Source organism: Thamnophis elegans, chromosome 11 (assembly GCF_009769535.1).
Source record: "Thamnophis elegans isolate rThaEle1 chromosome 11, rThaEle1.pri, whole genome shotgun sequence".
Classification (NCBI taxonomy): Eukaryota; Metazoa; Chordata; class Lepidosauria; order Squamata; family Colubridae; genus Thamnophis; species Thamnophis elegans.
In genome coordinates, this window is record NC_045551.1 from 13560495 (window position 1) to 13692710 (window position 132216).

At 40.9% G+C, this 132216-nt stretch overlaps 1 protein-coding gene across 1 annotated transcript; it reads left to right on the forward strand.

Moving 5' to 3' along the window:
- Window positions 1-8547: 8547 nt before the first annotated feature.
- Window positions 8548-97039, forward strand: LMX1A (LIM homeobox transcription factor 1 alpha). The gene is made up of 9 exons (XM_032226822.1): window positions 8548-8750; window positions 13572-13693; window positions 16946-17120; window positions 66016-66248; window positions 72411-72577; window positions 79784-79861; window positions 82206-82275; window positions 94561-94734; window positions 96879-97039. Exons 1-9 carry the CDS (start codon window positions 8548-8550, stop codon window positions 97037-97039), a joined length of 1383 nt encoding a protein of 460 aa, XP_032082713.1.
- The last annotated feature ends 35177 nt before the right edge of the window (window positions 97040-132216 follow it).

Here is a 132216-nt window from a genome sequence, read left to right on the forward strand (position 1 = left end):
TTACTTTGTACATATTCCTGCTGCAGTTTGTTATGTGCAAAGAGGACGATACCCAAATGTCCAAACCTATCTGGAAGTAGAAGGGTTTATTCAGTTCAAATTCTCATTACATAGAATAGTTCATATCAGAACAAGAGGCTGAGCTAAAAACAAACTTTCATGATGTTGCTTCTGTTCTCTTGTGTTCCTAGTGAAAGTATTCTTAATCATTTTGCTGGAAGTCTACCAACCCTGAAAATTCTTACATTACTCTTATGAGGCACCAGAGGGCTCCCTGGATAGGAGGAAAGGAAGGACTGGAAATAGGGAGGTGGAAAAAGAAGGATAAAAAATTAGAACATTTAAAAGCTAAAACTGAAAGATGGTGGTCTCCATAACAACCATCAAATGAGGATGACAAGTACTATGTGTTGTATGCAAGTAGTTATGTTTTACATATTTGGGGCAATAAAAAGCAGACACATTTCTTATAATTCCTTATGCCAACATTTAACATTTCTTCTGCATTATACTATTCTGTTTTTTTAAATAGTTTATGAAATTGCTGCTTATAGTGCATCCTATTCTTTTCTATTTTTTATTATAAAAAAAGCTGTGAGAGGAAATTATATTTTATTTGTATAAAGCACGAATTAACCCAATCAGAACAGTGACTATAAATCTAAATTTTTTTATTATTGTGCAAATGAATTAAACAGAGAACTTATATATATCATACATCTCTGTGATCAAATACTCCACCTTCAAGATAAATATAAAACATAATGAAAATAAATGATTACATGCAGCAAAATGATAAGCTAATACAAAAAAAAATCCTAAACGTCTGAAGTGTTGCGCCCCGCTATTATCCTTGGGCTATTTCAAATATCTCAAATCATATATTTCCGGATGATTAAAGATTTCATCTCATCCAGCCAAAGCTTTCTTCATATGCATAGAACAAAAGTATGTCATAACTCCTTATTGAAAATGAGGAATGCTTAAATAACTGAACTTCTGCACCTCAAAACACACTATGATACTTCCAAATTGTATGTCCATACATAGCATAACCTTAGGGTCATGCCACCTTCGTATTCTCTGGTCAAAAAACATATGAATCAGGCCTTAAAAATTTAATTATCTTCATATTTTTTGTAAAGCTACATTTTCCTTTGTCCTCTGTAGGTACATTAATACTGAGTATGCCCTAGAATTTCCAAATAAACATGAGAGGGAAGAATCTTAGAGGGAGATCTTTTGTTTAACCAACCAGTGGATTATCTGACATTCAACCAAAAACTATCTGACATCATCTTCTTCATTGATAATTTATACACAGTAGTGGGATTAAAACTAGTTCGCACTGGTTTGGTCGAACCGGATGTTAACTTTGTGTGCAGTTCAGCGAACTGGCTGATTCACCGTACAGCTTCTCCCTCACCCTCCCAGGCACTCCTTGCCTCGGCTTGTCTCTCCTGAGGCCATTTTGATATCTCTGCACTCCTCTAACTACCCTTCCCTTGCCCGCTCCAAGCAAGCCACGTCTGCGCAGGCGAAATCCCAAGGCAGCTCTGACAAGGCACTCGGAGGGAGGGGCTGGAGCTACTAAACAGGTGGCCAAACTAAGTGCCTGAAGAACTCCATCCATCACCAGGTGCCTCAGCGTGCAGTGAGCGAGGCCTCAGTTGGGCTCCTTGGCAGACAACGGGCTTTGCAGGGGGCCAATCTGGTGTCTGGAGCAGGCTCTGCCCTAAGAAGGCTGGGGGTGTCACTGGGGCTTCTGCGAAGAGCGGCTCAGGCCCTGTCCCTCCATGGCGCCATGATCCACGAGCTGCTGCTGGCGCTGCACGGCTATCTGAGCGTCCTCTTCTTCTTTTTAAAATAAAGTTTTTTATTTTTTCATTTTCCTAACAAATAACCACATGTATACTGTTACATAACCAACATTATATTATATTGTTAAATGTTTACATCAATTCGTCTTACCATCAACTCTCAAAAACGATTATTGGCTCTTCTGCTCTCCATACACCATATTTGTACCCTATCCATCATTTTCTTCTCCTTCTCTCCTCTCCCTCCCTACCTCCTTTCTTCCCTCTGTCAACCTTCTCTTCTCTACTTTCCCTTCCTCTCTTCTTCTCCTCTCTCCCCTTTCCACTCTTTCTTTCTCTCCCCCTCTTCCCCCCTACCCTCTCTCCTATCCCTCTCTTCTTCCCTTATCTCTCTCCTCTACTTCGCACTCTTCATCTCATTTACTTGGTGTATTTCAGCCTCTGAGGGAGCTCCATTTTATGTTGATGGTATATTTATCATTCCATTTCAATATATATATTTAATTTTGACATATATCTTCCTCCTTTTTTAAAAAGGAAAAAAAGTATACATATATAGTAATTATATACACCCAGCCTATTTTTGGCTGAGATGTAGGCCTGGTTACAATTCCCACCTATTCTCATCATTATATTTATATAGTTATGCATCCTTACTCGCCCCAAATTTGTAGTTCTGTCTTTATAATCTCAATAATTTTCCATTATAAGTATATTTCATGTTCCCCCTCCATTTTTCCATATTTTGACTTAGCTTACCCTTTATTGTCTTTAAATAACAATCCTTACTGTTCAATGTCCATTACAGTTCCATTAATCCATTATGTAAGATAACAAGCAGTACACACCTCACTTTGTTTATCATTTTAAGAGTTCTATATGTGTCCATATTTCATGTATTTTAACCTATACTTAATTGTCCTTCCATTGTCATATTCAATCAATTAGCAATTCAGTTTAATTATCATCTATAAAGGTGAATCACATACCTCTACTTTACATTCTCCACATAACACTTTCATATTTGTCCATATACCATATATTGCAACCTTTATTTAATTATCTTTCCATTATCATATTTAATCAGTTAGCAACTCAGTTTTATTATCATATATAGGAGTAAAACACATATCTCAACTTTATATTTCCCATATAGCAATTTCTAATTGTCTGTTTTTCCTAGTAAGTCTTTTGTCCCAATTCTCTATTCCTGTCTTCTCCCTTTTCTTTGTTTTGACATGTCCACCCTCTTCAATTTTCCCCAAGCCACTGTCAAACCCAGTGAAATCTTTTGTATTTCCCTTTGTTGGGGCATAATCTCCCTCTTCAGTTTTCCCTATACCACTGTCAGACCCAATGAAGTTTTTTGTCTGCTTCTTTATTTTCCACCATTTCTACCCCTTCATTAGCCCCCCTCTTCTTCCTTCACTTCCTGCTTCTCCTCAATATCTAACTTCAAAATTCTATTTAGACTTAATTTTAATGATTTAGGCATATTTTTTTTATAATTTCACGTAGTTCTTCAAATTCCCACCTTTCCATAATGTCCAGTTCCAAAATTACAGTTAGTTATACAATTCTTATTTGAGAGTTCTAGTCCACCTTAAATTTAGCTAATTCAGCTAATGTGAAGAGGAAGAGAGGTGGGAGCCATCTTGATAATTTGTTCTCCCTCTGGCAGAAAAAAAAACCCTTTATATTTTCCCGGCTCTTTATTTTATTTTATTTTTCCCCTTGTTACCTTAATGTCCAGTTCCAAAATTACAGTTAGTTATACAGTTCTTATTTCAGAGTTCTAGTCCCCCTTAAATTTAGCTATTCAGCTAATATGAAGAGGAAGAGAAGTGGGAGCCATCTTGATCCTTTATTCTTCTTCTGGCAAATTTTTTTTTCGTATTTTCCCAGTTCTGGATTTTCTTATTTTTTCCCCTTATTACCTTCCACCTCTCATTGGTTAGAGTTGCTTAAAATATATTAATTGGAACGAACTCGAAATTCCTTTGGTATGTTTCTCTTCGCCTCCTGCTTTTTCCAGATTTTTCCAAAATCTGATTTATGACAATTAATTAAAGCTCCTGCTCAGGGTTTCACATTCCATTCCCTGTACAGACAAGATGACATAAGTGAGAAAATAGTGCTTTTTTCTTGATTCCTCCCTTGTTACATTCCACCTCTCATTAATTGGAGTTGCTTAAGATATGTTAGTTAGAAGAAACTCGAATGAAGCAAATCTCCTCAGTATGTTTTTGGTTTCCGTTTCACCCTCTTAATCTCTTTTAATGACACAATCTTTTCAAATCCAAATTCAAAGTTTGTGTTTGAATGGGTTTGTCACTTCTCTGCTTTCTCCTTTCTGTCTCCAAGTTGTTTAAGCAAATGGCTTTTTTTGGGCTAGTGATTTAACTCTCCATTTTTCCCCTTCTTCCTTCCTTCCTTCCTTCCTTCCTTCCTTCCTTCCTTTCTTTCTTTCCTTCTTTCTTTCTTCTTTCTTTCATTCTTTCTTTCTTTCTTTCTTTCTGCCAATATTGATCTGTCGATCAATATTATTTATACTCTCAAGTTTCTTTGACTTTTCCAAATTCTGATTTATGACTGTTGGTTAATTAGATCTTCTTACCAGGCTTTTCATCCTGTCTCCTACACATTCCTGTTCAGGTGCTTTTGCTGGAAACCAGCTTCTTGTGCAGCCATGTTACCATGCTGCCTGCCCCAATGCTGATTCAGAGGGCAAATTTCCGACCTACGAGGGACCTGTTGCACTCCCTCTGGGTCTGATGAGACACTGCCCCTTCTTCACACACACACACCCCAGGGGGGTTCTGACCCAAAAAGGATCTTGGCATTTGTTTGTCAGACATAGTTCATGTGAGGCTCTCCAGAGCTCGTCTGTCCAGCTGAAGAACTTTTGGTTGAATCCCTGGGCAGCCTATTCATGGGCGGCAGTGCCAGCCTGCAAGTGGGTGCCCCTTGCCCCTCCCATCCCAGCTATTCCTCACCTGGCCTGAGAAGGTAAGGCCGATGGTGGGGGAGGGAGACCAGCAGCTCTGGGCCTGCTGCACAGATAAGTATTGTATGATACATAAACAAAATACCATATTTTTCAGAGTACAAGATGCACTGGAGTATAAGACGCACCAAGGTTTTGAAGAGGCAAATTTTTAAAAAGGGTTTTGCACTCTGCAAACCTCCCCAAAATGGCCTGTTTTTCATGAAAACGGGTCTGTTTCCCCCCCCAAAAAGGCATCAATAGCCTTTAGGGGGCTTGCAGAGTGCTCCTGGGTGGGTGGACCCCCCTTAAAAAAGCAAAAAGTGGCCCATTTTTCGCAAAAATGGGCTTGTTTTTTTGTCAAAAAATTGCATGCATAGCCTTTAGGAGGCTTATAGAGTACTCCTGGGGGGGGGGGGCGCAAAAGTGAGCAAAACACAGTTCATTTTTCACTCATTTCTGCACTCCCCAGCCCCCAGGAGCTCTCTGAAAGCCTTCTACAAGCACTGCACGGCCATTTTGGTGAAGGGGGCAGGTCTTCGGGAGGCAAAAAATGCTGTATTCAGTGTATAATATGCACCCAGACTTTCAGCCTCTTTTCTGAGGGAAAAAGGTGTGTCTTATACTCTGAAAAATATGGTATGTAATATTTTGGAATAATACCAAAAGAAATTGGTGTACAGGTATCCTATAGAATTTTTCAACTTGTTGTCTCCTTCCTTATATGAAATTTTATAAACAAAAAGACACACACATGCTGCATCTGGAGGTTGAATTATGGCAACTGGACCAAACTTTGTTAAACTGAAACGGTTGGTTGCTCATTCAAGCAACTTCCTCAGTCAGAGCAAAATTAGTTAGGCAGAGAGTCAGAGAATTGTTGGAATGTACCAACATTTTTCACACGAACTTCAGGGGTTTCTCCTGAAAACTAATTTTGCTCTGACTGAAGAAATTGCTTGGATGAGCAACAAAACATCTCAAATTAACAAAGTTTGGTCCAGTTGTCATGATTCAGCCTTTAGATACCTTTGGCCTGGATGATCAAGTCTTCATTGACATACACACTGTACGCATGTGAGAGAGACTTTCTTATTTGATGCAAATCTTCTCAATAAAATTAAGGTCTTTAACCTGGGTTCCAAGCACAGGATATGAACTGATTTGATATGATTGCTGTTGGTTTCAGCATTTGACCATTCAGCCATTTCTGAAGTTTTGAACCAATTATTATTGAGATTTGCATCAAATCAGAAATCCCTTCCTTCCTAAGACTCAAGGTGTTTTTTTCCCCTTTGTATCTAAAACAAGGCTATTGGTGCATGTATGTATATCATCTCTTACAATTTGAACTTTGTAGAATTTCCCTCAATGCCACGTGCTTCATCACAGGTTAAGAGGTAAATTATTCCAGAGAGATTGATAGGCTGTTATTGGTTGGTGGGATCAGTCCAGCTCTTATTGGAGCATGTTTCTGAGATCTGTACCATGGGAGAATGTGACTGTCTCCAATCAGCCTCTCCCCCAGAATCTATCAAATCTCCAGCTGATCTCTAATTTGGATATCTGATTTTTGAAGATAGATTGGTCCATCCAACTACTAACTGGCACTGGGAAAGATGGTGAAGTCTCCACCATGATATAAGAGAGTATCTTCCGTATCACAACATAAACACACACCCCACCATCACCACCAGCACTCAACTGTTATTTAGCTCCTTTTGAATGTGGGTTTAGTGTGGGGGAAAATTATTAGTCTTCAAAAGGAGTGAGACCTCCCCAGTATTAGTCAGCCCCAAACACCTTTGCCTGCCACTCTAATCTTGATAATCTTTTTTTTTTAAGTCTGCCATTTTCCTTCTGAAGACACTGATCCAGAGGTGGGTTCCTACCAGTTCACACCTATTCAGTAGAACCGGTTCGTCAAATCTATTGAACCGGTTAGAAGAGGTTCCACCAGTGGACCCGGAAAGCAGGCCACACCTACAGAAGAGGTTCCAAACTTTTTTGAAACCCACCACTGGTCCTTGGATATGATTATTCTACACTATCATGCTCATATTTATAAAACTCAGTGCCTCTGTGAAAGGTAAGGATGACTATTGCGTTTGTGGTGCAATCAGAACATTGCATGTGTTGAAGTTGTTTTAACGCAAACCAAAGATGCCTTTTAAAAAACAAGTTTACATCATATTCTTATGCATGCCAGTGCTGTGTGTGAGGTAATTTAAGGTGGTTCTGACAAGTGTCGTTGGCATCTTCATATCCGGTCACACGGGCGGCAAGCCACTCCCATCCGGTCACATGGCTGGCAAGCCACTCCCACAAAGGAGGCCACACCCACAGAGTAGGTTCAAACAATTTTTGAAACCCACCACTGCACTGATCCTACTGATTAGCTGGTCGCTGGGATTGGAAAATTGATAAGTAAAGCTGGAAGAAACCAAGGATTACCAATGCTGGTGGGCTTGCACAGGGAGGCAAGATGCAACCAGCCACCTTCCCCTACACACCCCAGCCAGCTGTTAGTTGGACTTGTTTTGAAAGCATCTAGTTCAGTGTTTCTCAACCTTGGCGACTTTAAGTCCACAGGACTTAAAGTCGCCAAGGTTGAGAAACACTGAACTAGTTACAATGTCCCTTCTGAGACATTCCTTCTGTGGCTGAGCTGCCTCTTATCTGACCATTGTCTAGTCTGGATTTCTTACTCTTATTTCCCAAGGAAATTCCCCACGTACCATTACAATTGGCATGCTCTAGGTCCATGATGGCCACAGAGGTGGCATGCAGAGCCCTCTCTGTGGGCACAGGTGTTGTTGCCAGCTGCTCTTCTGTTTTCCGGTGTGAGCGTGCGCACCAGTCATCTGGTTTTCAGGTTTCCCTTGCTTTGGCACCTGCAAAGACCAGCTTGCTAGTGTGCATGCCCACCCATGCCCACGCTGGAAATCCTAACACCAAGTAGCCAGTGTGTGCATGGACACCGGGCAGCTGGTCTTTTGAGTTTCTGGGGCTGTGGTGTATATGCATTCTGGTTTTGGCACTCAGTGCTGAAAAGATTCACCATCACTGCTCTAGGTTCTTTAAAAAATGTCATTGATCAGGATGAAGTGTACCTTCCCTGTAGCATTGCTGTCCTCTCAAGTGAGGTTCTGCCTAAGATCCTGGTGGCCCCCTTCTGCTGCTGTTTAGAAGGGTCACGAAGATCTGGCTCTCTACCCAGGCCTTTGTGGAGGGAAAGTGAGGCCCTTTGCTTTGTTTCCATCTGGTCTGTCATTCTTGCCATACTTCATCTCTCTCCATTGTAACTGGTTTTATTGTAATTTTCTTGTTTGTTGGGAGTTTCTAGTTGTCCAAAATCCTTGGAAGTCAAGTAGTCTACAGGTTTGATAAATAGATCAGTCAGTCAGTCAGTCAGTCAGTCAATCAATCAACCAATCAACCAATCAACCAATCAACCAATCAACCAATCAACCAATCAACCAACCAACCAACCAACCAACCAACCAACCAACCAACCAACCAACCAACCAACCAACCAACCAACCAACCAACCAACCAAAGCCCTGAATGGCAAAGATGCCATTAAAGAGCAGAACTTGCAGAGTTGGTAAGACATTCATAGTATATCTAACAGTGGATGCAGTTTGAGGGGAATTTGACAGTGAAAGTGATAACTTTAGAGCTTTCACTTCAATTTTCATGAGTTTCCCCACCAAAAATGTGCTGACATTTTCCGAGAAGATGCTGAAGGCTGTAGAAAAGGGCTTCAGGAAGATTCCTATGGTCCAGGAGCTGCAGGTTGCCTGTCCTAGAATTAAGCAGACAAATGGAAGGTTATATTCGGAAAAGTGCAAGATTGATAGCTGCAGAAAACAGCAGCACCAGTTCAAATACAGTGGGCCAACTCTGCCACTGGCAACAGGGACTAATGATATGGACGAAAGGTAAAGATTACCAAGGCTGGGTTCCTATAGTACATCCAGGTTAATAAACACATAATACATAACTTGCTAACCCCAAACAAATGGGTTTACCATGTCCATAGGAGGACATCATCATTCAAACGGCCCAGTTTATTTCTGTCTAGCCTATTACGTTGTTTGAACCAAGCGATAATGAAATTACATGGAGCTGTTATTTATATACCATGGAGGGAGCAAATGTAATAGAGATGCAATTTCTCATATTAGGTTCATCAAAGGCAAAACATATTCTCAGTGCATAACTCATCAGATCTATTAAAACTTACTTAGTTTAATGGGGTTTCTTCACAGGTAACTGAAGCAGTTGTGTATACAAAGGAAGAGGAAGAAAGTTGGATGCATTCAAGTTCTATCATCCCAGGTTTCATTCAGGACCCCCTTTGGCTCCCAGCTGTACCAAGCTCTGCCACAAAGAAAAGTTTGGGGCATCACTGTAACGTTCCCGTGGTTCGTCCATGAGGCCAATGTGGAGAAAAGACGGGACACGACCTTTCTCGGGATGGAGCGACCCAGATTGGGGGTCTGAGAGCCCCTTTTTATTGAGATAGGACAAAGGCAGGAGGAGCAATAGCATGTGATTAAAAACAGCCTGTAAAAGTATAATTTCTAATCTACTGCTCAGGGAAGTTCTGTCTATATATGGTCAAATCCTGGGCGTCATTGGTAGGGCACATCTCAGAATGTTATGTTATGAACTATCAGGATGTTATGGGGTTTTAGGAGTTTGTTTTCTCCTGTGTGGTTCAGCGTGGCTCCGCATGCCCTGGTATGAACTGGGCCATGGGTGACCCACACCTACACAAGGAACTATATTACAACACATCACATTGGATGACCCAGTGGCAAATTAAATTACAGCTCCTTTTTAGCTCATTTCTGCTAAATAACCAATATTATTAAATGGGATTCACGGAGCTCTTGCCAATTAGAGGAGATCTGCTGGGGAAGAAACTTTATATTCCATTCACATTTACACTGATGATAAAAAATGTCACATTTATAACCTTTTCAGACCTGTAAAGCAAATTGAAAGGTGAAGTATAATTGTAAAATTGTGATGTTTTACTTAGCAAACATTTTACTTAATCTGGTTGCTGGTCCCAATTGGGGTAGCTAAACAAAGACTATCTGTGTGTAATATGCTGTTCAACATACAAAGTTCTAATGCCTATTTTGACCTTAAACGATAAGGTCAAAATATTTTATTTTTTCTGGTTCTAGATCTAAACATTTATTGGACCTAAGTCAGCAAAAATTCACTGGAACAAAAGCACTGCTAACAGTGACTTAACTTTCAATTTTATCTTCTAAACTCCATTGCACAGAACATCAGAGAAGTTCTGGATTCCAGTAAATCTTTTCTGTTAAACAGATTTTTTTTTTCTTACCCCACAAACATTTGCTTAAAATACAATGAAGTTCAACTTTCTGTTGTGTTTTTTCCCCTCAGAAGCAATATTTGTTACTACTATTCTATGAATATAATGAGAATATAACATTTTTCCCAGTCAAGCCCTTTCCAATAGTTTGGGGCTCCCTAAATAGCTTTTTATAATATTAGGTGGGGTTTCTGAGCACTTCCAGACATCTGCAGAAGACCTGATTAGAAGAGGCTGAAAAGGTGCATGACATCCTAGAAATATAAAACCAGTCATTGTATTTATTGATTTTTTAAAAATGTGTTCAATATGAAGAGGATTTTGAACAGGAAAACTTGGGTCTTTTAGAAGCCAAAGCTTTTCTTACTGTGCTTCACTCTTCCACCAAACCCACGTGGAAGGGAAAAGGCCCTCACCATTTAGTAAAACAGGCAGTGGGCAGCCAGGAAAGTTGATGAGGGTCTCTAGAAGGGCAAAAACGGTTTGGTGGTAATGAACATCACCAAAGGAGATCCACCCATCATACCAAAGGAGAGTTCTAGAGTGCTCTCCAGATGATTCAAACCGGACCCATCTGGTCAGGCCAGGCCTGGGAAAGCTTTTCCGATGGTGCAAAGGTCTCCCATTCCTTCCTGTCAAATCATCCTGCGAAGAAGCAGCCCCTTGGGACACTTGGGGTCACATCTGCGCAATCTTCCGTGCAATGCCTGGAGAGCGAACCTGTCTCCCTGCCCTCCCTCCTAAGGGAGCCGGAGTAGAGGGGTGTCCTTAATTACGCTTGGTGTTTGGTCCTTCACTTCTGGCGCAACCGGCAAGCGATCTCGAAATGCCAAGAAGGGGGGGACGACGGCGGGGGAGAGAAAGAGAGCAGTCTCCCCGGAGTCAACTGTCTTGTCTTCAAACTCCTTTTCCAAACTAATTAGACCAGATGATGCCCGAGACAACGCGCACCTGCTCGACCCGCCTTGCAATCTGAAACAGCGAAGTGCCGAGGTGATATTTGGGACGATTTCAATGTCCCGAAATTTCCCGTCCTGAGTTTTCCAACAGGACGCTCTGCCAGCTAAGGACTTCACGGCATCCCCCCCCCCCCCGCCCTCCGGGATGGCGGGCATTGCGGTCCACGGCTGCTAGAAACGCGAGTGGGACGCCTGGATACAGGACCGCCGCAGCTCCAAGCAAATTTGTGTCGGGCTAGCGAGGGAACGGGGGAAATTGGGGCATAATGGCTCGACCCCACTGGTGTGAGGGTCCCTGACAAAATCCGGCGGCACCAAAGGGTTCAGAATAGGCTTGCTTTTGCAAGGCGAAGATGGAATCAAGTATTGAAACTCTGTGGCTGCTCCGACTCTCTGGAACGAGCTCCCCGTGGAGATTCGAACCCTCACCACCCTCCAGGCCTTCCGCATAGCCCTTAAAACCTGGCTGTTCCGACAGGCCTGGGGCTAAAGAGCTGTTGCCCCCGTCTCGAATGGTATGACTGTTGTGTGTTTTAAATTATGCATTGTTATGTGTCGTTTTTAATTTTTGTCTGTATCCCCCTTCCCTGGTTTGAGTTGTGAGCCGCCCTGAGTCCCCTTAGGGAAAAGGGCGGCATACAAATGAAATAAAACTCGAAACACTCGAAACTATTGCGGGACTAGGGCTAGGCGTAGTTCCAGGAGGCCACTTCGGAAACAATTTCCCTGGGTAACTTAGGAAAAGATTCTAGGTTTCATCCTTGGAGTTTGGCTGTTCAATCATGCCTAGGTTAACGTGTCATTTTGAGAGAGGCGAAGGCGCAGAGACGAAACTTTTCTTAAGTTAACTCCGCGCAGCGCAGTGGGCTGGACGTGGGGCTTCCGAGATTGGGGGGCGGGGGGGGGGGGGGCAGAGATCAACGTGGCTCGGTGGCCCTTATTTATTGAAGGGCGTTTTTGAAGCCATCATATAATCACACACCCCCCCCCCCCCACCCGTCGTCCTGGCGTCGAGTCAATTTCAGGTTAAGTAGATGGCGGGTGGGGAAAAACCTCGGAGTCTGAGGTTCTGTACTCTTCTGTTGTAGGCCATTCCATTATTTGATATACCATTGCCTTTTGCAGGTAGCCAATACTGGCAAAGTGAAGTTTTGCTTCAATGTCTCTCATTCTCTTTCTATCCTATGATAACTGTTTTCATATAATACACCAATCTATTGATATATAGATCATATTACCCCTTAATACCCCTTAAAATTGATTATTGAGTAAAGGAAGAGGGAAAAGGAGAGGGAAAGGGAGGAGAGGGAGAGGGAAGAAGGCAGAAAGAAAGGAAGGAAGGAAGGAAGGAAGGAAGAAAGAAGGAAGGAAAGAAAGAAAGACTGGAGGAAGTTATGAGTGAGAGAAGAAAGTGGGAGTTCTGGAAAATATCTAAATTAGGGATCCAATTCTTCAAAAAAAAAATGACAAGTGTTACAAATCTAATCAAAAACTGGCAAACCCCTGCCTGAATCTGGATTCCTTTCGGAAGGAAACCTCGACCCAAGTAATGGAAATGGGAAAAGTGGGAACCGCGAAGAAGACTTGATTCTGAAGCCGGGTAAGGTCCAGCGGAGCGGCGTCATCGCGGTCGCCTCCGATCCCTCTTCTGTAAGGCTGGAAGCTGCTATCGGGGGACGCCAAGCCCGACCCCCACCCCCCCCACCTCCCCTCGGCCGGGAGTGGCGCTGCTCCTCCGGTTTACCGAGCTTGGGGGCCAAGTACCACCCCTTCCTGCCCCTGACGTCTAACCCGGTTTCCCCGGCGCTGCGGAAAAGCCCCCGCCGTCTCCGGCCCTTCTCCGGGGTTACCTGAGGAGTAGGAGGCACGGGCTGGGGGCAGGGATGCCTCTGGCTTGTCCCCGAGGAAAGCCCCCGCTGTCCTTCGACGGAGGGACCCTCCCGGAGGGCGGGAAGCACGGCAAAGACGGCCAGAGCCGTCAATGCCTGGCCGTGCGCTAGGCAAGCGCAAGGATGGGGGTGTAGTCGCCTTCGGGCGAGCCCAAGGCGCGATGCTGAGCCCTTCCTGCGCCGCCGATCAAGACGGGGCTTGTTTTGGATTCTCCGCTGCGGGGCTGGCAGGTAAGCGCCGGGGGCTCCAGCTCGGGTGCCTGCGGGAGGCAAGAGGAGAGCAAGTCGGCAGCCGGCCCGGGGTGTCCCTTGGGGGCCTCGAGGAGGGCCCGCTGTACCGCTGATGGGGAGGTTTGCGGGGAAACCATTTAGGGCAGTGGTCTCCAACCTTGGGAACTTTAAGACCTGTGGACTTCAACTCCCAGAGTTCCTCAGCCAGCAAAGCTGGCTGAGGAACTCTGGGAGTTGAAGTCCACAAGTCTTAAAGTTCCCAAGGTTGGAGACCCCTGATTTAGGGGACTTCTAGACTTACCGACTTCTTCTCTTCTCCGCCAGCGGAATCGGAGCGCTTTTCTTCGCCCCCTCTCTTGTCAAGCTGGGCGGCCTGAAAATGGAGGAAACTCCGCAGGACGCCCTGGAGCCCCCGCCGCCGCCTCCTTTCTCTACCCCGCTGCTGGGTAAGTACCGGTAGTAGGGTGGGGGGGGGGATCTAGGCCAGATTTGGGATGAGTCTCTGAGCCTGGCCGGCCCCGACGGTTGCGGGTCTCCACCTCCTTTGTAGAGGCTGAGGGCAGGCAGGGCCCTTCTGCCCTCCCCAACGAAGAAACCCCCCAGAAGAAGAAGGAAAAGCTGGGCAAGGATGTCCGCCACCTCTCCGCACGTGACGCCTGCGGAGAAGCCGACAGCTAGATGCGATGGTGGGACAGGATCATATTATCCGTTTTTTTGCCTCAAAAATCATCCCCAGGAAAACAAATGGGGGGGAGGGAGAGAAAGAGAAATCGGGTCTTTCTCATGCGGGCGAGTGAAAGAGACAGACAGCTGCTCCCTTTAAGCAGTTTTAAAACAAAAGTTCAAGAATTACCTGACACTGAAGTCAGACTTCATCTGACTTTAGCACTTGTTCATCCCAACAGACAGATAAGAAGATACAACATAATAATTAGCAGATACTTATGTGCCTGCGTGCATGTTCTACATGTACAGATCGTTCTAATTAATACCGTTAATTAACGATGAAACTAACGCATCATGCATGAAAGACAATTATAACTAAAATCAAATCTCAGCATTTAAATTAAGCACAAAGGGGGTCGGGTTGGACAGATACACATCACAATTATTGTAGCGAATAAAAGTAAGGCCCTCTCTCCAGATTTGTTTCGGAGCAGGTTTTGAGGCAGGCTCGAAAGGGATTATTGCCCAGAGCCTTCGCGCCGTTGTTTTCCTGCGGATGCGCTTTGCAAAACTCTTCTGAAGATGCACAACGGATTCCCTCCTTATAATGAAGACGATTTACAAGGCACAATAAGACAAAAAAAAGGGGCAATGATAGTGTGCCTCTCTAGCAAGTTTGTAAGGTTAGGGCTGCATTAGAACGGGTCCAAGTTTTCTTTTTAATTCCTCCTTTTTTATTGCTTAAAATTTTATTTTATTCTCCACTCCCCCCCAAAAAATAATAAAGATAGTTGGGGAGGGGAGGGAATGCTTCTAATTGTTCATTTGAAAGCAATCGGTTTTCCCTAAATAAGAATTGACATTTTTGAGCCTTTGAGTAGAAAAGCAAGATTTAACCATTTTGAATAAATAATTATTTCTCAGTGGACACAAAGATATTTTTTCAGACGAAGAGAGTGGAAAAAAACAACCATTCGTTTGTGCTTCAAACGGTTACCAACTCTGGCCATGGTATACCAAGACTATAGTCCTACCTTCGGTCTTTAACGCCCCCCACCAAACAACAGTATCTCCATCCAGGGCACCTAATCGGTCGCCGTTTGAAATACAAATGATTAAAAAGCAACCAGAAAGCTAGTTTTGTGACACCAAGAGGAGGGAAATCGCTCCGATGCCAGAATTTTACAATGGAGCCTCTAATTAAAATAAAAAACAACAACAACAAATTAGAATTGAAAGAGAGAGAGGAAAGCGCCTCTATTTCTAGAGAAAAAGGCCAGGAGCAGGAGAAGCACGGAACGCATTTCAATATCTTATGTTATACCAAGAGGAAGGAAAGAGAAGAGTGGCTTGTAAGCCTTGAAGGACAGTTTCACGTTTCTTCCCAGAAAGATGAGCTCGGAGATTGGTGCGGAAAACGCGCCCCGGGGAAGGCTCTCCGGCCAACTGGGGGCAGGAAAAGGAGACAGGCCGCCAAGCATCCGTTTCAGACCTATCTAGTGGGCGCTAGGATTCCCGTGCCGTTAAAGAACCTGGGCTGGCAGCTGGTTCAGTGAAGCTCTCGCTGATGTCAAAGGCCAGCAGCGGGACCTTTGGTGATAGTTCAAATCTTCAGTACTAGTGTCCTAAATTCATACCCAGCTCCAAGAATGCTTTAGGAAAGCTTCTTCAAGAAATTCAATTCAGGGACTTGGTTGTGACATTCAGCTCAGTAGCTGCTAAAGAAGGCCAGATGTGGGCTGGCAGCTGGTTCAGTGAAGCTCTCGCTGATGTCACAGGCCAGCAGCGGGACCTTTGCAAGTTTCCTCTGGGGCAAGAGGTCCAGTGGCAGGCATGGGCATGAGATCGGGGGGGGGGGGAGAGAGTGGAGAGGTATTTCTTGAAGGCCACTCTGCTGTGGCACTCGGGCTTCCCAGGGTTTGGTCTTCTAGGTCAAGCCGTCAGGGAGGACAATAGGATGCACTTCATCCCGCAGCTCAAAACCAGCCACTTACAAGAATACATTGCTGTGGCGGCTCAGCCTAGAGAGGGTCTTCCCTGGTTATAATGGCAAGGAATGCCTCCAGCGATGCAACGCTTTACCAAGCGACCTTAATCTAAAAGGGGGGAATACCGAAATCCCCCTGAGTCTGAGGCCAATCGGAACAGGAGGCAGGAGGGTCCCAAATTCACGATCTCCCCCCCTCACCCCGCCAATAATGTTTGGGAACAGAAGGGCTCGTGGAGAAAACGGGTCCAGGGCGGGTCTGTCGCAACTGCAACCATAGGATCTATCTGCTTTGTTTCGGAGGCTAAGGTTGGTTTAGAGCAGTGTTTCTCAACCTTGGCAACTTGAAGATGTCTGGACTTCAACTCCCAGAATTCCCCAGCCAGCATTCGCTGGCTGGGGAATTCTGGGAGTTGAAGTCCAGACATCTTCAAGTTGCCAAGGTTGAGAAACACTGGTTTAAATCCACTTTCAGTGCCATCTCTATCTTGTCAGAGATTTGTTCTACAGCTGACATTTCTTCAATAACTTATTTTATACATAATCAGTAGTGAAAAAGGTTTTTGAAGAAATGTCAGCTGTAGAACAAATCTTCTCTGACAAGATAGAGATGGCACTGAAAGTGGATTTAAACCAGTGTTTCTCAACCTTGGCCACTTGAAGATGTCCGGACTTCAACTCACAGAATTCCCCAGCCAGCATTCGCTGGCTGGGGAATTCTGGGAGTTGAAGTCCAGACATCTTCAAGTGGCCAAGGTTGAGAAACACTGGTTTAGAGGGTCTTTATTCGGGGAAACCAGGAAGGGGGAGGGAAAGCAAGGCTGGCCAAATGCTAGCCATTAGGACACCCACGCTGGGTATTTCCCTGGGTCCCGTAGTCCACCCTTCAAGAGAACCCAAAACGTTGAAAACGAATCAGAGACGTTGAGGCAGAGCAATATAATGGCCGAGAAACGTGTCCAAAAAGTTAGAGCAGCGGGACGGGCGGGGCAACGGCGGCGGCTGGGACTGCCGCGTGGGTCACCGTCCTTCTGGGTCGTTGCAGGGAGAGCCTCGGTGTGCGAAGGCTGCCGAGGCGTCATCTCGGAGCGGTTCTTGCTGCGCCTGAACGACCGGCTGTGGCACGAGCGGTGCGTGCGCTGCGCCTCCTGCCGAGAACCTCTGGAGAGCAGCTGCTTCTACCGGGAGCAGAAGCTTTACTGCCGCCTGGACTACGAGAAGTAAGTCCGCCGTCTTCGCGAGGCTCGCTAGGAGCCCAGAGGCCACGGGGCTTTTCCTCCCTTCTGAAGCCGGGGAAGGAGCCCCCGCTCTTGTTCAGATGAAACCCCCCAGGGAAACTAGTTGCTTGGATGCAATTTTTAGTAAGATGAAATATATAAATGGGATGAACTTTTTGTAGGGCTGCAAGCAATCAAAGTATCACCAGAAGGCAGGAAAGTGATATGGAGGAGGGGACTGTAATCTTTGCTGCCTGGTCATCCTAATTTTTTTTTGTAAAGCAGAAACAATTTCAGGCTGTTTGGTTTTTCTTAATGTTGGGTTAAATAGTTTGTTTCTATATGAATTCGACATAGTTTTATAAATCTACACCTTTCCATAAATATGAAAGGGGCTATATATTTACTGAACTAAGTATTGTACAATTACTACCAATCGGTCTCCGGATACGCTTCAAAGTGCTAGTCGTCACTTATAAAGCCCTTCATGGTATTGGACCTGGGTACTTGAGAGACCGCCTGCTGCCAATTACCTCCCAAAGACCCGTCAGACCTCACAGGGTTGGCCTCCTCCGGGTTCCGTCCACCAGCCAATGCCATCTGGCTACTACCCGGGGGAGGGCCTTCTCTGTAGCAGCTCCGGCCCTTTGGAATGAACTCCCCGCGGAGATCCGGACCCTCACCTCTCTCCAGGCCTTCCGGAAAGCCGTCAAAACCTGGCTGTGCCGGCAGGCCTGGGGTTGGATGAGTTCCCCTCCCCTCTCGACTGGTATGGCTGTGTGATTTTCGTGTTTTTTAATTATGTGTACTGTTGTTTATGTTCCCTTTCCCCTTTGAGTTGTTCGCCGCCCTGAGTCCCTCCTGGAGAAGGGCGGCATACAAATAAACCAAAACTAAACTAAACTAAACTAAACTAAACTAAACTAAACTAAACTACTGATTATTTTAATACGTTTGCATTTTGTAATAACCTTTTATAGCAAAAGATTTAGATCTGTGTAAGCGGCAAGCTGTCATTTTGTTTCACCAAACAATGTTGGCGAAAACTCATCCTATTCCTTCTTTTGTGCCTCTTGACCTAAGATGGTTTGCAGTGCCAGATTGCACACTCCTTGGCAGTGCCAGATTGCACAGAGACCTTGAACAGGTGCTAGGAAATGTAGAGAGGATTAAAAGTGCAAAGAAAGTTCAGTCATTTGAATGGATCTGTAACAGACAAGCTTAATTGTTACTTGGGGATTTCTTGCATTTTTGTTCTTCAAATTTCATATAGCAGATGCATACATTTGATAATGTGATATTTAAAGTGAAATATATATATGGGAAGAACAAAGTTGGTGTGAGTTTTGTTTAATCAGACAAAACCATATAATGAGTCTTAATGGCAGAACACCAGATACTATGGTAGTATAAATTTTAACACTTTTTTCCCCTCTTCAAGTTGGTATTCTACCATGGTTGGAATAGATATGTGTTCGTTCTCCCTTTCTTATCTATCATCTATCTATCTATCTATCTATCTATCTATCTATCTATCTATCTATCTATCTATCTATCATCTATCTATATCTATATCTATATCTATATCTATATCTATATCTATATCTATATCTATATCTATATCTATATCTATATCTATATCTATATCTATATCTATATCTAAATCTATATCTATATCTATCTATCTATCTATCTATCTATCTATCTATCTATCTATCTATCTATCTATCTATCTATCATCTATCTATCATCTATCTCTATCTCTCTATCTATCTATCTATCTATCTATCTATCTATCTATCTATCTATCTATCTATCTATCATCTATCTATCATCTATCTATCTATATCTATATCTATATCTATATCTATATCTATATCTATATCTATATCTATATCTATATCTATATCTATATCTATATCTATATCTATATCTATATCTATATCTATATCTATATCTATATCTATATCTATCTATCTATCTATCTATCTATCTATCTATCTATCTATCTAATAAAATAAACATATATTTATAATAGTATAATCCAATATAAACTAAATTTTTTAAAAAACAGAGTTCTTCAAATATTTAACAGTAACTTTAGTAGGAAGAGCATTATCTAGCTCACTCTATTGGTTTGTCATTTGTATTTCCTTTTTAAATTTTAATGCCCCACCTAGTTCCTTTTGTAGACCCAGTGGAACATTTATTAATGCATTTTATGTATTTATTTGTATCCTGCCTTTATTAGTTTTATAAATAACTCAAGGCAGTGAACATACCCAATAATCCTGTGTTTTCCCCACAACAACAACCCTGTGAGGTGAATGGGGCTGAAAGAGAATGACTGGCCCAAGATCATCCCGTTGGTTTTCATGGCTAAGGCAGGATTTGAATTCATTGTTTCCTGGTTTCTAGCTGGTGCCTTAACCAATAGAGCTTTTCTAAATGATCCCCTTTTCTGGTTAGTTTAAATCAGTGTTTCTCAACCTTGGCAACTTGAAGATGTCCGGACTTCAACTCCCAGAATTCCCCAGCCAGCTGGCTGGCGAATTCTGGGAGTTGAAGTCCGGACATCTTCATGTTGCCAAGGTTGAGAAACACTGATTTAAATCCACTTTCAATGCCATCTCTATTTTGTCAGAGAAGATTTGTTCTACAGCTGACATTTCTTCAATAACTTATTTAATACATAATCAGTAGTGAAAAAGTTTTTCATATTTATAACCATTGCAGCATCTCCATGGTCACATGACCAAAATTCTGATGCTTGGCAACTGACTCATATTTATGATGCTTGCAGTATCATGATCCTCTGTTGTGACCTTCTGGCAAGCAAAGTCAATGAGGAAGCCAGATTCACTTAACACAGTGTTTCTCAATCTTGGAGACTTGAAGTCCTGTGGACTTCAACTCCCAGAATCCCCCAGCCAGCACAGTTCTGCAGCACAGCTGGCTGGGGAATTCTGGGAGTTGAAGTCCACAGGACTTCAAGTCTCCAAGGTTGAGAAACACTGACTTAACAACTGTGTTACTAACTTAACAATTGCAGTGATTCACTCAAAAAGGTCTTGGGGGGGGAAGATGGTTAGTTTGAGAAATTTTAACAGGGATGGCTATAATCTTAATTTTTTTTAAAAGCAGCCAGTATCTGAAACATAAAAAGTTTTCCACACTCAATAGCTACTAGTTATGCCAACACAGTTCTAGGCTGCATAAACAGAGTGATAGAATCAAGATCACATGAAGTGTTAATACCACTTTATAATGCCTTGAGGCCACGGTTAGAATACTGCATTCAGTTTTGGTAACCGCGATGTAAAAAAAGATATTGAGACTTTAGAACAAGTGAAGAGAAGAACAACAAAAGATGACTGGAGGCTAAAACATATGAAGAATGGCTGCAGGAACTGGGTATGTCTAGCTTAATTAAAAGAAGAATTAAGGGAGACACGATAGCAGCGTTCCAATATCTAAGGGGTTGCCACAAAGAAGAGGGAGTCAAGCTATTCTCCGAAGCTCCTGAGGATAGGACAAGAAGCAATGGGTGGAAGCTAATGAAGGAGAGAAGCAACCTAAAACTAAGGAGAAATTTCCTGACAGTTAGAACAATTACCGTAATCAGGGCCTCCAGAAGTTGTGAATGCTCCAACACTGGAGGTTTTTAAGAAGAGATTGGATAACCATTTGTCTGAAGTGGTGCCTAAGCAGGGGATTGGACTAGAAGACCTCCAAGGTCCCTTCCAACTCAGTTATTCTATTCTATTCTATTTTTTAAGGTTTTAAAAATGGATATAAGTGAAACAAAATAAAATACACATAAAAACACAAACTTCACTGATTACAATTCCAGGGGAAATAGCCCCCAAATGTAAAGAGGTGTTATCTTGATTAGGTCAACTGAAGTGTTATATTAGTTTCAAGGGAAGTTGGTTAAAGACTGGAGAGAAAGGGGCTGGTCTTTCTGCCAGTTCTGTAGTGGTTCATGCTTTTGGATGGAAACAGAGAGTGGAAGATTCCAAACATATCAGAGGGTACTGACAGAGGAAAATATTTGTAGCTCAGGGTTGAAATGAAAGGTGCTTGGTACTCTCTGGTTTGGTTGTTTTCTTGCAGAGGTTTCATTAGAGCCGAGGTGGCGCAGTGGTTAAATGCAGCACTGCAGGCTACTTCAGCTGACTGCAGTTCTGCAGTTCGGCTGTTCAAATCTCACCGGCTCAGGGTTGACTCAGCCTTCCATCCTTCCGAGGTGGGTAAAATGAGGACCCGGATATGCTGACTCTGTAAACCGCTTAGGGGAAGGCTGAAAGCCCTATGAAGCGGTATATAAGTCTAACTGCTATTGCTATTGCTATTACCCAAACTAGGTAATATCATCAGTGAACTGCAGGTGTGTCTACAATAAAACAGCCAAGCTTAGACAGCACCAAGAATCCCTCATATCAGAGGGTCTTACCACCTATGAGGATAAAATAATTAACCTGCCTCATGGACTTAGCAGAAATATGGAGTTAATTATATTGAGTATTATGGATACATGACAGCAATGCAGCTCTAATAAATATTACACAATTACTCCAATTTACTAAGAGTAGCTCTAATGTACCGTATTTTATTTTTCTTGATAACAGAATGTACAGTCAAGGTGGGATACTTTTATAATATTCTGATTTTTATATTCTGTGGAAGGCAACATAGCAGATAATTCTGCATTAAACTCACAGGTAGAAAATTTTGCTTCCTTGCATTGTAGGTGCATTGCTTGCATTTCATGTGGAACTGAATTTTTTTAAAGTTTTATTTTCTATTGGATAGTTCAAATCAGTGGTGGGTTTCAAAAATGGTTCGAACCTACTCTGTGGGTGTGGCCTCCTTTGTGGGAGTGGCTTGCCGCCCATGTGACCGGATGGGAGTGGCTTGCTGCCCATGTGACCGGATATGAAGATGCCGACGACACTTGTCAGAACCACCTTAAATTACCTCACACACAGCACTGGCATGCATAAGAATATGATGTAAACTTGTTTTTTAAAAGGCATCTTTGGTTTGCGTTAAAACAACTTCAACACACGCAATGTTCTGATTGCACTACAAACGCAGTAGTCATCCTTACCTTTCACAGAGGCACTGAGTTTTATAAATATGAGCATGATAGTGTAGAATAATCATATCCAAGGACCAGTGGTGGGTTTCAAAAAATGTTTGGAACCTCTTCTGTAGGTGTGGCCTGCTTTACGGGTCCACTGGTGGAACCTCTTCTAACCGGTTCGGTAGATTTGACGAACCGGTTCTATCGAATAGGTGTGAACTGGTAGGAACCCACCTCTGGTTCAAATTGTAACAGGCAGGCAGGCTAATATTACATTGGATGTGATTCGTGTTTGCTGTTTGAGTAAATGCCACATGATTGATTCTTACCACTTTTTTTTCTTACTCCACGTTTTTTCAATTTGAGGAGTAGAAAAAGTAGATAGCTGTTTTGTTGAAGGAAAAAGCAGCATTTGTTGACATGTTAAGTAATCCTCCCCATGCCCTCTTTTCTGAGAGGAATTTGGTGAGTAAGACACCCATTTGCCACTTGTCTTGAAAGCAATAATTGTACTCTCTCAAGCCTTCTGGGCTCTGTATCGATTCTGCCCAGCTGCTGCCCCATCCTGGTTGATACTACAGGGCCTGCCCTCCCTCCCCCCTCCCTCCAGTGCTCATGAAGCTCTTAGGGGGATCTTTCTCTTCTTGACAGCGGAACAAATCCCTTTGAACAGAGACATCTCTCCTCTTCCCACTCATCTTTCTTGCCTTCACTTCTTCCTTGCTGGTGCCATGAATGTTTTCCCCGTGTCTCTGTCTGCCTGGCATGGGAGCAGCTTCCCTCAAAATATTACACAGGGTTCATAGAAGAAAGGAATTCTTTGGATGAAGAAGTAGAAACAAGCTTCTCCTGAGAACACTGGTTGTGATTGCCTGATGACAATGCTAGGGAGTATTTTTAATGTAATATATATCCCTTTGCGTGGCGCGACAAAACCGCCCTCGTCAAAATAGCGGTGATAAAACCGCGTCGCTAAAGCCGCAACGTCATCACCGCGCGTCATCACCACCGCGACAACAGCGCGGTGACAGAAGGGCGCTTTAAAACAGTGCGGCGGCAGAAAGCCGATTTAAATTAAGGTTAGGATTAGGTTTAGGGGTTTGCTTTAGGGTTAGGTTTAGGTTTAGGGTTAGGGTTAGGTTTAGGGTTAGGTTTAGGGTGCTGAGTGCTTCGTAAGGCGGGATTTGCCCTCCGCCCTTATGTCAGTGCGGTAATGTCGCATTTGCTTTAGCGATTCGGACGGCGCGGATTAGGGTTCGCGCTTATGTCTCCGCGGATAAGGGCTTCGCGGTATTGTGGTGGAACCATCCCTTTGGTTGACTAATTTTGAAAAAAAAAACATTGCATCCTTGTGATGTTTCTTTTATGGTTGATATAATATTTACAATCACGGCACCAGGAAACAGGTTGGATACACATGTTGCAATAAGCCATAATGTGACTATTTTGGTTTTGATTTAGCAGAGTGGGCAAATCCAGACCTTATGATTTATAAGCCATAGCTTTAGCCAATATGATATGTGAAACCACTGATTATAGTTCATAAACTAAGATTTATGGCTTGGTGTAAACCACATCACACTGAACCATATTGAACCACTCATGTAAACCATGGCTTCGTAGGATGTTTGACCCGACTTACTGTTGGAGTTGGGATATCTAATTTAGTACCAATCTCATAATTTCAACACATCTTCCTATTTTGTTGTGTTTTGATGCTTTATTTTATTGATGAATGTAGCATATTACGTATCTTTATAAAATGCCTTTAACTTCCTATAAACTGCAGTACTGTATATTTAAAGTAATTTCAGGTGCTGGGACTATTGTGGGAAATAGGGCTGAATGGATGGCTAGTAACCTTGAGCAAGTATTAATGATGATGCTACTTTTTAATTTTCTGAAAACTAGATTGATAAAACCAGGAAAGATTAGTGCTAGACTTTTTTTAAAACAACTAAAGGATTCTTTTGTCTCATAAAATTTAGCACATGGGAAGATTGAAATTAGCCAATTTAGGAGACCTTAAGAGAAGAGGTGAGGTGGCGCAGTGGTTAGAGTGCAGTACTGCAGGCCACTTCAGCTGACTGCTATCTGCAGTTCGGCAGTTCAAATCTCACCAGCTCAAGGTTGACTCAGCCTTCCATCCTTCCGAGGTGGGTGAAATGAGGACCCAGACTGTGGGGTTGATATGCTGACTCTGTAAACCGCTTAGAGAGGGCTGAAAGCCCTATGAAGCAGTATATAAGTCTAACTGCTATTGCTAGAACCAGTTTGGTGTATTGGTTAAGACACCAGGATAAAAATCTGGAAATGCTGAGCTTGAGCCTTGCCTTAGGCACAACGGCAACTGGGTGACCTTGAGACAGTCATCCTCTCTCATCCCTATGAAGCAGGCAAGGACAAATGAATTCTGAAATCTTGTCAGTAAAACTGTAGGGATTCTAAGGCATTTTAAAGTTCTTATGGCAATTATGCAATTCAGTCCAAAGTATTGCTGGAGCCTTAGTAACAATATTTTTTTCCAACTGAAAATAGAGGCCTTGGTGTGACATGGCAGCCTGATCTCATTCCAAGTTAGGGCAATCCACGTAGCATGTGATGCACAAATGCTTGTACAGTGGAACCAGCTATGAGAAGTACTAGTAGATGAGTTGGAATAGGTTGGACTGCAACAGATACAGAGGTTATAGCAATAGCAGTTAGACTTATATACCGCTTCATAGGGCTTTCAGCCCTCTCTAAGCAGTTTACAGAGTCAGCATATTGCCCCCAACAACAATCCGGGTCCTCATTTTACCCACCTCGGAAGGATGGAAGGCTGAGTCAACCCTGAGCCGGTGAGATTTGAACAGCCGAACTGCAGAACTGTAGTCAGCTGAAGTAGCCTGCAGTGCTGCATTTAACCACTGCGCCACCTCGGCTCTTTGGATAGCTATCACTGGTCTACAAGGAGAAAAGAAATGAAAGTAGCTTAATTTCACCATAATTGGGTCACTAATAAAGAAAAATTAAGTCCTGAGTATTAATTGGCTCCAGTTTCCAAGGTACAGCTTCAGGTCAAAATTGCATCAAAATAATCCAAAATTACAAGGGGGATGTGCAATTATGCTCCATAACTTTTCTGCAAAGTGCGAAAAAGCAATGAGAATGGTGCCACACCAATCATTATAATTTTTTTTATTGATATCAATAACATAACTTTCCATTAATTTACTAGTTTTTCATGTAACATTTTCATGCTTTTTGCTTCATGCTTTTTGCTTCATGCTTTTTGCATGAAAAGCTGATAAGCTCTAATATCAAATTAAACAACAAGGTTCCATCTTTATTCAGTATCTAAACTGCACTTTTCTGCTTTTCTCTTGTGAACTGCAGTAGGATCATCCCTAGGGAGATTCTAGCAGTAATCGGCAAGCATGGATGGACTCCATTTCCATTGGTATCTTTTCTCTAGTCCTGCGATATTCTGGTGGAATCTCTCCCCATGCTCGTCACTCACTGCCCCACAGTTTAATGGGAAATAGTCTAAATGTGAATGTAAGAATTGAATTCTGACGTGCAACATGTTTGCACTTACAGTTACAAGTGCTTTATCGGACCTAAGCAAATTTTCAATGTCATCGGCCTTGCTGTTCTAAAACTGAAGATAAATTTATATACTTCCACGTGGTACCATTTTCATTGATCTACCGTACTTTGTCGAGAAGTTTCCAAGGCATCATGGTCATTAGACATCTCCCTCTCTTGTGGGCAAATATACTTGCCTGTGTATAAATCTTTATTGCAAAATATCTTGAAAACTTTAACCGACCAGCACCTTTATCACCTGTTTCCTAATTCATCTAATCAAAATATGTAAAATTAACACATTTTCTCTCAGAGGTTGATAATTTCACAAACTTTGTAGATCAGTGATTTACTTGACATAGTTGTTGGCTGATGCTGAAATGGCATTATAGCAATGCCCAAGAAAACCAACTATCTTTGCAGTATTGTGAGACATTCAACTGCAACTTTTTAAAATTATCACATTCTTTCTCATTTACAGCACAAATGTAAAAAAATATGGAGTAGTAGTAGTAGTAGTAGTAGTAGTAGTAGTAGTAGTAGTAGTAGTAGTAGTAGTAGTATTTGATTGTGAATTCACAGCTTCAGGCTGTTAGCTCAAATCTGGATAGATGTCTATTAACACCACCATTACTTCTTGCAATGGTAAAACAGGGAATGGAAAGAATTTGGCTGCCTCTGCAAAGGAGAAATATGGATTAGTATATCAGACCATGAAATGAAAATAGGTGAAAGTTTGGGCAAGCCACCACTACTTTATTTCTCTGGATCCCTGCACAAGAATTTCTGTGTGAATCATACATAAAGAACAGCTTGCTCCCCTGGCAATGTAAAAAACAAAGAAGCTGCTCTGAGGCTCTCTGTAGAGGTTGATCTTACACACTTACTACCATCTGAGAAGGGAGAACATTTCCAGACTGAAAATACTAAGGATAACTATATCAAAATATTCAGGCATTTTATTAGCAAGGCTGGCTGTTCTCAATCTTTTTTAAGATAGAGGGCAACAGTAATCTGAGGAATAGGCACTGGAGAATGAGAGCTATTAAGTGGGTAAAAGTTTGCTAAATTGTCACACTTTACTCTATATTGCATACCTGGAAGGGGGGGGAAACTGATATTTTTTATTTTTATTTATTTGTTTATTAGATTTGTGTGCTGCCCATCTTGTGTAGAGGCAGGAATTCCCCTGGGACCATTAAAATCTTTACACATGATGTATGATCCATGTGTACTAGGTCTGTGATTGTCTGAAGATACTTCTAGATTTGGAGCCTGCCCTAATGTGTGGGGCAAAACCACATTTTTTTAAAATTTTCTTTTCTTATGAAATAGAATTATGTCATTGATATGATTGTTGATCTGTTCCATGCGTGCTTCATGTTGCTTATTGCTAAGACACTGTATCAGAAGGTTCTTAAGGTTCTCCAATAGCCCTCTAGAAACACTGGTGAAATTATATCTCCTCAGGGTTTTTAATCTATGACATTGAATTATCCCACGTTATGTCAAAGGGCTACAATGATTTGGAAAGACTAGAGCAATAAAAATCACTATAATTGGCTCAAATTTCAAAATATTTATAAATTTAGATGTAAACTTACTGGGAATAAATCCAATTGAGCATAGCGAGAGCAGAGATTGGTCTCTGAACAATGACAATTTTTAGCAGAAAACTTTCCAAACTTTTTTTTTTTGCCTTTGCTAATCTTTTGAAAGACAAATTTGCTTTTGTGGCAGCTATTAATTGGTTCCTGAATTTAAGAACACATAAATAAATAAAATAATTTGTTTCTGAATAAGTAAACCCATAGAGAAGTGCTTAACTGCTGTTAATGTATTGTTGACCCTGAATTAGAAGGTGCAATAGCACTTTCTCCAGAAATTTACCAGAAGGCATTTCAGCCAGAGGTGCTCTCTGGAAATCCTTAAGTAACGTGATGTATGGAAATGGATTAGATAATAGTTTGCAATAAACCTTCTGGGTACAGATCCTTTCTGAGAACCTTTCAACATGCCACGGCAGCATGACAGGGTCTTTTAGATGCTCTTATACATCAAATGATTAGATTCAATTAGATAATATTTATATTTACTTTTAAACAGCAGAGCAAGGACTCTGGAGATTGTACTTTCTTCTGAGTGGAATGTTTGAAACAACAGCAGCAGCTCATGGCTTTCTCTGGGTTTAGTCCATTTTTTTCTAACCTTGCAACACTACTATTTTTCCCCATTCCACCTTTGGATGTAGAAAAGGACAAGGGAGAAATTATGTGCTACAATTATGTGACAAATTTCAATAGCAATAGCAGTTAGACTTATATACCGCTTCATAGGGCTTTCAGCCCTCTCTAAGCGATTTACAGAGTCAGCATATCGCCCCCGCAGTCTGGGTCCTCATTTCACCCACCTCGGAAGGATGGAAGGCTGAGTCAACCTTGAGCCAGTGAGATTAGAACCGCTGAACTGCAGATAACAGTCAGTTGAAGTGGCCTACAGTACTGCACCCTAACCACTGCGCCACCTCGGCTCTAATTTCAATTTTTATTTCATCAGAATGAATCCGCTACCACTGCTTGCCGCACTCTGATAACTTTCACTATGTGGAGTTATTTTATAGAATTTAAGTGAATTTAATTTAAAAAAAAATATTTTCAGGCTTCTCTGCAAATATACCCCCTCCAATTTGGTTTTTAAATCAGAAAAGCTCCTGCTCTTAATATTATGTGATATGTAATATTGGAAGCCAGTCTCAGACATGTATGAAAATCAGCAGCTTAAATTGGAACCTCTTCTTATTTTAGGACTGAATTCTGCCTGTCTAATATTTTTAAATCCTGAGTTGCTATGTTGCTTGGAAAGAACCATTTTTTGCCTATTCACAACTTGTCATTTGTTTGCTAACAGTCTGCAGCCAGGCTGAGAGATCCTCTAGCATTTATTGCTACTTTGATACACCACTAGGCTACACTGGGCTATTTTCATGAGTATGTGTGGGTAGGAGCTCGCACAATAATTCTGATAATTTGTCGTTGTCTTTTCTCTTGCTGAATGCTCTTAGTGAATGCCCCATTTAGATTAGGCACACCTAAGGCTGATTTTAGACCTAGCCAAACTAAGCAAACACATAGGGTGCCAAAATTTTAGGGGACTTCGAAATGGAAAAGATTTCAACAATATACAAAGTATAATCTGATTTCCTTATTGCTTTAGAACATTTACACTTTTCAAGTGAAAAAGGTTTTTTATTTTCCATTTTCATACACTCACATATATACTGTGCATAGCTGGGGCCATACAACATTAAACAATAATCGCAGCAATTCCTCTTGCAAAATACAGCAAAAAATAGAAACCCAATATACCTCTCCCACTCTCCGTACACCTCTTTCTTCCGCCCCCCTCCAACTTACTATCTTCCCTCCATCATCCCCCTCTACCCTACTTCCCCTCCCCCTCTACCACTCCTCTGTCCCGATCCACTCCCTCCCTTCCTTCTCACCCTCCCTCCCATCCTCTCTCCCGCCCTCTCTACCCATCTTTCTTCTATCCCACTCCTCCTCCCTTTGGTGTACCTCCACTATATGTCAATGTACTTAACTTATCCTATTTTTACAGAGAAATTAAAGAAAAACAATATACATGTGAAATCGCATTACATTGAGATCTAAACCCATTTACACTTTTCAAAAACACTAATTCAGAGAGTCATTCAAGTGGTAGCACACTAACCTCCCGCTATAGACCTCAGGAAGCCAATAATATTACCAAAGCAAAATGAAGGTTTGGTAGAAAGGCACGGAGCAGGTGAGTCACGTGACGCTGTCAGCTTATCAAAGCAGTGGTGGGATTCAGCCAGTTCGCATCTATTCGGGAGAACTGGTTGGTAACTTTCTAAGCAGTTCGGAGAACCGGTTGTTGGAAGAAAATCTTTTGTTTTTTCCCACTTTACAGGGCTAATCCTGTATGGAAGGCAGGAAGGAAACATTCTGGTGTTGTTTCTAGCCTAATCAGAATATGAGAATATGAATTCAGAATATGAGTCCATTATCTACCTTTGAAGAGTCTTTATTTTTCAAAAATAAAAAGTGAAGCCATATTTCCTTATGGTAAGCTTAAGATTTGACTTAATTCTGCATTGATATTCATAAATTATTTCCCTGATTTTCCCCTCCCTCCCTCCCTCCCTCCCTCCCTGTATAACTATATTGTATGCTTTTCTGTTGGTGTTGTAGTTCTAGCATTCCATTACTAAAGTAATGACTTTTTAAAAAGTCTGTGAAATAGAAGAGTTGCCAACTAATTTTTTATGCTTATCAATTGTCACAAAGTGTATATTTTAATAAAAAGATTTTAAAACTATATTTCCACAACTCATAAACACAAAGGTTTTTATACTTCCATTTAATGCTTTCTCCAAAAGAAGAAAAATAGTATAATATACTATTATGCTATTATAATAGTATAATATTTAAATAGGATACTAAGTCCAGCTATGCATACCGATAATGGCTATAACTTAATGCTTAGAGGGAGGGGAGAGCTGGGTGGGGGGAGGAAACCAATTCCAAATTATAAAAAAAATACAGAGAACTTCAGATGCAGTATGCAACTGAGAAATACTTTTTTATTCGTTAGGTTTTGTGAAGATGTTAATCACTTACTTTTAAAGAACCTCAACTTCATAATAGACTTTCGACCAATTATGATGTACAGGTAGTCTGCAACTTACAACAGTTCATTTAGGGACTGTTCAAAGTTACAACAGCATTGAAAGAAGTGACATATGACCGTTTTCACACTAACAACCGTTGCAGCATCCCCGTGTTCATGTGATCAAAATTCAGATGCTTGGCAACTGATTCATGGTTATGATGGTTGCATTGTCCTGGGGATATGTGATCACATTTTGCGACCTTCTGACAAGGAAAGTCAATCCAGAAACCAGATTCACTTATTTACTCATTTAACAACTGCAGTGGTTCACTTAACAAATGTGGCAGGAAAAGTTGTAAAGTGGGACAAAACTCACTTAACAAATTTATCACTTAGCAACATAACTTTTGGGCTCAATCGTGGTCATAAATCAAGGACTACCTGTAGTGGATTTATTTTTCTCCTCAAAACATTTTTATTTATTTTTCATTCTCTTACATATTATTTTAAGTATACGTTCACATAATTATTTTTCTTCTTTACATTTATCATTCTTATACATTTGTTATTCCATTTTATAGGTTATAATATAGGCAAACAGTTTGGGTTGCTTTGTTTACCATCCCTTCCTCTTGTTGTAATACCACCTTATTTTCCCTTTCTTTTCTCTCTCCCTCCCTTCTCTACTTTCCTCCTTCCTCCTCTCCTTTCCCTTCCTTCTTCCCTTACCTTTCTCCTACTCCTACTCTTCCTCTTCCCCTACCTACTCTCTCTCCTTCTCTTCCTCTCCCTACCATCCTCCTCTCCTTACCTCTTTCTTCTTTCCCCATCTTCCTTTCATTCTCTCCTCCTCTCTCTCTTTCTTTTCTATTATTATGTGTCTCTTTTGAGTCTTTTTATGTTTCCTTGGGATAGTATTTCAGCAAACCCAAATATAATTAGTATCTTTTCTTGTTCCCTTATCTTCACTAATCTATCCTAATTATATTTCCCCCCGCTTTGTATCTCTCTATTATATTCTCATGTATTTAATATTTTCTTTTCTGTTTTCCCTTCTTCCCCCCCTTTTCCATTTAACAGTGCATCACCTGGGTTCTGTATCTTCTTCCTACTTTCTTTTCTAGCTTGCTTTCTCTAGCCAATCATAAAATCTTCCCCATGTCTTGAAATACTCCGATTCTTCTTTATCCTTTATTTTCATTGTCAACCTGTTCATCTCTGCACAATCTAATATCTTTTTTACTATCTCTTCATCTGTTGGTAGCTTATTTAATTTCCAATTTGGGCAAATACAGTTCTTGCTGCTGTACATGTATAATCAAATAGGTATCCTCTTTCTTGAATTTCTCTGGGATAATACCTAGTAAAAATATCTCTGGTCTAAATTCTTGTTGTAACATTTTCTTGAACCATACTCTTATCTTAATCCAGTATTTCCTTGCTTCTGCACATGCCCACCACATATGATAATAGGAACCTATTGCTTGTTGACACTTCCAACATTTCGCTGATTTATCTTTAAGCATCTTTGCTAATTTTTCCGGTGACATGTGCCATCTATAAAACATTTTGTATAAGTTTTCTTTGTAAGTGTTGACATGGTTAATTTATAGTTCCTTTCCCATAGTTTTTGTCACTTTTCTAACTCAATCGTGTAACCAAAATTCCTTGCCCAGGTTACCATTGTCTCTTTAACCACTTCTTCTTCTAACCTAGTTCTTAGTAGGTAGCCATATAGCTATATAATTTCTTAATTATTTTTTCTTCCGTTCCCATAAGTATCTTATCCAACTCCAAACTTCCTAAGTTAAAACCAAATTCCCTTTTATCTCTTTCATACTTTGATTGTATTTGCAATTGTGAAAATCATTAATCCCTTGTTTTTCTAATTCTTGTTTTTGTTTTAGTTCCCCCCTTTCTGTTAAGATATCTTTGTATCTAATGATATTTTCCATACTACTAATATTTGGATGTGTCAATGCTACCATTGTTGAAAGCCACATTGGTATTTCTAAATAGTATTTCCCTTTCATTCTTTCCCATATTGTTAACAATCCATTCTTTACATAATGTCTTTGAAAATAACCATGTGCCTCGCTTTTACCATACCACAAAAAAGCATGCCAACATAGCTGCAAATCATGGCCTTCCAGTGTCAATAATCTTGTATTACTCAGTAAAATCCATTCTTTCATCAAAGATAATCCCGCTGCTTGATAATATAATTTGGTAATTCAAATCCACCTCAAACTCTTGCATCTTGCAACATTTTTATATTAATTCTAGCTTTTCCCCCTTGCCATATATATTTCCCCACTATTTTATTCATGCCTTCAAAGTATTTTTTTTCTAGTTTTATCGGTATTGTTTGAAATAAGTATAGCAGTCTTGGTAATATATTCATTCCATCAGCCGGCCAATGTCGACTGGCAACTACCCGGAGGAGAGCCTTCTCGGTGGCTGCTCCGACCCTCTGGAATGAACTCCCCGTGGAGATTCGTACCCTCACCACCCTCCAGGCCTTCCGCATAGCCCTTAAAAGCTGGCTGTTCCAACAGGACTGGGGGTAAAGACTTGTAACCCCATTCGAATGGTATGACTGTTGTGTTTTTAACGATATATGGTTTCTATGTTTGTAACTTGTCTGTCTTTCCCCTCCCTCCAATTGTGAGCCGCCCTGAGTCCCCCCAGGGAAAAGGGCGGCATACAAATAAAGTATAAACTAAACTAAACTAAATCTTTACTACTGCTATTCTTCCCACCAGTGACAATTGCAGGTTTTCCCATCTTTCTAGATCTATTTCTATTAGTTTTCTCACCTTATAATAATTATCCTTCTTTAGTGTTACACATCTTGATGTCAATTGAATACCCCAATATTTCACATTTTTCACCACCTGTATGTCCAGTTTCCCCATCAACTCTCTTTTCTGTTTTTCTGTCATATTTTTCACTAGAATCTTTGTTTTATCTTTATTAATCTTCAAGCCCTCTATTTCTCCATATTCTTCTATTATTTCGACTAGTTTTGGCCCCGTTTCTATTGGATCTTCCATAATAAAGACCAAATCATCCGCGAATGTAATTTATATTCTTCTTTCTTGACCCTCATCCCTTTTACCTTTATTTTATTCAAAATCTCTAGTGTCAGTATAAATAATAACGGGGATAGTGGACATCCTTGTCTAGTTCCCTTCATGATCTCTATCTTCTCTGTCACCTCACCATTTACCATTACTTTTGCCAATTGGCTATTGTATATCATCTTGATCATACCCATGAATCCCTCACCAAATCCCATCATTTGAAGTTGCGTTATCATAAATTGCCAGTTCACATTATCAAAGGCCTTCTGTGCATCCAGAAATAACAATGCCATTTCTCTGGGTGGACTTCATAGTATCCTAGCGTGTTCAATACAATTCACATATTGTCTCTGATCTGTCTCTTAGGGAGAAATCCATTTTGGTCTATATGTATAAGTTCATTTAAAAGTCTCTTCATTCTTTCTGCCATTATTGATGCAAAGATTTTATAATCTACATTTAGTAGTGAAATAGGTTTATAGTTTTTAACTTGTTGTAGATCTGTCTCTTCTTTTGGTATAAGCGTTATATATGCCTCTGTCCAAGTTTCTGGTATCTTTGCCTCTCTTAGTAAGTCATTAAATAATTCAAACATTATATTGCTTAATACTTCTTGTAGTGTTTGGTACAGTTCTGCCAGTAATACATCTGGTCCTGGTGTTTTCCCCTTCTTTTGCCTTTTGATGCCTTCTATTACCTCCATCATTGTAATTCTTTCTTCTAATGCCTTCTTAATTTTTTTTGGAATTTTAGTTATTTTAGTTTTCTCTAAGAATTGTCTTATTTTCCCTTCTGGTACCCTCTCTTGTTGATACAGCTTGTTATAATAGTTCTCAATTATTATTTTATTTTCTCCATTTCAATGTTGTAGATTCCCTTCTTCATCCACCAATTGGCTTATCAGCTTTTGTTCTCTTTCCTTTCTCAACTTGTAAGCCAGCCAACGTCCTGGTTTATTTGCATTTTCAAAAGCGTTTTGTGTCGCCGATTTTATTTTGTTTGCCAGATCCTCATTTTCTATCAAGTTCAGTTTATGTCTTTGCAGTTCCAACATATTTTTTTACTTTTTTATTTTGTGGATTTTTTCTGCAGCTACATCGCCAGATGTTTATACTTTAATTCCAACTTCTTTTGAGTTGGTCTATTCTGTCTGTTCTTTTTCCCTACGTATGTCATTGTGAGGCCTCTGATATATGCTTTACAAGTGTCCCATACATTCTGTAATGTGTCTTCCTTTCTGTTTTCCTAGAAGAAATACATACTTGAGAGATCGCCTGCTGCCAATTACCTCCCACAGACCCATTAGATCGCACAGGGTCGGCCTCCTCCGGGTTCCGTCTACCAGCCAATGCCATCTGGCTACTACCCGGGGGAGGGCCTTCTCTGTAGCAGCTCTGGCCCTTTGGAATGAACTCCCTGCGGAGATTCGGACTCTCACCTCTCTCCAGGCCTTCCGGACAGCCGTCAAAATCTGGCTGTGCCGGCAGGCCTGGGGTTGATGAGTTCCCCTCCCCTCTCGACTTGTATGGCTGTATGACTCTTGTGTATTTTAATTACGTGTATTGTGTTTTTATCCCCTTTCCCCTTTTGAGTTGTTCGCCGCCCTGAGTCCCTCCCGGAGAAGGGCGGCATACAAATAAACTAAATCTTAATCTTAATCTTAATCTTAATCAGTACTTTTTCCATATATTGCTGGAAACATTTTTCATTTAATATTCTTGAGTTTAAAGTCCATCTCCCCTTTTTCCTCTGTCCCTTCCAAGTCATTGTTATTGGGTTATGATCAGCCCATGTACTTATGTCTATGTCTATCTTGAATGTTTTGAGTTTTAACTCTGTTGACATCCATATCATATCTATTCTTGAGTAGGATAAGTGTCTGTTTGAATAGAAAGTGTATTGTCTTTTTTTCCCCGGGTGTCTTATTCTCCAAATATCTTGCAGATTTAATTCTTCCGCCATCATGAAAAATGTTTTGGATAGGGTTTTCCTTGGCTTCTTGTTCATCTTTGTGGATTCATGGTCTATTCCATTGTTTACAATTGTGTTAAAGTCTCCTAGTATACATATACCTTCATATTCATATTGTACTATCTTTTTGGGTAGTTTTCCAAAAAATTGTTCTTGTTTATCATTTGGAGCGTATATTGCCACTAATAATATCTTTCTCAAATTCATCCTTATCTCCACCATCAGTATTCTCACCTCCCTATCTTCAAAAATTATATCTGATTGAATTGTCTTTCTAATGTATAGTGCTATTCCCTGTTTACTTTGGTCAGCCAGAGTTGTGTAGATATTACCTACCGTATTTTTCGGAGTATAAGATGCACCTTTTTGCCTCAAAAAAGAGGCTGAAAATCTGGATGCATCTTATACATCAAATACAGCATTTTTGCCTCCTGAAGCCCCTCCCCCTTCACCAAAATGGCCAGGCATACCCTTATGGAGGCTTTCAGAGAGTTCCTGGGGGCTGGGTAGGACAGAAATAAGCAAAAAATGGGCTGTTTTCGCCCCCCCCCCACAGCAGCACTCCATAAGCCTCTATAAGGCTATGCATGCAATTTTTTTGATGAAAAATGGGCCATTTTTTTGCTTGTTTTTGGCCTCTCCCCCAGGACCACTCCCCCCCCAAGGCTATTCATGCCTTTTTTCTTTGGAAAAAAACGGGCCCATTTTTGCAAAAAATCAGGCCATTTTGGAGACGTTTGCAGAGTGTAAAAACTTTTTTTCCTTTCGCAAAGCTCTTTAACTGATTGATGAGAGAAGAGGCCAGGCATGGCTAGGAGTGGCCGCATGAGGCGTGGCACCCCTCAATGTGATGTTGAATTGGCCACGCCCACCCAGTCACATGACCAATAGCAGTTAGACTTATATACCGCTTCATAGGGCTTTCAGCCCTCTCTAAGCGGTTTACAGAGTCAGCATATCGCCCCCAACAACAATCCGGGTCCTCATTTCACCCACCTCGGAAGGATGGAAGGCTGAGTCAACCCTGAGCCGGTGAGATTTGAACCGCTGAACTGCAGATAACAGTCAGCTGAAGTGGCTGCAGTACTGCACTCTAACCACTGCGCCACCTCGGCTCTTATCTAGCCACACCTACCCAGCCGGTCATTAGGGCAGAGAACCGGCTGTTAAATTATTTGAATCCCACCACTGCATGTAACCCACCCCAAAACACTAGTGGTTTTTTTAAAAAATATATTTCATACACAGGGAATATTTTTGTGCAGATTAATTTTAATATTAAATGCAATTACATGCAAATTAACTTACATTAAACCAAATTTAGTTTTCTTCCAGCTTCCATCCACTTTTTTCTCTGATCTTTGTCTGCTTATTGCAGTGGTAGTCAACCTGGTCCCTACCGCCCACTAGTGGGCGTTCCAGCTTTCGTGGTGGGCGGTAGGGGTTTGCTATAACTCTGCTTTATAAATTTTATAAAGTAAAGTTACTTCCCTACTTTATAAATCATTACTGTGGAGCCGGTGGGCGATTAGAAAATTTTACTGCTAACAGAGATACAAAAGTGGGCGGTAGGTATAAAAAGGTTGACTACCCCTGGCTTATTGGGTGTGTAACCTCCAACATACCATATGAAGGCTTATTGTGAGCTTTATTAAAAAAATGCTGTGAATGTCCTACTTCTAATAGAAAGCAAATAGTGTATTGATATCAATTGATATATTGATAATATATTGATATTGATATTGAATTGATATATCAATTGATATATTGATAATATATTGATATTGATATTGAAATTATAGGTAGTTATAAATTTTTCATTCATACCATTCTGCTTCCTTGTTACTTGTACATTCTAGAGTAGAAACATAAAGTACTAGGATCTTTAACAACATTGTTCAAATGGAGCACATCATCTTGTTTTCTCTCAGTAAAGGTTTATACAAAGAAAACTCTGAAGTATCATAAAGAAATAGCTGCTTGTATTAAAAGGATATATTTCACCAAGAATCACATAAGCATGCTTATTTGGAATTACAGTGGGACCTCGGGTCCTGAACAGCTGAGACCACGAACAATTCAGGTGCCGACCGAAAAATCCGCTAAATGTTTCACTCACATCAAGAACACATCCTCGGGTGCCGAATAAACTCAGCTGCGGCAATTTCCCCTGCCACGGCAATTTCCCCTTCTGCATCATTTTGGTGTGTCTCTGCGCATGCACAATCAGTGTTGCTTCTAGCCACGACCAAATCAGATGCCGATGGAAGTCCTGGAATGGATTACGGTCGGCACCCAAGGTCCCATTGTACATTCATTTGGTCTTTGCTTTTGGTAAGTCAGTATTCAAAGATTTGCAGCCTATTTATTTTGAGCAGGACATATCAATTCATTCTGCAGCATATTTCACTGATGATTGCTCTTCTGCTGAGCTATGTATTGTGTACATGTTTAGAACACATGGCTGTAGAGAAGCAAAAAAAATGCTTTTGAGACTCAGATCCACTATCCAGTTTGAGTTCAGAAGATTTTCATCTGGCTTAACAGCTGTTTTTCATTCTATAATTTCTGAAAACCAGTGGATTGCACGTCTCAGTTATACATACTTTTTAAAAACTGAAGGATCACAAAAGTAATTTCCCACCTGCCACAAAGGGATGAGTTGATAAATGAAAAGATGAAAAATTAGATAATTCCATTTGACAATCCAGTTTTTCCAGCCACTCTGCGTCTGTCAAATAGTCTAAACAGCTGGTTTGCAAATCAAATTTAGATTTTTTTCCGATTTTGGAACTAAATGCCACCCCTAAAGAAGTATCCCTTGTATTAAACAGTAATGCCTAAATCAGGGTGTGGAAATGCAAAATCCCAACTAATTACAGAGCCAAATAATGGAGACAAGAAAATGAGTACCAACAGGAATAGAATTTATAAGTAAAAACAAGGAAATTGGGAAGATGCAGTATTCTTTGAGCAAATATTGAGATCACAGAAAATAAACAGAATGAAGTTAAAAACTTAATAGAAATTGATAAGTATGTTTGATGAGCACGAGTGACGTTTGTAAAATGAAGTTTATGATTAAACTGTAACAATTTGAAAGTATGTCTTCCTTAGAAAGAGGCTTTCTAGAAGTAGATGACTACACCTTTATAGATATAAATCAAAATCCAGGTAAAAAAGCAGGATTCAGAGCACTGCCCTGTAGACTGTTCTTTATTGCTCTCAGGCTAAAAGTCTCCAGCCTCCAACCAAGAGGGACTGGTATTAGTATGGATCAGCCCTGATTGTCTGATTAATTAACATGGGAGCAAAAACCTACATACAAGAACAATATGGCTTCCCAGATGCCTCTTTCCTCTTGGTTTTTAATGCATTGTTACTGATACTTGTGAATTCAGGTCAGTGGTGGGATTCAAATAATTTAACAACCGGTTCTCTGCCCTAATGACCATCTGGGTAGGCAGTGCTCGGTGGTCATGTGACTGGGTGGGCGTGTCCAACTCAACATCACTCACATAAATTGGTGCTTCACCTTAGCTGCTACAATGTAATAAGGATTAACCGGAGAGGCAGTTTCTGTAAGCAGGGGAATAAAGATTAGGCTAGAAACAACACCAGAATGTTTCCTTCCTGCCTTCTTTACAGGATTATCCCTGCAAAGTGGAAAAAAACAAAAAGAGATTTCTTCCAACAATCGGTTCTCCCAACTGCTTAGACAATTAACAACCGGTTCTGCCGAATAGGTGCGAACTGGCTGAATCCCACCACTGATTCAGGTACTCCTCAACTTATGACCACAATTGAGCTCAAGATTTCTGTGGTGAGTGAGACATTAGTTAAGTGAGTTTTGCCCCATTTTACAACCTTTCTTGTCATATTTGTTAAATCACTGCAGTTGTTAAGTTACTAACACAGTTAAGTGAATCTGGCTTCACCATTGATTTTGCTTATCATAAGGTTGCAAAAGATGATCACATTAAACTGAGACATTGCAACCCTCATAAATATCAGCCAGTTGCCAAGAGTCTGAATTTTGATCACGTGACCACAGGGAAGTTGCAATGGGCATAAGTATGAAAAATGGTCATTTTTTTCACTGCCATTTTAAATTTGAACTGTTGTAAGAGAATTACAGTCGAGAATCACCTGTACTTATTTCTATATTGGAATAAAAAAATGTCAGTGCAAACTTAAGCTATGAAGCCTGATTCTGCTGGGATGTTGATTCTAGGGCCTGGTTGCCAGATTCTGGCCTATTGGTGCCATGTCAAGACTCTGGTCTTCTTTCTTTTCTTGGAAGAGGATCCATTCAAGAAGGCCACGATGGAGTTTAAAAATACGCTTTGAGGAGTTTTGTTGAAACGAATGGTACAAGTATGGTGCTTGAGTTTCAATTTATTGAAGAGAAGTTTCCAATACATTTAGCATTTAGCAGTCTAAATTGAGAAGAATAAATCATTTTAAATGAAAGTGAAGTTTGTGTAGAGTCTTGTATCTTTTGTTCCTACTATCATCCTGGTGGGATTTTTAGACTTTTGCAGTGCTTTGAAAAACATCACTATATTCTTAACCATTTATGTTAATGAAAACCTGGTATCCCCCCCCCCTCTAACTCAAACAATATGGCTTGTCTTAAAATCTTTCGCTTGCCCTTGAATTTAAAGTGTGGCTGGTACAGGATCTAGTGGAGCATATCCCCATAATTTGTCCTAGTGTCAGTTGCTTTCTTGCATTTCTCTGTACACCTTATTTCAAATCAGAAGTAAGGAAAGGCCTCGCTCTGTGCAGAATTTAGTTTCTATTGGAGCATCGGATATAATTTCATGATCATTATACACTTGATATATAACGAGGCATTTGATTGTCCAGGTAGTTAAAACTTAAAAGCGTTAAGTTGACAGAAGTGAGCATGGATTCCTCAGCCACTGTAGGAGATCCCAGCATTCTCTGACAAACCTAATTCTGCTGTGAATACATTTCACAAACATGCAGCTAAGTTGGTTTCTTTTGTCAAGGGGTTTGTTAAGCATTAGCTAAAGAATGCCATGGTCCAGCCTGCTCGGTATGAAACCTAATTCTTCCCCTTTCTGGAGCCATGGCATGGGGTGCTTAATTTTTCTCTCTCGGTAGGGCTGCAGGGCCCTCCAGTACTCCAGCCAAAAAAACCACTCATACTTTAGCAGGCTTAGCCCCAGCCCGGTTGCCAGGCAGTAAAACTAACTCTTGTCTACCACTGCGTAGGGATGGGAGGTGGGGAGTGTGATAAGAAGAGAGAGAGAGGAAAGGACTTTGCACACAACACCAAAAACAAGGCCTTTTTGGAAATGCTGGATGGCAATGAATTTTATTTTAGAAAGAAAACAAAGATTTAAGAGACTGGACTTTTAATGGTAAAACTCAGAATTTTCTATTGAAAAATTGAAGTAAATAAACACCATCTAATGAACCTGATAGGATTTTTTTTATTTTTGAAAAAACAAACACATACATAAAATGACCCAAAGGTGCTTTTTCAAGAGGCCACGGGACTTTCTTGTTTTTTCTTTGAAGACATTTCACTTCTCATCCAAGAAGCTCTGACAGTTGAAAAATTGCAGACTACTTTTTCCTCTGGAAATCTATTCTTATTCCCACACCTATTCCCCACTATCCTGTCGAAGCTGAGGAAGCTTCTTGGAAGAGAAGTGAAACATTTTCAAAGAAAAAGCAAGAAAGTCCGGCCCCTTGTAGGAAGTTATCACCCAGCCCTCAACCCCAGAAAAAGGAAATATCTTAGGAAATATTGAAAAGGCAGAATATTTCTCTGGATGTGAAAAGAAAGAAACATGTTTTAAAAAACAGAATAGCCGCCTTTAGCTTCCTGCCCATCCCCACTTTTGTCAATGAGCCATTAAGAAGGCCAAGCTAGTCCACTTTACATAATAAAGACTTCTCCACTTCAGCTGGGGAGGGAATTAAAGCATGATAATATTGACCCCAACTCACCACATGGCATCTGAGAATTCAACCAAACCTGGATTCAAAACACAGCCTAGAGAGTTGTCCCTGCATGGCCCCATGGGAGTCTGACAACCAATCAGAATACATTTCTTACACAGGAACAGGAAACAGAGAGGTGGGACTGAACAGGGTATAAAAGCCTAGCAAGCCCCTTCCTCAGCCTTCTCTCTTATTCTCCATCAACATTGAAACATGTGATCACCTTTTCTGTTCAGGGCTCAAGCCGTGTGGCCCTGTCCAACAATAAACCATCTTTCCAAGCAGCTTCCATGTCTCCAGTGTCTTTTCCCCCACTTGGAGCTGAAACCAGCAGGACATTTCTTTCATCAGCCTCTTGAAAAAGCACCTTTGGGACAATCATGTCCAGGATGACTGAGAATCTCCGCAGACCTTTTACCTATACAGGTGACTAAATCTCACCAGCAATTTTACAGCTTCCTTGTCCATCCTGAGTCTAGGACCACTTTAAGAAAAACAGTGTCCTCATATATTTGCACTATAAGTGATGAACATCTGCTGGTGGCAGATGCCATTGGAAGTTGAAGCATTGTGGCTGTGCAACCAAGCATTCCTGATTGGTGAGCCGGTTTTATAGTTATGATCGGAAGACTTATTTACAGGAAGGATTTTATAGATAGCATCCAAGAACACATGAATGCCTAGGAAGAAGGGCAGAAAGAAGGGACCTGAGATTGGTGATCTTTTAGACAAAGAACAGGCAACTCATAGCCAATAATGGACATACAGAGTAAAGCCTTCTCTGTCTTACCTTCCACTGCCCCCTAAAGTGGTATGAACTTTAATTTGAACTAACCAGGAATTTTCAAAGAACTTATTTTGAGTTTTTGAATTTTAGGACCAAGCTTATACTAGTAAAGTTAATTTAATTATAGGGACTGTACAGGCTTAGTGAATGTTTGTTAGGACAAATATAGAATGTGATTCTATGCCTCTACTCCAGTGGTCACTGTATATTTTATAAATATCTGAAGAGTTGGAAGCTAGACACTGAATTCTAGTGTAATTTCACTTCCACAGTGCTACCCTGGTACTCAACTGCTTTGAAACGCATTGATTCTAGTACTTAACATATTTTGACATGGAAATGTTGTCCTGGTACTCATTGTTTGGTACTCACTGCATAAATTATAACTTATGGGTGTTGGCTGCCTTGTGACTAATGCACTACATTATTCCTTATGGGGAAAAATAGTTTGGTACTCATCATTTTTGGTACTTATCTCCCAGAACCAATTAATAGCAATAGCAATAGCAGTTAAACTTATATACCGCTTTGACTTCCGGGGGGCGTGGCCTGTTGCCGAGGAGGGCTCAACCGAGCTCCTCTCAGAGATCTGGTCTGTATATCTAAATAAGATCATAGATATCACCCCTTTTTGGCTAAGAAAGGGGCAGGGAGTAGCTCTGTATGCTAGGGTCTATTCGTAATCCACAGCCTTTCTCTTTTTTTTTGGCTGTGGACAGAGATTAGATCCAGCTGGAGCGGAGCTTTTATCTCCAGCCAGTTCTTCTCAGCTGCCTTTTTTGGCAGCCCCAGACAGGCGAGCCCCCCCCCAGGACAAAGCAAAGTTTTTTCAAGCCAGGATTAATACGGGCAGGTCCCACTCCTGTGAGATTTATGCTTTTATTACTATCTTAAATACCAGCACCATTTGCCTTAGAGACTTCTTTGTCTAAACAGACTTCAAAATGGCGATTTCTCTCCGTTGGTGATTGATAGGGGATGTACTTAGCCGGTTTTACCTTCCTGCAGATCGCTCCTTAACAAAATAAATTCTTTTTCTTTGGAAACAGAGGGGAGCGAAAGCGCTGCTTATTTGCTTATTTATTATGGCACCCAGGTCAAAGAAGCGTCTTGCTACAAATGTGCCTAAAGAATTTAAAGAATTTATACTGGAATCACAGCCTTTGTCTCCTATGCCCTCTACTGGAGAATTTTTAACACAGGAATTTTTCTTTCAAATATTTAATGATTTTAAACAAGAAATCAAGGAATTTGTATTGGAATTATATGATGATTTAAAGTCTAAAATTGACCAAATGAAGGCGAATACATTCGCAGCCGTGTCTGCCCTGTCAGATTATTCTGCTGAAATAGAGAATAAATTGGAAAGCTTGGAGAAGGCTAATTTTAATTTGACTACTAATATTCAAATATTACAACAAAAAATTAGAGACACCGAAGAACAGCTTGTGATGATAAATTTTAATAGGAAGGCATTTGCAATAAGAGTTAGAGGACTCCGCGAAAAGGAGCAAGAGAATCTGAAACAGACCTTTGCTGAAGCCTTTAGCCATGCGGTGGGAAGCCCGGGACTTAACTTTGATTGGCAGATTCGGAAAATTTATCGCCAGAACTCGTTGGTAGCGGAACAGCGACAGCTCCCGAGGGACATAATTATATATTTCTCCACAAAAGAATCCAGAAACGCGATCGTGCAAAAGCTTCATAATAACAGTCTCCGAGTTGATGACCAGGACCTGATTGTCTTCAAAGAAATCCCTTTCCAGATGTTGAGAGCAAGAAGAGACTATGCCTTTTTAACTAAAGAACTTAGAAATCAACAGATTCGGTACAGATGGGAGGCCCCAGCCGGCATTACGGTCACATTTGAGAATCAAAGATTTCGTCTTAACTCTGTCTCGGAGGCCCGAGATTTCTATTACAAGACTTTGAAGGCGGGACTTCCTGACTCACTTGGAAAAGAGGAGAGACAAGCGGAAGGAGAAGGCAAGCGGCAGGCCGCGTGGCTGCAAGATGGAGGGGGTAGCCTTTCCTCCCTCAGAGAAGCAGAAAAGCGGAGATCGAGGATTTAGACATTTTAAAATATTTGCCAAAGTTGTGGACCGAATGGGGGTTTGCGACCTCTCTCCGGTAGAAAAAGCGGATTAATTCTTATTAGAAGGGAAAGTTGGGTGAAATTACTTTGAGCTAGATCTTAAACTGATGTCTGCATAAATTTGATAGTGGTAAATATCAGACAAGCAAGGGATGAGGGTAAAATGCATGCGGAATGATTTACGTTGTTTAAATCCTATTAGAAGAGAAAGTCGGTTGGGATTATCTTAAGATAGAATGTAAACTGATTTTTGTGTAAAGTAATACTTGATCCACACTGCTTAAACTTTACTAAGAAGGGAAAGCTTGGTTAGATTATTTTGAATTATTGTTTGAAAATGAGGTTAAGAAAGACTATTTACGCTGTTTAAATTTTATTAGAAGGGAAAGTTTGATTATTCTTCTGTAAAGTAATATTTGAATATGTGGCATGAACCACGTTGCTTAAATTTTATCGGAAGGGATTATTTTTGGTTAGATTGTATATTGATGCCTACACAAATCTGTATAAATGTTTATCTGAATATAAGGTTTAGGAAGAAGAACGGGAGAGTCTACAGAAGGTTGGGGTAAATAACAAAGAAGTAAGAGACGAGAATAAAATATAGATAGAATGACTTATACTATTTAAGCATAGATAAAGATGGGGGGCTGAGCTCAACACAAAGAGTGGGTTTTTTTTTTCTTTTCTCTTTTCTTTTCTTTCTTTTTTCTTGTTTTTCTTTCCTTTAATATATTATTTTTATTTTTAATCCATACGTACACAAGATACTTTAGACAGAAGGTAGTGCCAGGTGTGGGCCCTGGGAAGTCGGGAGGATTAGGGATGGGGATTTGTGGGGGGTGGGTGGGTGGGTGTTAATATAGTCTCAATAAGAACAAGAATGTACTTATATACGGTTGTGTTTTTTGTTGTTGTTGTTTTCTTTTTTTCTTTTCTCTCTCTTTTCTTTCTTTATATTTTTTTTTCTTTCTCCTTGGTTTATTTTACTTTCTATCAGATTAAACAACACTTGAATAAAGGCATACACCAAGGAGGGAGGTAGAGGGAAAGAAGAGGGAGGAGTAAGGAAGGAGTAAGGGGAATGCAAGGAGGGCGTGTGGGGAGTAAGGGGAGAAGGAAGGTTTGAGGGGAAAGGGAAGTAGGAGGGGAGTGTTAGAGGGAGAAAGGAAAGTTGGAGGGGGTAGATGGGGTGTATGGAGGATGGAAGTGTCAGGTGGGGTTGTGAATGATGAGTAGTGTTTTCTTTTTATTTTGTTTTATTTCATTTTTTTCTTTTCTTATAGCAAATACCCTGTATATAAGTGATTGCAAAATGGATGTGAAAATGAATAAAATATATTTTAAAAAAAAAAAAACTTATATACCGCTTCATAGGGCTTTCAGCCCTCTCTAAGCGGTTTACAGAGTCAGCATTTCGCCCCCACAGTCTGGGTCCTCATTTCACCCACCTCGAAAGGATGGAAGGCTGAGTCAACCTTGAGCCGGTGAGATTTGAACCGCCGAACTGCAGATAACAGTCAGCTGAAGTGGCTGCAGTACAGCACTCTAACCACTGTGCCACCTCAGCTCATTAATGATGAGTACCGAGGTACCACTATATATCCATTTTCTTTTCCAAAATTAATGGAGAATGAAAAGATGCATTTCACTCTTAAGTATTGTGTGTTGTGACAAAGGATTGGATAAATTTCTAATTCAATGGGAATGCTTTTAGTCCAGTTGAAACTATCTAAAATTGTTCAGCTGCACAATATTAATATCATTTCTCATTGGGCCATGTATTTATTTATTTTTCAATATATTTTTATTATTTTTACATTTAAAACAATGCAGTACTGCAAAATCAGAGTGACTATACAGTCACATTATATACAGCTAGTCACAACTATTAACAATTAGCCTATTAAATACATTATCATTCCTTCTGTCTGATCACAGTATATACAGTTTGTTCCAGTCTTGTCACCTTGACTTATACCAGTTGTAAAATCTATTCCAGACTTCAAAATATTCTGATTCCCCTTTATTTTTAAGTTCAAGAGTGAGCCTATCTGCTTCTGCACAGGCCAACACTTTTCTGATTATATCTAGCTCTGATGGTGTATTTTCTTTTTTCCAATATTGTGCATAAGTTATGCGCGCCGCAGTTAGTCGCATTGGGCCATGTATTTATAAGGACGAATAAGGTTCAGAATTTAACATAACACATGATGCAGAGAAGATATATTGAATGCTTCCTCACTTTGTCATGATATAATTTCAATTATGCACAAATGAAAGAAAATGCTTCATTGTGTGATCAATCATTGTATGGCGTATTGCCTCCAGATGATTTTCAAAAAGGGTTAGATAAATTCATGGAGGAAGTCAGTTCTGTCAATGGTAATAAACCACAATAATTAAAAATAAAGAACTTGCATGTCTATAGATCGATACAATACTAAAGCATATTTGCATGAGAAGGGTAGATAAAATGGATTGAATCATGTCAGCCTACTTGTAGAACAGCTCATTTTTAATGCTGTTTTGTTAAAGAAAAACCACAATTCCCTCCTTATAAATAGAAAGCAAATATTTTAATAAAAGGAAGAATTTAAAATGTGACACTGTACTCTTCTGTTGTAGGCCATTCCATTATTTGATATACCATTGCCTTTTGCAGGTAACCAATAATGGCAAAGTGAAGTTTTGCTTCAATGATGTAAGGTATGTGAAGAGGCTGGAACTGAGTAAGAAGAAAAAGAATATATGTGGTGTTTGGAATTCAGTTCCTTTCTCTCCTCCTATGACCCCTTTTACATTTTTCAAAAGAAATAAAGCATATCTACCAGTTCCAGGCTAGAGATTTCTCCTTTGAGGGAAGTGGGTAAATTGAGAGAATATGGATCCAGGAGTGTAAAGTCTTTCATTTCTTTTCTCAGTACAGTATAGTTTTGTCCACTTCCATCAAAACTGAAATTAAAAAAAGAAACTGAAGGCCGGGATAGCTGCCAGCACGAATGGCTGCTTGAACGGAGAGCTCCGTGAAGAGCAGCTGGGTCTGGCGTCCGGAGGGGTTTCTTGAAAGACTTTTGTAAACCAATGATTTCTTGTAGGGAAATCCGAAGAGAAGGTTGGTTTGGCAGGACCATAGGATGGCAGTTCATGGTCTGCGCTTGAAATTTCCTTCATAACCCCGGGCGTGGAAGAGGACGATCTGTAAAGGCCGTCCCAGAGTACTGATAGCAGTTCAAAGTAAGCGAGGATTTATTACAGAGAAGCTGCAGGAGTCGCGAGTGGATTATCAGATTCCTGATCTTGGTGGAAGTTATTTTTATCCAAAACAGCTCAAGAGACTAAAGGGCTCAAAGAAGGAGTGTGGTGGTTTTTTCCCCGTTCTATCCACCCCTTTGTAGCGGCGATAGGAATACGCTGAGACTTTTTTCTTTTCTTCTCTGAACTGTCTGAGGAGCCGAATCTAAAGTTAATTGGTTAACACATCAAAGGCCGGCTGTAAATAACTCTGATAACATGGATACCTTCAGGGGGAAATGAGTCAACTATTGAAGGCCTGAAGAAGAAAAAAGCTTACTCGTGGCATCTCTATCTTGTTAGTCTGTATCTAGTTAGCTTGTGGAAGAGTGACATCTACTGGCGAAATCTGGAATTCCCCCCTCCCTATGGTACACCTTAAGAGAAAACAGAACTTTTGGTGACTATATCCTTTGGATAACAAGAGACCTGACTATTGGAGAACATTGATGTTAATCTTTGGACATTATTAAAAGAAACGATCGGAGAGAGAAAAAGAAAATTTACCGGATAAAGGGGACTCAGAATATTTATATAATCACTTAATTCAGGAGGGTCATATGTAAGGTTGAACTTAAAGGTTAGGAATTAATGTTATAAGACTACTATCAAAGGAACATATTGTTATTGTCATTGGAATTGTTATTGCTATAAGATTATTAATTCCACCATTTTTGACATTATTGGCATTAATATTGATTAATTAAGGAGATGGTTTGATTACAATATAATCAATAATTATAAGGAATTCTCTCTTAGAATTTACTCTTAAGTTAATAGAATAGATGGATAGAAATATAGAAATATAGGAATATTATAAGTGTGATACATATATATATATATAGTGATAAATTGACAAGTGTCTCTCATTCTCTTTCTATCCTATGATAACTATTTTCATATAATATACGAATCTATTGATATATAGATCATATTACCCATTAATACACCTTAAAATTGATTATTGAGTAAAGGAAGAGGGAAAAGGAGAGGGAAAGGGAGGAGAGGGAGAGGGAAGAAGGCAGAAAGAAAGGAAGGAAGGAAGGAAGGAAGAAAGAAGGAAAGAAAGAAAGAAAGAAGGACTGGAGGAAGTTACGAGTGAGAGAAGAAAGTGGGAGTTCTGGAAAATATCTAAATTAGGGATCCAATTCTTCAAAAAAATGACAAGTGTTACAAATCTAATGAAAACTGGCATGGGGAGGAAGCCAGCATCCCAGCCGTCTTTAGTGGCTGCCAGTCCTTCGAACCAAAGATCCTCTGAGGATATGCTCCAGAGAGAAAGATCTAATTCAACCAAGGAGCTTCAGATGATATTACAAACTATGCAAGAGACAATGGCTAAAAACCACCAAGAACTGAAAAAGGATATCAGAGAAATAAGAAATGATACTGGAGAACTAAAGGAGAGGATCCAGAAGATGGATGATAAATTTGAGAAGTTCCAGGAACAGATCAATAAAAATGAACAAAGAATAAATTTAATAGAAGGAAGGATAGAGAAGTAGGAGAAAAAATGGAGGAGCTGAGTTCTAGGCTGATCCAGGCAAACAAAGAACTTGAGTTAACAGTCCTTACATTAGAATCGGAGAAAGCAGCCCAATTTCTACGGTTTCAGAATGTAAAGAAAGAAAAAGGCGAGGATTTACCAGATATGATGGCAGACCTTATGGCAAAGGCTTTGGGAATAGGAAAGGATGAGATAGCAAGTGAGATTGATGAGACATATAGAATCCAGACAAACTATGCAAAAAAGAACAATCTCCCCAAGGAAGTCCATGTAAAGTTCGTTAAAAAATCAATACGCGACGAGTTGCTGAAAAGAACAAGGGACGATCCGATAGTCAATGACAATTAACAGTCTTAAAACAGGTACCGAGGAGAATCAGAGAACTAAGAAGGCCCTACCAATTTTTGACATCTGTCCTGAATAAATACGAAATTAACTTCAGATGGTTGATGCTGGAGGGTATACTGGTAACTTGGAGAGATAGAAGATTCAGAATAGGCACGGTGGAACAAGCGGAAGATTTCTACAATAATCTGGTTGAGCAGGATGTTGAGGCAGACGAAGGAGAACTGTTGGAAACAAGGATGCAAGGACTCAGGGCACAGATAAGAAGAGAAAAGGAACTAGCAGAGACAAGAAAGGAGAAAGAAAAAAAGGGGAAGAACCAAGAGAAGTAAGAGAGATAAGGGCAACAAGAAGTACATGACCTAAATAAACATAGAATCATGTCAGGAGAAATCAAGATTCTATCATTGAATATCAATGGTCTAAACCTGCCCCAGAAAAGGAAAACAACCTTTGATAAAATAAAATGTTTGAATTATGATATAATTGCATTGCAAGAGGTTCATATAACTAAATGACAGATCCAGACCTTGGAATATCCTAGATTGGGTAAAATGTACACGGCATTAGCTGATCAAAAGAAAAGAGGAATAGCACTATATGTTAAAGACATGATCCAGACTAAATTAATTTATCATGATGAGGAGGGGAGAATATTAATTGTAGAAATAATGCTAAACCAAAAAAAGGTGTTACTGGTTGTAATATATGCACCTAATGAAGATCAGGGGAAATTTTATTATAGAGTACATAGCATTATTCGAGAGATGGGAAATGAAAATGTCTATTTAATGGGTGATTTCTATGCTATAGTTGACCAGAAGTGGGACTATAAAAGTGGAAAGAGGAGAAAAGGAGCTAGGAGAATTTTGCCCAGGTCATTCTTCCAAATGGCCGAAGAATTAAATATCTATAATGTATGGTGAGAAAGATGTCCAGAGGGAGAGCAATACACCTTTTATTCGAATAGACATGAATCCTGGTCAAGGATAGATATGGTCTGGATGTCGATGGAGTTACTCTTGGAAGTGAAGGAGGTAGACATAGAACCCAATTTATGGGCTGACCATTATCCTATGAGGATTACATGGAAAAAAACAAAAGAGTAGTTATCATTAGTTATTCAATAGAACAATCCTAAAGGATCAGGAATATATTAAAAGAGTTAATCAGGAATTGATATTTTTCTGCTCGGTTTCGATCGGACCTGGACTCCACTCTTGCAGATCCAGCCGAGACACAAGGGAATGATCTGGCAGACCATCTCTGGGTTGAGTTTCAGGATGTTGCCTCCGGGGATGTGGACAAGGCTATGCGAGCTGTGAGCGCCTCCACCTGTATACTGGACCCGTGTCCCTCCTGGCTGGTTGCCAACAGCAGTGAGGTGACACGAGGCTGGATCCAGGCGGTTGTTACCACCTCTCTTCGGGAGGGACACCTCCCCACCGCGCTGAAGGCGGCGGTGGTGAGACCCCTCCTGAAGAAACCGTCCTTGGATCCAGCAATTCTTAACAACTACCGTCCAGTCTCCAACTTCCCCTTTGTGGGGAAGGTTGTTGAGAAGGTGGTGGCCTTCCAGCTTCAGCGTACCTTGGAGGAAGCTAACTATCTTGACCCCTTCCAGTCTGGCTTCAGGCCCGGTTACAGCACAGAAACCGCTTTGGTCGCATTGACCGATGATCTCTGGAGAGCCAGAGATGGAGGCCATGCGTCCATCCTGGTTCTCCTTGACCTCTCAGCGGCTTTCGATACCATCGACCATGGTATCCTTCTGCGACGACTGCGGGAGGTGGGAGTGGGAGGCACTGTTCTGCAGTGGTTCTCCTCCTACCTCTCGGACAGGTCGCAGTCGGTGTTGGTGGGGGGCAGAGATCGTCCCCGAGGCCCCTTACTTGTGGGGTGCCGCAGGGTTCGGTCTTATCCCCCCTACTATTTAACATATACATGAAACCGCTGGGCGAGATCATTCGGAGGCACGGGATAAAATACCACCAATATGCGGACGATACACAGTTGTATCTGTCCGCCCCGTGCCAACTCAATGAAGCGGTGGAAGTGATGAACCGGGGCCTTGAGGCTGTTAAAGACTGGATGAGAGCTAACAAACTGGTGCTCAACCCGGAAAAGACCGAGTGGCTGTTGTGTTTTCCTCCCAAAAATTTGGTTAATGTTCCATCAATCAGGCTGGGGGGACAAAATTTATACCCCTCAGACAGGGTCCGCAACTTGGGAGTCCTCCTGGACCCACAGCTGAGTTTCGACCATCATTTGTCAGCTGTGACCAGGGGGGCATTTGCTCAGGTTCGCCTGATGCGCCAGTTGCGGCCCTACCTGAACCGGGAGGCTCTCACAACAGTCACTCGAGCCCTTGTGACCTCTAGGCTGGAATACTGCAACGTGCTCTACATGGGGCTGCCCTTGAAGAGCACCCGGAGACTTCAGCTAGTCCAGAATGCGGCCGCGCGAGTGATTGTGGGCGCACCACGGTTCGCCCACATAACACCGATCCTCCGTGAGCTGCGCTGGCTACCTGTTGATCTCCGGGTGCACTTCAAGGTCCTACTTACCACTCACAAAGCGCTCCATGGTAGTGGATCTGGCTATTTGAGAGACCGCCTTCTGCCAATTACCTCCCTGCGTCCCATCAGATCGCACAGGGTAGGCCTCCTCCGAATCCCATCCGCCAGTCAGTGCCGACTGGCGACTACTCGGAGGAGAGCCTTCTCAGTTGCAGCTCCGACGCTATGGAACAATCTCCCCGTGGAGATCCGCACCCTCACCACCGCCCAGGCCTTCCGCACGGCCCTCAAGAACTGGCTAGCCCGTCAGGCCTGGGGATAAAAATCTTAGTTCGTCCCCTCCCGAATGATGAATGAATGTTGTGCTCTATTTTTAATATTATGTATTGTCTTATGTCTTTTGTCTTTGTACCCCCTTTCCCGTGTTTTGTAAGCCGCCCTGAGTCCCCTCAGGGAAAAGGGCGGCCTATAAATTATAATAAACATTCCAAACATTCCAAACATTCCATTCTTCAAAGAAAACTGGCCAGGAGACACATCCATACAAAACCTATGGGATACAACTAAGGCATTTATAAGAGGGGTCACGATATCGGCTACAGCTAGGAAGAAAAAAAATTGAGAATCATAAAATAAGAGAGTTGAAAGAAAGGTATAGAAACTTAGAGAGTGAACTTCAAAAGAAACCACAAAATAGAAGTATAAAAGGAAGTATGGAACTGATTAAACATGAATTGGCTATATTTGCAAAAGCAAAATTGGCACAATCTATAAAAAAAGCGAAACAATTTTTTTTTAAGAATGCAAATAAACCGGGGCGGTGGCTATCCTATAGGCTGAGGAAGCAGAAGCAAGAGAACTGGATCAATAAACTACAAGATGAAAAAGGCGAGATCTGCTATCAACTAGAGGAAAAGAAAAGGATTACTCAAGAGTTCTATGAACAATTGTATAGAGAAAATCGACTATACAAAGGAAGGAATACTACAGTATCTGGAAAAGTCAGATCTGCCAAAGATTCCAGAGGAAATAAAAGATATGCTCAATGAAGAAATTAAAACATCAGAGATAATTGAGGCCATACAAAGATAAAAGACTAACAAAGCTGCAGGGCTGGATGGATTGCCAGTGGAAATATATAAAGAATCCCAGGTATGCTTGTTCCAACACTGTTGGAAGTTTATAATGCTGTGTTAAAAGAGGCGAAGACACTGCTATCATGGACGGAGGCTAACATTATATTAATACCTAAGGGGGACTCAGATCAGACGTTCATACAAAATTACAGACCAATCTCACTGCTAAATGGAGATTACAAGATTTTTTCTCTGATAATAGCAGAACGGTTGAAAAAATTCCTCACATTGTTTATCCACACAGATCAAAATGGATTCCTCCCCAGAAGACAAATTAAAAACAATATGAGAATTATGCTGGACATTCTCAAATATTATGAAGTACATAATGAAAAACAGGTTGCACTATTTTTTCTCGATGCCCAAAAGGCATTCGATAATGTGAACTGGGAATTCTTGCATCAACAATTGGAACACATGGAATTTGGGGATAAATTTATAAACAAAATTAGAGCAATATATACAAATCAAAAAGCCAAAGTAATAATTAATGGTGAATTAACGTAAAGTATAGCAATCCAGAAATGTACAAGACAAGATTGTCCCCTATCCCGGCTGCTGTTTATATTAACCTTAGAAGTTTGAGCCAGGAATGTATGTAAAGAGGAACAGATAAAGGGACTAGAAATTAAAAAGGAACAATTCAAGTTACAGGCTTTTGCGAATGATCTAGTGTTTGTGGATCCTATAAAGTCTGGTATGAAACTTATCGAGGAATTGACAGAATATGGGAAAGTAGTGGGTTTAAAGATAAATATGACAAAGACTAAAATGCTGGTTAAAAATATGACATCCAACTTGAAGGAGGAGTTAATGAAGAAATTGGGTATCCAAATTGTTAAAAAAGTCAAATATCTAGGTATACACTTATTTGCGACATGTGCGTCCATCAAAGAAGACAACTATACTAATCTGATCAACAAAACTAAAAAAGACTTAGAAAGATGGAAAAACCTACAATTGTCCCTGATGGGTAGTATTGCAGTCATAAAAATGAATGTGCTACCAAAATTTCTTTTCCTATTTCAGAATATTCCAATTAAATTAGAAAAAGATTTTTTAAGGATTTGAATCAATTGGTTTTGAAATGGCAGGGAAGAAAACCAAGAATAAAACTCAAAGTCATGCAAGATACTAAGGAAAAAGGAGGATTTGGCATACCAGATTGGGAACTTTATTATATTGTGGCCACCCTAACATGGTTAAAAGAATGGATGTTGAGAAATAAAAGGTTACTCAAATTGGAAGGTCATGACCTCCAAGCAGGATGGTATGCCTTCCTGTGGTATGAAAAAGGATCTGCACATAAATATTTCAATAGACACTATATCAGACAGTCCCTGTTATTAATATGGAACAAAATTAAACATGACCACTATACCGAAACACCCATTTGGATATCTACGATTGAAGCATATATACACCCAAATTTAATTAATATGGAAAATATTGTTACATATAAAGAGTTATTGAACAGACAGGGGGAGATTAAAACTAGATTAGAATTGGCATCACAAGGGGTACAAGTAGAATGGTGGTCTTATTTACAAATACAATTCAAGGTTTGCACAGGACAGGAAGAAGGAAGGTATTGCTAAAGATTACAGTATTAGATAAACTTTTGATAGAGACAGAAAACAAGTTGATCAAAGTGCTGTATAGATTTTTATTGGAATATAAACTCGAGGAAGAACAAATCAAAGAAACTATGGTCGCCTGGGCAAAATTTTTTGGTTATAATGTGGAATTGGCTAAGTGGGAAAAACTTTGGATACTTAATTGGAAACTAATATTGGCTATGGCGTATAAAGAAAATCTTTATAAGATGTTCTACAAATGGCATCTCCCCCCAGCACGGCTCTCCAAAATGTTTAAAAATCTGGCTCCAAATTGTTGGAAGTGTAAAAAAACACCAGGCACTTTTAATCATATGTGGTGGACATGCAATGAGGCCAAAAGATATTGGAAAATGATTCAATCATGGTTGGAACAAATGGTGGGAGACCAAATTTTGTTTAAACCAGAAATTTTTCTCCTAGGCATAATACCGGAGGGGTTTTAAAAAAAAGTACTCTATCTAATTATACATGTACTAACTGCGGTGCGCATAACTTTTGCACAGTATTGGAAAAAAGAAAATGCACCATCAGAGCTAGATATAATCAGAAAAGTGTGGGCCTGTGTGGAAGCAGATAGGCTCACTCTTGAACTTAAAAATAAAGGGGAATCAGAATATTTTGAAGTCTGGAACAGATTTTATGATTGGTATAAGACAAGGTGACAAGACTGGAACAAACTGTATATATTGTGATTGGACAGAAGGATAGATAATGCACTAAGTAGGCTAATAGTGAATGATTGAGACTAATTGTGTATAATGTGAATGTATGGTCACTTCGACTCTGTGATATTGCATTGTTTTAAATGTAAAAATAATAAAAATATATTTCAAAAAAACAAACAAACACTGAAGTAATGATGGCTGTAGAATTCTCTGACATTCTGTAATGGCCAGTGATCATGAATTTTCTTTATCTTCTGGGTGGAGAGGGAATTTGATGTCCTTCAGCTGCCCTTTTATGGAACCGAAGAATCGTTTTTTTGTTTTAAAGAAAACATGTATAAAAACATGTGGAATCTTCTCAAATGATGTCCAAGGCTGTGTTTAGAATATAGCAACCCCATTTTATCCCGATGACCTGTTGCTGGTCTTCTGATGTTTTGTTTTATTTATTTTCAAAAAAATTTATGCCGCCCATCTCATTGTTACATGACTCTGGATGACTTGATACGATAACATGCAAATACAAAACAAAATATTAAATATTAAAATTAACAAAAATTAGATAAGTTTAGAACCAGAATACAATGGAGTGGAAATGGACTCCTCTCCCTGATGCTTTCTTATTCTGAAACACAAATGACATGGAAAGTAAGAAACAATGTATGGTGATAATGCAGCTACTGTGTTCTTATTGCTGGGTCTCCTAAAGATTAAGCTGCTATAATTTTAAACAATGTTGAAAGATAGCCTTGCCCTTTTCTTCTCTTTATATGGATGCTTGCTGGCTTTCCAGAGTCCTTCTGATGACTTCCTCAGTGACATCCCTTCCAAGGTGGCTGGACAGAGTTATTCTATCATTTAAATATGCTAGAAAGGATGTATAAATAATAAAGCAATAAAGACCCCATAAGAAACTGCACTATGGAATTAAGAACTATACTTTCTTTGAGATCTTACATCTTATCCTTTGGAGAACTTTTCTAAGTTTGGCTATATAGCTTGTTTGTTTGTTTATATTGTAGTTTAAACCACATTTGTGTGATATTTTTCTTGTTTCTCACAACTAACACCATATAGTTAAATAAGAACCAGCCATTGTAACTGAGGACTGGCATATTTTTTAAAAATGCTAGCATGAATTTTTCTTGTTGATGGTGATAGATAAGAAGGGGAGGAAGTATGCTAAAGTATGCTACCAATCATATGAGGGTTTTATTTAGCTATGGCTCCTCTTCTCTACCTTTCACAAAACTAGCTGATGAGCAGAAATGTTTTCTTACTTATCAATTGATTAAAATGCTTTTATAAAATGACTTTCCTCATAGTCAATTTTTTTTATATAAAATGCAATTAAAAATGAAGAGGGAGAAGATAAACCAGGTAAGTTGAAAGATCTTCATGTCTTCTCCATCTGATATGGCCTCCTTAGTCTCAGAACTGCACATTATTTATTTATGGCTCAAGACCAAGTCACAAAATTTAAAATACAACAGACAATGAATACATGCATACATAATAATACTGCATACATACTGTGCATAAAAAGAAGAAACCATGTAAAATTTACACTTCATTGAAGGCACCAAACAGTTTTGTAAGCTAAGGCTATAAATACAATTTTTGCTGCTGTCTTCAAAACACTTGCATATTAATTATTTAGTGAGAATACCTTAATCTCCTCATCCTGAATGGAGCTTATCAGGTTCAAGAAAGAGTGTATTAGCTCTGTTTGCCAATGAAAGTACACTGGGTACTTTAAAAGGATGTGTGAAATGGACTCCACCTGTAGGAGCAAATACATACTCAGTTTTCATAGGAATGTTTGGCATATTGGCCAGCTATTACTTTAGTAGGAGAACATCTATACAAGCTAAAGAGATGTCAGTGTACCGAATCTTATAGAGGTATTTGGGGAATGTCCAAGGAGAGGAAACAATTCATCTGTAAGGGAGATGGGAAAGTTTGACTCTGTTTACCTGGATATCTAAGTTCTGTACCAGAGGTGGGTTCCTACCAGTTCGCACCTATTCGGTAGAACCGGTTCGTCAAATCTACCAAACCGGTTAGAAGAGGTTCCACCAGTGGACCCAGAAAGCAGGCCACACCTACAGAAGAGGTTCCCAAATTTTTTGAAACCCACCACTGGTCCTTGGATATGATTATTCTACACTATCATGCTCATATTTATAAAACTCAGTGCCTCTGTGAAAGGTAAGGATGACGACTGCGTTTGTGGTGCAATCAGAACATTGCGTGTGTTGAAGTTGTTTTAATGCAAACCAAAGATGCCTTTTAAAAAACAAGTTTACATCATATTCTTATGCAGGCCAGTGCTGTGTGTGAGGTAATTTAAGGTGGTTCTGACAAGTGTCGCCGGCATCTTCATATCTGGTCACATGGGCGGCAAGCCACTCCCACAAAGGAGGCCACACCCACAGAGTAGGTTCGAACAATTTTTGAAACCCACCACTGTTCTGTACCCTCTGCTTTATTTCTACTAAGGTTTTTTTCTGGGCTACAGCAAGTGAGGCTGGTATTAACAATCCTGACTGTCTCAGATCTTGTTCAATTTTGAAATAATAGAAAAAATAGATCTTGCTCTATTTGTTTTTACAGAGTAGATTGATGTATATAATATGGAATGAGCGGTACCAATGAAGTCCTGCAAATGATTTGTTTTATCCAGAATCTTAACCAATATTATCTGGCCTGGGCCTCAAATGAGATGTCAAATAAATCTAATCTGGTAATGGCATTAGAAATAGAATAAGGAATATATGCTATTGGTTTTTTAAAAAAACTTGTTTGAATTTGTTGAATTTTTTTTAAAATACACATCTGAGATCACGCTAAAGAGTTTGACCTTGAATAATTTAATTGTTGCAGGAAGTGGTTCCCCCACCAACTTGTGTATTTGTTAGATACTTTCAGATTTATACGAGATATACTTTTTGAGCTTTCATACCTCTTCTTTGATGATCTTAGCATGTAGAAGATTGAAAACACCTAGGTGTTTAAATAATTTCACTAGCTCAATGGATCTGCAATTAACTGCAATTTGATGGATGAGTTTCTTTTGAAATGTTTCTAGTAAAATAAGTTGACATATATTTAAGACCTTTAGGTAGTCCAATTTTTGAAACCAAAAGGATAGCTGTATCTTCCACTACTATGTCCTTGTGAGAGGAGCACTTTTTTCCCCCTACACCCATATTTATTATAGCATCACTGCGCAGTACTAGAGAGGGTTATTGTCAAAATGTGGTTGACGTGACAATCATGGTAAAAACAATTCAAAATTATTGCTCAATACAAAGGAATGTCCTTTAAAAACCAAATTAGCTATCATACACTTGATCAAATGTAAATGAGCTGATGAAGAGAGCTGTTAGATTTGGTCATAGCCGTTTATTTTTGTTTGATCAAATATTCTTGCTGAGGTAGTGCAGTGGTTAGACTGCAGTACTGCAGCCACTTCAGTTGACTGCTAACTGCAGTTCAGCGGTTCAAATCTCATCGGTTCAGGGTTGACTCAGCCTTCCATCCTTCCGAGGTGGGTAAAATGAGGACCCAAACTGTGGGGGCAATAATGCTGACTCTGTAAACCGCTTAGAGAGGGCTGAAAGCCCATGAAGTGGTATATAAGTCTAACTGCTATTGCTATTGCTATTGCTATTCTTTCCATTTAATTCTGAAATCAGTGTGGACAAGAATTCATCCATATGAGTGAAATCTCTGGAGTACACGTGAATAAATGAAAAAAGCATGCATATTGTGTTGAGGGTTTCACTGTTTTTCTTGCTGGATCTTCATAGACTTTTGAAAAAACAGGGCACTTGGTAACAACAGCAAATGTTGGCAATTAGCTTTGCCGTGTGATGCGGTTTGTGTCTGGCATCTTCCAGGCAAAATTGGAGTCAAATACCTGGCATAGCACAACATCCAATGTGATGTTCACTCATTTTACAGAAACCACACAGTTGTCAGAGTTAAATGGTGATCCAAAAAGTCAGCAGAGGAATCTGCCACCCATCCGTAGATCAAGACCTTTCTAATACTCTGTTATAAATCAGCTCATTGTGGTATCTATCGCTGGATTTTACCTCCCCTCCTCTGATACCTGTGGCCAGAGCTGCAAGATTTATCTTTTCTTTCTTCTTGGCTATCTTTGGGAAGCAGCTTAGTTCACTGCCATGAGGTTGCTGTCTTTACATTTATTTATTTTATTCTAAAATAGGTTTAGGTTTAGGTTTATTAGATTTATATGCCGCCCTTCTCCCAAGGACTCAGGGCGGCGTACAACATTAAAAGAAACACATAATACAAAAGTTTTAAAAAAATCAAATAGAATATCCCAAACCCAATTAAAATTGACAATGACATTTTTTTTAAAAAATTTCGAATTAAAATTAACAGTGATCAATAATTTATTTTGTTTTGTTCAGGCCAGGCTGGCTTGCTGGAAAAGCCAACTTTTTAGGGCGCGTCGGAAGGACCGGAGGTCGGGGATTATACGAAGCCACTTATGGTACATTTCTCAGAGACCAGTTTCTATAATAATAAATAATAGAAATGAAAGAATAAAACAATCACAACTCATACATAGGCATGTTGCCTCTTTTTGGTGCAACATAATTATTACTAATGTATTGAGTCAAACTTTTAAAATCAGTTTGGGAGATGTGAGAATACAGGTAGTCCTCGGCTTACAACCACAATTGAGGCCAGAATTTCTGTTGTTATGTGAGACATTTGTTAAGTAAGTTTTGTCCCATTTTACGACCTTTCTTGCCACAGTTGTTAAGTGAATCTCTGCAGTTGTTAAGTTAGTAACACGGTTAAGTGAATCTGGCTTCCCCATTGGCTTTGCTTGTCAGAAAGTCACCTGATCTTGGGACACTGCAACAATCATATGTATGAACCAGTTGCCAAGCATCTGAATTTTGATCATATGATCATTTGGATGCTACAAAGGTCATAAATGTGAAAAATGGTCATTAGTCACTTTTTTCAGTGCCATTGCAACTTTGAACTGTTGAACTAAATGAGCTTCATGTGTAGGCAGGTGCTGAATTCTAATATTGTTCAAAATCATAAAACAAATGAGGTTTTGATACCCTTCCCCAAACAATAATGTCACCAGCTGGTAGGAAAAAATCCACCAACCCTCCCTTTAATACAAGGCTGGGGGAAGAGGTAACTTTTGTCAGAGGGCTAGACCAGTAAGTTTATACCAGTGGTGGGTTTCAATTTTTTTAGAACCTATTCTGTAGGTGTGGCCTGTTTTGTGGGAGTGGCTTGGCGGTTATGTGATCAGGGTGGGAGTGTCTTGGCAGTCATGTGACCAGGTGGGAGTGGCTTGGCAGTCATGTGATCGGGTGGGAGTGGCCAACTTGATGTCACTCACCAGGAGATGTCATGGATTGGGTAAAATGTGGTGAAGCTCACTTAGCTATGGTCTTGCTTAGCAATCAAAATTTTGGGCTCAATTTTAGTCATAAGACAAGGACTATCTCTGCCTTTCTCTGCATGGCAGCCTTGTCCTAGTAAACGTTTTCTCCTTTCTGGCAATTTTCCTCTTTGTTAGAGGCACCAAAATACTCCAGACAATGTAAGGTTTTCTGCTGCAGCAGTGGGTTGGACTAGATGGCCTCCGAGTAGCCTTCTAGCCCTAAATTGCTGTGCTGTTTTTTTCTTTCTGCTAACAAAGAAACCTGTGTGAGGCTCATTCCACATTCCTGCCAGGTTGAGATAATGAGATAATGACCCTAGAGAAACTTTGGCTCCATTCACAAGCAGGGAATCATCCAAACCCTTTTAGAAACACAAAGCCCATATTGCACAAACCCCACAAACTTCAAAAACATGAAACCATATAACATGGAACCATATAACCAATTTGTTGTTCCCCGCACCTTTCAATTTAAAGGTATAAACATTAGGACTTATGGACTTCAACTCCCAGATTTCCATAGCCAGGCATACTCAGTTCCAATTTAAAGCAACAGCATTTGTTTTTCTCCTTTGCGAAAGAAGTTTCCTTCTTTCTTTTTCTTCTCCCTTCCCCTCCTCCCTCCCCCTCTCTCAAACACACACACACACACACACAGAAGTTGGATTGGATTATCTCTCCTACTCCCTTCCCTCTCTCACTCTCTCTCAAACACACACACACAAACATACACACACACAAGTTGGATTGGCTATCTCTCCCAATGGCTTGAAAGGAGCTCCTTTGCCATCCCTCCTTCCCCAAACACCTCCTCCATTGCAAATGCAGTGTGCTGTCTGGGTGGAAAATGCCTGGAATGCAATAAAGGCCACCCACTCACCTCATGCTGGCAGGCTGGGGTGAGAGGAGAGGCAAAGAAGCCAGAGGAGAGCCAATAGGAACCTTCTGAAGGAACGGGACTCTCCCTCCCCAGTCTAGTTTGATTGCAGGCAGAGCCACATTGCCTTTTCAAACCTATAGTCAGTGAAGCTGGGCTGGATTTTTGCATAGCTTTATCCAGCTGTTGTGGGAGAGGGAATGACTTTCTCCCCAGGCCCCCATCCATTTCTCCCACCCACACACATAGCTGGATAAAGCTATGTAAAAATCCAGTCCAGCTTCACTGATTACAGATTTTGAAAGGCAACGTGGCTTTGCGTGCAATCAAACTACACTTGGGGAGGGAAAGCACGAGCGAGCACTGAGGAGACCATAGGAGGAGGCAGGAAGCCAGGCAAAGAGCCATGCTGTAGCACACACACTTTTTCCCAGCACCGTTATTTCGGAAGGCTCTGATCTGCTCTCCTCCGGCTTCTCTGCTTCTCCTCTCACCCCAGCCTGCCACAGGAGGTGAGTGGGTGGGCTTTATTGTGTTCAAGGCATTTCCCACTTGGACAGCATGCTGCACTTGCAATGGGGGAGGTGTTTGTGGAAGGCAGTGGGGAAATGGGGGGGATGGCTGAGGAGCTGTTTTCAAGCCATTGGGAGAGAGATCCAATCCAACTTATGTGTGTGCGCGCCCAGCTTCACTGACTGCAGGCTGCATCAAACTATACAAGGGAGGGAGGGAGAGAGCGTGAACGAGCCAGGGCCCTTCTCTCCAGCCTTTGCCCAAAGCCCCGCACCACATCAGGAGGATGAAGTTTGAATTCCTCCCCCCCTCTGACCCATGCATACCTTTTCCAGCTGCTTCAGAGTGGGCTTCATGGCTGTCCTTGCCTCGGGTCCTCTGAAGAAGCCCCACCCTCGCTTCCTTCTCTTTGAGAAGTGCCTTGCAAATAGGCAGGGCAGGGGAGTGTACTGGCACGGGGGCATGGCCACGCCTCCATGGAATGGGTACACAAAAGCATGGCAAATTTCTGGCACTGGTACGCCTGTAGTGGTGCGTAATGGCCAGAACCCACCTCTGGTATATACCTACAACTGTAAAAATTTGCTCTGCTTTGGTACAAGTATTCTTCATGGATATTTTGTGGGTTCATCAGCTGATAATGTTATGAAATACTTGTGCCAGAGATTGGCTTGGTTCTTTCAAATTGGCCTTTTCCATTGAAAGACCCAAGTTCTTCCCATTCATCAAAGCAAAAATGCTCTGGAAAAATGTGCTTGGGGACTGAACGAGAGGGGGATGCCCACCCCAACCTAGCATGGCCAATAGGTGCTCTGAGGATCACAACTCCTAATCGCTAATCAAAAGTTGGTGATGAACATCAAAATTGCCATGGGTTGTAACTACTTAAAAGGAAAAAAGTGACCAATACTGTAAAAGGTGAACTTTATAGTCTGTCCCAGGTATAAGTTGGTGATGAAATGTCATGATTCAAGAGGGTATGGAAGAAAAAAGAGGTTGCCATAGTATGTATATAGTAGAGATGACTATAGTTTTCCAAACAACAAAATGGAAGTTCAAACAATTTCTGTATTTCATTACCAAAACAATAGCAATAGCACTTAAAAAGCTTTTTTTAATCAGGGAAACCTGGTCTACCCAAAAATGGGATGGATGCTTCCACTTTCCGCTAAATAGCTTGAAATAGATCTATACTAGTTTCCTTTTATTTCTTTGTTGGTAAATATAAATTTAACACAATAACAGATGGTCTGAATGGTGAGATTACTTCTCGTTTGAGTAAACTAATGTGAAACACTGGGTGGACTTACCTGAGTGTCTTTGGAAGGAGTAATTCTATTGTTACTGGGTTGATAACTCTAGTGATAGGGAAAGGTCCAATGAAATTTGGCCCTAATTTCTTTGATGGCTACAATGACTTCAGGAATTTTGTAGATAAGTATACTCGATCTCCAACATGGAAAGGTTTGGGTTCCACTCTTTTCTTGTCAGCTTGAATTTTAAAAGCCTCTCTAGCTTCCTGTAAGGCTAATCTAATTACTGGCCATGGGTTTCGTAGGTGTCTATCCATTCTTTAAGTGAGGGGATAGTGGGTTCTTCTGTGGATAGCTCAGGCATGGGGCTCAAATCCTGGCCTGTTGCTACTCTAAAAGGGGTGAAACCAGTGCTTGAGTGCACAGCGTTATTGAAGGCCACTTCCGCAAAAGGTAAAAGATCAGCCCAGTTATCCTGTTGAAAATTAATAAAACATCTGAGATATTGTTCTAGAACCGAGTTCAGATTTTCAGTCTGACCATTGTTCCAAGGATGGTGACTGGAGCTCAATCCTTGGGTGGTGCCAACTAAGTTTAAAAATGCCCTCCAAAATTTTGAGATGAATTGGACTCCTCTGTCAGAGATGATTATTTGCGGGGCTCCATGAAGGCAATAAATGTGTATCAGGAATAACTTGGCTAGGCTTTTGGCAGTTGGGATCGTTTGGCACGGTATAAAATGTGCCTGTTTTGAAAACAGGTCTGTTACGACCCAAATGACAGTATTCCCTGCACTTTCTGGTAGTTCAACAATAAAATTCAATTTTCTGGATGTGTAAGTGAATGGTTGTAATTGGTCTTGCTCATTTTTCTGAAGCAGGATCGTTCCTATTGCCACATCGCTAGCATCTGCTTGTATGACGAACGGTTTCTCTGTGTCCGGGTGCTTTAGGATTGGCTCTGCTGAAAACAGCCATTTAAGTTTTTCAGATGCAGCTTGGCATTGCATTGTTCAGTTCAAAAACTGCTTTGGTTTCGGGTTACCCTTCCCCTTCATTTTTAAAAATTTGGTGATGGGGAGAACTATCTGGGCGAAAGCGGGGATAAACTGGTGGTAAAGTTGGCGAATTCCAGGAAGCTTTGCAACTGTTTGCATGTTCTGGGTGGTTCCCAGTCAAGTACCGATTGCACTTTCGAAGGATCCATTTCTATGCCCTGATGTGAAATGCGGTATTCTAAGTAATCAATTTTTTCTTGGTGGAATTCGCATTTGGAGAGTTTAGCATAATGTTTTGCAGATGAAGTTTGTTCAGAACCGCCTGGACTAGTTTTACATGTTCTGCCTTGGTCTCAGAATATAATAAAATGTCATCAATATAGACTATGCAGCCCTTATATAGATGCTCTCGCAACACTTCGTTTATTAATTGCATAAATACTGCAGGGGCCCCTTGTAGCCCAATTGGTAGCACTTTGAATTGATAGCATCCAAGAGGGGTGTTAAATGTCGTTTTCCATTCATCTCCCTCCTTAATTCTGATACGGTAGTAAGCCTCCCTTAAATCCAGCTTTGAAGAAAATCTCCCTTTAGCGAGGTGTGCTAACATGTCTTTCATGAGGAGAATAGGATATATATTCTCCACACTGACTGAATTTAAATTCCTAAAGTCAACACAGAGATGTTTAGAGCCATCTTTTTTCTCTCTAAACAACACTTGGGCTGGAATTTTTGGCCGGGCTGGTTCAATGAAATCCCTTGCTAGGTTTTTCTCAATGAATGCCCTCAGTTCTTCCAGCTCCCTTGGAGACATGCTATACATCTTTGGTTTAGGGAGTTTAGCTCTGGGTAGAATTTCTATCAGACAGTCAGTGGAGCGGTGGGGGGGAAGCTCATCAGAGGACTTTCCACTAAAAACCTCAGCCAAATCCTTATATTCTTTGGGTAAGCCCTGGGTTGGCATGGTGTAAGCAGGCATTGTTGTTTCTAGGTGCTCTGCCCCCTCAGTTTCTCTGTCTGGATTCTCAGCAAAAGTCACGTGCATCTGCACTCTTATGGTGCCTTGCTTCCAATTAATTTTGGGGTTCCATTGTTTTCATCCATGCAAGACCCAGAATTAGTGATACTTAGGCTTATATACTGTTTCTTAGTGCTTTACAGCCCTAAGCAGTTTAAAGTGTCAGCATATTGCTCCCAACAATTTGGGTCCTCATTTTAGCGACCTCAGAATGATGGAAGGCTGAGTCAATCTTGAGCTGTTGAGACTCGAACTGCCCAACTGCTGCAGCTGACAGTCAGCAGAAGTAGCCTGCAGTACTGCATTCTAACCACTGTGCCATCACGGCTCTTAAGGAGGGCTAACCTCTGTAAAATATGCAATTGCAGTAGAAGTCATCAAGACCAGGCTCCCAACTGATTGCCTAAGTGATCGACATAATCAAAGCACAATTCTGACCTATTTACTTTTGATTTTCTTTGTGACAGGATTTTTGCAGTGAAGTGCAACACTTGTTTGGAAGCAATTACACCCAGTGAGTTTGTTATGCGAGCTCAGAAAAGTGTATACCATGTAGGCTGCTTCTGCTGTTGTGTCTGTGAGAAACAGCTTCAGAAGGGAGATGAATTTGTCCTTAAGGATGGCCAACTGCTGTGCAGGAATGACTATGAGAAGGAACGTGAAAGGCTCAGCATTGGAAGTCCAGCCCCATCAGATTCTGGTAAGGCAGCACCACTTATTTTGTTGGGAGCATTGACGAGGCAGCAACGTTTCTTGTTAGTATCATGCTGTTTATAAGGTTTAATATTTCCCAGAAATAGCTGTCCCTGAGGTTAAGGATTGCACAACAATAGAAAAGTATGTTTTATTAAGAAGTTCACATTATTCCAGTAGTTTAAGCAAAGGCAACAACACTTAAACATATTAAAACCAAGGGATAACATTTATTTATGTTTATTTCACCTTATTTTTTTATATAAATAATTCAAGGCAGCAAATGCATCTAATTCATCCTCTTACTTTCCCCACTGCAGTCCTGTAAAGAAGACTGGGCCGAGAGAGAGGGATTCCTACTGCCACCGATAGCCTCCCACCGTCCAGTACAATCCCACAGAGTTGGCCTCCTCAGGGTGCTGTCGGCCAGGCAGTGTCAGCTAGCGACCCCCAGAGGGAGAGCCTTCTCTGTGGGAGCGCCTTCCCTCTGGAATGAGCTGCCCCCGGAGCTTCGTATAATCCCCGACCTCCGGTCCTTCCGACGCGCCCTAAAAAGTTGGGTTTTCCAGCAAGCCAGCCTGGCCTGAACAAAACAAAACAAATTATTGATCACTGTTAATTTTAATTCGAATTTTTTTTTTAAAAAAAAATGTCATTGTCAATTTTAATTGGGTTTGGGATATATTCTATTTAATTTTTTTTAACTTTTGTAATATGTGTTTCTTTTAATGTTGTACGCTGCCCTGAGTCCTTGGGAGAAGGGCGGCATATAAATCTAATAAACCTAAACCTAAACCTAAACGTAAACCTAAACCATTGGCCCAAAGTCACCCAACTGGTTTTTGTGCCTAAGATAGTGATTAAAATTAAAGTATGATTGATTCTTTACCTGCTTAATCCATCAATAATTTCAAACATTCTACAATGGATCCAGATGTGGCTGGTAATAAAGCAAATAACATGCTCACTCCCTGTACTTGTGTACAGTTTGTGAGAATTTTTGCTCTTAGCTCTGATCTTATGAATAAGACATCAATCCCTTGAAGTCACATTTCTAGAGGCAAAGAAGTTACCAGAGGTAACTTGAAATAATATTTTTGATCATTTCACCCCTAGTACTTCTTTTCACTAGACTTGACATATCCAATTCCTGCAACTGTTCTTCATATGCTTTAGCCTCCTTAATCCTCTTTTTTCACCACTGAATTTCATTTTGTGGAATAGGGCCCAGTGTTCAAGTCTGTCGAGATCCTTCTGAATCTTTAGCTGATCTTCTGGAGTATTGGCTACTCCTCCTAGCTTGATGTTGTCTGCAAATCTGATGAGTTTCCCTTTTATCCCCTCATCTAAATTATTTATGAAGATGTTGAAGAATACTGGGTCTAAGACAGAACCTTGAGGGACTCCACTGTATCAGTTTCTCCATGTAGATATAGTTCCTGTAAATACTACATGTTGTGTGCAGTTGATCAGCCAGTTATGAATCCATCTGGTGGTGATACTGTCTAACCCACATTTTTCTATCTTACCAAGTAGTAGGTTCTGGTCTATCTTACCAAATGACTTACTAAAGTCCACAGCATTTCTCTGGTTCACTACTTTGTCCCCCCCCCCCCCAAAAGATTTTTTTTGGCATGGTCCATTTTTGACAAACTCGTGTTGGCTTCTGATTATAACTTTGCTTATCTCTAGGGCATAAATCTTATATGCACATACAAACCTCAAGAGCAAAAAACGATGAGCCAAAGGAAAAAGGAAGTTCAAATTGTTCTTTAGATTCTTGAACTAATTAGGTGCTTTGTTGAGGAGTACTTATCTGAATCATTATGCCCTTTTCCCCCTGGGTCACTTATTCTTTTCTATGGCGCACAGAAGAAAGGAAGGAAAATACTTCTGAGTCTGGAAATATCACCCCATTACCTCACTGTTAATTCCATATTGACAGATTTGCAAGTAACTTTGGAAATGCTTGAGATGTTTATGTGAAGTATTTCAATCCCATGAAAGAAGAATCTGATTTAGAACTGCTTTCCTGTTCAAATGTTATTCTCTTGAACTTGATGCCAGAGGCTGGCCATGCCCATCCTCTGCATCTCCTATTACTGCCTGTCATCCTTTTGAGTTTCCTAAAATTTGGATCTCATAGTCAATAGAAGCTTTTCATCAAAATTGGAGTCATTTAAAATAAAGTGTAGATATGAATTCCCATTTTCAGATGAGTTGTGTTTTATTGCTTACTTTGGAAATGCCAGTTTTAACAGGAATGCATTATTTGAAAATAATAGTCCCATCTAAAACAGAATCAGCAAAATACTGCCATCTTCTGGCAAATATGTAGTTTTCTGGCTATCAAAATAAAGTAATAGGATAGCTTAAAAAAAATCAATGAAGAAATATAATGATTTTTCCCCAGTGCTGGCTGAGACTCTTTCAGTTACTAGTAGCCTGGAAATTACTTAATACAATTGTACCAAGCCATCTCTTGCCAACTCGGAACAGGAGTTGCTTCCCACTTGTTAGAGTGAAGATATTCACTGTAACATCTTACCACTGCATTGGTCTTTAGGGCCAGCATTAATATTCCTGTTCCATATTAGGTAAAGGATTTTCTTAATGATACCACTGTCTTATCCATTACTTTGCCATTTTATATAAAATCCATCCAGATGTAATTATGCTATTTCGGCAGTATCAATGCAAATAAAAACGTTTTCACAATAATTGAGCAGAGAGTTTCTCATCTATGTACTTGTGAACAGAAACAATATTGTTATTGTAATATAAATAACTATTGATCTCCATCATTCCCAGTTTCACTGTGAATTCCCTCATCCTTGTGGAAGATCAGCCCACTGGATAGAATTTTGGTTTCAATTTCTGCAGTATCTTTTTTTTTTCATTGTTTGTCACCATTGCCAATGTGCTATCCTTTACTTAAAACCACTTGATTTTGGAACTATTTGCATATAATTTAACAAATCCTAAAGCACTGTTCTAAATGGAAAGCCTCTTGGAGTTTTCCAGATTCCTGCATGAGGTCTGGCATCTCCAAGGGTTGTCTTAATTTGTTGCACACCAGTGGTGGGTTTCAAAAATTTTTCGAACCTATTCTGTGGGTGTGGCCTCCTTTGTGGGAGTGGCTTGCTAGCCATGTGACCTGGTGGGAGTGGCTTGCCGGCCATGTGTTTTCTCTCTCTCTCTCTCTCTCTCCCTCTCTCTCCCCCTCCCTCTCCCTCTCTCTTTCCTTCCTTTTGTCTCTCTGTCCCTTTTTCCTTTTATTCTTTCATCTCTCTCACTTTTTCTTTCTTTTTTCTTTTTTTCTTTCTTTCTTCATTTCTTTCTCTTTCTCTCTCTGTGTGAGTCTGTGTGTGTGTGTGTGTGTGTGTGTGTGTCAGTGGTGGGTTTCAAAATTTTTTGGAACCTCTTCTGGAGGTGTGGCCTGCTTTCCGGGTCCACTGGTGGAACCTCTTCTAACCGGTTCGGTAGATTTGACGAACCGGTTCTACCGAACTGGTGCGAACTGGCAGGAACCCACCTCTGTTGCACACTCTGTTGCAAGCACATTTAGCTTAGCAGCAGAAGTAGACTGTAACTCAGAACAAAGTAGGAATGCAAGCAAGACCAGACCTTCTCCGGGACATTTAGTTAGCTTCCCCCAGCTATGAAATGACAGCAGATTCCTGCTTGGTCAGTATCTTTCTTTACAATCCCATTTAGAAACCCAAGGGATGAAGTAGCAGCACGAAAACTCAGGACCATCTTTGTGAGAAAATAAAGATAAAGCAGAAAATACTGGAAGCCATATGTTGTCCATAATCTGTAAAGCCCCTCATTCAATGATTCCCTCCTCTAAACCCCAGTGGCCAAGCCTAAATAAACAGAGGCCTGTGAAAGAAGTGCCGTCTTTCCAATTAAAAATTCACTAACATCTCTCCTTCCCCTAATTCCCTCAAACCAAAGAATTTTTTTCATCTTTTTCATGAATCCAGTATTTCATTGCTTTCCCCTATTGAGTCGAGGTCAGTGCAGACAATATACACCGCCTGTTGTCTTTTGCCATGTGACATAAGGAGGAGTTTTAAAGATTAATTAATTTCTACCCTGTCTGTGGAGGAGAGTTAATTAAAAGCATTGCTTATGTTAAAGCAGAACCAACTTTCCATTATTTGGGGGGATTTGGTAAGCAGGTGTTTGGGGGGGGGGTGTTGAAGCTATTTTTCTTTCTTTGGATAGGAGTCTCTCAGCACCATTTTTCCAATCGGTCATTTTAAACTTTCTCTGTTTCATGCTTCAAATGCAATCAGAGGTGGGAAATATTTTATCACTCTAATTCTCTAAGTTTTCCTCGGTCTTCCATTTTCAAGCTCTCAACAATCCCCTAGGCTTGTTGGGAGTGGTGGGAATTCCAAATCAGTACAGTTGCGGGGTAATAAGTTTGGACAAAGGAAATACAGCAGGAATAAAGTCCGAATTTTTTTAGAATACTGAGGATAAGTGCTTATTTGTTCTATTTTAAAATCTGGTAATTGGTAAGCTACACATCCAGGATAAGGCTCCAAAACACTTTTACAAACTTGCAAAGAGTTTGTAAGAGTTTAAAAGAGTAAGAGTTTAAAAAAGTAAATGACCCTAAATGAGATAACAGTATGCAAATAGGCCAGGATAAACTTCCTACCTACAGTCACTTGCTTCAAAATTTTATCCCTGCCTTGCATTGGGGTTTTTAAAAGCGATTTCAATGCAAATCATTTTTTTAAAGTTTCCACAAAATTAGAAGAGCCACTAACCCTAACATACAACTTAATTTTAAATTCTCATTCACCTTCATTTATAGCTTCAATATACCCAGCTATTCCTGGTAGGGCTGCAATCACTGGTGGGATTCAGCCTGTCCGCACCTATCTGGGAGAACCGGTTGTTAACTTTCTAAGCAGTTCGGAGAACCGGTTGTTGGAAGAAATCTCCTTTTGTTTCTTTCCACTTTACAGGGCTAATCCTGTAAGGAAGGCAGGAAGGAAACATCCTGGTGTTGTTTCTAGCTAATCTTTGTTGCCCTGCTTACAGAAACTGCCTCTCTGGTTAACCCTTATGACATTGCAACAGCTGAGGCGAAGCGCCCATCGACCTTAGTGACGTTGTGTTGACCACACCCACAAAGTCACATGATCACTGAGCTACACCTACCCAGCTGGTCATTAAGGAAGAGAACCGGTTGTTAAATTATTTGAATCCCACCACTGGCTGCAATGCAATTCTTCAAGATCAAGAATTAGAAGAGAAAAACCACTGATTCCTTTTACTTCCAGTTGTCTCATGTTCTGTGTTTTGCACTCAAAAGAAATTGAATGTCTGAAAACACATTTTAAAAAGCTATTTTTTTTAAATTAGAACAGTAATCTCATTATGCCAATACTTTCATATATTCTGTCATTTTTACAATGGTATTTTGATTTCATGTAGAATTTGTCTACATAGACTTAAAGTGATATTAACATGGTACAATGGAATATACTCAATTTAGATTGCAAGTTGGAATTAAAATTTGAATGTGTCATGTGTTTGTTTAAAACCACGTTCTCTGAATGTAGACATCAGTCATAATACAAAGTTTGTATTTGTAAGGTGGTAAACATACTTAATATTCTTTCTTCCTTCTGTTTCCCTGACAACCACATAACTGTGAGGCAGGTGCATACCAACATGTACACACATCAGGGGTGGGTTTCTCGCCCCGTTCCAACCGGTTCGGTTGGAACGGGGCTGGCGGGGTCCTCGTGCACGCGCGCAGTGCACGCATGCATACTAGCATCTGTGCGATGCTCCAGCTGCTCCTGGAGGATCGTGCAGGCGCTGTATGCGTCCTGCGCATGCGTGGAAGCGCAGAACTCATCAAAACCGGGTAAGAAACGCGGGCGGGCGGGTGGACCCTTCGGTGTTCCCGGAAGTTACTTACTTCTGGGTTCGCCGACCAACCGGTTCGCGGGGACTGCCGCGAACCGCCTGAAACCCACCCCTGACACACATGTACTGCACAACACTTTATTGGAAGTAGCTTCCCAAATTACATCTGTGTTCATTTATTAAAGTTTTTGTGCAACATTTTAAAGCTAAATATTTTAATTATAACAATTTGTGAATGTTATTGCAATGGCTTGTTTCATATTATAAGGTAAAAGTGACGATGAGGCCAGCTTCTGCAAAATAGAAGAGACTGAGAAAGCAGCTGAGGAGATCAGGGATCATAAACGGCCCAAGCGACCCCGGACAATCCTAACCACACAGCAACGCCGAGCATTTAAAGCATCATTTGAAGTATCTTCTAAGCCATGTAGGAAGGTACATTTTAATAATCAGAAGACATTGGAATCCTATATGTAGGATCTGTTATGATTGGCAGTTTTTACTGACTAAGGTCTTTGTATCCCAAGATACTTATAGAGATTGATGTTTCCGTAACTCATGCATATTGTGATCCCAAAACAATAATTCTTTATATTTCTAATTTAATTTATAAGGGTCTCCCCATTCGGCACAGATTCTCGGCTGTATGCAACTATTTGGACCCGCTTCCACAGAAAACAAACACTGGGAGCCACAAAACCTGGGTGGGCATGGCCAACTTGACTCACTCTCTACCACCAGTCACACGACCTCCCCCCCCCCCAGCCATGTCTATGCGGGTTTTGTGTCTCCTGGTGTTTTCTTTTCTCTGTGGGTGTGGGTGAGAAATCTCTCTCCCTCTCTTTCTTTCTCCCTCTCTATTTCCCTCTCCCTCCCCCTCTCTCCTCTCTCTTTCTTTCTCCCTCTTTCTCCCTCTAACATCTCTCTCTTTTTTCTTTATCCCTCTGTCTTTCTCCCTCTCTATTTCCCTCTCCCTCCCCCATCCTCATATCTCTTTCTCTCTTCATTCTCTCTCTCTCCCTCCCCCTATTCTCCCTATCTCTCCCCCCTCTTCTTTCCTTTACTCTCTCTTTTCCTCTCTCTTCTCCTCCCTATCTCTCCCTTTCTCTCTCATTCTCTTTCACTCGCTCCCTCATCTCTTCTTTCTATCTCCCTCTTTCCCTCTCTTCCTCTCCCTCTCATCTCTCTTCTCTCTCCCTCCCTCTCTCTATCTCTCTCTCCCTCTAACATCTCTCTCTCCTCTTTCTCCTCTGTCTTTCTCCCTCTCTCTCTATTCCCTCTCCTCTCTCCTCTCTTCCTCTCCCGCTCATCTCTCTTTCTTTCTATCTCCCTCTCTCTCTCTCTCCCTCTAACATCTTCTCTTCCTCTTTCTCCTCTGTCTTTTTCTCTCTCTCTATTCCCTCTCCTCCCGCCCTCTCTCATCTCTTTCTCTCATCTCTCCCTCTCCCTCATCTCTTTCTCTCCATCCCTCTCCCTCCCTCTCATCTCTCTTTTTCGCTCTCATATCTTTCTTTCTCCCATCTCTTTCCCTCTCTTCCTCCCCCTATCTCTCTCTATGGCTCTATCTCTCTCTTTCTCTCTGATCTCGCTTTCACTCGCTCTCTCATCTCTTTCTCTCTCTCTCTATCTCCCTACCCCTCTCTTATCTCTCTTTTTCTTTCTCTCATCTCTTTCTCTCTTTCTCCTTCTATCTCTCTTTCTCTCTCATCTCTTTCTTTGTTTCCCCCCATCGCTCTCTATGGCTCTAACTATATATCTCTTTCTCTCTCATATCTCTTTCTTGCTTTCATATCTCTTTCTCTCTATGTCTCTCTCTTTGTCTCTTTCTTTATCTCTCTCTCTCTCTCTTTCTCTCTCCCCCCCTACCTTCCCAACTCCCCATCCCCACTTCCCAACCCCTACACCCAGGAAATAACTGTAAGGAAATTCGGCCATGTTCTATCTCTCTCTCTGGAAAGATACAAAAATAAACCTTGGGTTGCAAAAGGAGTGACTATCAGGCTGTTACATCATAGCACCACAAGATTGCTGCCTTAGATCGCTGCACACACTTCAAAGAAGCATTATCCCAACCCTACTTCCGGCCTTGGTTGATGCTGGATGCCTAACCTGCTCTCCTCCCCGAGAGAGTGAATTGCCAAGGGTGAGTGGGGCAGGGAATGGGCTCCAGGAGAGGGGGGGAGCCCCATCTCCCCCATTGTGATGCACACTAGCTTTCACTGTGCTGCGCAAGGCACTGCAAGAACAGCGGCAGACCATGGAGGAGGTATTGGATTTTATCCCCCTGCCTCATGCCAAAAGGAAAGCCAAACGGGCTTCTCCTCCTAGAAACCCCACTACCCTTCTCCCTGCTCCCTTCCCCCTTCCCAAATCCAATTCGGGAGGAGCATGCGCTGGAAACACTTGTTGGGGCAACATCAGAACATGCCTTCTGACCCTCTGGCGCTCAGCCCGCAACTCTCTGCACTCCTCCAGGCCCTGCTTGCTGAGGAGGGGGGAGCAGCCCTGATGCATCCTCTGCCCCCCCATTGCCCCAGCCATCGCTGCCCGGCTTCCTCAAAGGGGCACCACATTTCAAATGTGGCAGCCCATGTTGGAGGTGCTGAACAGTGGGACAGCTGTGAGAGCTGGGCCAGGCCTCTCCACTGTCTGACTCACCAATGGGGACAGCCACCTCCCCCCACTGGGCTTTTGTGCCTGGTGCTCAGCCGTGGGAGGGGAACACTTCCCCAAGCTGCCCCCTTCTTTCTCTTGGCCTCCCCGATGAGGGAGAAGGAAAGCCAGGCTTGGGGGAAGGCCCCCACCCTGAAAGATCTACCCCCACACTTCTCTTCCAGCCTTCTTTGCTGGCAGCAACAGCAAATGTATTGTGACAAAGGTGGAATGCTGTTGCCCCATAACTTCGCTCCCACACTAAGGCTCTGCCCATCACCATAGTCATGACAGGGTGACAGCTCTTTCATCCCTCTGCCACGACAGGGCCACTGGGGGCCCAGAAAGAGCTGCATGCAACTCTAGAACCGCAGGTTGCCAACACCCAGTCTAGATTTTAAAGCCCTTCATGGTATTGGACCTGGGTACTTGAGAGACCGCCTGCTGCCAATTACCTCCCTACGACCAATTAGATCCCACAGACTAGGCCTCCTCCGAATTCCATCCGCTGGCCAGTGTCGACTGGCGACTACCCGGAGGAGAGCCTTCTCTGTGGCTGCTCCGACCCTCTGGAACGAACTCCCCATGGAGATTCGCACCCTCACCACCCTCCAGGCCTTCCTCAAAGCCCTTAAAACCTGGCTATTCCGACAGGCCTGGGGCTAAAGAACCGTGCCCCTATCTCGAATGGTATGATTGTTGCGCTTTTAAATTATGTATTGTTTTGTGTTGTTGTCAAATTGTTTGTATCCCCCCTTCCCTTGTTTTGAGTTGTGAGCCGCCCTGAGTCCCCCTCGGGGGAAAAGGGCGGCATACAAATGAAATAAACAAACAAACAAACAAACAAACTAAACAAACAATTTTCTATTTGGATAAGTAGAATAACTAATTCTTTAACAATCATCTGGAACTGGAGCCTGTCTCCCTTTTCCTCAATATTACCTAGAAAGATTGGAGACTGAATTAAAATAGATCCAATGATGGCTTCTTGAGGAGGGGATGCACCACTTTCTTCAAGGAGATTAAACCACCTCTCTTTCAAGAATGATGGATCCAACCATACATCACCTCCTGGGTGGCCTTAACTAAGCAGGAGGGGCATGGATCTAATAAACTAGTGGCTTTACTGACAGTCTCAAAGAACCCCTCTACCTCCTCAGGAGTCTCTTCTTCTTCTGTGTCTAGATCAACATTTAAATTGCCAGAATGAAGCGACCTTCTTGGCTTTGTCATTTGCCAAAAATAAGTCATTATTGGTACATATTTCTGGTAGTAGTCAACATACCAGCAAACCTGGCATTTAGCAATAGCAATAGCAATAGCAGTTGGACTTCTATACCGCTTCATAGGGTTTTTCAGCCCTCTCTAAGCGGTTACAGAGTCAGCAAATTGCCCCCACAGTCTGGGTCCTCATTTCACCCACCTCGGAAGGATGGAAGGCTAAGTCAACCATGAGCCGGTGAGATTAGAACCGCTGAACTGCAGATAACAGTCAGCTGAAGTGGCCTGCAGTACTGCACCCTAACCACTGCACCACCTCCTTTAAAAAGGATCGTTGTGGATCTAAAGACCTGGCAACAGGATGATATTAGAAACTGGAAGAAAATGTTTATGGAGATTCTCAGGTGCTTTTCCAAAAAGGCAACTGGACTGTTTTTTCCTTGAGGAGGAAGAAAGCATTTCACTTCTCATCCAAAAAGTTTAATCAGTTATAATGGTGGGGAAATGGAAGAATAGGCACTGACCAGCATTGAAATCAATTTACCTTCGCTACCGGTTTGCAAATGTGAGCGCGTTGTGTAGGGGTTTTCTGTAAATTTCAAAGTTAAGGCTTCTGTCTTCTTTAATGTGCGTTGCACAGTCCAGGAAAGCAAGACTGTTTTCTTTAATATGTTCCCATGTGAACTTAATATATACAGTATGTCCACAGAGTTGATATGTTTAGCGAAAGCTTCCACTTCCTGTGTTTCAAACTTGACCTAAGTATGGTCCATATACTTATACCACTGGTATAATATACTAGTGAATGAGTGGAAAACCTGTGAAGGATTTTAGGACTTTGGTTTTTACCTTTTCCATGTAGAGATTGGCCACAATGGGGAACAGAGATGAACCCATGGTGCAACCATGTTTTTGTCTGTAGAAACCTTCGTTGTGTTTAAAATAGGTAGTGGTTAGGCAGAGGTCCAACATGGCAGATATGTGATCCGGGCTGAGGATAGTTCTGTTGCCTAATGTGCTGTCTTATAGCAGACGTTTCTTCCTGGCCCTTCATCAAATCACTCTGATTTATGTGATCCTGATGACACATGATCCTGATTGGCTAAAGCGCGGCTGGCTGAGCACGGGCTGCAAGAAGCACTCCCATTGGCCGCCCTGCTTGACAGCTCCCATATAAATAGCTGCCAAGCAGGGCGAGGTGCTGAATTCTGCCTGTACATAGTTACTAGTTCTGTTTACAATAAATTGTTGTTCAACTCACCTCAGCCACCTCACGTCTTGTCCATCCTTCCAGGACTTTAGGACCGGTCACAAGTCGAGGACTTAGCATAAATAAACCCTCAAGTGGCCTCAATGACTTTCTGAGAGTGTGCTAACAACCAGATGACTGCAAAGAAATACAGTCCTTCCATTCCCCCTTGTACCATCCTGTCAGAACCTATTCTTCCATCTCCCCACCGTCATAACTGATAAAGCTTTGAAGAAGAAGAAGAGTGAAACACCTTCTTCTCCTTCCTCAAGGAAAAAACAGTCCAGTTGCCATTTTGAAAAAGCACTTTCAGGAACTGGAAGGTGACATTAATATTAAATATTGACTCTGACTTCCCTGTGTATAGTCTACTCCCAGCTTACTCTCATATCTCTCTCTGCTGATCACCCCTCAGATGGAACTGCCTGCCCTATTCCCTCTGCCACTCACATGTACCCTGATCCCACCATCAGTCACAGCAGGCTCCCACACTGCTTCTGCATTCAGCAGGCACAAGAAAGCCAGATTCTTAGAAAAGATGCCCATATATTCTTACTATTATCCTACACATCTCTAACACCTTTTCTAGCCCCTAATTCCATCAGTATCAGTTGCTGGAATAATACTAATTCATATACTCTAGTCTGCAATACCAAACTAGTCAAAGATCTTAGTCATGAATCACATGACCAGTCCAGCAGGCAAGCTCTGCAAGCTTTCAAATGAAAAATGTTGTCTGGCATGGAACCTGTGGGCAGAAACCATTAGGTGTATTTAAGAGGCCTATGCTCAAGGAACTGCAATGTTCAGGCAAGTCTGACACTTTTACTCCCAACCAATTCAGAATAGCAATAGCAGTTAGACTTATATACCGCTTCATAGGGCTTTCAGGAGTCTACCTCTACCTCCTCAGGAGTCTCTTCTTCTTCTGTGTCTAGATCAACATTTAAATTGCCAGAATGAAGCGACCTTCTTGGCTTTGTCATTTGCCAAAAATAAGTCAGCTATCTAGCTATCTATCAGCTATCTATCATCTATCTATCTATCTATCTATCTATCTATCTATCTATCTATCTATCTATCTATCTATCTATCTATCTCTATCTATCTATCTCTATCTATCTCTAATGCTTGCAAGACCATATTTATCCTGGGAGATATATAAGACACATAATTCAAGGAGTTTATTCAAAAGTATTAAAGAATATGAAAACTACAGTATCAGATTAAGGCTGCAAAATTTACATGGCAGCCAAGAGATACAGAAAACTAGCTTTTGTGTGCCAGGTTTGCTGGTATGTTGACTACTACCAGAAATATGTACCAATAATGACTTATTTTTGGCAAATGACAAAGCCAAGAAGGTCGCTTCATTCTGGCAATTTAAATGTCCTGAAAGCCCTATGAAGGGGTATATAAGTCTAGCAATAGCAATAGCAATAGCAATAGCAGTTGGACTTATATACCGCTTCATAGGGCTTTCAGCCCTCTCTAAGCGGTTTACAGAGTCAGCAAATTGCCCCCACAGTCTGGGTCCTCATTTCACCACCTCAGAAGGATGGAAGGCTGAGTCAACCCTGAGCCGGTGAGATTTGAACCGCTGAACTGCAGATAGCAGTCAGCTGAAGTGCCCTGCAGTACTGCACCCTAACCACTGCGCCACCTCGGCTCTAGAATCCACTACCTTGTCTCTTCACCACAATATCATAAAGAGTATCTGCTTCCCTTCCAGCATGACTCATCCTAGTCAACTGTAACAGAATTTTGTGTAAGTTTCCAGCACCACAAATGAACTGGGCCTCATCTTCCCTGGTGGAAACATGATGAGCACATCCAAAATACCAGTTCTAGGGTCAGTCTCTTCACTACCAGAAGACTATTGACTCACTTATTCTTGTCTGCTCCAAAACTTTCAATGTTGACTTGAAGAAAACTCAACTCCAGAACAAATAAGGCCTAAAGAACAATTACAAACTTCAAAAACAGATTTTTTTAAAAAAATAATCGAAGTACTCTCATTTCAAACATTAACATTCAACCCCATTCTCCCATCACTCTCTAGAAAAAACAAACAGGAAAATTATTTTGTTTAGGGCAAATGCTGATCCACTAATCACAATGAGATCCATGCATCTGTCATAATTTATGTTTTCCTACTGTGCAGATGGGAATTACTTTGCAGGCAGTAATATATATTTTTAAGAGCCCCTAAAACCACCTAGATAGCTAGAGATCTGTAGAAATGGGTTACCAATAAAACAGAACTGACACCTAATTTAGAAAGAAAAGTTAAGGCATAATGGAGCTTTTAAATTTATTTTTAAAATTTAAAATGAGCACAGGTTTACAAAACGTTCTTGCCATTCATATTTTGAGAGACCTTGCAATATATTTGGAAATTTTGAAGTACTGGGACAGGTTGAAAGCTGAAAATGTTATGTAAACAGACATATTTTACATTTTGCTGATCATTTGTCTCATGATACTGAGTATAATTACATGTTCTGCATTTCCTAAAGGTAAGAGAAACATTAGCAGCTGAGACAGGTCTTAGTGTCCGAGTTGTACAGGTCTGGTTCCAGAATCAAAGAGCTAAGGTAATAATTACATTAATAATTAAATATTATGATATTTGCTAGGAGAGGATGCCTGTCTACATCAGCTGTGTATATTCTTTCCCTAGTAATGTCAGAAATTGGAGTTAATGGACTAGAGTTCCAATATATATTACTCAAACCAACCACCATGTCTCGCAGAATACTTAATATGCACAGGAAAAACATTAACTTCCAACATTTGATGACATGCATTTTTTTACTAATTTTATCTCAGTAGGTTCAAACTTTTCATATTAATAAGTTGGAACTAATAAATAAGATTTTTTTCAGAATGATTTTATGAAAAAGACATCTTCAACTTTATACAAGGGGCAAGTAGATCTTTTCACCATTCTCCTTGTCAAAATTTCTTCAACAGTTTATATGAAAATTATATGCATCCCAGATATGTCAACCTTGGCAACTTGAAGATGTCCGGACTTCAACTCCCAGAATTCCCCTGGCTGGGGAATTCTGGGAGTTGAAGTCAGGACATCTTCAAGTTGCTAAGGTTGAGAAACACTGGTCTATAGCTATGAAACCTCTAGAGTTTTAAAAGAAGGAGCCAGGAAAGTTTGAGGAATGAAAAACATTTTTTTAACCCTGCCTTTATTATTTTTGTAAATAACTTAAGGCAGTGAACATACCTAATACTCCTCTTTCCTCCTATTTTCTCCACAACATCATCTTGTGAGATGGGTTGGGCTTAGAGAAAGTAGCTGGCCCAAGATCACTAGCTGGTTTCCATAATTAAAACAGGAGAAGAAGTGATGGTCATCCAGTTTCTGACCTGAGACCTTCACCATTAGACCAGGCTGGCATTCTATTTAAGAGATTTGCGGGCGGTGTATGTGTGTTTGTTCATTTAGTTTTTCTTTCTGTCAGGTAAAAAAGTAATGTATAACACAGAGGAGGCTCCAGCTAAAAACTTTAAACTGGTGCATTTGTACATAAAAATAGTTTATGAGCCTGGTATATAAAAAGTTAAAACTTTCAGTATGATTTTTAAATTAACCTTTGAAAATGTATAAGACTGATATTTCTATAGAAAATAAATTGGGTGTGGAAATGTTTGTTTCGCATATTCTTTAGTATAGGAAATTATCTAAGACTGTACAAGGAGTATACATAGAAGGAGGTGCTACGGGAAAATTATATTTCCATTAACTTTTTGGACAAAGTTACATAAGAGTTTATTCAGTCCGGATGCAATTATTTCTTTTGTACTAATAGGAGTATATTAATATAAAGATAGGGGAGCTGGATGAGTACAAAAAAAGGAACAGCAGCTGTAGGCAATACCAGAGTAATTTGAGTACAGATAGTACTCAAAGTACAGCAACAATTAGCAATAGCAATAGCAGTTAAACTTATATACCGCTTCATAGGGCTTTCAGCCCTCTCTAAGCGGTTTAGAGTCAGCATATCGCCCCCAACAATCTGGGTCCTCATTTTACCCACCTCGGAAGGATGGAAGGCTGAGTCAACCCTGAGCCGGTGCGATTTGAACAGCTGAACTGCAGAACTGCAGTCAGCTGAAGTAGCCTGCAGTGCTGCATTTAACCACTGCGCCATCTCGGCTCTCTCTTGGGATGCAGTCATAAATTGTGGTGTCATGTGACTGTATCACTTAGAAAGGCCAATTAAAGTAGCTTCAGTTGCCATTATAAGCACAATTGGGAAGTCCCAGGAGTCCAGGTAAGGAGCATAGCAGAGTCCACCTGAGAGTTGGGGGAGGGGATGTGTGTGAGTACAGGGAAGCCCATAGGAAAAAATGTGTGATGTGGTGCTTTGGAAGATAGGAGGTAGGACTTACAGAGCAACTTGTGATTTTTCCTTGCTGGCTTCCCAATTGACGTTGCTTAGGGAAACTGGCACAGATGGTGACCATACAGCCATAGGATGCTGTAACCAACATAAATTCAAGCTTTTTGCTAAGCACCCAAATTATGATCACATGACTGTGGGGCGCTGCAGCAGTTGGAACTTTGAGGATTTGTTGTAAGTACCCCTCATTCATGAAGTGCTGTTGGAACTTTGAATAGTTGCTGAAGACGTAATGAGTAAGCGAGGGCTATCGCTAGGTAGAAAGGTAAAGATGATTGAATAAACATGAGGCAGGAATGTCTCATCATTTTATAAGTGTAGGAAGCTTGGGAGCTTCTCCCAGTTATCCTTCATAGAATTCAACAGATGAAGGCTATCAGAGTACCATAGTAGCATCACCAGGAGTCATCCAAGTTGTTTACCCATCCATCAATTTTCTCTGAGGTTATTCTACCATTCAAGATAACCAAGGAGAGTTATTATGTTGTTCTGAATTTTCTTCCCACTTTACTCACAGATGAAGAAATTAGCAAGGCGACAACAACAGCAACAGCAAGATCAGCAAAACACACAAAGATTCACTGCAAGTAAGATTTGGTCTCTGATTTTCTTTTCATGTGGAAACTCTCTCTCTTGAAAATACACCCCCTGCTGCTATTCTGAAAATAAGATGTAAATTCTTTTCAGGGAAAGTACAGTGGTTATTAATCAAGAAAGGAAAATATATTCCAACTGTTTCTCTTTACAAATTCAGGTTTTGTATATATTTTATTACAGTGCTTGATTAACCTATTTCAGCCAAAGCCTGAATGAGTTCCAGGCAACTGTACTGGAGCCATAAAGAACCAGGTAGGACAGTTCTAGCCTGAAGGGAGAAGATGCTGCTATTGTGGATATGTAAACCTGAAAATACATGCCCAGAAATATACACACCCATTAAGCATTTATCTTCATACTCTTGTTTTCCCTTTCATATACAAACAGATACATACACAATTTGTTCTCCTTTCTTGGGCAAATATTTATTCATATATTCGACTTACAATTGGGATCAGAATTTCTGCTTCTAAGGAAAGTAGGTGCTGAGTGAGGGGTGCCAATTTTGTGAGCTTTTTTGCTATGATCGTTAAACAAATCACTGTAGTTGTTAAGATTACTCATTAAGCAAATCTGGCTTCCTCCATTGATTTTGCTTCTCAGAAGCCAACTGGGAAGGTCATAAATGGTGATGACATGACCCTGGGATACTGCAATTGTCGTAAATGGATACTGATTGCCAGGTGCTCAAATTTTGATGCAGTGGGGATGCTGTGATGATAGGACCAGTCATAAATCATGAGTCTTCTAGCATTCATAGACTCATATGGCTGGAAGGAATAGTGGAGGTCTTAGCCCAATCCCTGCTCAAGGTAGGAGCCTTATACCATCCCAGTCAAATGGTTTTCCAGTCTATTTTTGAAACCTCCAATAATGCATCACATCCAACCTCAGGAGGCAAGCTATTCCATTGAAAATTTCTCCTTACTTCTAGGTTGGACTTCTCTTTAACAAGTTTCTACCCATTAATTCTTGTTCTGTCCTCTGGTGACGAATGTCAATCCCCTCTTCTTTGTGACACCCCTCAAGTAAATACCAAGTCCCCCTAATTATCTCTTGGATAGACTAGACATACCAAGCTCCCCAACCATTTCTCATATGATTTACTCCAGACCTTTTATCATTGTTGTTGCTCTTCTCTGTACACTTTTGAGGATCTCAACATCTTTTTTGTATCATGTTGACCAGAACTGGATGAAATATTCCAAGTGTTGTCTCAACAGTTGGTGTAAAGTAGTGCTATCACTTCTTGTCATCATCATCAAATCTTTATTTGGTCATAGAAATCAATGTAGAATGTAGAAATCACAGTTAAGTTGATGCAGCCTAAGGCTTCATTGACTTTTTTGGCAGGTGCAGCACATTGCTGATTCATACTTAAGAGGTGGTCCAGTAGGACACCCAGATCTGTATCACATTTACTACTGTTAATCGTAAATTAACAGGTACCACTGATTTTGTACTCTTGTATTTGGTTTTTATTGTCTTGGTGCAGGACCTTATGTTTCCCACCACTGAACTGCATCTTGTTACTTAAGTGTTCTCGATGTTCAAGTCTGTCAGGGTCCTTCTGGATCGTGAACCTATCTTCCAAAGTGTTAGCAATTCCCCCCTTGGTGTCATCTGCAAATTTGATAAGTTCCCATTCTATCTCCTCATCTAGATCATTATGAAGAGGTTGAAGTGTACTGGACCTAAAACCAAACCTTGAGGTATCCTATTGCATGCTTCCCTCCATGTAGACGTAGTTCCAAAAAGGACTACCCATTGAGTGTGATTGATCAGCTAATTGTGAATCCTTCTGGTGGTTGTATTGTCTAGCCCACATTATTGTATCTTACCAAGAAGTAGGTTATGATCTACTTTGTCAAATGCCTTGCTGAAATCCAAGTATACTATATCCATAGCACTTTGCTGATCCACTAATTTAGGTACTTTATCAAAAAAGGCAATGACAATAGCACTTAGATTTATATACTGCTGCAGAGTGCTCTCTAAGCAATTTACAGAGTCAGCATATTGCCCCCAACAATCTGGGTCCTCATTTTACTGACCTCGGAAGGATGGAATGTTGAGTCAGCCTTGAGCTGGTGTGACTTGAACTGCCAGCTGCTGGCAGCCAGCAATCAGCAGAAGTAGCTTGCATTACTGCTTTCTAACAATTGTGTCCAGTGGTGGGTTGCCAATTTTTTTTACTACCAGTTTGGGCACCCTCGCATGCGCAGAAGCATCTGGGTGGGTAGGCAGAGCCTCCCGCCATTGCTACTATCGGTTCGCCCAATCCGGGCTGAACCGGGAGCAACCCACCTCTGATTGTACCACCATGGTTCAATAAGTTTTGTCTGGCATGATCTGTTTTTAACAAATCCATGCTGGTTTCTCATAATCACCTTGTTTGCTTGAAGGTGGTCACTAACTTACCATTTGATTGTTTTTTCTAGAATTTTCCCACTGTCACACTGATTGTCCTATACATTTTGGATCCATTTTTTCCCTTTTTGTAGATTGGTACCACATCAGCTCTTTTCCAGTCCTCTGGTATTTATCAGGAAAGAGTTCATCTATTTTCTCAGGTTGAGTGAGTGGCCTGTAGTAGATATCTATACTTGTGGATATATGGGTTTTTTTTTACTTAAGGAGCTCACGGTAGTACATATACTCCCTCCTCCTATTTTCCCTACAATGATAGATTAGGATTTAGTTTCATGAGTTCAATAAAGATTATTTTAAAATTTTATGAAAATTCCCACAGTTCCACTGTGGATCCTGATGGAGGACAGGGGCTGTTGAGAAGAAGACAGAACTTAAAGAGAAAAGGAGATTCAGTATTTTATAAAGCCAGGGTGGGCAATTAATTTCCCCAAAAGGCCACATGAAAAGTTGGGACTCTTATGGAGGGCATGATCTTGCCCTCTGGAACGATCTCCCCGTCGAGATCCGGACCCTTACCACCCTTCCGGCTTTCCGCAAAGCTACTAAGACCTGGTTGTTCCGGCAGGCCTGGGGCTGTTGAATCTTCCAGCCCCATCCGAGGTATGAATGTTGCTGTATTTTTAAATTGTCTGTCTTTTTACTTTTATTTTGTACCCCCTACCCCCCAGATTGTTAGCCGCCCTGAGTCTCTCGGTGTTGCAGCAGATTGAGGTTTGTAATCTACTTACGAAAGATCAGGACTTGAGACCACGAAGGAAGAGAAACAGGTTTATTGGATGCATCGAGTTCAGCGTGTTCACACACCAACATCTGAACTGGCCTGGCTACGCCCAGGGCAGTGATTTTATACCTTTAATCAAACTTCGTCAATCAGAGGGCGTTTAAAGAGGCGTATTCATACAAAACGTAAAAACCCCTGTCCAGAACAGGGAAGTACATCTTGGAAAAATACAAAAGCAGATATTCATACCAACAGTTTTCTGCAACTTCTCTGTTCTATCTCTCCCCCACGCCTGGCTTCCTGTGCCCCTCCTTTACAGAGTCTTGCCACACTGTTCAGCCCTATTTGTAATATGAGGAAGTTAAAAGTCAACTTTGGGACTCCAGGGCACTGGAGTAAAAGGCCAAACTAAAATGAATCTATAAGGTCCATTCTATTAAGACCACCTAACCTGGCCAGCCACTGGTGGGTTTACCTGTGCAACCCATGCTGTATCATTCCCCCCTATTGAAACTTCACCCAATCCTAAGATTACTGTGTAGTTTCATAAATGGCAGGTTCCTCTCCATGAAGCATGAGCCCAACATATTTGCTCGAGCGTCCTTCTTCTGAGCATCCCACCAGGGCCAGGACCTTTGCAGTGGCCCATTTCTCCATCAAGAGGGGTGAAACCCTGGCTATTTCGGGAACCAGGAGTTAGAAGTGGAGGTTAAATCAAAACCTTTCCATTCCTGCCCTGGGACATGAGTGAGTTGCCTTATTTCTGTGGTGAGCTGCTTAATGACATGTTCAGTCTCATCAATGTGAAGGCAGCAATTAAACAAGTTGAACTTCCCACAGACCCTCCTTCCCTTGCGTGGAGGTAATCAAGAGCCAATCGATTTTGGTACACTGCAGTACAGAGTTTGCCAGTGGCACTGGAGAGGATATTCAAAGATTTATCAATCCTCTCCCCAGCCAAGTCCAATACTGCCTGCAAATGCATGATCCAGTTGATCATGTAGATTGGGGTGCGGTAACCCCAAGACCCATCCTCAGCCCAAGTGGCCCTCCCATATGTGCATACGATTCTCTCTGAGTTTCACATGTCGAATTTCTCGTATTCAGCCAGTTCCTTACAAGGAAAGTTAGAGAAGGCTGTGTCTACCTTCCTCTTCTGACGGATGGGGCCTACTGAGTCATACACCAGGACCCCTAGCACCTGTCGTGATTGGATGGGCAACAGAAAGAACGAAAGTTTTATCCATCCAAGAACACAGGGAGGACTTCGTAGGCCAACGTGCCACGAATCCAATACATGTTCTCCGGGGCTTCCCAAGTGCTAGATGGGGTTTTGTGGCTTTTTTCCTTTTGTCCTTCTGTGGATCCTGCAGGCATTGAGTGCATTCCAATGGAGAGGGGGTAATGGCCTCCCTTGTGGCCCTGGGTTCCCTTGGGGCTCCCTTTTCCTTCCCTTGTGGGCCGCCCCTCCCACCCTCCTGAGGGGTCCATCTGGGATGGGGGTTCCTACCCTGTTGTAGGAGTGGCTCCAGAACCACCATTCCCTTTCCCTGTGTGTTTAGGGTGGCTATAGCTGTTCTGCTGAGGTTCTTATCAAGTGTCCCCGCATGGCATTGGTATGTTTCCAAGTAGTTGGATTGGGTTATCCAGACCTCCAGACGACTGGCTTTAGCACTATTGTTGCACGTTACACCTATGCGCCAGTACTTACTCAGGTCTTGTGCATCCATGCTTGACAGATTTTCATTCTCTGACCACCATTGTAGAAACCACTGATTCCCTATATCCCCAATAAGCTGACAAGTTATCTCCACTATTATGGGAATCTGGTCATAAGTTATGTCATATTCCATTTTCAGACTGAAATCAAGGGGGGCCCGCTTCACCTGAGCCCTTGTCCTTTCTGGAAAGGGGTCTGGGAAGGGTCTCTGAATGGGCTTTTTTCGATGGCACCTAATGGTCAAAGTATATCATTTGTTTGGTGCCCAAGTTGTGACATTGGGGTTCATGCAACACTGCCAATAGTTCCCTGTCTCCTCTGAACAGGGGGATAGCCCCTCCTCCGGATGGCAATTTAATAAACAGCGTTCATTATACACAAAATGCAGTCCCTGTTCACCCTGATAAAAGCAGTCTTTGCAAAGGGGGAAAGGCCCTGAACCCATTTCTTCTAGCATTGGCTCAGAAGTTACCTGTGCAGGGGAGTCATTTATAGAGGTGAGGGGCCTAGCTTCCATTTGTTGGGGAGTACCCTCATTATCCTCATTCCCCCCTATAGGAAAGGATGGAGTGGGGGTCCTCGTAATCATTCGGAACTTCCCACACCACCAATGGGCCTCACCCTTTGCTCTGGCCAAGATTGCCTGATAGAGATAAAGAGAGTCAATGAGAATAGAAATGAATAGGAGAAAAAAAACACGATCAGAACTGCCAGCATCAGGCCTCTCCTAATGCACGCAGCTCGGCGTAGGCGCTAGTCAGTCTTCATGGTTGTGCCTGGGCATTGGACGGGGCGGAGTTTCCATGGTAGACGCGATACGTTGCCTGTGCGATGGGTGTCGACGGCACCTGGAGCGACACCTGCAGAGGGCGCTGGTTCTTCACCACCTGTTCGTAGAGCGACAGCTTCCCGTGTGTCCGCAGAAGAGGTGGCGTTCCTCCTGGTGTTTCTGAAACGTGAGGTATAGAGGCTTGGCAGGGTCACTGGAGGCCTTCCAGTAAGCTTTCGCAGCCAATTTAAAACGGGTCCAGTGAATCCAAGGCCTAATTTCAGCTACCTTAACAACAAGGGGAGAAAAAACAACAACAGTATACGGCCCCCACCATTTGGGGCCCAATAGTTCCTTCTACCAGTCCTTCACCCAGACTTCTTGTCCTGGGTGGAAGTTGTGGACTGGAGTTACAATTTCATGAGAACGACAAGACAAAACATATTTTTGCAATTTGTGGATTATGGCATTCAGGGCTTGCAACTGTTTGAGCTTCACCTTGTCTGTAACTTGGGGTTGGGCAACACCTGTGGGCCACGCAAATTAGGAACCCTTCCATACAACAATTCAAATGGCGAGACACCCAACTCCTTGGTGAGAGTGCACCTCTTTGCCAGCAACGCCATGCTGTGGGCATCATCCGGCCATTTGAGATGAGTTTCCTGACAAATTTTGGCCAACTTATCCTCTATGGTGTGATCTGCCCTCTTGACCCTCCCACCTAAACTGGGCCTTGACGGAGGGTTATTAGCAGCACATACCTGACATTGAGAGCAAACAGCAGCTGCCAGGCTAGAAAATTGTTGATATAGACCTCCCTGAGCCAAGGCTTTTTTCAAAGCTGTTTTTCCTAAGTGCAAATGCTTATGCAGGGAGGAGACAGCATCCCATGCCAACTGCTGGGAAACAAACACCTTTTTGTCCGGCAGAACCCACCACCCATCTAGTAGTTCCACCCCTATTGCTTCAGCTTGCTGGGTTCCTGAGTGACTATACGATGGGGGTTGTCCTTCCTGGGGCTGAGTGAGGCATGTGGCTTGTAGAGAAGGGGGATCCAAGGCTGCTGCTCTGGCAACTTGATCAACTTTGTTGTTTCCTCTTTCAGTTGTTGAAACCCCTATCTGATGACCCATACATGCATAATGGCAACTTGTTTGGGGGCCCACACACTGTCCAACAAACGCATAATTTGGGGTCATATCTGATGTCCTTTCTCCAGCTGTGATGAGGCCTTTTTCCTGTGAAGAGCTCTTTCCTAAAACTCCATGGACTTGGACAGTTAGGAAGGCCTATTTGGACTCTGTGTAAATGTTGACTCGTAGATCTCATGCCAATTTCAAAGCCTTGTGAGGGCATGTAGTTCTGCCAAGTGGGCACTGGTTTCTGGTGGTAGGGGCATGGCTTCCCACACATCATCAAGGGTGACTACAGCATAAGCTGCTTTTCGCACGCCCTCATGTAGAAAGCTGGTTCCATCTGTACAAAGAGTTGCATCTTTGTGTGAGGGGGGTTTATCCTTCAAATCTGGGTGACTGGCATAGATTTCTTCAATGGTTTGCAAACAATCATGAGTAATTTCAGAGTCTGGTTCAGGCCACACGGTTGCTGGATTCAAAGCATAGATTGGACAAACTTGATGAGGGGGTTATGTGTAATAAGCCCCTGATACTTCAACATTCGTGGATTGGTAAGCCACAAATGACCTTTCTGGTCTAAGACAACTCGAAAAGCATGGGGGGTGTAGATATTTAATTGCTGTCCAAAGGTGAGCTTATTGGCTTCCTGGGTAAGTAGGGCAGTTCCTGTCACAGCCTTGAGACAGGCTGGCCACCCTTTGGCCACCTGATCCAGCTGTTTGGACAAATATGCAACCAGACGATACCATGTTCCCAACTTTTGGGTCAGTACCCCAATGGCCATATTCTGCTTAGCGTCCACAAACAACTGAAAAGGATGTCAAGTCAGAAAACTAGGAGCCTGAGTCACAGCATGCTTCAATTCCAAAAAGCTGTTCTGTTCCTCTTCTTCCCACCTCAAGGGCTCCTTTTCCGGTCCTCTTGGTAGCTTCATAAAGTGGCTTTGCTAACAATGCAAAGTTGAGAATCCAAATGCAGCAAAATTCTGCTGCCCCCAAAAAGCTCCTATTTCGTGGGGCTGGAAATGGGCAAATGGCTTCCTTCCTCTCATGGCCCAGAGTCCTTTGTCCCTATTGGATGTCATAACCCAAATATCTAACTTCTAATTGGACTAATTGGGCTTTGGTCCGAGAGGCCTCGTAGCAGGAGCAGTAGGGCTGCTGCAGTGGCATGACAAGCTTCCTCCGTCTGGCCTGTGACCAACAAGTCAGCTACATCTTGCAAAACCACATCAGGTGGGGCAATGTCTAAAAGTTTCAGATCCATGGCTAATGCAGCTCCAAATAAGGTGGGGGAGTTGTTTTTTTTTCAAAGCCTTGATGCAAACGTGTCCAAGCATATTGCTGCTTTCTGCCTGTGACTGGGCATTTGAAGGCAAACGAATGCTGACTTTTTTTGATTGATGGGGATTTCAAAGAAAGCATCCTTTGAATCAATGACTGAAAACCATTTTCCTCTGCATGCCATTGAAGGCCCTCCTGTAAGATTCAGGTCTCCTGGGGCAGCTTGGTAGGGGGGGGGGGATCCTAGGGCGGTCATCTTCCCTTTCCTCAGGGGGTGGAGCCCAGTCCCGGTTGAGGCACTCCCCTCCCCAGTGGCCATGTTCGTAACAGATGGCACATCGGTTCCGTCCCAAGGGTGGGGGCCTGTTCCCCTCCCTAATTGCTGCCGCGAGCACTTCTGCTTTTTTTCTGCATCTTTTGATTTTTTTTTCTTTTCCTCCAACAAGTCTCTATTGACGAAAGTTCTTCTAGCTACTTTCATAAGCTCATTGAGGGGCTTCCCCAGTGCCCCTTCCAGCTTCTACAGCTTGTGTCGGATGACTGAGAAATAAAGACCATAGCTAGCATCCGAATATTTTCAGGAAGGTTAGTGGTTACCATAAATAAAAACCTCAGGGCTTTCGGCAGAGTTCAGACATTTTAGTGGCTGGCTTTCCTCCCAGCCGGCCAGCCCTTACAATTAACTGTTGATGATTACGTAGCAGAGTCAACTGGTGGGGGTCATAGGGGCTCCATCTCGGGTCCCTTGAAGGGAATCGTTGCTCAATAAAGTCAGCCAGATTGGTGTGAGCAGGAACATCAGGTTTTAGAATGTTAGACACTGCAATTCTAATCTTCTCCCTCTCTTCAGACTGCTCTATCTCCTCTTCCTTCTTCTCCCAAAATTCTGGTGAGCTCAGAGGGTCCACATCCCCTGTCCCTCTGACAGGACTTTCATAGAGGTCACACCGTCCAGCCCTCACTCTATCCACTCCACAGATGCTCGGCTTGTTGATGCCCTCAAGTCTCTTGAGCTACTAGGTGTAGCCCCCCTTTGGCATGGTCGTGGTGAGGGTCGTGGTGATCCTCTTCCTGTTCTGGCAACTCTTCTGGGGCACTAGCTAGGATTGGTGGTCTCTGCTTGGGACATCTGGGGTGTGCAACCCAAGCAGCCATAAGAATACACTGTTGGTCTTTTGCATTTGTTTTTTAGCCAAGCTGTCTCCTCAACAAATTGTACTACACGTCAATATACGGATCCTGTTTGAACAGGATCAAACACTAACCTATGGATATTCAAAGCTATGTTGGGATCAAAAATTGCCTTTGTTGGGCCTCCCAAAACCAAAAGTGGGCCATTCAGATTCACAAAACTTTTTAAGCTCATGCCTGCTTCACTCAATGCCATAGTCCTGAGTCACATATCCTTCTTTAAAATGATTTAACATACATTGTAAGGGGTCAAGGGAACACTGCTGCCCCCCCAACTCCTCCCAGGGTACCAGACAACAAAAATTTAACAATCATCCCACACAGGCTTCTAACCCAGGATACCAGATGGACACGGCTATCGTAGGGAAATGCAGTAGCCCCCCCCCTCAATCACACACACACATACACTAGACAATCCTCCCCAAAACCTTTCACCTAGTGAGGGAGATCAGGCCTCACCTCCGGCTCAACAAGGAGTCCGGGTCTAAATAGGGTTCCCACAGTACTTGCCTCATGTACTTGGCTTCCCTCCTGCGATGCTGGCCAGCCTTTTAGATGCCTTTTAGATGCCTGGTCTCTGGTCCTTCTCTGGTGGTTCTTGGAATCGCCAAACGCTGCTGCCAGAGCCCTCTGTCGCTGGGAAGTCCCTCGGATCAAACGGGTCCGTTGGCGCCAGGGAGGTTCCCCCTGACAAGATGAGCTCTGACACCGGGGTGGACGCTCCAGAGGGTCCCAAAGACCCCTCAACTCCTGGCTGGCTCGCCAAAAATGTTGCAGCAGATTGAGGTTTGTAATCTACTTACGAAAGATCAGGACTTGAGACCACGAAGGAAGAGAAACAGGTTTATTGGATGCATCGAGTTCAGCGTGTTCACACACCAACATCTGAACTGGCCTGGCTACGCCCAGGGCAGTGATTTTATACCTTTAATCAAACTTCGTCAATCAGAGGGCGTTTAAAGAGGCGTATTCATACAAAACGTAAAAACCCCTGTCCAGAACAGGGAAGTACATCTTGGAAAAATACAAAAGCAGATATTCATACCAACAGTTTTCTGCAACTTCTCTGTTCTATCTCTCCCCCACGCCTGGCTTCCTGTGCCCCTCCTTTACAGAGTCTTGCCACACTGTTCAGCCCTATTTGTAATATGAGGAAGTTAAAAGTCAACTTTGGGACTCCAGGGCACTGGAGTAAAAGGCCAAACTAAAATGAATCTATAAGGTCCATTCTATTAAGACCACCTAACCTGGCCAGCCACTGGTGGGTTTACCTGTGCAACCCATGCTGTATCATCGGGAATAGGGCGGCATACAAATTGAATAAACCTTAACCTTAACCACTGCTACTATACCTGGCCCCCACTTGTGCTGTCCCCTCCCCTGTTGATGCTGCCCTGTCCCATGCCAATATTTCAATGCTGCTGTAGCCTGGACAGGACAGCCAAAGGGCTGGATGTGGCCTATGGGCTGTACAATGCCCAGGTCTGTTGTAGAGGGACATGGATTCACAAGAATTGGTTGTAGAGATGGGACCTTTGGAAGCTATATTGAAATTCAGACAGCAGGTTTTACTGCTTCTTTATTGAATCAGACCTTGTCAAAAGAACTGCAGGGATCGTGACCCAGCAGTTGCCAGGAGCCAACACTGACTTGAATACACACACATATACACACATATACTATTATACATCAGAAGATGAAAGGTGGAGGGTAGCAGGATATTTTCCCCTTTGTTGAAAGCCATAGAAAGATTATATAAACCAGGACACTCATTCTCTTTCTCTTCCACTATTTTGCTATTAACTTGATTATTATTCACCCAAGATTCAGTTTTTGTCATTGTTATTCTTATAAAAATTAACTTCTTGAGTTGGAGAGGTTTTTGGTTTATCTGAGGACCATAATATTTCGTGCCATTCACCTCAGTTTTTAAGTTCTGTAATAATCTACCTAAGAAGTCATTATTAGGAATTAGGAAATATGGCCATCGTAATCTTCAATTTATGGAACACAAAAAGTTGTCATCCATTTCTGAATATCATGACTAGATGGGACCTGCAAAATTTCAGCTGATCACTAAATGGTAGCAAAAACATATTTAAAACTCTACTTTGTTGCTGATATTTAGCGGCCATCTGAAATTTTGTAATCCAAATCTGTTAGGGGTATAGATAGATATCAGAAATTACCTAGATATCTCCTGTAGGTTGGAAAAGTCTAATGATCAAATATCCATAAAATTAATTAAATGAACTCATACATATGAAACCAGTTTGGTGTAGTGGCTAAGGTACTAATTATGACCTTTAAAGCGCTCCATGGCTTAGGCCCAAGATACCTGCAAGACCACCTCCTGCCACCGGTAGCCTCCCACCGTCCAGTGTGATCCCACAGAGTTGGCCTCCTCAGGGTGCCGTTGGCCAGACAGTGTCGGCTAGTGACCCCCAGGGGGAGAGCCTTCTCTGTGGGAGCGCCTTCCCTCTGGAATGAGCTGCCCCCGGAGCTTGGTATAATCCCCGACCTCCGGTCCTTCCGATGCGCCCTAAAAAGTTGGCTTTTCCAGCAAGCCGGCCTGGCCTGAACAAAACAAAATAAATTATTGATTATTGTTAATTTTAGTTGAATTTTTTAAAAAATGTTATTAGTTAATCTTAATTGGGTTTGTTTTTTGGATAGTCTATCTAATTTTTTTAAACTTTTGCAATATGTGTTTTTTTTTTTAATGTTGTACGCCACCCTGAGTCCTTGGGAGATGGGCGGCATATAAATCCAATAAACCAAAGCAGACCAAACCAAGATGCTGGGCTAGAAACCAAGGTGTAAGTTCTAGTTTTCCCTTAGGTATGAAAGCTGGCTGGATGACTTTCAGTCAGTCATTCTCTCTCCGGTCAGGTTACCTTATAGTATTGTTGTTATGTGGAATATAGGAAATGGGAATATTAGGTAGATACACCGTCACATATTGATGAAAATTAAAGGTGAGATAAAAATTAAAAACTCTTCATTTTTCCTTGTCTTCCAGCTCAGACAAGCAATGGCAACATCGCTAATTTTGAAGGAATCACGAATTCATATACAACCTTGCAACCAGCCTCACAACAAATGTTGGTTATTGATCATAGTGCCTATAATTCAGACTCCTTCCAGCAAGGACTTACTCCCCCACAGATGCCCGGGGACCACATGCACCCTTATGGTAAGGACTGAAAAAGCTCAGATAGCACATATACCCTCTTCTATGTAAGTAGATGCAATGTATTGCCTGAACTAAGGGAAACACTTAACAGTTCCAATTGAGATGTCATGAAGTATCTGTGGAGAAGCGCTCCTACAGTTGGTCCAGAACGCAGCCGCGCGAGTGATATGGGGTGTATCTAGATACACCCATGTTACACCTATACTCCGCGAGCTGCACTGGCTCCCCATTGGTCTCCGGACGCGCTTCAAGGTGCTAGTCGTTACTTTTAAAGCCCTACATGGTTTAGGACCTGGTTACCTGAGAGACCACCTCCTGCCACTTACCTCCCAACGACCAACAAGATCGCACAGGTTGGGCCTCCTCTGGGTGCCATCAACCGGACAATGCTGGTTGGCGGCTCCCCAGGGGAGGGGCCTTCTCTGTTGCTGCGCCGGCCCTGTGGAACAATCTACCCGCAGAGATCCGGACCCTTACCAATCTCCCGGCCTTCCCTAAAGCCATCAAGACCTGGCTGTTCCGGCAGGCCTGGGGCTGTTGATTGATATCCAGCCCTGCTTAGATGTAATGGATGATGTGGAATTTTAATATTGTATTTTTTATTCTTAATTTTAATTGTTTCTTTGTCTTGCTGTGAGCCGCCCAGTGTCCCAATGGGAGTGGGCGGCATACAAATTTTATTAAACTTGGAAACTTGGAATTTAACCTTAAATTCTTAGCAGCACAAAATTCAGTTTCTCCAAAGTTAACAGCTATGTCTAACCCTTTAAGACTACATTTATGTATGCTAAGTTTAGGCAGTCAGGTTTAAAGTGATGTGACGCTGATAAAGATTTCCTCAGTTTGAGCTTAATTCCAGATGACTACAGTATATGGATTCTCCTTCTTGTTTTCTTGGCAACAATATTTAAATAGTTTGCCCTTGCATTTTTGCTACATTTTTTGGCTTTCAATAAAGGAGAATATTTGTAGCCCAGGGTTGAAATGAGGAGTCCTTGGTACTCTCTGAGCTTGCTTGTTTTCTTGCAGATGTTTCATTACTGATGTTACCTAGTTTGGGTAATGAAACATCTGCAAGAAAACAAGCAAGCATTTTTTAGTCTCCTAGGTCAGTGGTCTCCAACCTTGGCAACTTTAAGACTTGTGGACTTCAACTCTCAGAGTTCCTCAGCCAGCAAAGCTGGCTGAGGAACTCTGGGAGTTGAAGTCCACAGGTCTTAAAGTTGCCAAGGTTGGAGACCACTGTCCTAGGTTATCTTACAACAATTTCCAGATGGTCTCTGAGTACTATCCAGCTCCTGGCTGACTTAGGTTTCTTTTTCTTGTTCTTTTTTTGAGAGGCAGCTAACCATTTTTATTTGTTATGATTATTTCTGTATTATAACAGTTTATACCATGGTTGTCCAAACTTTTGAACTGCCTAGGCCTCAATTATTGAAGATGAATTGTCTTGGGGCAAACAAAATATGTAATATAGTAAATGTATATGAATAATGAACTTCCTTTTTTTTTTAAAAAAAAAAAAACATTTTTATGATCTTGTGGGGCTGCTTTACTAGCTGTCCAGGTCCTCATACAGTGCTTCAGTCATGGATTGGACACACCTGGTATTATACAGTACCTTTCAGAATATAAGTTTTACTGTGTTGGCTTAAAATAAGATAAGATGATAAATTTGAGCAACACATCTTGGTTTCTAACCCAGGACCTTAGCCACCACACCAAATTGGCTTTCATATGTATGAGTTCATTTTATCAATTTTCTGGAAATTTGATCATTATACATTTCCAACCTATCGTATGTATCTAGGCCAGTTCAACTATCCTATCTTATAGCCCCAACAGATCTAGATTATAAAACTCCAGATGACCACTAAGATATCAGCAACAAGCTAGGGTTTGAAATATGTTTTTGCCACTCTTTAGTGATCAGCTGGATTTTTGCAGTTTCACATCTAGCAGCCGTGATATTCAGAAATAGTTGGCAACTTTTCTATCCGTTATTTAAATAAATGGAAATTGTATTAGAGTAAAGTTGCATTGAATAGTTTTCATAGTTTTGACTCATTTTTGTGGCTCCAAATATGACTTTTCTCTTTCAAAGGATGATGCTACAACTAACCTTTTTTTTTTCTATTGTGAAGGTTCTGAGCCCATTTTTTGTGAGATGGATAGTGATGACACCTCCTTCAGCAACCAGAGCAACTGTTTCTTAGCAACTACAGAACCTGATCCCTTACAATCAAGAGTGGGCAATCCCATTGACAACCTGTACTCGATGCATAGCTCCTACTTTACATCTTGAGGAATTTGAGGTCATGAATAAACGGAGTGCTGGATTCATTACAGAAGTCATATGGAGGAAAAAAAATGGGAAGAGGTTTTCTTTTTCATCAGGAAGGCACAACATGCAAAACAAAATATATATCACATGAATATTTCATCTATTTGAATTTTCTAAAATTCATTTCTCATTTGGAAAATTTGGCAAAAACCAAGGAATATTTGAAAGAATAGTTTCAGAACTGTTTTGTCATTGCAAGTCAATTTATAGAAGCAATGCATGGAAGAAAATAAAATATTTTCTTCTGAAGTTAAGATGTATCTAATGTGAATTTCAAAAAAAACATTTTCTATTGAGACTGGATCTGCAAGATATTTCCCTTGTTTTAAAGTTTGAATTGAAACTATCAATTTTGATGAAGTAAAACATTCTCCCCCCAAATGCTTTCAATACTCATCATTTTACAATACTTTTTGGTATCGTGGCTTATCATAACTGTTGAAGCCAAAGGAAAAGAAGAACAAGGTATACAAATAAGTGAATCCTTTCACAAGAAATGACAAATCAACAAAAATGAAATAAATAAGTACTGCTAAAATTGTGTTCAAAACAACATTCATTGCTTGTTCATGCAGGTACAGAAATTGCAAACTAGAAACTTTTGAACTTTAATATGTGACAGTTACCATGAAGAAAAAATATTTGTGTGACTAAGTTTGTAATACATAAATTTTGAGGTAAGTTATGTATACTTATATATTTAAGGCACAGACTTGCCTAATATTGCATCAGGTTTATCCTTAACAATAGAAAAGTACTGTACAACAAAAATAACTTCATTTTCTGTGTGAATCATACTTGAGGAATTGCTCAATGCACAATTTATGGAATGTGAAAATGGATTTTTGTGAACATTGAGCAAGCTGAGAGCCTACCATTCTCATCTGGAGACAATTTGATACTTCCATTTTTTTTAACATTTATTTTTAAATGGTAATATCAGGGTAATCATAAACACTTACGCATAAAACAGAACTTCATTAAAATCAAGAAGAGCGTTGCTATTTTCTATAATGGGATTTGGACTTCCCTTCTGTGAGAAAGCACTACAGAAAAATGAGGCAAGACTTACCTTAAAACAGCAATACAGGAATTGTCCTGCATTTAAATCAGTGCAATTTTCAAAGCAATGGAAAATTTTCAGACTCCAGAATATTCATGTTGTGGGGATTTAGGTTTCATGGAGAACTTAAAATTTTACTATTATCATTGATTAAGGGCAACATCTGACTTCAAACAGCTATCCTCCATTACTACTGGTAATTATCCAATAAGAGAAGGGAAAGTTAATTTGACAAAGCCAATTGCAAACTGAAGATTGACAAAATGTATATGCAAGCCCAAGCCTTCTTGCAGAGTTTAGAATCCAGCTGAAATCCATGGGTCATAAAAGTAATTCTGTAATTATTCCAATTTTCAAACTGTGTGAAAATGACAATGCTAGAGACATTCAAATATATCAATAGGAAAATGATAACTCCTCTCCAATTATTAATGAATTGCGTAGGAATGGGAGGATTGTGACAGTGGAATAGATAGGTAGCAATAGCAATAGCAGTTAGACTTATATACCGCTTCATAGGGCTTTCAGCCCTCTCTAAGCGGTTTACAGAGTCAGCATATTGCCCTCAACAACAATTCGGGTCCTCATTTCACCCACCTCGGAAGGATGGAAGGCTGAGTCAACCCTGAGCCAGTGAGATTTGAACAGCTGAACTGCAGAACTGCAATCAGCTGAAGTAGCCTGCAGTGCTGCATTTAACCACTGCGCCACCTTGGCTCTGTCCTTACTCCCAGTGCTTTCAACACTGATTGAAAGCAAATAAATAGGCGGAAGTGCAAATGGTTCCTTGGGACGATTTTTTTCTTGACATCAGCAGAAATTCCTTCTGTCTTCTTTCCTATCTTATTCAGTTTTCTTTACTTCGTATCTCATCACCGATTTTTGTTTCTTCTTGCCATCTCTTCCCTGGGTATTTGCTGTTTCTTCTTCCTCTGTATCAGGGCTGTCAAATTCCCAGCCCTTGGGTCAGAAGCGCCACCCGCTGGCCATGCCCACATGTGGTTTAGCGAAGCGGAAAAAAGTCCTGATACATCATGTGACACCGCTGTGACAACGTGAGTTTGACACCTCTGCTCTATACATTCTGGAGAGGGAAATGCTTCTGTGTGTGATTCTTTGTTGTATAAAAGATGTCAGAATAATTTATTGTACAATTGGCTTACCTTATCGCTATACCAAATATTAATGCATCTTTTTGTCATGCCCATTTTTGGAGAATAGTTTCTGACAAATGTATACAGATATACATAAATGTGCACATTACTGTACTACTGTCATATGCACACAGTTATTGAAGTGGGGAAATCTCCAGAATTGATATTAGTAAATATTAAGTCCTTAGCTGAACAATAAAAGAAGTTGGGTTGGAAAATATTTTTGTCTATATTTACATTTTCTTGATTGGGGAACTAATCACCATAAACTCATTCTTTTTTCTTTTGGTGTAAATACAGTGCACAAATTGGAGTGGTAGATTTTCATGTAATAAATGTAACATATCACCATTAGTATGTTGTAAAGCTCCACTTTACAGTCATAACATGATTTCACTGTGGTTGAAGTTGAAATACCATGAGCCTGTATATGTAGAATAGTGAATAAACCAGCTCATTAAGGGACGGCTGAGCCTTTTGTCAGGTTCTGAAGGGTTAATGAAAACAGCCCATGTCTATACACTCCATGGCACCCCCCAAAAGGATAATTTCAGACCAGAGGTGGGTTCCTACCAGTTCGCACCAGTTCGGTAGAACCGGTTCGTCAAATCTACCGAACCGGTTAGAAGAGGTTCCACTAGTGGACCCGGAAAGCAGGCCACACCTACAGAAGAGGTTCCAATTTTTTTTGAAACCCACCACTCTCTCTCTCTCTCTCTCTCTCTCTCACACACACACACACACACACACACACACACACACACTCACTCACTCACACAGAGAGAGAAAGAGAAAGAAAGGAAGAAAGAAAGAAAAGAAAGAAAAAGTGAGAGAGAGATGAAAGAAAAAAAGGAAAAAGGGACAGAGAGACAAAAGGAAGGAAAGAGAGAGAGAGAGAAAGAAAAAGAGAACACATGGCTGGCAAGCCACTCCCGCCAGGTCACATGACCGGCAAGCCACTCCCACAAAGGAGGCCACACCCACAGAGTAGGTTTGAAAACTTTTTGAAACCCACCACTGTTTCAGACAGGGGAGTGCAATTCACTGCCCGATTCTGGTGCAGACTTGTCACCATTTCTTTGCCTTCCTTGGGTCATCATGCTGCAGTGTTTCTATAAGCCTGAATTATTCCAGGTCACAGATTCCCTACTTGCCATGAGTATCCAGCAGCCCTGAGTGGTAGGCATCATCCTCACCATGGATCTTGTTGAAAGAATAAATTGCTGGTTGCTCTGAAAGGTGGCATTTTGACATGTATGTGCCAGGCATCAAGAGTGGATCTCTTAATACAAGGATGTGCGCTAACCTGTATGAATTGGTATTATAACTGAGATTACCCTTGTCACTGAGGTGGGGTGGGGAGGGGAATTGCTTACAAAAATAAAGCACACTTTGTTGGTAATAACAGTTTCTTGAAACCTTTTGAACCATTTTATAAATGTTTTTAACAACAACAGCAACAACACTTGGCAATGGCTAAGGGCAGGAAAGTTAAAGAAAGAGACTGAGGGATTAATTCTGGCTGCACAAGACCAAGCCTTAAGGACAAATGTAGCCAGAATTGAGAAGACAGTGACAGTAAATGCTGCCTATGCAAAGAAGCCGAAGTAACAGTGGAACACCTGGTAAGTTGCTGCAAGAAGACTGCACAAACTGACTACAAACAGCTACCATATTTTTTGTTTGTTTGTTTGTTTTTGTTTATTTGATTTATATGCCGTCCTTTTCCCCCGAAGGGGACTCAGGGTGGCTCACAAATCAACTAAGGGAGGGGGATACAGACAAAAAAATTAAAACAACGCGCAACAATACACAATTTAAAACACACAACAACCATACCATTCGAGAAGGGGGTAGAAGCTTTTAAGCCCCAGGCCTGTCGGAATGGCCAGGTTTTAAGGGCTTTGCGGAAGGTCTGGAGGGTGGTGAGGGTTCGAATCTCCACAGGGAGCTCGTTCCAGAGGGTCGGAGCGGCCACAGAGAAGGCTCTCCTCCGAGTAGTCGCCAGTCAACACTGGCCGGCGGATGGAATTTGGAGGAGGCCTAATCTGTGGGATCTAATCGGTCTAGAGGAGGTAAATGGCAGCAGGCGGTCTCTCAAGTACCCAGGTCCAATACCATGAAGGGCTTTATAAGTGACGACTAGCGCCTTGAAGCGTATCCGAAGATCAATAGGCAGCCAGTGCAGCTCACGGAGGATAGGTGTTACGTGGGTGAACCGAGGTACACCCACGATCGCTCGCGCGGCTGCATTCTGGACAAGCTGGAGTCGCCGAATGCTCTTCAAGGGCTGCCCCATGTAGAGCACATTGCAGTATGACAAAGTAGCAACACTGGTCCACTGGAAGATCTGTAAGAAATATCATTTGCCTCTAAGCAAGAACAGGTGGGACCATAAAATAGAAAAAGACATAGAAAATGAAGAAAGTAAATTGCTCTGGGACTTCAGAATTCAAACAGACAGACACCTGCCACATAACACCCGGACTTAACAATTGTCAATAAGAAAGACAAAAAAGTCTGGATGTGCATGTGGCAGTGCTTGGAGACAGCAGAATAAAAGAGAAAGAATTGGAGAAGATAACAAGCAAGGGTAGTACCAATAGTAATAAGAGCCTTGGGTGCAATCCCAAAACAACTGGAGCACCACTTGAACACCATTGGCATTGACAAATTCACCACCAGTTAATTGCAGAAAGCGGCTTTACTGGGAGCAGCTTCCATCCTGTGATGATATCTGTAACACCATCAAACATCCAGATCTGCCTATCCCAGGTCCTTGGTAAGGACTCGTTAAGTAGACAAAAATGCCAAACCCAGTTTGAACATCTGACTGACTGTGATGATGATGATGATGATGATGATGATGACGACAACAACAACAACAACTCCGCCGTTGCCGGTCCCAAGCCCAGATGAGAAAGGAGGAGGGTTGGGATCAGGTTGGCAACCTGACCCCATTAAAAAAAACCGCCAACCCATATAACATGGTGAAAGAAATGAATAAAAATTCTATACCGCATCGGTCGTCATGTGGGTTAACAAGGGCCGCGGCGGATGTTGAGGTCCCTGGGCATCCATCAACAAGTGGGCTACAAGTGGACCAGCCAACAAAATGACAAAAATATAGTGCAGATGAAAATCGTTCCATAATGGCCTGTTATTACAACTCAGAGCTAGAAAAAAGAGGTTATTTAAAGCGAATGTATGAAGTATGGAACAATATCCAGATTCAAATGTTAGTGAACAATGACTAGCAGATCAAAGGCGATTTATTATATGGAATAAAGTGCTTAGTGAAATTGAACTTGAGGAAATTCAGGCAATTTGCAAAAAAAAAAAATAACATCACAAGCGGAAACAACCAATACTTAAGACACAACTAAAGATATTGTAGTAGAACTCCCAGAAGAAGATGTCGGGGAGGAAATAAGAACACTACCACCAAAACCAGATATCATTGAACCAACTGATGAGCTAACTCAAAAACAAAAAGAATTGAAGGACAAGATCATTTTCTGTCTAATGAGGAAAGGCAACATTTACCATCATTAAAAACTGTGCCTAAGAAAATTTTGGCCCCTATTATGAAAATGGTTAATGCAGTGCTTTCAACAATCAAACCAACAATAAAACCGGGATCCATCTTGGAAACGAATCAGTTAATGTACAGCGCAGCTGTAATAGTCACTAAAGAACTAGGCATTAAAATCAAAGCACCTAGTCACACAACGGAAAAAGCATCAAAGCCAAAGAGGAAAATCCGATTAGAACAAAAAGTCAAAAAATTAAGGGCAGATGCTAGTAACTTAAAGAACATGCATGAGCAACGGCTTAAAAACAACAAAACCATAGATTGGCTAATCAGAAGATATAGATTGGATACAAGAAACATCAATGAAGCTGTAGAGATTGTAAAACAGCGGATAACAGCAACAGCTAGAAAAATTGAAAGATATGAGGCACAAATCATCCAATATAAACAAAATCAGCAATTTCGATCAGACCAACGGTGTTTTTATCAAAGTCTTAATGTGAATGGTGACACCAAAAGTGAAAAACCAGAAAAACAGGCCACAGTTGAATTCTGGAAAGAATTGTGGGAAAATGCAAAGGACTACAACAAGGAAGCAAAGTGGATACATGACTTTGACAAAAGCATTGGCAACAAACAAATGCAAGTATTAGAAATAACAACTGAGATGGTCAAAAATCGAGTTAAAAAGGTAAAGAATTGGACATTACCTGGAAAGGACCAATTACATCGTTTCTGGGTCAAATATCTGACCGGTTTACATGCAATATTGGCCAGGCAACTGAATGAAATTTTACAAAAGGGCCAAATTGATGAATGGTTGACAACTGGAAAAACATACTTGATTCAGAAAGATGCAACTAAAGGAACAACACCTGAAAACTACAGACCAATAACATGCTTGCCAACAACCTTTAAATTACTCACAGGCATTATTGCAGATAACATGATGGATTATTTGGAAACAAACAACATCTTGCCAGTAGAGCAAAAAGGCAACAAAAGAAGGAGCAGGGGCACAAAAGATCAGCTCCTAATTGATAAAATGATATTAGAAAATTGTAAGAAAAGAAAAACGAACTTGAATATGGTCTGGATTGATTACAAAAAGGCATTTGACTCACTGCCACATAGTTGGATCATAAAATGCTTAGAAAAAACTGGCATTAGCAAAAATATTACATCCTTTACTGAAAAGGTAATGAAACAGTGGAGAACTGAGCTGGCAGTAGGGAATGAGAACTACGGAATGGTTACTATCAAGCGAGGAATTTTCCAGGGTGATTCACTTTCACCTCTTCTCTTTATCATTGCAATGATTCCACTATCAGTAATCTTAAAAAAAATGAAATTAGGCTACCAAACAGCCAAACAAGATGAAAAAAATTCGCATTTACTATATATGGATGATTTGAAACTCTATGGAAAGTCAGAAATAGTAATCCAATCATTGACAAACACAGTCCGAGTATTCAGCACTGATATTTCAATGCAGTTTGGCATGGAAAAATGCGCCACTGTATCCATAAAAAGGGGCAAAATCACTGCATGTGAGGGAATTGAAATGCCCAATGGCCAATTAATTAAATGCAAAGAAAATGAAGCCTACAAATACTTAGGCATTCTGCAGTTGGATAACATCAAGCATGGAGAAGTAAAAACTATTGTCAGGCGAGAGTACACCAACAGAGGTAGGAAAATTTTGAAATCTAAATTGAATGGTGGAAATACAATCAAGGCCATAAATACCTGGGCAATACCAGTTATAAGATACACAGCTGGTATAGTTAACTGGACACAAGCTGATTTGGACCTTTTGGACTGAAAAACCAGGAAACTAATGACAATGCACTACAGTTTACATCCACGTGGTGATACTGATAGACTATATCTGCCCCGAAAATCAGGTGGCAGAGGATTATTACAAGTGAAGCAAACAGTTGAAGAAGAAAAACATGCACTGGCTGATTATTTAAAAGAAAGTCAAGAACATCTATTAATCGAAGTAAAGAACAAAAATCTACTGAAGGCCCAACAGACGAAACAAGAATACAGAAAAGATGTGATAAAATCAAGAATGGAGAGTTGGCAGAACAAAGCACTGCATGGCCAATTTCTGGAAAAAATAAAAGATAAAGTGGACAGTGAACAAACTTGGTTATGGTTAACAACAGGTACATTAAAGAAAGAAACAGAGTCACTAATCCTGGCTGCACAAGAAAAAGCTATCGGCACAAATGCCATTAAGGCCAAAATCGAAAAATCCTCTGATGATGCCAAATGCAGACTCTGCAAAGAAGTTGATGAAACTGTTGATCACATACTCAGCTGCTGTAAAAAAATCACGCAGACTGATTATAAATTGCGGCACAATTCAGTAGCACAAATGATCCATTGGAATTTGTGCAAAAATTATAATATTAAAACAGCAAAAAACTGGTGGGAACATCAGCCTGAAAAAGTCACCGAAAGTCAGATGGTCAAGATCTTGTGGGATTTCCATATACAAACCGACAAAATACTGGCGCATAATGCACCAGACATCACACTGGTTGAGAAAAACAAGGTTACAATCATAGATATTGCAATACCAGGTGATAGCAGGGTCGCCGAGAAGGAACATGAAAAAATCGCAAAATACCAGGACTTAAAAATCGAAATTCAATGACTATGGCACAAACCAGCAGTCGTAATTCCAGTGGTAATTGGCACACTGGGTGCTATTCCAAAAGCACTGGAATTACATTTAAAACATTTAAAAATTGACAAAATCACCATCAGTCAAATGCAAAAAGCCGCACTGCTTGGATCTGCACGCATATTATGAAAATACGTTACAACGTCCTAGGCCCCTGGGTGGGGCCCGACTAGTAACCAATGCCAAATCCGACGAAACAACTGGCCGCTGTGATACAATTGTATAATAATAATAAAGCTTATAGCTAATGAAGAAGTACTGGGTGAAGTTGAAATTAAAAGAGGCATTTTCCAGGGCGATTCCCTTTCACCCCTACTTTTTATACTCTCAATGCTAACCCTAACAATCATTTAGAAGAAGATGAACTATGGATATGAACTAGCAATGAAAGGACTGAAAATTTCACACTTGGTGTACATGGATGATTTGAAGCTATTTGGTAAAACAAAAGCTGAACTGAATTGGAATTGACAAATGTGCAACAAAAATTTTCCATTTTCCATTTTCTAACAGCTTAGCAGAAGGAAAAACACTCCTATCTATATATTGCTGTTTTACTGTCTATACCTTTATAATATAACATGCCAGATTTTTATGAAATGCAGGGTTTTGGAGATATCCTTATTTAAAACCTGATTTTAAACGGTCTGTAATTCCTTTGCTTTGGGATAAACTGGCATAATATGTGCAATGATAGTAAATTTTATGTATGAAACTTCTCATTCCAAGTTTCCAGTAAATAGGACAGGCAGATTTTATGTGTATAGAATAAGCATTTGTAATGTGATGGTTGACACTCTTGAATACAGTGGAGACTATTGTTGCCAACTGCAGATAGCAATTATTTGTGGGTCCTTTTCATAAATGTCAGCTAGCAATAAATATGAATAAGACACTGTTCCACAGCCACTCAGGAAGAGAAACTGTGTGTGACAAGGTGAACGATAGGCAAGAATCTCTTTCAGGGCCAGCTCTTCCCCTGCCCTCCACTACATGATGCAGATTGGGATTTAATGCTGACTTTCATCACCTGAAAATGAATCAATATGATCAATGACTCCAGCCTTCTTTCCTTCCTGCATTCACAACAAATTTCTTTGTGGCATGGGAATATCATGATACAATGTAGTTAGTCCTTGAAATACAACAGGCCAATTAACAAACATTCAAAGTTGCAACATATGACCTATTTCAAAGTTATGATGACTGCAGTGCTCTTGAAGTCATTCACCCTTATGACCAACCTTGAAGTTTTATGGTTCTCATGTTGGGGAAGGAGGGCAGGCCATGTGTCTCTGGCCTGCACAGAGCCACCCAAATGAGGCTGCCATTTTATTTGACAAGGCAGCATAATGAAGTAATTTGGCCATGCACTAGCAAACCAAACACAGCCGCTATTTTGTCCCGTCAAGGGATAAAATGGCAGCCGCCAGACAAATTGCTTTGTTTTGCTGCTTTAATTAGGTCTGCAAAGAACTGGGCAGACCTTGTTAAGGCAGCAAAATAAAGCAGTTTGTCTCCAGGCCAGTGAGGAAGAGGGTGATTGGCTTGGTGGGGTGGGAATTATTAGGCTTAAGGCCTGAGGGGACTGAAAAGGCTGGGAAGCAGAACACAAGGCATCTCTGGGAGTGGGGGAGGCCTTGGGAGGGCCGGGCAAGGTGGCCCTATGCCTGTGCTTGTGCTAGGCCTCCAAGGGCTGCTCCCATCCCTGTTGCACCCTGGGCTCCACTTAACGACTCAACAGTTGTTTAACAATTCATTGGAGAGAGCAAGGATGTGTGTGTTTGTGTGTTAGGTGAGATGATTCACCTAACAACCATTATTATTAAGACATGTGACCCTAATGGGCAGGTTCCATTACAATCATATCTCGAGGACTACCTGTAGTTTCAGAGAAACAGATTGGGATGAACTTCTAGAAGGTCTCGAATTAGAGTGAAGCATTATCCCATTGATTCTAACATTAAAACAGGTGTGCATTAATCTCACTCTAATTGGGTTGAAACCTATAAACATATACACACAAACTTAGAATCTTCTGCATGTTCCATACAAATCTGAAAATAATAATGCATAGTGATGGTTTTTTGGTATTTTCACTTTTTCTGTGCTTCCCTTCTGTAACTATTTTCTCTACAGAATAGTTAACATGTAAATATGGGGTGCTTTGAGTCTCCACCAACCACACAGCCCCTGCCTTCTGTTTCATCACACCAAAAACATATGAAGAGGAAGGGTGGAGGAGGGCATTCTAACCTTTCTGTGTCAGCTGTAACATTGAACAAAGACTCCATTATTTCCAGAAACTGTGTAATAATCATCAGGAGATCAGATGATCAGGTAAGGATGCTGATTAGATGCTTCTGAAAGGAAGGAAAAAGCAATCCTTTTCTTTTTTAAAAAATTGCTATTATATTAATTGAAAAATTATAGAGCATCTAACCAAAAGATAGAACGGAATGAACCAGAAAATAGCAATAGACAAAGTAGAACAATCCCATGTGGGTGGATTTCTGTACGACTGTTTTCACACTACTAAGAATATGTATTAGATAATTACATAGAAAGGAGTATTCTTCTTTCTTAGGGTCCATTCAAGAATTTGAGTGTCAGGAGTTCTAGTTAATGATCTTTTTAAAATCGTATGCTCCCCTCCACTCCTCAACTCGCTTGCCTGGGATGATAATAATAATAAAATAAGTAAATCATATGAATAAAAAACAAAGACAGAAAAATAATAGGGAAATAAATATTTAAGTTTTTAGTCGTACTAACCATATATTTTAAGCTACCTCTTAAGAATTTGCAGCCCAGGAATGGAATCATTTGAATTCATCTCAGTGCCGACCCTAAAGACGATCTGCTGGATCTAACTGGATATTTTTCTGGTTAGATATGCTATCTGAGGATCAAAAATCCAAAACAAAATTTCACTTTACTGGAATAGAATTTTGCCTTGGGACTTAGTTGAGTATAAAAATTATGTAAGGCAGATTGATGTCCTTGATCTCAGGGAAACAGAATGTCTCAGGAAAACACAATGCATTATGCAAGGCAACCATTTTGCCTCTTAAAGCCTCCCATTTACAGAAGGACTGAGAATATTGCCCATGCCCACTCATCTCCCAGAAAAGGTGAGCACCAGATGTGATCTGCAGACTTCAATCTCTGTTCACTGTGCGCAATTCATCATGCACACTAGTTCCTGGATTTTGGTACAATAGAATCATAATATGAGTGAAAACAATCTATTCATAGATTTATATTTGGCACCATATTGATCACAAAAAAATGAACATAGAGACTTTCTGAAAATAACAGTGTTGGAAGAAATATCCATCTGGTTCAGTTCCAAGCATGGAGAAACACACTGGAAACATGGAGGCTTATTGGAACGATGATTTATTGATGAAAAGGCCATTTGGGTTTTGTTCTGACTCCCTCCTCCGTCCAGTAACAAAAGCTGAGACAAGCGTAAAATGAAATGTCTTTTAATAACAAGACCAGACTCTTGGTGGCTGAAAGCCAAATAAACAAACAGATAAGGACTTTGGCAGCAAGTCCAACAAACCTTGGCAGCAATGCAAACAAACTCTGGCAGCAATCCAGCCTGCCAAGTTTGCTTCTCTTTAGTCAAACGTTGATTTCTGCAAGAAGGGCATGGCACAAGCAGTCTCTTTTATAATCTGGAGAGGAGCTTAATGACCATCAGCTGAGTGTAATTACCTCCTGTAATTACGTAGTTGTTCTTGATGCCGAGTAGCCCTTCGACGGCGTGCATCCCGGAACAACTCACTGTTGATTTCTGGATCACTCTCTCTTGTCTCCTCCCCACTGATCCAAGGCTCAGACACCACCTGGTGGCCAACCAGTCTCTCTGTGCCCTGCTCGGAGTCGGAACCCTGTCCAGGGTCCTCCACATCCTCCAGGGCCGACTCATAGGGCCCCTCGCTGTTGGAGTCTGGTGGCAGCTCCAACGGCTCCTCCCGGGCCACAACAGGTTTGAAGTCCTGGGCAGCTGATCACGTGGAGTTGAGGATGGTGGTTATTTATACCTTCTCTCGGCCTTGCCTTTGAGCTTCCTGTTCCTGTGCAAGAACTGTATTCTATTGGCTGTAGTCGGACTCCCATGGGGCCATGTGGGGTCATGTTTGTCTGAATCAAGTTTAGTACATCCAGGATTTTTGAGGCCAAATTGAGTTTAGCCATTGTGCAACCCAGGCTATCAATAGTTTTAAATTCCACACAATGAGCCCTGGAACTTCTTCTAATAAGATCACTAGTATACCATACTCAGCCTTACTGGGCAACTGTGCAGTATCATTTGTGAGTCACAATCAGGATTTGGGGTTTGGAGAGCTCTTTTCTGCTACTTCTTCAGTGAGGGAATTGTGAGGGGGAATGCCACCTCTCCCATGGAATTGGCAGAGAGGTATGACTGCTTGGGCCTTAGTGTCACAGAGCAAAAAACCACCTAGGAGAATCTTTGTCCACACACCAGGTAGGTGAAGGGAATAGCCTCAGCCTGATTCTGAATGGTGTGTGTGTGTGTGTGTATGCATCTACTTTTACAAGACAGGCAATACAAACATGCTGGACAAATTTCCCTCCCACCAGACTGAAGTCAAAGGTGTTCAGAACTTGCTGTGCCAACCACTCCTAAATTCAATCCCTCCATGAATCCATTTAACTGATTACAACATAAATGAGACAAGAAAGAAAACCTTACAATGAATTTCAGCTGTCTTCTGGGGATTGAAAAGAGTCTTTTAGTTCATCTCATAGTTCTTTCTTTCATGCCTTCTGGATGGCATTAGGCTTGGCTTGGTGGTAAGGCTAGTCAGTCAGGTTTTGGGAAGGTCTGCTCCACTCTGGTTACTGTGATGACTTTCTAGTGGATGGCTGGATCTAAATCCAATTCTCTGGCTCAAATGAATGGAAAGCCTCCTCTGGAGGCAGCATCTGGGTCAGTGTGATCTGCTTCCACAGGTTGCAGAGTTGTCTGTGCAGGGCTGAAAGACATGAGAACAAGCCCTCCTCCCCCCTTTGTGGGTGATCGTTCCAAGCAGTCTTTGAACTCAACACTCAAAACCTCTTTAAAACCCTAGTTCCAAATGACCAAGATCTGGAAAAACTCACCCACAGATTCAGTGGCTCTGCTGCCGGCAAGGGAGGCTTACCCGGGTCAGGTCCATTGGTCAGGTTAGCTTGGAGTCCTATCTTTGGGTGCCAAAGTGTTGGAAGAAATATCCATCTGGTTCAGTTCCAAGTGGGGAGAAAGACACTAGAAACATGGAGGCTGATTGGAAAGATGGTATATTGATGAACAGGACAGCATGGGTTTAAGGTCTGGGGCAGCTAACCACATAGAGTTGAGAATGAGGCTTATTTATATCTTCTCTTGGGCTTGCCCTTGAGCTTCCTGTTCCTATGCAAGAACTGTATTATATTGGCTGTAGTCAGACTCTCATGGGGCCATGTGGGGTCATGTTTGTCTGAATCAAGTTTGATTGAAGCCTAGGGGTGGTGATTCAATGTCCCCAGGTGATTGTGCCCATGGTGTGAGCTCTGCTAACAGACATTCCTATTATGTCCTGGAGGGTCATGTCTTAATCCCATCACCCTAGAGCTGAAGGTCTTTTGTATTGTAAATAGGCTGGCCCTGTCCTTCTAAATGGGCACCAAATATCTGCTGGGGGCAGGGAGCTGAGTTTCTTTCTCCCTTAAGATTTCCATTTTTGTTTTAGGGGAAATATAAAATTCTGAATATTTCTCAAAATATTTCATTTTTCTAGGAGGAGTGGCTTCCCTCAGCAGTTTAACAGTATTTGGTCTTATAAATTGATAATGAAATTACAGAACTGCTAACAAAAATAGGAATATCTGTATGTCAGATATTATTCTGGATTCATGGAAAGTAGCCAATATGACACAACTGGGATAGTGAGGCATGGGGTACCTCATGCTCCACTTACATTTGTTTAATGAATGCATTGGGGAGAGCAGAGAAGGTGGCATCATTAATGAGGCATTTAACTTAAAGTTTATCTCGACTTTCAGCAGTAGTGGGCAGACTCCAATAAGGTAATAATTTGAGGATTACCTGTTCTGACCCCCCTCCGTACGGTGAGTCGCGCCGACACAAGATTACTGCTAGACAATTTATTCACAGTAAATTAACACACCGACAAAACTTTGGCAGCAACTCAGACTTCCACAGATAAGAAATACACACAAGAGCTTCTCCATCTTTAGTATAATAGTTGAGTCCTGCAAAAAGCCTCCTCCCAAAGTCTCTTCTTATATACTCTCTTGGGAGGAGCCTAATCACAACCACTTGGCCCCAATTATCTTCTATATCTCCATAGTTGCTGTTGGCGCTTATCTGCCCGTCTTTGCCTGGCATCCGGGACCAACTCCCTTTGGCTTTCACCACTGCTCCATGCCTCAGGCGCCTCCTGGTGGCCAACCAGCCTCTCTGGTCCCTGCTTGGAGTCTGAACCCTGTCCAGGGTCCTCCACATCTTCCAGAGCCAACTCATAGGGTCCCTTGCTATCTGAATCTGTTTGCAGCTCCAACAGCTCCTGCTGGGCCACAACACTACCTATATACAGTGGTCTTGGTTTTTTATACACTTCCTTTACATCTGGCTAGGGTTAGATTCTCTTCTGAAATGGAATTTATGATTCTTGGATAAACAGTCATCTAGCTTGTATACTCTTCTTTTAAAAACAAAGGTTTTTTTTTTAAAAAAAAACCTCTGGTATTTTCTCCTTGGTTACTTGCCAATTTTATGTGATGTTTATGCATTGATTTTATTAATGCTATTTTGAATGATTGCCGGGTAGTTTTGAAAAGCTTGATTAAATAACAAGTACTGTTTCATAAATGATTCTTACAGTTCAGCCTGACAACTACTTTCTTAACTGACAGTCTTTAGGGCACCATAACCTAGCCTTCCACTAGAAAAGAAATTATCATCAATCAAGTAATTATCACTTTTTCCAAAATGCTTTTAAATGCAAACAGGCCTATTAAAGGAGATGGAACTATCATTTAATTAATAGCTCCTGCAGTTTTCACATCTGTTTCTTTGGATTTTTCTTTTTGAGCATCAGTTCTCAAACAGCCCATTTACCTCAGGGTAAGAAGGGAGGCACAAAGAGCTAACAAATGTTTATTTTTATGTGGATGAAAAGGCAGCGGCTCTGCCACATGTTAAATGGCACCCTTGTTTAATTGTCTTAGCATATTTGTAGTCCATGCCACCAATTTTTTATACAGAATTTCTGCAATTTAAGGTAATCATTATTCACGGGCTCTGATTGAAATAATCCATGCTGTTGAATGCTATAGACTTTTTTGTGAATAGTATTTAAAAGGACCTTGAACACAATATTTGTCATGTTAATTAAATGTCACTAGTTTTAGGAAGAAAATTAATAACTTTTGGTTTTTTTAAGAGCTGGTGTAGATCAGTGGTAGTCAACCTGGTCCCTACCGCCCACTAGTGGGCATTCCAGCTTTCATGGTGGACGGTAGGGGTTTGCTGTAACTCTGCTTTACAAATTTTATAAAGTAAAGTGACATCCCTACTTTATAAATCATCATTACTGTGGAACCGGTGGGCGGTTAGAAAATTTTACCAGTAACAGAGATACAAAAGAGGGCGGTAGGTATAAAAAGGTTGACTACCCCGTAGTGTAGATACAGCACCTGAGTCTATGTAGTTTGCTCCTAAATCCAGCTCTATAGTAAGGTGTTTAAATGTAATAGAAATCATAAATGATTGTTAAAAGAATGTGCCACACTAAGCTTCAAGTATGTTTTTTTAATCATTCTCAGCAAAAATGACGGAAAAATGGGTAAAACTTTTATTTGTTTTACTTACAAATGTGGGAATTTGTTCAAACAATATTTTTGTTTAGGTAACAAGCCAGAATTTTCTATCTTGATTTGTTGCATCTACTTGTATTTTGTCAGCAAATAATAGCCTTTTGCGAGTGTTTTCTTGATGCATGAACTATAACGTGAATCCAGGACAGGAAGCAGAGGAATGGCTCCATCTCCAACATCCCCTTCCCATCCTTCAATCCCAAAGTTTGCATTGATCAGGAAAGTCTGAAGGTGATTTCTACATAATGGCACTTGAATATGATTGCCTCTGGGCTATTAGGAAATTGCATTATCAGGGTGAAGTAAAACAATAAAATAACCATCTCTTTCTGTCTCATAGGCATTATAGTATCAAATTCACAACATGTGTGGTATGGTAGTGTCATGCGTGACCCGTCAAAAGCGCGGAGGACAAAATCGCGCTCGACAAAAGCACGCATGTGACGTCATCACAGCTCGACGAAAAAAATTAAAAATTGAAATAAAATTTAAATTAAAGCAAGCCGATTCACATAAAGGTAAGGGTTAGGGTTGGGGTTAGGGTTAGGTTAAGGGTTAGGGTTAGGTTTAGAGCGTTAGCGTTAGGTTTAGCGTTAGGTTAAGGGTTAGCGTTAGGTTTAGCGTTACGTTAACGGTTAGGTTTAGGGTTAGATTTAGGGTTAGGTTAAGGGTTAGGGTTAGGGTTAGGTTTAGGGTTAGGTTTGGGGGGGTTAGGGTAAGGTTTTAGCTTTATTTTTACATTTTTCGATCACAGCGCGATGTTTTCGTCGCGCTGTGATGACGTCAAATGCGCGCTTTCGTCGAGCGCGATTTTGTCCTCCACGATTTTGTGGTGGAACCAGTGTCATGAACATAACACAAATTACTTACGTCCTGCCTCTTCTGTCACACTTCAATTTTGTTACTTGCCACCTGCCCCCATCATGGATGTTTCCACTGCCACAATCACACTAAATAAATTGAAACACAATTTTCAGAAGACATGGTAACCTAGTATACTATAAATTTAAAATATTGACCCTCAAATATCTTCACAAACCCGTCTGTATTTTTTGAATGGAGATTGGGGTTCTGTTTTAGCTTGTCCGCTTCAGCCGATCCAGTTATCTGCTGTCTAACTGTGTACCTTACGCCAAGTTTCTCCTGATGATATCATCCTAAGGACAGAAGAGACATTGTATATTCACAAGGATCCTGTTTCTTGGGAAAAGGTCAGTGGAAGCAAAGTGCAAGATGGCAAGAACAAAGCAGTAGGTAAGTAAAGGCAGCATTAAAGCACAGGGATTAACAATGTACATATCAATTTGTCCTTAAGGAGATTCCTTATTATCATATTTCATACCTTGCCAACCTTTCATTGCCCAATTGATTAAAAAAAAAATTCTGAGTGATTTGAGATCTTTGTCTGCAGAAGATGGATACAACATGCACAAAGATTTATTCATTTCTTCTAAATTTGTGTCTAGTTCTTGGTCCATGAAATGTAGCACAGGAATTAAAAGATATTAATTTTAAATATTCTAACCAAGGTGGTCTTCTTTCTTTAATTTTTGAATAGTAGGCTTCCCTTCAGTAGCACAATCAGGTAATAGTATTTTATATTTATAATTGTTTTTCAACAAATACATTTAACTGAATTGACTCATTTCAGAAATATATAAGATAATTTACAAGGTAGTAAAAAAACTTATGAATGAGACTCTTCAATGATCCATCTTGTCTCCCATGTTCTTTAACATTTGCATGAAATTTTAGAAGAGACATTCATAGAGATGAAATAAAGTTTCATCAGTGTATTGATGACATACTGTTTGACCTCCTGCTTCCATTGTTTAAACCCAGGAAAGTCATAGAAGCTGCCAATTAGTGCTGAAAAGTATGCCTGAGAGAGAACACTATCTAATTAAGATGCAATATTATTGACCAGAGATTCCAGTAATGAAGATACTCAGTCACTTTTAAACTACAAAGCATTTATCCCTAAAATTATTTAATGCTGCTTGGAGTGCTCATTTAGACATCATTAAAGCTATAGCTGAAAGAAACTATGTTATCTAGTAATGGAATGGATAGGCAATACTGTAAGATTGTGAAGCAAAAAGGCTGCTTCATAATGCATCATTACCAGTGGTGGGTTTCAAAAATTGTTGGAACCTACTCTGTGGGTGTGGCCTCCTTTGTGGGAGTGGCTTGCCACCCATGTGACTGGATGGGGGTGGCTTGCCACCCATGTGACCGGATATGAAATTATGAATTAGTACTTAGGTCAGTCCAAGTAGCTATTCAGAAACTCTGGCATTGAAGCATGCAAGTCTTAAAGCTGTCAAGTTACAAGATCCTTGCCAGTGGTGGGTTTCAAATTTTTTTGGAACCTCTTCTGTAGGTGTGGCCTGCTTTCCGGTCCACTGGTGGAACCTCTTCTAACTGGTTTGGTAGGTTTGACTAACCGGTTCTACCGAATGGGTGTGAACTGGTAGGAACCCACCTCTGATCATTACGCAACAAACTATTTGCATATTAGTAATGCTGACACATACTTTACAAATGTAGTGAGTGAATGAGTGCAGGATGCTGCCACTTTTTTTATGCAGGATTTCAATATTCTTTTCCATTCTGAATAATTTTTTTAAAAAATGAAATTGGTTGAATGTTAGTTTTGGGCTTTGCAGACATGCACACAATACGATAAAGAGCAAACAAATCCGTAATCTTTTTATTTTGTATGACTCAGTTATGATGCCTTCATCTTATCATCAGCCCATGAATGACAGAGTTAAGTCATTCTTAGTTGTTCCATTTTGATACTGAAGCTTTCTGCTTACACTGGTAGAGACCCAGGCAGAAGCATCACCTGTGCTTCATTGACTGTTCTATTGGTGGAAACAAGCTGGCATCTCTTGACAACTCCAGTTGGTATCCAGTTGGCATTCCTCTCCTGCTTCCATGCTTTCTTTTTCAGAGGAAAGAGAATGGGGCACAACTGCCAGCTGCCACTCTAGCAGTAGCTCTCTGCAGCCTTCTCCACAGCTGGCCAGTGGTTGAGGAGCAAGACAATAAGGAGAGGTTAGCTCTCCTTCCAATAACCTAGAACAACTTTGCCTGGCAAAGGGGGAGAACCTCACCTGATTTACTGTGCAACCTCCACAATTAAATTAATCAGCACTCCAGCAGGCTTTCAATTGATCCATAAAGTGACAGAGACTGTCTAATAAAGCAGAAGAGCTCTCTAACTTTATCCCAGTTTGTTGAACTCAGCAGTTGTTCATAAGGTTCAACAAACAGCTGTTAAGTGTGCTTGTACCAAGTTTAGTCCTCACATACTAAAATCGCACTTGCAATTACTCTACTGGGCAACTGATCATTGAGTTGAGGAGCTGCCCACTTTAGCAAATAGGTTGGGGTGGTATGAGTAATTGCTGACAGGTGATTTTCCACTGGCTGAAAATGTTCAGAAAGGTGGAGGCAGCAAAGCCAGAGGGTTTAATCTGTGGCTTTGCTTAATACTCCGTACACCTCTGGAATCACAACAACATCAGAGCAAGGGCTATGGAGGCTGATATAAAATGATATACTTTTCTGCCAGTTCAAGAAAATTTGGATAATGAGGCATGGAGGCAGGCTCATTGAATGAAAAACTTTTTAAAATGAGCATATTTGAAAATTGTAGTAATGGGGTTTAAAGCTAACTAATGCATTTTATCATCTTTCATGACAATGCCAATTAATCATAACCAAGCAAAAAGTATTTGAGACATAAAAGCAATAAAAACACCAATAATCCTGCTTTTCAGCTTATTAGTCTCATTACAAATTGATGTAACATTAGAAATGTATTCGGTTTCTATTGATTCTGCTATATTTGTTATTACAAAGTTATAGAAAACAAGTATGTTTGATATTGGAACAGAAATATCTATAAGTATAGGAAATTGCTTTCATTGGAAAATGAAACAATAAAGAACTTTGAAAACTCTAAAAATAAATACCTTCTTGATCACTATTATTTAGCTATATCAATACTGTTTTGCCAAAAGAAAAATCTTCATCTCTATAAATTTTCTGGGTTCTCTCTCTCTCTCTCTCTCTCTCTCTCCCTCCCTCCCTCCCTCCCTCCCTCCCATCAAGCTATTTAGTTCTCAGAAAGGTATATATTTAAAGTCACAACCCTTGGTATGCCCAAATATTTCTTTCTCCCTGGCTCAGCTGATAAGGAGAAGAACTCTGTGGCTTAATGGTTAACACATCTGCCTAAGATACAATACAGCACAGGTTCTAATCCCAGTAAGGGTATGGCTAGCTGATGAGAGCTAAATAGTTTGAAATAGATCTATACTAGTCTCCCTTTATTTATTCATCAGCACAAATACAACACAAATGTAACAAAGGCAACAGTAAAAATATTGGGTTTCTGTCTGGATGGTCTCTTGTGAAGAGCCGATGGACAGAGAATGGAAGCAGTGAACTTCCTCCCATATTTGGGCATACCAGGGGTTGTGACTTTAAAGATATACCTTTCTCCCTGGCTCAGCTGATAAGGAGAAGAACTCTGTGGCTTAATGGTTAACACATCTGCCTAAGATGCAATACAACACAGGTTCTAATCCCAGTAAGGGTATGGCTAGCTGATGAGAGCTAAATAGCTTGAAATAGATCTATACTAGTCTCCCTTTATTTATTCATCAGCACAAATACAACACAAATGTAACAAAGGCAACAGTAAAAATATTGGGTTTCTGTCTTGATGGTCTCTTATGACGAGCCGATGGACAGAGAATGGAAGCAGTGAACTTCCTCCCATATTTGGGCATACCAGGGGTTGTGACTTTAAATATATACCTTTCTCCCTGGCTCAGCTGATAAGGAGAAGAACTCTGTGGCTTAATGGTTAACACATCTGCCTAAGATGCAATACAGCACAGGTTCTAATCCCAGTAAGGGTATGGCTAGCTGATGAGAGCTAAATAGCTTGAAATAGATCTATACTAGTCTCCCTTTATTTATTTATCAGCACAAATACAACACACACACACACACACACACACACACACACACACACATGATCAAATGTTAAAACAGACACATTTATACATTGATATTATAAACAGCAAAATACAGTGACTTCCTGTGGTGACGTCATTGTGCTGGGGTTGAGGAATGGCAGTTCCCATAACCTGAAACCCAAATTTCTTCATTTGGGCTCACTTTTGAGCAGTGCGAAACCCAAAGGGATCGGCAGATTCAGGGGGAAACACTGAAGACACTGGGGTAGTAAGGCAACCCACTTAACTGATGATCTATCCTGTCATTTGGACAGGACTGGAACGATGGCGGGTGCATAAGAGGGAAGCGTATAGAGAAAGCAGTTGAAATTGAGGCAGTTGTGATCATCGACAACCCAAGAAAGGAAGACAATTTGAAATTGGCGGAGCGGGTGAGCTGGAAAGAAAAAGGCTCTGCAGTGAAGACTGTTTTTACAGTCTGGATTGTTGCTGAAAAGCAATGAGAGCAGAGGCGGGGAGTGGAAAGTGGCAGCATGAATGACAGGAGTGATTGTAGAGGAAAACCCGATAGGAGAGTGAAGAGAAAGCAGGAAAAGCCAGCGTTTGCAATGGGATCGGGATACATTGACTGTTGAGAAGACCTGACAGGCACATAAAGGATCGTATAAGAGTTGGGCTGGTTGGTTTTTTTTTTTTGTTCCAAAGAATAGCCGAACTTTGAACAGAATTTCAATCATGAATAATACATCTAGGTAATGAAGAGCTTAAGTTTTTTGTTTGGGGGGGTATAAATATATAGTACTTCTTTTTCTTGGGAGTTGGAACTGGACAGGGGACAGTAGAAGAAGCATTGTTTTGGAACTGTTGGAAAAATCTCTTCTTCTGTCTCCTATTTAGTTCTGTCTTTGCCCCCGGGCCATGCTGTGATTACTGGGTGTGATTGACAGAGTGAACAGTGATACTGAGAAGAGGGAGACATCTAGTGGATTATAAATTTCGGCCGTAAAGGCTGATGGAAGAACAATTGACAGTGGCATAAGGGGAAAAAGAAAAGCAGAAGGCAAACACGGTGGATAAAGACGTAACTGAACATTAATATTAACTGATAAGGGAAATCCGGTTACTATCGATATTATAAAATTCAAATTACTGAAAGAAAATCATAGAGAGGCTGATTAATAGAACTGAGTATCTGTATAACTGATATAACTAAGAGATATTTATTTGCATAAGATAGTGTGATATATAATTCTGTGATATATAATAATTAAGGATTAAAAATAGAATAATATATAATAGTCTACATACTGAAATGTGATATTAAGAATGGTTAATTATTGTTAATTATTGATATGTATATCACTGTTTTTCAACCTTTTTTGTGCAAAGGCACACTTTTTTCATGAAAAAAATCACGAGGCACACCACCATTAGAAAATATTTAAAAAATTTAACTCTGTGCCTATATTGACTATATATAAAGTAATTTTCCCACGGCACACCTTACACTATGTCACGGCACACTAGTGTGCCGCGGCACAGTGGTTGAAAAACACTGATGTATATAATCACTGATATTTGCAATAAAATAGAAGAAAGTAGAACTTGTATGCAACTGTAGGTGAGGATAAACAGAGGGATAAAGATGACTACTAGTACTACTTTAACAAAGACAGGGAAAAAACAACATCCAACCCTGCATCACTAGCATTCTCACCCTCAAACCAAAAATCTATCAAGAGTGCATTGGGGCTGGAGAAAGGCAGATTGGCGGCAGGAACAGCGGGATCGGCACAAACAATGCAAAGTATGAAATTGATGCTCCAGATGATAAAAGAGGCAATGACAAAAACCGAAAAAGTGATAGCTACAAATCACGAAGAGACAAGGAACCATGAGGAAATTAAGAATGAAATGGGAGAATTGAGAGGAGATATCAAAAACATGGATGACAAAATTGGAAAGATACAGAACGCCATGACAATCAATGAACAGAAAATCCAGAACATAGAAACAAAAATAGAACATACAGATCAGAGGATGGAAAAAATGGAGTTGAAATATACACAAGTTAATAAAGAGTTAGAAGAATCAATAACCTTCCTTGAAATGGAAAGAGCTTCATATTATCTAAGATTACAAAACATAGTTGAAGAAAAAGAGGAAGACCTGAAAGGAAAAATGACTGAAACTTTTGCCAAAATTTTACAGAGAAAGGAACAAGAGGTGAGAGGAGACATTGATGAGGTTTACTGTGTACACACCAGTTATGCCAGAAGACATAGACTACCAAAAGAAGTGCATGTAAAATTTGCCAAAAGATTGCCAAAAGAACAACTAGAGATGAAGTGTACCAAAAAAACCAGAGAAGGGACAATAACATACAAGGAAAAAGAGTTGATTACTCTTAAACAGATACCACGGAGAGTTAGGGAACAATGTAGACAATACCAATTTTAAACTAACCAGTTAAATAAAAACAGAATAATGTACAGATGGTTGGTACCGGAAGGGATATTGGTCTCTTGGCAAGAAAAATATATATAAAATAGATAACATAGAAAAAGCGCAAGAATTCTACAAAAAATACTTCACAAGGGAAGAAGAACAAGGAAGTAAAGAGGACCTAGAAAATAGAAGTCAAGAAGAAGATAAGGAAAGAAACAGGGAAGAAGAACAGAAGCAAGAAAGTGAGAGAGCAGAAAGGGAAGACGTGAGAGGGAAAAGTCAGATACAAACCAGAAGTAATAAAAAACACCCTATCTAATGATGGACCAGGAAACAACAATTATCTTGGTAAACATGAATGGATTGAACGCACCAAAGAAAAGAGCACAGATGTTTAATAAACTGAGGAAACTGAAGGAAGACATAACCTGTAGACAAGAAATGCACATTAAAAGGGAACATATTAATTTACTGGAAAACACAAAATTAGGAAAACTATATACAGCACTGGCAGATAAAAAAAAGAGTGATAGCAACCTAGAAAAAATAAACTCTGAAGCAGTCTACTCCAATGAAGAAGGCAGGATTCTAATGATTGAATTAGAGACAACAGAAAAACTGATTTATAGTGATATATGCACCAAATCAGAAACAAGAGGAATTCTACAGAAAATTACACAATAAAATAAATGAATTAGAGTATGAAAATATTTGCTTAATTAGTGATTATAATGCAATAGTAGATAAAAAGGAGCATGAAAGTAAAAAAAAAAATGAGAAAAAAAATGTTACGTAAATCCTTTTTCGAGATGGCAATGGAATATAAACTACATGATATTTGGAGAGAAAGGCAGAAAACAAGAAAGCAGTATACCTTCTATTCAAACCCCCAGGTCTTGGTCAAGAATTGATATGGCCTGGACATAATCTGGACTACGTAACCATTGAGAGGAAATCGAAATTGAAATAAATGAGTGGGTGGATCATAACCCAATAAAATTAAAATGGAAAGGCCAAAAAAGAAGAAAAAGATGGATGATGAACCCAAATATCATAAAAGAAACAGAATACACTCAAATGCTAGAGAAAGAATTAAAATTATTTCTTAGATCGAACAAAAAAGAAGACACCACAATACAAAATCTCTGGATAGCAATAGCAATAGCAGTTAGACTTATATACCACTTCATAGGGCTTTCAGCCCTCTCTAAGCGATTTACAGAGTCAGCATATTGCCCCCAACAATCCAGGTCCTCATTTTACCCACCTCGGAAGGATGGAAGGCTGAGTCAACCCTGAGCCAGATTTGAAGAGCCGAACTGCAGAACTGCAGTCAGCTGAAGTAGCCTGCAGTGCTGCATTTAACCACTGTGCCATACATAAGAGGCTTCACGATCGCCTCCATAGCAAGAAAAATCAGAAAACAAAAAGAGGAATAAGAACATATGCAAAGAGAACTTAGGGAAGCCGAAGCTGAATTACAGAAAGAACCAAAGAATAAAATTAAAAAAGAAAAAAAAGAGATGATAAAACATAAGATTAACTTAATAACCCAAAAAGAATTAGCACAGGAAATTAAAGTGGCCAAACAAAATTACTTTGAACAAGCTAACAAACCTGGACGATGGCTGGCATACAGATTGAAAAATGAAAGAGAAAAAAGAATGATGTATCAACTAAAAGATGACGAGGGAAATATTCAACACAAATTGGAAGAAAAGAAGCAAATTATTCAAAAACATTTCACAAAATTTTAGGTGCAAGATAGTACGGAGGAAACTAAGATAAAACAATATTTAAACCCAGAGATAATAAAAGATAATTCCAATTTCAAAAGAACAAAGGGAGGTGATAAACAGGCCAATAATGACAGTGGAAGTAGAATTAAGAAGTAGTCCTGAAAAACTAGAAGAAGAATAAAACCTCAGGACCGGACAGAATCCCGGTGGAGTTATACAAATATAATCAAATAATATTGGAAGAACTAGGAGTGGAAATGTTTAACGAAGTTTTAGGAAAAGCCAAGGTGCCTGAAACATGGACGGAAACAATAATATTGCTAATCCCTAAAGAAGAAGCTAATTTACAAGAAATTCAAAACTACAGACCAATTTCACTATTGAATTCCGATTATAAATTATTTACAGCAATTATGGCAGGAAGAATTTAAAAAGTGCTAAATGAATGAATACATCCAGATCAAAATGGATTTTTACCTTACAGATACATTAAAAATAATGCAAGAGTCATCCTAGATATATTAGAATATTATTAGGTGCATCCGGAAATGCAATTGGTACTGGTTTTCCTTGATTCACAAAAAGCATTCAACAACATAATTTGGAAGTTTATAACAACTCAATTAGATAGGATGAAATTCGGAGAAAAATTTACAAAAGTGATAGAAAAACTATATAACACCCAGATAGCCAAAGTTCTGATGAACGGAGAACAAACATAGAAGATTGAAATAAAAAAGGGAATTAGACAGGGATGCCCTTTGCTGTTTATACTAACTCTGGAAATATTGTTAAATGAAATTAGGAAGGACCAGGGAATAAAAGGTTTTAAGACTTAAAAATGAAGAATATAAGACCCAAGATTACGCCGATGGTTTAGTATTTATTTTAGAGGATCCATTAGAATCTAGTCCAAAATTAATTCAAAAATTAGAAGAATATGGGGAGGTGACAGGATTAAAAATTAATAAAAGCAAAACAAAAATGATAACTAAGAATATGACAAAAAAAGCCAGAAGAGGAATTAGTGACTAAAATGCAAACAATTAAGAAAGTGAAATACTTGGGGATCTGGGTGTCGGCAAAGTGTTCTACAATTAAAGACAATAATTATAATAAACTAGTGATACAAATAAAGAAAGATTTAGAAAGTTCGAAAAATATTCAGCTATCACTAATGGGGTGTATAATGACAATTAAAATGAATATTTTACCAAGAATTTTATTTTTGTTGCAAGCCGTGCCTATAAATCCTGGTAAAACTTTCTTCCAGGAATTAAACAAATTAATATCTAGGTTCATCTGGCAAGGATGAAAAGTGAGAATTAAACTAAAGTCAATGCCAGGTAGCAAGGAGAGAGGAGGCTTAGCATTACCAGACTGGGAGTTATACGCACAAGCAGTAAAACTAACATGGTTGAAGGACTGGATGGAGTTAAAAAATAAAAGAATCTTGACCTTATAAAGCCATGATCTGCAAATAGGTTAGCATACGTTCCTATGGGATGGTAAAAACAAAACACACGAATACTTTCAAAAACATCTAATTAGAAACGTGCTATTGCAAAATTGGCTCAAAATTTTAAAAAAAACACTATGTGAAAATCCCGAATTGGCTATCCCCAACAGAAAGGATGACACACCCAAATTTTACAGATATCAATAAAGTGATAAGATACAGAGACTTAATTAATTGACAGGGAAATTTAAAAACAATCAAAGAATTGGCAGAACAAAACATGAAAGTTGACTGGCTAACGTACTTTCAAATCTAAGCTAAACACACTAACAATACTAAATTATATGACATCCAAATGGAACCACACAAATTAGACAAAATAATTCAAAGCACAGAAAAAAAGATGATAGGGAGAATATGTAAATTTCTTCTTTAAGTATAAAATGGAAGAAGAAATTGTGAAGGAACAAATGGTAAAATGAGCACAGAACTTTGGCTACAATATTGAATTAGATAAATGGGAAAAATTTGGGGGGACAAATTTAAAAATGACACTATTGATTGCATACAAGGAAAACTAGTACAAAATGTTTTACAGATGGCACCTAGCACCAGTAAGGTTAGCAAAAATCTCAGCGAATACCTGCCCCAAATATTGAAAATGTGAATATTTATTTATTTATTTATTTATTTATTTATTTATTTATTTATTTATTTATTTATTTATTTATTTATTTATTTATTTGTCTTGTATGCCGCCCACTCCCAGAGGACTCCGGGCGGCTCACAAAAGACAAGGGAAAGGGGGGGAACGAGACAAAGACAACATATTAAAAACAAAACCAACATTCACAATTTCCGTGGAGGTAGATGCTTCTCAGCTCCCCCCAGCCTGCTGGAACAGCCAGGACTTGGTGGCTTTGCGGAAGGCCGGGAGGGTAGTAAGGGTCCGGATCTCAACAGGGAGCTCGTTCCAGAGGGCCGGAGCTGCAACAGAGAAGGCCCTCCCCCGGGGAGTCGCCAGCCGACATTGGCTGGCAGATGGAATCCGGAGGAGACCCAACCTGTGTGATCTAATTGGTCTGAGAGAGGTAATCGGCAGGAGGCGGTCTCTCAGGTACCCAGGTCCGATGCCATGTAGGGCTTTATAGGTAGCGACCAGCACCTTGAAGCGGATTCGGAGACTAATAGGTAGCCAGTGCAGCTCGCGGAGGATAGGTGTAACGTGGGTGTACCTTGGTGCACCCACAGTCGCTCGCGCAGCTGCATTCTGGACTAATTGGAGTCTTCGAACACTCTTCAAGGGCAGCCCCATGTAAATACATGGAACATATTACCACTTATGGTGGACTTGTGAGGAGGCTAAAAAGCATTGGAAAAGGATTAAAAATTGGCTAGAGGCAATTGAATTGAATTGAATTGAATGGGTTTATTTATAGGCCGCCCTTTTCCCTGAGGGGACTCAGGGCGGCTAACAACTCATAGGAAGGGGGATACAGACAATAACATATAACATTACATATAATTAAAAAGTAAACAACATTCATCCAACATTCGGGTGGGGGCAGATCAATCTCTACCCCCAGGCCTGGCAGGATAGCCAGTTCTTGAGGACTGCGCGGAAGGTCTGAAGGGTGGTGAGGGTACGGATCCCCACGGGGAGCTCGTTCCAGAGGGTCGGAGCTACCACTGAAAAGGCTCTCCTCCGCGTAGTGGCCAGCCGGCACTGGCTGGCAGATGGCACTCGGAGGAGGCCTAATCTATGAGATCTAATCGGTCTCGAGGAGGTAATCGGCAGGAGGCGGTCTCCCAAGTACCCAGATCCACTACCATGGAGGGCTTTATAGGTGGTAAGAAGCACCTTGAAGCGCACACGGAGATCAACAGGTAGCCAGTGCAGCTCGCGGAGGATAGGTGTTATGTGGGTGAACCGAGGTGCACCCACAATCACTCGCGCGGCCGCATTCTGGACTAGCTGAAGTCGCCGAATGCTCTTCAAGGGCAGCCCCATGTAGAGCACGTTGCAGTATTCCAGCCTGGAGGTCACGAGGGCGCGAGTGACTGTTGTGAGAGCCTCCCGATTCAGGTAGGGTCGCAACTGGCGCACCAGGCGAACCTGGGCGAATGCCCCCCTGGTCACAGCCGACAGGTGGTGATCAAAGGTCAGCTGTGGATCCAGGAGGACTCCCAAGTTGCGAACCCTGTCTGAGGGGTGTAAAATTTGACCCCCCAGCCTGAGTGATGGAATGCTAACCAAATTGTTGGGAGGGAAACACAACAGCCACTCGGTCTTTTCTGGGTTGAGTACAAGCTTGTTAGCCCGCATCCAGTCTCTAACGGCCTCAAGACCCTGGTTCATCACGTCCACCGCTTCATTGAGTTGGCACGGGGCGGACAGATACAGCTGTGTATCGTCCGCATATTGATGGTATCTTATCCCGTGCCTTCGAATGATCTCGCCCAGCGGTTTCATGTAGATGTTAAATAGTACGGGGGACAGGACCGACCCCTGCGGCACCCCATATGTTAGGGGCCTCATGGTCGATCTCTGTCCCCCGACCAACACCGACTGCGACCTGTCCGAGAGGTAGGAGGAGAACCACTGCAAAACAGTGCCTCCCACCCCCACCTCCCGCAGTCGTCGCAGAAGGATACCATGGTCGATGGTATCGAAAGCCGCTGAGAGGTCAAGAAGAACCAAGATGGAGGGATGACCTCCATCCCTGGCTCTCCAGAGATCATCGGTCAATGCGACCAAAGCGGTTTCTGTGCTGTAACCAGGTCTGAAGCCGGACTGGAAGGGGTCCAGGTAATCGGCTTCCTCCAAGGACCGCTGAAGCTGGTAGGCCACCACCTTCTCAACAACCTTCCCAATAAAGGGGAGGTTGGAGACTGGACGATAGTTGTTAAGTACAGCTGGATCCAGAGATGGTTTCTTCAGGAGGGGTCTCACCACCGCCGTTTTAAGTGCGGCGGGGAAGTGCCCCTCCCGAAGCGAGGCGGTAATAACCGCTTGGATCCAGCTCCGTGTCACCTCCCTGCTGTTAGCTACCAGCCAGGAGGGACACGGGTCCAGTACACAGGTGGAGGCACTCACAGCCCTCATGGCCTTGTCCACGTCCCCGGGGGTAACGTCCTGAAACTCAACCCAGCGCTGGTCTACCAAGTCGTCCACTCGTGCCTCGGCTGGGTCTGCAAGGGTGGAGTCCAGATCCGACCGAAACCGAGCAACTTTGTCCGCCAAGAACTGGGCATAGTCTTCAGCAGTAGTCAAAACTGATTGGAAACCAGAAGTATTTTTTTTTAGGAATAATGACAATGAAATATAAAAAAGAAATCCAGTATTTAATTCTACACATAATTACGGCGGCGAGGATTGCCTTCATTCAGAAATAGAAAAATAAATTGATACCAAGTGAAGGTGAAATAATAAGGTTACGGACTGTGCCAAAATGGACAAATTTACAAAAGAAATTCAGGGAAAAGAAGAGACAGAATATTATCAGATATGGGAAAAATAGTATAGGTGAATGGAAAAAAACAAGGATCAATGAAAGAAGCCAATAAAGCCCTAAAATAGAAGTTAAGGAGAATTAACATACATACATACAAACATACATACATACATACATACATACATACATACATACATACATACTCACTCAAGAGAATTTAAATTTATTGGAGGTAATCACCCAATATATCAGATAGATGAGTAAGATAAGAGGGTTAAAAATGGTGAAATGCAAATGAAATATATTAGAAGGGGAAATAATATAAGGAGAATTGTACCGATTTGAAACTGCTATTAGAAGGAACATGAAGTTCCAATGCACTGTGTAAATGTAGTTTACGTCTAAGTTCTCCCTGTGTGTATTTTGTATGTTTGTAAATAAAAAAATAATAAAAATAATAAACAGAAAAATACAAGTGTGTATCATAAAACTGAACTTGCTTGCAGCTACCTGGTGCAGCTACCTATCTCTCTCTTAAATCATAGTTTGATTAAGGTTTATTATAGCATAAATACAATGAAAATAAAGATTTAAAAAGGGGGGGAAGTACAGGATGAGGGGGAAAAAGAGACAAAAAAAGAGGTGTTGATCTCTGAGTCTTTCCAATACAATAAAATACTAATACATTAATAACCTTCAATGTTCTACATTATCTATAATTGTTACAAGCTAGTTCTATAACTGCACAATTGTTAAATCTTCAAACTAAATTCTAACGTTCATTTCCCCCCCTATTTTATGCATAAAATAGAAGCAATATCCCAATAGAAACAAGACTAAATAAAATATATTTGTTTAAAGCAGTTCACACTTCTATCTTAACCAAATCCATTTTCCCCCTGTTGTGTTATTTCTATTAACACTTACTAATCTTTCTAAACCAGGGGTGTCAAACCAGAGGTGGACATCACATACTGTAACAACTGGTTTGCCCAGAACCGAAAATGTGAGTTGAAAAAGAAAAAGGGGCTTTGGAAGAATATCTGAAGGATAATGAAGAAGATGCACTGAGGTTAGTAAGCCACTAACTGACTGACTACTGGAGAGACCAAACTTACCTACAAGAAAGATCAAAGGCGGCACAAGACCAACCCTTAAAGACAAATGCATACAAAGCCAGATGTCAGGCCTGCAGCCATGTTCCTTTTGGATCTTTGGCCTGCCACACTTTCTATTATTCTACTATACTGTTTCTAGGGTGGGGAATTGGGAGCGGGGATATTACAGAGTAAAATGCTATGTAGCCAAAATAAAATTCCTTTCTAGAAAGCCAAGATTATTCTTTGCCTCTGCACCTCTGCACCTGACCGGAACTGGATGGGTGGAACTGCCAGCATGGCAATGGAAGATTGGATCATGTGATGGACTTGTGGGTGTGGGGGCAAGATCGTGAACTCTCAACTGGGTGGGGAAAACTGGGAAGCTTTTGGATTCGGGTTTTCCCAGATGTGCCAGCACGGCTCTCTTAATAAATTGGAACTTTGAGCAATACTTTGCCTTGGACTCTGATTTAATTTTGGATGCTGTTTTGAGCACTGACACCAGAATTGAGAAGATAGCAACAGACAGTAAATACCGCCTATGCAAAGAAGCTGAAGAAACAGTTGGACCACCTGTTGAATGAATGAAATACATTCATTTGCCTGTAAGCAAGAACTGGTGGGACCATAACTTAGAAAAAGTAATAGAAAATGAAGAAGTTAAATTGCTCTGAGACTTCAGAATTCAAACAGACAGGCACCTGTCACATAACACCTTAACAATTGTTGATAAGAAAGAAAAAAAAAGATACTGGATGTGACAGTACTTGAAGACAGCAGAACAGAAAAGGTAGAACTGGAGACGATAACAAAATATAAAGACCTACAAATAGAAATAAAATGACTGTGGCAAAGGCAAGCAAGAGTAGTATCAATAGTAATAGGCACTTTGAGTGCAATCCAGTGATGGGATTCAACAATCAATTCACCGAGCATGTGCTTTGCTTTTCAGCCCTCTCTAAGTGGTTTACATAGTCAGCATATTGCCCGGAACAATCTGGGTCCTCATTTTACCGAACTTGGGAGGATGGAAGGCTGAGTCAACCTTGAGCCTGGTGAGATTCGAACTGCCAAATTGCAGGCAGCCAGCAGTTAAAAAGTGATATTGATGTGTATTTGCCAAAATCTCAGGATGGCAGACAACTCTTACAGGCGAAACAAACCACGGAAGAGGAAAAACTCAGCTTAAATGACTACATAGAAAAAGCAAAAGAGCCTCTGCAGAAGGAGGTGAACAAGGGAAATTTCTTGAAAACAAGATTGAAAACAGAATATCGATGTCAACGTTGAAACGGATCAGGCTTGCTGCAGCCATCTTTCCATTTCTCAGCTTTCCACGTAGTGTGGGAGGGGGGGGTCTGGAATGTCAGATCAGACAACAATAACAACCGATTATCCTGTAGGAACCAAGACCCAATAGGTGTTGGCTAGAGACTGAGGGGAGTTGCCAAAGAGATGCCAGAATTAATTGCAGTGGTGGGATTCAACTATTTTGCACCTATTCACTAGAACCAGTTATTAACTTTTTAAGCAGTTTGGAGAACTGGTTATCGGAAGAAATCTCCTTTTGGTTTTTTCCCACTTTGCAGGGCTAATCCTGTAAGGAAGGCAGGAAGAAAACATTCTGGTGTTGTTTCCAGCCTAATCTTTATTGCCCTGCTTACAGAAACTGCCTCTCAGTTAACCCTTATTATATTGTAATAGCTAAAGTTCTTGGCAGTATGCCCAGACTTACTGTCGCCTGATCTTCTTCCAAGTTTTTTTTTTCCTTTGTTGGTATTATGCTGGGGCTTGACTTTCTTAAAGGGGAAGGGCTGTTTTAAGTTTTTTACACTGCTGTTGGGAGGAAATACTCCCCTGTTGGAGTTCTTCCAGCTGGGATGCAACATTCAGCACTTTGAAGAAATAATTGAATAACGAAGCAGAGCTGCCAGAATATTCTGATTCAGCAAAAAACCACTCTACTCGGAACTGCCTTATATACTCATTTATTACCCTAATAATTCTTAGATCCTTGGTTAGGACCTGAACTATTATGTTTTTACCAGTCTCAGACTGTGAATCAAATTGAAGTTTAAATAATAACAGCAACAACTCCAATTAACTTATTAAATTTAAGTCACTCCCTCCAACTTGTCTTCATAAAATAAAATCTTTTTCTTCTTCAAAATGTCTTTTAAATAAATATAAACTTCTCTTTTTCTAAAGAGATTCTCCAATCTGACTTCTAAAACAAATATGTCAACAATTCCACTTTAAAGTGGAGATCCCAGATTTGTTCTCATGAGGTTTATAGATTTACTTGTAACTCTTCTTCTTTCAATTCATCTTAATAGTAAGCACTGTTGGTGCCTGATTTATATTTCAAAATTATAGTTAAGCCCTTTGCATTTTCAAATATTTGTGTAGAGTTTTAGTGGTTTGATAACTTTCTGAATTTAGTTGCATTTCTGGTTTACTCATCTTTCTTCCAATTACTTGAGTAATTTGTTCCTCTTGCTCCTCTTTTGTAACATTTTTGGAACATAGATGATCTACAAAGCAACTTGTTTTGTTTAAATAATCCTCCAATTATTTTGTATTCTCATTCTGGCTTAGATACTTTTGGTATTCCTTCATCTTTGTCTGTTCTTTAACTTCTTTAACTTTTGTGGTCAATAAATAAATCTTTCTTTTCAAAATCAGATTTCAGCCTCCCACAACAAACAATCCAAAATTGCAAATGTTACTTTCTTAAGTCAGATAAAATTGGCAAATTTATGAAAATGACAAAATTAAAGCACCATCTTTTAAACCCTTGTTTCTTTATAAAAATTAAAATAAAAAATACTCCATACTTCCTTATTTTGGCTCACCTTTGGCAACTCTTCTTCTCAAATATTCAACAATAATGATGTCCCAAAAATGGCACAGATCTTCAAAAAATAGTAACAGACTATGACTGAAAAGAACCTCTTTTAGCTTAGTAAAGGTAATACAGTGGTTTAGGTAGTCCTGAACTTACAACCATAATTGAGCCCAAAATTTCTGTTGCTAAGTGAGATATTTGTTAAATGTGTTTTGTCCTATTTTATGACGTTTCTTGATTCTGTTGTTAAGTATCTATGAGTTTACTGCAGTTATTCATGTTACTTGTATCAGAAACAGTTTTGAACACAGTTTATAACTGATGGCATTATTGACAATTGAAAATAAATAATGAACATTACTAAGCTGCTTGTTTGATATGAATACGACTTATATAGATCAGAGACAGATCAGAATATTCATAGTTTTTACAAATATTTCTTGGCATTTATTTTTGCAATTGTTCTTAATTTTATAAACTATCTTCAAGAGTCTCTCTGCCCAACATAATTACAATACATCCTTCCTTAAATAACATAATGACTAATAGTGAAGTTATTTGATAGCAAAAATAAATGCAAAAAACAAGGATTTAAGCAATAGGATTTTAAGAAAGCATTTTAAGGAAAAATAATACTGAACTGGAGTAAAAACATGTTAAAGAAAAAAAACCTTGCAAAGACCATTTAAAATGTTAGACCATGTTGTGAAATACGTTTTTAACCTTTCTCTTCAAGATACTGT

What these genes read in the sequence shown, in the direction of transcription:
- LMX1A (XM_032226822.1), top strand. Translation starts at nt 8,548, where the DNA reads ATGCTGAAGGCTGTAGAAAAGGGCTTCAGGAAGATTCCTATGGTCCAG. An exon ending in TGCCGCCTGGACTACGAGAA is followed by an intron (nt 17,121 to 66,015) that starts GTAAGTCCGCCG and finishes TCTTTGTGACAG; the next exon opens with GATTTTTGCAGTGAAGTGCA. An exon ending in TCCAGAATCAAAGAGCTAAG is followed by an intron (nt 79,862 to 82,205) that starts GTAATAATTACA and finishes CTTTACTCACAG; the next exon opens with ATGAAGAAATTAGCAAGGCG.